The sequence below is a fragment of the Pseudoliparis swirei genome, chromosome 16, assembly GCF_029220125.1.
Source record: "Pseudoliparis swirei isolate HS2019 ecotype Mariana Trench chromosome 16, NWPU_hadal_v1, whole genome shotgun sequence".
Lineage (NCBI taxonomy): Eukaryota > Metazoa > Chordata > Actinopteri > Perciformes > Liparidae > Pseudoliparis > Pseudoliparis swirei.
The window spans coordinates 8,609,483-8,731,378 of NC_079403.1; the positions used below are offsets into that span (position 1 = coordinate 8,609,483).

General features: G+C 42.3%; 4 protein-coding genes and 1 long non-coding RNA gene across 11 annotated transcripts; 2 read left to right on the plus strand and 3 right to left on the minus strand.

Annotated features, from left to right (window-relative positions):
• The first annotated feature begins 28,353 nt into the window (after positions 1–28,353).
• shha (sonic hedgehog signaling molecule a) lies at positions 28,354–36,725 on the plus strand. The gene is made up of 3 exons (XM_056434628.1): positions 28,354–28,929; positions 32,688–32,949; positions 34,889–36,725. The coding sequence occupies exons 1-3, from the start codon at positions 28,630–28,632 to the stop codon at positions 35,569–35,571; spliced, it is 1,245 nt and encodes a 414-aa protein (XP_056290603.1). The 5' UTR covers positions 28,354–28,629; the 3' UTR covers positions 35,572–36,725.
• Positions 36,726–39,149: 2,424 nt separating this feature from the next.
• On the minus strand, positions 39,150–64,980 carry rbm33a (RNA binding motif protein 33a). Of its 5 annotated transcripts, XR_008834029.1 has the most exons (20): positions 64,812–64,979; positions 62,284–62,362; positions 61,574–61,622; positions 61,102–61,175; positions 60,648–60,963; positions 58,710–58,844; positions 57,882–58,050; positions 57,466–57,683; positions 55,822–56,134; positions 54,335–54,396; positions 51,731–51,860; positions 50,924–51,324; positions 50,128–50,397; positions 49,652–49,936; positions 48,423–49,250; positions 46,242–46,415; positions 45,233–45,412; positions 44,370–44,458; positions 43,238–44,164; positions 39,150–42,770 (listed from the first exon to the last, which is right to left on the minus strand). XR_008834029.1 is itself a non-coding variant. In XM_056433805.1 (19 exons), exons 1-19 carry the CDS (start codon positions 64,828–64,830, stop codon positions 44,116–44,118), a joined length of 3,828 nt encoding a protein of 1,275 aa, XP_056289780.1. In that variant the 5' UTR covers positions 64,831–64,980; the 3' UTR covers positions 39,150–44,115. The 5 variants fall into 5 exon arrangements, 4 of the variants coding, with proteins under 4 accessions (XP_056289780.1, XP_056289778.1, XP_056289779.1 ...); XM_056433805.1 differs by having other exon boundaries at positions 39,150–44,164; positions 50,936–51,324; positions 64,812–64,980; XM_056433803.1 differs by lacking the exon at positions 43,238–44,164 and having other exon boundaries at positions 64,812–64,980.
• Positions 64,981–68,442: 3,462 nt separating this feature from the next.
• On the plus strand, positions 68,443–89,534 carry LOC130206491 (uncharacterized). 3 transcript variants are annotated; one of them, XR_008834128.1, is made up of 7 exons: positions 68,443–68,698; positions 69,313–69,383; positions 71,441–71,482; positions 71,961–72,029; positions 85,205–85,525; positions 88,368–88,584; positions 88,999–89,534. It is a non-coding gene; the product is annotated as an uncharacterized LOC130206491 (long non-coding RNA). The 3 variants fall into 3 exon arrangements; XR_008834129.1 differs by having other exon boundaries at positions 85,205–85,278; positions 88,999–89,533; XR_008834127.1 differs by having other exon boundaries at positions 85,205–88,584.
• Positions 89,535–91,377: 1,843 nt separating this feature from the next.
• Positions 91,378–94,064, minus strand: en2a (engrailed homeobox 2a). Its single transcript, XM_056434489.1, has 2 exons — positions 93,575–94,064; positions 91,378–91,712 (listed from the first exon to the last, which is right to left on the minus strand). The coding sequence occupies exons 1-2, from the start codon at positions 94,062–94,064 to the stop codon at positions 91,393–91,395; spliced, it is 810 nt and encodes a 269-aa protein (XP_056290464.1). The 3' UTR covers positions 91,378–91,392.
• An 11,985-nt stretch (positions 94,065–106,049) lies between these two features.
• insig1 (insulin induced gene 1) lies at positions 106,050–114,473 on the minus strand. Its single transcript, XM_056434244.1, has 7 exons — positions 114,380–114,473; positions 113,829–113,890; positions 113,316–113,670; positions 111,925–112,049; positions 111,534–111,700; positions 110,739–110,838; positions 106,050–107,816 (listed from the first exon to the last, which is right to left on the minus strand). The coding sequence occupies exons 3-7, from the start codon at positions 113,647–113,649 to the stop codon at positions 107,787–107,789; spliced, it is 756 nt and encodes a 251-aa protein (XP_056290219.1). The 5' UTR covers positions 113,650–113,670; positions 113,829–113,890; positions 114,380–114,473; the 3' UTR covers positions 106,050–107,786.
• Positions 114,474–121,896: the final 7,423 nt, after the last annotated feature.

A 121,896-nucleotide genomic window follows, 5' to 3' on the forward strand; every position in this document is an offset into this window, starting at 1 on the left:
ACAGGGTGACATGCGTTGCAGAATTCATACTGTTCTTAATGTTCTCACCATAGAGCGTAAAGGATAATAAAAAAAGGAAAAAAGGAAAGACAAAGTATTTCAGGCCTCTTTTGTATAAAATCCTCCCGACAGCTACTCAGTCCATGATTTCATTATCAGTCCGACTTACACTAATCCTCTCAGAGTGGAGTTGGCCCTTGTTAGATGTCTATACTTGGCTATTAAAAAAACCTGGGTGTCAATGGGTAAGAGGGATGGGAGTGTCCAATATCCTTAAAGTTTACGTGTGTCTGTGCGACTGTGTAATTGTGCATGTTTGTAAATGAGCGTAGATATGTGTGTGTGTGTGTGTGTGTGTGTGTGCGTGGAGGGGAATGCTGGATGTTGGAGATCATCCCCAGACGCTCAAGACTGTTTTGATTTCCCACTTCATGGAGAACGTGAGAGTAATCCCCTCAGGATTCCCCCTCTAGAGGTCTTTAGCTGCCATAAGCCACCATTCAACAGGCAAAACCCAACATGGGCTTTATACAGCCTGCTGGTATTACTGGATGATTGGGGAGGGGAGAAGGCTTAATCTGCCCTGGTGGCTAACCTGTCGCTGAAAAGAAACCTGCGGGGAAGCCGGCCATGAGACTGGTGGGCTGACAAAGTATACTGTTCATCCTCCGGCCACATTGAAGGAAACCTGGGAAGGATTTGTAAAGTGGGGGACTGAATTATAAAAGACTCAATTTGTTTCTTATCAACCCCTTTAATAGTGTTTGAGCTTTTCATCAAAGCGTCTTATGAATGAAATGTGAAGGCCAGACAGAAGTTACAATTCTTCTTATATGACAAAAAGAAAACACTGCAGCTTTAAAGCGATATGTTCAGATCCCGTGGTGCTCTTTTCACTGTGGATGCTCAAAGATTACGCCATTATAATGAAGCATTTTTCTTTTTTTTGGTGCCTATTTCATCTGGGCAGGGTGTGCTATTTGCAGATCTTAGTCCATACTTTTCTCAAAGTAATACATGAATGTTTTTGTTATAAAATATGTTGGAAAACCGTTTTTATATAGATATTTCAAAGCAATGAGGCATAAGATATTTATCTATCTGAACGTTAAAGTTAATGGATACGTAAAAAAACAAAACGATATTAGTCACATGACTTGTGTGAGTTGCAGATCGCACTAAGAACGCCCAGTTAGAGCTCTTCCTAAATAATATTGTGGTGAGTGAGTTTAGGATTGAGCTTTTTCTTGTCGACTAAACATAGTCACCACTTCAGACTTCATGCTTAGTTGGATCAGAATCCATCTATATTAATTATGTGTATTCAGGTACAAGAAAGGGGGGGGGGGGGTACATCCCAATAAAGCCCCCTGATTCTTCTCCATAGATTTAGTGTCCACAGACCACTGGCTGATATTTCTGACTCAAGATTTAAACCTTAAGTTCGGTAGCAGCAAAATTAACGGAGATATGACATGGCGAAAAATATTATTATTACTTAGACGTATCTGGCATTGCATGTTGACGTGTTTGCCAAATTCTCCTGCCATTCAAGTAAATCCAGATGATACACTAACTCCCTTTTAAGTGCTTGATCTGAAAGCAAGTATTGTTCAGAATAATAACATGGATGTGGGATGGATAACACTGACATGGAATTAGGTGACCTGAATGTGATGCAGTAGCACGCCCTCCTGTGCAGCCAAAAGATTCATGTCACATTGCACATATTGGTGGATTACTGGCTAGTTTAAAGAGCTTAGGATGAGTTCCTCTGGTGTGTGATCAAGTCTGAGCAGTGTGCCTGATAATGCAGCGCCGAGAAGAAAAGGCCCTGTCACACTGGCTTCTCCTTCCGTCTTACTCTCAAGGTCTCTCGTCATTTGACTGTCTGAATGGCTTTGTGTGACGACCGTAGCTACTCTGCAGTGATTGCAGCCAAGCCACATGGTGTTACCATGGAAATGGCACTCAGGTTACTCCTTTTGTGCTTTGCTTTGTGGCAATCTATAGCAGGCTTACCTGCAATGCATGTATTCGGAGCAGCAGTTCATTTGCAGATAAATACTTAAAGTGTGAAAATCATGCTAACTGATATATTCAATGTGATGTTGTTTAAACATTTAAAGAGTCAGTTCACACAAATTACAAAAAAACAAACATGATTGATCACTTATCCCTGGCAGCATCTAGACATGTAGATATATAATATTATTATTATGAAGAAATTCATCATCAGCATCTCTTTCAATCAATAGTGTCCCTGCCACTCTGAATAGTATCCAAAATATTAAAACAGTGTTCAAGGGGATTAATCCTTCAATAGTTCCTTTTCACAGAATGTATTGAACTCAAGTTTGTCTCACAAAAGGTTTTTTATTCCATCAAATATTTGCTGTAAATGTCTCACAGAGGTACTTCTAATATTATCAATATTTATGTTGATCCTATGACCGAATTAAAAAAATACTTAAGTGCCGTAACATTTGTTTGGATATGAACTGTTCTAGCGATATATCATAGAAATTAAATTTTGCCAAATATGTTTTGATTATCTTAATATTTTTGAATAAAGCAAGCCGCCTTTTCTCCTCCTAATGCAAGTGGTACGGAGCTGGTTGGGGTGGATGTAAGTATATATACAGATATAATATGCGTTGCACCTATTCTGACCGTATAAAAAAATACTTAAGACACATTCACTGTTATTCAAGATATTATAATATATATATATTATTATATGTAATATTGGACATAATTTGGTTTGCTCCAATGACCTTATCAAAAAATACTGAAGGGACATACTCACGGTTATTCAAGATATTATTGGAAAAATGTATTTGCATTTCTGAATGTTGCCACTGATGCTACTTTTGAAGCTACATTTAGTCTGTTATCCATTCTTATTATTTAAAGAAAATTAATTTTATTGCTATTTTCACGCACCCCTTCTGTTAACAAGTAATGACAGTTGGAGAAGGCAACGCACGATTTGAAAAGATCTCCCCTCCACTTTGTTTTTGATATTGTCTACATGATTAAAATAAAGTCCAAATCAAAGAGTGGAACTTCCGTGAATATGTTGGTTTAGTACGATGGGGGAACCAATCCTTTAATGAGTTGCGATGTATATTTTCCAGAGAAAAAAGCGATCATCTACGACACGTGACCAAGTCCTAAAGCCAAATACGATGTAAATCATTTGCATTCCAGACGGTGTGAATATTTCCCGTCAGGCGTGAGCGATGCGTCAGCGGGACGGACACCACAGACCCGAACATGTCATCGTTGACGGGCCTCAGAAGTCATCGCTGCGATACTCGACGTAATCTCGAATTGGCGACGCTGCGTTTGAAGTTGTCTGCGGGGGTGAGGCGGCTGAGGGACAATTATCTTGTATGTCCTCAAGAGGTCTGGCATTGTGGAGGAAAGGCTGAGTAAAAGAGATCAGAGAGGGAGGGTACACACAGAAGTACATCTGAGGGCTCGGTAGATCCCAGGTATTACCAACTGTCTGAATTAACAGGATACACATACTTCACTAAACAGTCAACATGTCACGTCTTAACAGTGTTTGGCTTCACCTATGAGCCAAAATTCTTACATGAAGCCCGATGAGCCCCTTGCTGTTTCGCAAGCTTAGATGAGGTCTTAAGCCTCAGCAGAAGATGAATGCCGAGTGCTAAATTAATTTGAGGCATTTTCTTTTGTGCGCTGACAAAAGCGACCAGGTTGGTGCTGGTTTCCATAGCTGATGACAGATCATCGGGCTGCAGTGTTTGCCCAGGTGTCAGGCCTCCTGCTGAAGACTGCAAAGGGTTTGTCCAGGTCTCCCAACTTCACATTGCTGAAGAATCTGTGCCTTAATTGTACAGATCGCTTCATTCAATATTTCCATGAAAGAGCCTCTAAAAAATACTGGTGACGAAATAGCCCGTGCCCTTTGTTGAAATGTTGAAACATGCCCTGTTTTCAAGACATTTCAGGCTGAGAGAAATAAGGACGAGACTCTTTTCAAGCACGAAGTAGAGTTAAAAAAAACACATCCGACTTTTAAACTCTCACGAACTGACGTTTGTCGGGAAAAAACAGTTTTGTGTGTGTAGTATTTTTTTAAGCGCTGCGCTGACACTTTCTAAACAACATCACTCAAGAACACACTATCACTCCCCTGCATTGTATTCGGCTGTAATAAGGTGTTTTAATTGCCCTGCTGTGAATATAAAAAGCCGTGCCCCGGAGCTGTCTGGCAGATCCCTTTAGTGTGGTCAGGAATTTCACGATTTATAAATATATCAGCATTTATACGGCTTGATCTGTGTGTCATTGAAGTCTGCCGTGTTTGGTTAAGGTTAAGCTTTTTAGAGGCCAGTCCAAAAGTTTGTATCCCATCACTCAGGAAGCTTGTTATGTCTGCATTTGGAGGATTGGGCGGAGTGATTGCTGCACAGCTGGCAGGTACAATGCGTCTGGATCTATAAATTCCCTTTGGCTGCCACGCATGACATCTCTCACCTTTACCCAACCCCTCCGATAGAGCTCCCGCTAACCCAACGAGATGCTTTCTAATCGCAGGGAAACGCCGCTCGCTAATCTGTCGCTTGTCGAGATTTAAATACTGACAGAGGGCGCATATGTGTAGGAGTGTTTTTTAATCAGCCTATTGCAGCGAATGAGTGATCATTGACAGGCCTTGAAAGCACATTGTGCTCTCGAAGAGGCAAATCACAGGTGCTCTAAATCACTCTCTTTGCCTGGTTTGAGGGAGTGTCATTTGCACTTCTCCCAGTCGGTTTCTTCTATGATGTGTTCAGCCTTTTGAAAAACACTCACCCTGGACCTGATCATGTGCTCACACGCTGCTCCTGCAAGTTTATATTTGTCCATCTTTTCACTTTTTGGAGTTGATATAAGAGGGAGGAAGAAAAGAAAGCTGCAGAATTTCATGACAAACTTTTTTTTTTTTAAAAGAGAGCACAAAGTTTCTCGACATTGTTACAGATTATTGTACAAAAGAGAGCGAGGGGATTCGTTTTCTTTCCACCCGGGCGAACGGGGGAAGAATTAGAAGCCTCTACCACTTAATTTGGCGGCTGAGAATTACCCTTCCAAGTTTTGTTTTCCTAAGCCTCCAACATAACAGAGTGTGCCTCGCCGTCAGCACCTTAAGCAAGTAAAAGCGCTTCCTTTATGAACTAAACCCGCCAGATATTTGCTTTGCGAAGCCCGGCGAGAAGAAAAGAGGACGGTTTTGCAGTGAATAACTTTTTTTAAAACACTGTGTGTGTACGAGAGAGAAAAGCGGCAGGAGACATGAAAGAGCAGGAGAAATGAATTGAATGTTGTTTTTTTCACCCCCTCCACCCCCCTGCCCAACTCTATGAAAAAGAAGGACGATGGGATCTGAAGGCTTCTTTTCCAAAAGCCTCAGCCAGGTGATTCATCACAGCGCTCTGTCAAAAGAGCTTTCCACAACATGAGGCGAACAATGACACTGTGATTGCAAGGACGGGAGAGCTCTTGATTGAAAGATATCAGCTATATGTTCAGCTTTCCCCCCCCCTCCCCCTCCCCCCCGAGAGAGGAGGCCAGACGCAAGAGAGGGCGGGAGAGGCGAGAGGGAGGGAGGGAGCGCCACTCTTGCTGATGAACATCTAAATCTTAACCCTTCGACATGGGTGTCAAGAGAGGGAGTCCTGTGTAACGAGAGCTCTCAGATATAAATTGAACCAAAATAATTTAACAGCTGCTTAACCACGAACAGAGGAGCTGCCAGGCAGGTTGATTGGAGATGTAGCGAAGGAGAGCAACGTTCAGAGGGCGTTGTGCTTCCCTGTGACGGGGAGTCCTCAGCGTGGCGAGCGATGCTGAACAGATCGTGGACCGATGCCAGATCTTGAGATCGCATGAACGGCATTCAGAGGAGATGCGTAGAGAACACTGGAGCTGCACTCTGGAGGTGGTTTGTTGTGTCAAAAGAGTAGACTGGATTTTTCTCTATTTTATTTTCCTGCTTTCATGAACAGGAATCAACAGCCATTAAAATGCAGATTGACATTTAAAAAACGTGATGATTTCAATCATTTAAAATGGAAATGTATACATTTATTCTCATCTGCAAGCCCCGACCAGCATGTCACAATGTGAGTTATAGTTTGAGCCTGACAACTTTTCTCATGGGCCTTTTTTAATAAGATAGATCATTTCATCTGGTGTGTATTTATAAGTGTATGCAGGTTGGTTTATGTGTGACGTGTATTTTCTTTCTCTTTTTCTTATCTTAGAAAGCCCTTTTTAAGCTCTGGTTTTAATAAAAGCTTTATTATTATAAATTAATAATGAAATTATTATTATTCCAAATTGTAAAAGAAACAAAAACATAACAACCCATTTAACAAATATTGACACAGCACAGCAAGTGAAACTAACATAAAAACACAATTCAAAACTAATTGAATTTGTCTTAAGATATTAATCATCACTAAGAAGTCGATAAACTGAGACGGATGAAAAATAGAGAAAGATGTATTCAAACCATTTGAGTAACTAAAAGTGATCAAACTGAGTAAAAATCAAAGTCAATCAATGCAATCAATATGAAGTAAAAGTACTAAAGTATTATCGGCAATATGTATTTAAACTAGTAGAAGTACATATGCAGGAAAATGCCCCTGCGGATATTTTAAAGCATTGGATTAAATATACTAATGTATTAATGTGCAGGCAGCTTATTACTGTTGGTTTTGTGCTATATATACTGCTGGATACCTCAGTCTATAATAATCAGTTGTTTTTTATAAGCCCATTTAAGTAAAATCTGATTTAGCAAACTAACTATAGCTATTAGATTAATGTAGTGGGTTAAAAAGTATATATCTATCTAAAAATGACCATATTTTCATCTCAAATGTAATGGAGTAGAAGTGTAAAGAAGCAGAACATGGCACCTCACATTTTGTGTCTTCTTTTCCATCACGCTCCAAAGATGAAAACCAATAAACCATCAAAATGAAACAAAACCATCGGTCTCAGTCTGCGTCCCTCCGTCATATGTTATCTTTTAAGTGCTTCTCCACCTTTTTTACCCCACGTGATAAAAGAGTAATCACTTTAGATACTATTTACACTCAGGGCCGGGGACTACCATTACCCTTCCATCAATATCAGCACTTAAAGTTCATAAAACTAGAGGTAGACCTCCAGCCTGTAATTTCCATAGGCCCTAATTCACGGTGAGAAGAAATAATATTACAGGGTATTCCGCTAAACAGTGATGACACTCACCCGTAATTGTGCGAGGCCTCGAGAACTCTCACTGGCTACAAAAACTGCAATACATCGACGCCTAGGTTACACCAGGAAGTGCACCCGTCACAACAATGTAGTTATGATTTTAATTCTGTGGGAAAATACCAGGTGGGTCATAATGGGCCCGGTTTTTCCCTTCTGCGTGTATACACTGCGGTCACTTTATTAGGTACACCTTCCTGTTTATACGCACAGCTTAATCCTGCAGACAGTGAGTCAGCAGTCGCTTTCTATTTCGCTAACCGTGAGCAAGACGTGTGATTTAGGCAACTTTGAACATGATATCATTGCCGTCGCCATACGCAACCGTGGGATTCTGGAGTTCAGAGACTTGAATTTGCCAATTTCGGTTCAATAAACATCCAATTAGAGCCCGACCTTTGGGTTAAACTCGGTGATGACAATTCTGAAGACAATAGAAACTCAGCGGAGAACACAACCACGACTCAACTCACTGCGAGGACGAAGGCTCCGGGAGAAGACGGTCGCGATCTTCTCAACACACGGACATCGCCGTAGAGAAGTACATCGAATGGGGAGAAGACTCGGAAAGAGACAGCCGTGTGCTTCTTTCTTCTGGCGTCCGATGGACAGATTCTGGGAGGAAAGTTGCAGGCTCTAACAAATCTCACAGGAATGTCTTATTGATCTCAAATACTGATGCGCTAATGAATAGCATCTCACGTTAAGCACTGTAGGTATAATACACTGTGATTTATGGAAGCCGACGGTATTTCAAGGAGGCCACTTGGCCGAGAGTGTGTGACCCGAGGCGATTAAAAGAACGAGTGTGAAGAAATACTTTGTGCTCTCTCACTGATCCACCTGATGATACCAAAACTTTATTAACAGCTTGTGTCTACGGTTGAAGCGCGATCAAGGAGTTGAAATGGATTTGAGATCTAATTGCAACGACCGAAAATGACCTTTAATGAAACATTGAGTGGAATCGCTGTCTTTCAGTGTGAAGTATAGCTCATAAAAATACTACTTTAGCACCAGACTAGTTTGGTCAAGTATAATCACTCATAAAAAAGAGAGTTACTGACATAATAAAAAATATAATGCAAGCAAAAGAAAATTGGTAGCGATTTTAATCCCATTTTCTCGGGAGCATTTTAACGATACTCGGAGGTTTATTACTGTACATTGTTGTAAAAAAATTGTACAATTGTAAAATAAGTGTAATTGTACTTTGGCAGCCTCGTTAAGAGGGAGAGGTAATATATTTGCTGACCTGGACTCCAATATCTGGAAAGTCATCCGTATCTCTTGTGTAATTAAACTCCAGGCGGCCACGCTGAGGTGCTTCATTTCCGTCTCCAGCTCTGCACAAGAAGCGAGAAGCGGGAAGTAAACTGAGGCGCACACGTGGAGAAAAACATGAGCTGCACAAACAACACCAAAAACACTGGTGAAAGCTGAAAGCTTTTAAAATGATTTACATGTGTCAAAAGTAGCATTTATCTTTGTCAGCGCCTCATTTTAAACATGTAAGAACGTGTCACAAACATTATATACCCGTAAGCGTGTCATGAAAATAGACCCTGTTACCTTCCTCGGACCGGTGTGAAAACAATGGCGACAACATCTATATCCACCTTATTCAGTGATGTTCCAAAGCATAACATGAGATGTATTTTGGGGGAACTAATGGCACTCTTTTCCCCCCCAGACAGATGTCGATATGGAGGATAGAGAAAATAGATGTTGCACTATAAAACTGTCTAACAACTCTTCAGGGGATATAATTGCTTCTTCCTGCACCCTGGTCTTGTCATTCCCACCCTGAGTGTAGACACATTGAAAGCTTCCTCATTTCCCCCCCAAAATCCACCAACTTACCAAACTCCTCGAGACTATCCTGAGATGCTCATCCCCCCCCCCCTCCCCCTCACAGCGTTACACACGACTGGAAAGCATCTGCTAAATGATAAAAAGGCACCGGCGTTGCCAAATTAGCGCCACATTCAAAAGTTCTGAAAAGGCTGCTGAATGTCAACAATGGAGGCTGAGCAGCAAAAGCTTAATTATCCTAAATTTGTGTGTGTGTGTGTGTGTGTGTGTGTGTGTGTGGGTGGATCTGTACAGTATGCATGTGTGTGTGTGTGTTTTGTGTGGGTGTGTGTGTGTGTGCTGTCAACCCAGGTTTAGTCCCGATGATGTAATATCATATATCTGCATGTGTCTCTGGATGAGCATTACATCATCGGGCTGGAGGCCTCGCTGGAGCAGAGAATCTGTTCTCCCCGTCTGCAAATTAGTCAGCAACCTGGCAAAACATCAAGAATTACCATATTTGCCGAGTCGCAAAATGCTGTTATTGAACGTGTCGTTGAAAAGTTCACTGACAACATATTCCCATGTTATGCACAATATATTTATAGTCATGTTCGCAGCACCTGGTTAACGTCAGGGGAAGAGAGCAGTCTTGGGTTGATGCAGGGAAAGTCAGCCGGCACGAGAAGCACAAGAAAACAACGTGTTTACCGTGTTGACATTGAACCACAGGACAGGATTCTCCTTTCTGATGATTCATAACCAAAGTGCTTTTGTGTGCGCTGGTCTCTGGATGCAGAGAAGCAGCACACACACAACCCCGGCAGCGGTTACATTTCTCATCACAATGTCGAAAACAAATTATTTTGAGGAGGAGGGGCTGAGATTCAGGGTTCATGAGGAACCGTCGGTCTGGTCTCAACGTGACTCCCTCTGACTTTCTGCCCATGGCCCCTCTGAAGCTTTAAGGTTCCACCAATGTGTCTCCTAACTGTGTGAAGCTGCAGAACTGAACTCAATCATCACAACAAACAAAGTAGTTCTTATAGTGGCATAAAACCAAAACTAGCCAACTAGTGCTGTGTCAGCGCTTTGGCTCGTTTGTATTTCTTTTAACCAATCACAATGCTTGTGGACAACGTTGAGCTCCGGAAGCAGCAAAATAGATGTCAGATACGCAGCCGGCATGGCGGTCCACATCCGGTGAGTCAGACTACACAAACGTCTGCTTCGCCTCCTGACACATTTATGACTTTTAAGTGAAGCGCTTTGTGTTGAGCGCAGCCTTTGATCAACACTGGCTGAGAGACCGGCTTTGGAAACGGGAGGACGTCACACAATATATCTCCGTTTCTCAGCGTAAAGTCACAGAACAAGAAAAAACTGAATCATATCAGCGGCTGACGTCCTGCTGCTCGGCTCAATTGGCTAATAAAGTCACGTTGGGTGGTTTTGTGTTGTGTTTCTGTAATTTATCATCATTAGGGATTTAGATGATACTATTTTACAGTTCTACTTTTTGATGTCATGTGGCCATTTTTACTCTGCATCAGTTGCATTTTAGTCCTCACTTGTACACACAAATAAAGAAGAAGCAGTGGAGTTAAGAGTTAAACAGCTGCAGGGATTAAAATCTGAATAACAAGTGAGAGAAATTTGAACTTGATAAAACCCAGATGGTTTAATATTAATGTTATAGTGCACACTGCAGTCTCATCTCTTTCATAATCTAAGTGCATGTGAAATGACCACGCTTTGATATCAAACTGGAGTGATACAGGGTGTGTGTGTGTGTGTGTGTGTTTGTGTGTGTGGCTCAATAGAATTTTTTTTTTTTAAATGACTATAAGGCACAACTTGTCCATCCAAGGTACGCAGGAGGAAGACAGGAGGAGAAAAACTCCCACAATGCCCGGGCTCTACTTCCTGCCTATCACCTGCTTTGATCCGCCGTTCGCGTGGCACAGGAAATGAAAAGGGGACCCAGACAAGACAATAAAATGTCAACAATAAGTAGATTCTCTGGACAAAATCAGACACATAAACAAACGCACAGTCAGTCTCACACTCAGACTTAATCCAATGCAATAAGTGCTATGTCATTTATTTTTTCCTGCAATTTATAATCCTCAATATACTTTCCTCTTTGGCCGAGGCAGAGCAACCGGTTCAACAAGACATTTCTGAATTATGAGGCGAGCAAAAAAACAACTTTTAGAACTTGGCTTAAATTAAATTCGCTTCGATGACCTCATTACAAAATTGAAGTAATCACTGCAACTGAGCCCCACACATTTAAAATAATGCAACTGGGAATGTGCTATTGCAAAGTATTGATTTTTCATTTTCATTATTTGGTAACTTTCCATCTGTGGATGAAAATGTCCGTGCCCTGAGTTAATTACTCAACTTAGAAAGACATCCTGTGTTCAAAGGTTGGAGAACATTTAAAAAATCAGGCATGATCATCTATGAAAAACTTCAGAGTGGCCCTTCATCTTCGACAGCAGCCAGCTCTACTTAGTAAGCCACAAGAAAGTGTGGCTGACGGTGTGCAGGAGCCCTCCTGTAATTCCTACTGATACCTGTGCATTAAACTACCTCTTCCCCGTGGAAGAACACATCAAAAGGGGATTAAAATTAAAACTTAAAAACAAGGTGATCCAATATATGGTTACGTCTGCAGATGATAAGCTCTAACTGGAAATTCAACACACACAACAACAACAAAACTTGAACTTACCAGAATGGAAATGTGCAAAACTGTGGTGAGCTGCAGGGTTTTTCTCTCCAGCAGGTGCCATAAATGATGCAACGTGGACAACCACGAACTATCTAGTGACCCTTTTATCACCGCGTAGATGCAGAGGATACAGGAAGATACAGAGATGATGTGTGTCTGGCGCAGTGCATTGATCACCGTGTGGATGTCACAGAGCTCGCGTGGAGCCACAGAGAGGGTCATTGTTGTGTTGCGAATACATGAATACAGATATATGTACCAGGGTTTTCTCAAGACCCCTGAATGCATCAACGCAGACGGTAAACATGCCCGGTCCTGCTTTGGGAGCTCAAACATATACAGGCATTATGAAGGGCAAAGCTCAAAATGTGCTGCCACGCTGATACCCCGAGACACCCTTCAACCGCACAGCCATAATTAATACTTTATTCCCCGGCAGTTTGCCTTCGTGAGGAGCAGATGCAGGGAAGATGACCTGAGATCCTGTAACCACATGTGAAGAGGCAGCATGGCAGAGCGGTATCAAGTTTACTTTCATAAATATGGCAATCCCCTCCCCGAATCATACCCACCCCACCCCCCTCCTCCACCCTCCACCCTGCACCCACCTAGCAATTAAATCCAGGTAGAGATTACTCTCAGCTGCGTCCCGGGTCTTCACAGGATCTCTCAGCCTCCAGCCTGGACTGATAATAACTAAGGTCTGCGTGTGATTCAGCCATTCATTTGATAAAGTGCTTTTCACCTCGCAGCTTTCATTATATCCACACACCAGAAACGTGCGTGTGCGTGCGTGCGCGCGCGTCTATGACCCAGGGTCGCTACAATACGTTTACTTGCTCGGCTCGTGAGTTGATGAAACAAGTGTCGTGTAATTATTGTGTAATCAATTTTTCAATTAGCAATCGGGCTCTCCATAATGCCGTAATGGAAGGTGAACTCGGATCTATACGGGGCGCAGCGGGGTGATGAGACGTCGCTGCAGGCGGAGAGAGAGAGAGAGAGAGAGAGAGAGAGAGAGAGAGAGAGAGAGAGAGAGAGAGAGAGAGAGAGAGAGAGAGAGAGAGAGAGAGAGAGAGAGAGAGAGAGAGAGAGAGAGAGAGAGAGAGAGAGAGAGAGAGAGGTGAGTTTTTCCCCCTCTCCTTCTTCCCTGGGTTGGATCGATGCTGTTGACTGAAACGGCCTCGGTTCAGAACAGACCATGTCTGCTAGCAACAGCTTAGCTGGTCCACTGAGGCGTCTGTCGGCACATCTTTTGGGGGGTGTTCTTTAAAGACGGCGAGTAAAGAAGTCTCTCTGAGAAAGATGGAGAACGAGATGTTTATTGTGATGACCCCGCTTGACACCGCGAGGCTGCAGCTTCCTCGGTGCGTAAACATGCTACTCCAGGGCTTGACTTTCAGACTGCCCGAAGACTTCTGAAACTATATCGACGTGGCATGAAGCAGGCCCCCCTCCCCCGTCCCCATTCATTCATGACATCTTTATGTGAACTCATAAAGGGGGGGGTCTTAACGTGGATTTCCTTCATCGTCACCGTCCTTTTCAAGTTAGATTCGTCTTGAATCAAAATGTTTCCTGCTTAACGTTTTGTTCTGCCCCCGTTTGCTTTATTTCCTATAGCAAGGATTACTACTTTTATTATATAACTGATCCTTGTAGGAGTGAAATATTTCAATTCTGTCTTTAAAAAAAAAAACGTTCATAGTTTTAGTCAGCATTACTGTCACTTATAATAACGTTTACCATGTCAATAGATGAGATCTGGGAAGTGAAATCATTAAAAAAGAATGGGTTTTAAAGAAATTGCTCTGTTGGCTTAATTTATTTGCATGAGAAAAGAACAACAAAATTAAGAAACTATAATAAACCAAGTTATGTTTAAAGGCCCTATATGGCACCTAAGGCTTATACATGTCATTTTTTATACAGCATGGGATCCTGCATGACCAATGCTTTTTTAATATTTTTGTGTTTTTGTCTTTCTCGTTGGTTTGAAGTGGGGGGGATTCAGTTGAAAAAGGTGATGACATTTATTTATGTGCAACAATCAGAATTTAGCAGCATTTAAGTCCAAATATGATAAAAGTAAGTTGCAGAATTTAAATTGTTAATAGATAATAAACATTGATGTGTTTTCTCTGAAATGTTAGTCGTTAACATATAAAAAGAAAACATAGTTAGATGATATGCATGAATAGAAAAATATTTAAAACTTAATTTTGTGTGTGGTTAGAATGCTAAACTTCAAATCAAGACGAGATGTTTTTTAAATATTAGCATTCATATCCTGTTTCCTTGCATACATGAGCACTGAGCAGTGCCAAAGAACAGAAAGGAGGATTTGCTCTTGAAGAGGAAATGTTAATCTTTGGTTTTTGTTTAGACAAACCACAAAAGACAAAAAGACACATTTAAAAAAAAGGAAACAGCTAAATAATTTCTTTCACCTCTACTGACATCTTTAAGACCAGGAGAGATCAAAGGTAGAACCAAATAACTATCAGCACTATGATTTAAACCACAATTATCCCTCCTTCCCACATCACGTGTTCCTCCAGAGAAATATTGCTCACTATAGTGGCATGAGTTAGCAAATAATTGCTAGTCAGGGGAGGAGGTAGCTTATAATATGCATTGGGAATTTTAATCTTGACTTTTAATAAGCTTTTGACCTTCTTGCGTCTGCCGACTATAATTAGAAATTCTGGCTGGGCCAGATTGACAGAATGCTGTGTCTTAGGGGAGGTAAAACCTTGCGCGATGCGGTCAGCAGACCTTCTAAATCATGCGGCTGCATGAGAAACGTTTAATCTAACAAATTGGTTTCTGTTTCCTCTCCTTTTTTTCATTCTTTCATGCTGTATAGGTATTCTGAATATGGTGGTGATGTCATGGTCTCATCCTTTTAAGAGTTAGCGTGGACCATATATTCTGAGGGCGAGACAGGGAATCAGGACCTAATGGTCTTTCCTCCTACAGCCAAATCTAATTGTGCCCTTAACGTCTGAACTGCCCCATTGAAGCGGACCGAGCTGTCTTAACCTGAACTGTTAACTTTGTGTGTTTGTTTTTGTTCGGTCGTACATCAAATTGAGCTGCGGCACGTCTCGCTATTTCTGCTCTTGCCAGAAGGCAGGAAGTCATGCAGGTTTGGACCTCCTCACACAGCAGCAGCGGCAGTCTTCTTGTATCAGAGTTAAAAACCAACTCTCTCTCCTTCTTTTAGCTGTTTCCATGTGTCAGGCGGCACTAAATTTAGCGGCTGGCGTCTATTTACTTTATGTCCTTTCTGGTGTGTCCTTGCTAAATGAAGGCGAACAAGACTGTCACCATCCAGAGGACAGCACTGCCCAGCCCCTCGGGAGTTGATGGATAACACAGGGATGTATAAGCCTGCGCGCGTGCGTGTATGTGTGTGTGTGTGTGTGCATGAGCAGAACAAGCATAAACATGTGTGCAAATAACCTCTGCGTGCACACACATGTGTGCACACACCACCAAAAAAAAGACCTCCCTTTGCACAATTACTGTTTGCTGTAATCCACTCAGATCATACAGTACAGGAAGCCGGGTGCATGACCAGCCATCACAACAGGCCCTGTGTGCCTCCAGTTATACAGGTATTTGAGTTTGCAGCCTGTGAAGGTATTCAGGCTCCCATGTGGCATAGTGGTATTTGCACCTTTGCTGTTTCAGTGTGTCATTGTTGAGCGCTACACAGTCCTATGGATCAGTGCCTCTGTATGGATCCCCTGGAGCAGCCTCTTGTTCCTTTAACATTCCAGGTACATCCACGCCAGCTCCTTCCTGTCGCTCTCCTTGTGTGGCGCTGATTGACAAGCGTCCGCTTCTCTCAGGCGCGTAATCAATCTGCTAATTGGTGTCGGAGGGTCGGTTGCTGTTGAAGCGTCCCCCTCTCTTTCTTTGGCTAATTCATCTTTGTCACCGCCAGATTCACAAGGTACATTAGTTGGGAAAGTTCAGTCTCTGCAGAGCCTTGTATCTCTCTCTCTCTCTTTCAATCTCACACACACACACACACACAGTGTGCTACTGTGCTTTGTTCATCTTTTTTTTCTTCGTACTGCAATACATCACACAAAGGAGTGAGGGTAAATGTTAGCCTCGCACTGTTTCCATTGGTAACCACAGCCCATGAGGTAGAGGAGAGGAGCAGGTCAGCCTCTCTGTGCACGGTAATTGGTGACAACAACGTGCTTCATCATAATTCAGTACAGCTAATACATCACAGCAGGGGAGGGGGGGGCAGGGGGGGAATAATTAGCGGGAAGGCTTCTTAAAGTCGTTGAATACAGTCTGATAACGAGCAGCTTTTCTTTAAAAAAAGAAAAGAATGTTAAAACAGCGTATTTCGTGTGTATATACACTACCGTTCAAAAGTTTGGGGTCACTTAGAAATGTCTTTATTTTTCAAAGAAAAGCACTGTTTTTTCAATAAAGATAACATTAATCAAAAATATACACTATACATTGTTAATGTGGTAAATGACTATTCTAGGTGGAAACGTCTGGTTTCTAATGAAATATCTCCATAGGTGTATAGAGGCCCATTTCCATCAACTATCACTCCAGTGTTCTAATGGTACATTGTGTTTGCTAATCGCCTTAGAAGACTAATGTCTGATTAGAAAACCCTTGTGCAATTATGTTAGCACAGCTGAAAACAGTTATGCTGGTGATATAAGCTATACAACTGGCCTTCCTTTGAGCTTGAAGTTTGAAGAACAAAATTAATACTTCAAATATTAATCATTATTTCTAACCTTGTCAATGTCTTGACTATATTTTCTATTCAATTTTCAATTCATTTGATAAATAAAAGTGAGTTTTCATGGAAGACACGAAATTGTCTGGATGACCCCAAACTTTTGAACGGTAGTGTATGTAGACAATGAACAGGGTTGAATGCGTGTGATTCAGGAGGGAAAACAGCAGCATCTATATTTCCAGAGAGCTGACTGAACCCTTGAAGCAGCACTTCACATCTGACTGATTTACAGGCCGTTTCTACCCGGGGTGCCAATCAAGCCCTGATTAGACGTCGCTGACTCGTTGATGAAGGTTCAGACGTGTCCGCTGCTGCACAGGGCGCAGGAGATTGATTGCACGAGCCCGCCTTTTGTCCCTGATTAATCTCAGCAAATGACACAAGAGTCATGAAGTTTCCATCTTCCCCAGTTTTCAGGAAAGTAGGTTCAGTTTAACAGTGGGGACTTTCAAAGGGAAGGCTTGTGCGGTGCTACTTGATCTACACGCTTGCTCCCAAAAACTTGTGGATTAGGCCCCCAGTGCCCCCTATTGGCCCCCAAACCATCCGTTGATCCTCTCACACACACACACACACACACACACTGAGCCTCCACATTCATGAGGAACAAGACTTAGCTGAGTAAAAAACAAAGGAAATATAAATATAATGCTTTTTTATGTATTCTTATTGTCCTCTCTCTCTCGTTTCCACCTACTGCTTCTCTCTTTTTTTGTACTGTCTTTTCTGCTTGCTTCCACTGCCACTCAGGTGCAGTGATATGGAGGCGCAGAAGTGAGGTGTGGTGCTCTTCTGGGAAGAAAATGATGGCAAGTGGCAGGGGAGAAGTCTATATTCCAGCCCTGCCAGACTCCTGCTGCACACTGATCATACCCTCATTAAAGTTGTTCACTTTCTCCTTTTTCACTCTTATATATTTTTTTCCTTGATGCACTCGCTGCTCTTTAAGTGCTTTAAGCATTGGAGGCAGTCACCTCACGAACAGTCTGGCTGGAAGCTGTTAACAACCACCTTTCCAAGCATGACGGGACTATCAAAAGAGGAATTTATACAAAATTCGTCTGGAGATCGATGCTCCTCCATTACCTCCATTTTTATTCACTTGCTACTTATATTAAAGCCTTAAATGTATTTTCAATGAAAAATAAGGCTCTTAACATAGCTTAGGGATCAGAACGGCCCTGGACTTCACATTAATATAATTCACTGCTAAGTATGAAAGCCATACAGCTCCAGTTTTGTTGATTTTCAAGTTTTCATTGAAGCGGTTTGACTTTACATTTCTTTTCAACTTTTAAAGATAAAGACAAATTTAGGATTATTTTCATCAGATGTAACGCCGTCGCTATGTGAATTCTATCTGCAAAGCACGTCCGTGTGTTGTGGGACTAATTTTTCCTGTTAAATTATTGACATACAAAATAATCTGATGGACGACGATGACGTTTTTTGATTTATGGCTTGTTAAACCGAAGTACAAAGTACGGTCAGATAAGAGTGAAAACAAACGTGTTTATAAGAATGTGCCATCCGATTCCAGAGTGAAACATGTTACTCGAGTGAAATCACACTTCAGGAGGATGTCAAGGTGCTTCGTGATCCACATCAAAGGACATGGACTAGCAGACCTCCAACAGGTCACGACCAATGCTCCGAGGCCACAATCTGATGAGCCGACCTGCAGTGTTGCCTCCGTTATCGGCCTGCTATGCATCACGCTGCACGTTGTTTCAACCCTGACCCAGACATCCACCCAGACGGGGACAGGATCAGTGTACAAGCTGAATGCCAATCACTTGGTCCTTATTTTATTATCCACGTCTTGTAATTGTTCTCATGCTGTCTAGATATTCTTTGCCTTTAGATTTACATAAACTAGAATATTATACGTAAAATAAACCAGCAATCGCTGCGCTTATTTAAACCTAATAAATAACAATTCCCTCCAGTCTAATTCCTATTGCCTTCTTTGGACAATCACCCTTCTCTCCGTGTCTCCGACTTCCGGTATTTATAGAAAAAGCATTCGGGGCAGCAAATTCAACACATTTTTGAGCGCCAAGCTCCAGTCTTTTCGGCAGTTGACTTGACAATGTAGCGGGTGGGTGAGTTTTTACACACTGCCCTGTCAGTTTTCAGGGAGCTACGCAAGCAGAGGATGTGGCGAAGTCTCACACCGGCCCCGACCTCTCCAAAAAACTCTGCGGTGGAAGCCGGCCTCTGATACTTTGGTGAGATTATAGAGGAACAGAAGAGCTTCTAAACTGAACCAAAACACTTGATAGAAAAGGGGGGGGAAAAACAGCAACGAATCCACGTCGCTGGAAAATATTCCACAATAAGACCATAATGTAGACATTTTCTGATGAGAAATGATGTACGGTGAGGTTACTTGAGAAACAACACAGGATCTAAGGTGGGAAAACACCTTTTCTGCAAGAACAAAGCATAAACGTCAATTTGAGCAGCACTAAACAATAATCAATCTATGCTACTATTAAATAATAAGAGCCTTGAGCGAGATAATCCCTGTGAGATTGGCTGTACTGCAAGATGTAACCACCATCCACACTCAGAGTCCGTTTCCTGTGCCTTTGATGTGCAGACGGGCCCACGCCTTCACAAAGCTGAAAGCTAATGCACGATATGATTTTATGTTCATGTGTTTTTACGGTACTAAAACAGGCTTCAGTTCACTCCTCAAACACCTGCACAGTCTCCTCTGTGATCCCCTCACCTGTGATCTAAGCCTTTTATAAAGCTCTCCACCCTTCAGTAGCGCCGTCAAAAAAGTTCCAACCTGTAAGCTCCTCCCATCTGCTCCTGACAGGGCAGCCGTTCTCTGAGGCAATAAAGATAAAGGATGAGGAGTTTCCCACCTGCAGACAGGAAGTGGGGAGAAGTTCACCTACTATCAGGGCTGCCAGACACAGGCGTGATTGTACTTTCACCTCTTAGACCTTATCCTAATTTAGAATATAAACCAACATTCAGGAAAACTGTTGGGCTAACCCGGTTTGACCTTCTCTGATAACCCAAAGTAGATGTTTGGACTTGTTCTGACGCGCCCACGCAACCCCTTCTTCTCCATAGATCCCACCTAAAGCAATGTTCCAGTTTCTTGTTTGGAGGGTTGTAATGTACTCAGTTCTTGGAGTTGTGTTTGCAGTGGCAGGGCGGGATTATTCCCCGTTGTACTGAGCTGTACACAAACACATGGAGAAGGGGAAGCAGTCGGCTCTTTGGACTGCGTGAACCCTGGAGGGACGAGAAAGAGTGTGACACGCAAAAAGGGACAATAAGAGGGCAAGGCGGCGATTACGTAATATCTATCATGATGTTACGCGATGCAACTAAATTATACCCATATCATATTGTGAGGTAAAAGGGATCACTTGACAAACAAATAATGATCATCCCTTACTCTGTGGTTTCCCTCAGCTATTTGGAAGTTTTTAAGCATCGTTCAGTTTATTGTTTTGGTTTTATGTCCTGAAAATGTACCATTGTGGTTCGCTCTCTTTTCCAACCACAACATTCAGTTTTAAGTGAAACAGCTGATTGTTGTGGCTGTGCTGTTACCTGCCCCATCACCAAAGGGCAGACAGACAGTTTAGGACTAACTGGTGAACATAGTGGAGTTGGAGGAGACCAAAACCAAAAGAAAAATGTAATTCCAAATTGATGCTAATGGAGCTCAGCTGGACTCACTGCACATTTAGAAAACACACGCAAATATAGAAACGTGGGGCATCAAAACACAAGAATTAGCTACAGGTTTGATTGACTCAACTCTGTATCACCCAACAAGCTGCCCGCGTAGAGCGGCTGAGGAACAGGGAGGTGCAGCAGTGGGTGTACTGGGAGTTCAGACTGTTTCCACTGAGCCTCTGGTAGTGAACGAGGGATAAGCAGACACTCAATGGAGGTATAAAAGAGGCAAAAAAATCGCGAGACACAACTACCACAAGAGGTCCTCTCGCACGCATCCATAACTGGGCACCCCGAAAAGGTTGTGACTCACAAAGACAGAACACATAACCTCTCATCGGTCTTACGCCTGGCTGAGAAAACAGTTGTTTTGCCCAGCGTGGCGTAACCCAACAAACAACACAAGTCAGACCTTCTATGGAACGTCAGTTCTCAGCCTCCAGAGTCTCCACACATGATCACACTACTGCCCCGAAAGACGTATAAGCCGTGTGGTAAGAGTCACCCAGGAGGGATGCCACAAGTCTGTTATGATGTCTGCATCCAGCCGTCTATCCGTCTATCTATAGCTGTCTATCCATCCTCGTTTTATTGTCAGTTGTCAATACCCCACGAACACACAAACAGAAGCATCTGCCACGCCAGTCAATGAACCCACGCCATCACGCTGGCTAAACAAATCATAAAAATAGGTATGAGAGCCCAGCGGCCGATTGTTTGGCAGCTTCATAAAAAGCTGCCATAAAGGGATTTTGAAGTATTTGAAGTTTCCCAGGGAGTTTCTGCTTGTTAAAAAAAATAAAAAAATAAAAAATGAATGAAGATGTCTCGAGGTGGATTTTGTTATTCATGGGTGTCACTGGAGGAAGGGGTTTAAGAGGGGAGGGGAGGGGGGTCATCACCAAGGTGCAAGCGAGAGGTGCAGTGCAGTCTGGGTGCTAATCAGACTCGTCCTTCGAAGCAGCGTTTGACATTTCCCATCAACACCGGCTCCCGGCTCGCTCGCTCTCCTCACCTGGGCTCTCTCAGACGCTTAGCCCCCAACCAGACTGTCTTCCACACGATGTTGACACAGGCAGGCTGCTCCGTCAGTCACTCGCCTCATTAACTCCTGTTGGGCTGTTATTCCCACTGCTAGAGTCCTACACGCGCTCTCGTGCGCACACTCGCATACATCCACCGAGTCAAAGTTTCCCACTCGGAGGCAGTCGAGTGTTCGTCGTCAGTTTGCACATTTTGACACGTTTTGACGTTTTGCTGCTTACGTGAATTACTACAGCTGCGGGATTCACTTTCTGTCTGTTACCCTCTGATCAGGTGGATTGATTTTGGAGCGTGCTGACAGGATACGTGTGATCTATTGGTCTTGTTGTTTGTATTAAAGCTCAGTAGATACAACACTTGCACATAGATAAATAGCAGTATATCTTTTTTCAGCAGGGTGTGCGGTTCAGGAAAGGGGGACGGTCACATATTTGTTGTTTTTGTGGATGGTCATCTATAAATTTTGCCGGTGAGCGGGGCTTTACTGATTGAACTTCTATCTCTCCAGAAGGCAACCATTTGTTCTCCAGCAGCTCCCAACTTTACTTCATTCTTTATCTAATCAGACAACAAGACTCCATACAATACAATACATACAATTTGCCTTGCACATTTCTGCTGAGCATTTGCCACTTTCATTTCACTGCACACCCTGTGTGTGTATGTGACAAATAAAACATCTTGAATCTTGAATCTTGAATACAATAACTGCAGTGCTTTTAAACTCACCCCCATCCTAATCATGTGTCCTTCAGACCAATCTGATATTAATAAACCAAACGCGGAGCATTTAACAGTGGAACATTTCATTTTAGTGGCTGGATCTGAATAATCACATTTCAATGAATCTACAGATACAACACTGTATGTGCGCCTCCTCGCATTCTCTGACATTTATTACTCACAAAAGCATTGATCATTATGCAGAATGTAGTATCCAACACAAAATTGATAGTCGCTTTCACACCCCATAAACTATGCAGCTGACAAAGACCTGTGTCCATCCACAGCCACAACTCATGAAGAGATATGGGACAGCAGTGTCACTTTGTGTTAGCTTCCTTGTTCCTTCCAGGACATAACTTTGATGAGTGGCAGCAATTTACTGGATTTATAAAGTTTGAATCAGCTTTGAACACAAACTGTGACATCATGGAGCATGCCACCACTTCTCTTTTTCTTTAAAAAAATAAATAAAGTTGAAATTCAAATCAGAGGTGAAAATGTAACGCCAGAGCTCAGTAAATAGAGATTAGTGATGCAAAATAGAGCTTTCCTTACTGAAATCTGAAATATACAAGTTATCTGCACTTAGCAAGCCAACCCAACACATATCAACAATCATTTTGATGAGATACACAATGTGTTGAAGATCTCATAAAGGCAGATGAGGAGGAGCTGATTGAGAAGAGGAATGGCTGAGCAGGATGTTATCATAATTGACTGTCAGACGGTCAGGTGGTTCGTGTGCGTGGGTACGGTGTGGCAGCCTCCTAACCGGGGGTGATTACAATGTTTGTGTTCCTACATCTCCTCCACCATTTTAGTCTGGAGGGAATTATAGCCTCCATTTTTGAAGCCAGGGGTAAAATTGCACAAACTCAAAGCACTCAGGGCCCATTAGAGAGACCGGTGTCGTTACTTTAAGGGAAAGAAATGCTAAAGCGATCATTTTGAAGCAGATTGCGCGTCAAGAAGAAGTATATTTAGCTGGTACTGATGAATTCAGTACATCAGTCACTTGTAGACTGTTTTACAACTTGATGTCTTTGAGTCACTGGTGGTATCGTGGTCCAAACTGTTTTCTGTGACTTTGCTGATGTACACATTTTTCCGATGGGCACTTTAATTTCGCCACTGGGGTGAGATAATAGACTTCCTGTCACAGATTTTCTAAAAACGAGTAGCAATGTCTCCAAGCCAATACGATGGAGCGAGAGTTGCTGCTCTGTAGTAAATTAAAACATAATAAAAAAATCTCTTGCTATAGGCACACTTTATCTTAATTGTTTTAAAGGGGCACTAAGGGGTTCAGCTTAGGTGTCATGCATATGAAATCAATAATGCTTTATGTGGATCTAGAGGGGCCTTTCTAAAGTCTAAGAAAATAACCCTGATGATGTCATCAACCCGTGGTACAAACTTAGTTGATCAGAAGGAGTGGGCATTTACACAAGGAGGTAACAAAAGACGTGATGGAGATGCTATATGGGAAGTGTATGATCCAGTGTTTTTGGATAAGGACTAAAAGTCGGGATATCCCGTCCTTTACTAACTCCATTTTGATCATTCAACTTAATATCCTTTCAAGAAAAGAACATTTTAGGGCTCACCAAAGTAACAAATAACCAATTTTTCATCGGAAATTGGCGGAACCTCAATGAATAAATGCGAAATCAACTCTAACCCTCACAAAGTGTCAATAAAATGGAACTAATGAGAAACAAAAGTGAACTATCCGAACTGAAATAAAGAAAGTTATAGAAACCAACATTGGACAAATTAATTTAGGTGATGCTCCTATTCTCTTTTTTGCCAAGAGTTGAGATATACAGATCGATACCACCATTAAATATCGAACTAGAAGCAGGAGATGGCTAGCTTAGCTTAGCACAAAGACTTGAAACAGGGGGAAACAGCTAGCCTGGCTCTCTTCAAAGTTAACAAATTTCAGTACCTCTTAAGCACACTTTTTATGACACTTGACATCTTATTTGTCAAATCTGTACCAGATTTGAGGCGTAAAAGTGCCAGGTTGTGCTCTGGGGATATAATATGTGCTGGACTATTTCGTGGCCCGAAGCAGTCACATCCTGGAGTCTTCGCTGGTTGCCCGGCAACCTCACAGTGATGACAAGACTTCAGACAGAGCCAGACTCGCTGTTTCCCTCTATTTACAGTCTTTATGCTAAGCTAAGCTAACAGCCTTGAGACTGTGCACGTAAACGAAAGAAAAGTCTGCTGCTCGATAGCAATGCAACTTGTTTCCACGTAAGTTGTTGACAGTGTAACCTAAGAAACCTCCAGGACAGTTATGTCTGAAAGTAAACCGCCACATGTACATGTCAATAACTCGGAGCCCTTCCCTTCTCCTTCACGTTGCCTAAGAATGCGATGGTGGCCAGCGCTGACTCACCTGGTGGAGTATCGCACACACACACCAGCCCCCCGCTCTCCACTCACTCACCTCCTTCCCCTCCCACTGAGTTCACCCTGCGCCGCAGTTCAAAGGGGTTTTGCCTGTCTAGCCTTGGTGTTTAATGTTTATGTATTGGGAGCGGCTGGAGAGTGCAAATAAAATGCCACGGGCTCCGGGGCACGCTGAGGGCTGTGGTTCCAGATACTGTATTGGGAAATTTCCATTGTGCTTGACGGAGTAGCCTCAGGGTACCTAAAATCTGTTCTGCTGAATTCTGCCTCTTTACTTCTTCGGTGCGGCTTAGATAAACCATTTCGAGGAAGACTATTGAAACTTCGCTACGCTGACAAAAGACTACACGGGTTCACGGGGTCGAAGGCAACGTGTCCGAGCTCTAAACTGTTTCTTAAATATTTCACGACGGGATAAAAGTTTGAATTCGGACCCCACCTGCGAAAGAAAAAGCACAATGACTTGTGTTATGGCCGGCTTTCTGTCGGGCTGGAAGCAAGGAAACCCTACTTGCAGCAAAGGGAAACAACTCAGAGAGCCTGACACTACTTATATGTTTGTGCGTGATTATTCTGTCGTTCTAATCCGTCTAACAATGTTACAAAACATCCAGACAAGGAGGAGGCTTTAAAGCAGTAATTGGGGGGGGGGGGGGGGGGCTTAAACGGGTAGAACTCAGCTCAACCACTTCTAGTTGCATCTCGCTCATGCTTGATCGAGACTGTGGCACAAGAAATCAAACATGGGTGTGGACTTAGTGTCAGGCTGAGGGTGCTTTGTCGAGAAGGAGTGCAGCGCAGCAGATGTAGGGGGGGGAGGTTTTGATGTGACACAGAAGGAGCCACAAAACCGATGACTCATTGGCCACTTTCACGCCTCATGCTGGATTAGCCATCACATGCAATAGGCTGCTTAATATGAATTATGCAATGCCCACAATCCCCGCAGAATTATTTCATAAAATCAGCCTCTGTTTCGCTGTGTCCCCTTCATACGCACAAACAAAAGAGGTGAATGTAAATGTATGGCAGTACCCATTTGGGATTTTGGAGGCTGTTTATTTGGCGATGTTCAACTTTTACAACGGAGAAGTTTCCAAAAAAACTGACTATGTTGTCAGGTGAACTTTTTCAGTTTGCTTGTTCTAACCCTAATTTGCAGGATTATGTACTCCCGTGTGGTTTAGCTCTTGGGCTTTTAAAATCCTTTCAAACCCTATTTGGCAAACGTCTATTTTGAGGTTGAAGTGCAAACTCTAAATAGTCCACATGTGTGTTGATATATTATTCTTGCTTGTGTGTTTAACCCTTTGATAGTCCAAGGTGTTTACCGACCCAGTTTCAGTCCAGAACAGGAATAAGCAGGTATTACAAGTATGCTTAGTGTTTGTTTTGGGATGTTTGAGACTGTTTTATGATAAGTTCTCAATCAAAAGGTCATATGATAAATTGGCCTAAGATATTTTGATGAATAGTCTCAAACTGTTTGCAGTGATTTCCACTGCCAATAGTTGCGAACTCCACCCATCTTGCACTGGAGGAGGCCAAAGCCAAACAATGAAGTGTAATGTTTGCAAATACTATTTGCCCCAGGTCGGGCTGATCGATGCTTGGTTTCATCTGTGGGAGAAACTCAAGTTCAAATCCAGTCAGTCACATCAGCACACCTCGCTCTTTAGGCTGCATTATTCATCACAATCTCTGCATTATGCATTTCACTTAGCATCACATTTTGTCACTCGGGTCAAATTACAAAGAAGCCCTTAAAGTCGATGTAATCATAACAATACTTATGATCGTCTCATCCTTTTTGTCAGGACTGAGGCCTCTATGGACCCCCCCCCCCCTCACCCCACCCTTCACCCCCCACCCCCTCCCTCCTCCGGCCGCCTGTGGTTTTGAGGCGTTTGTGTGGCATGCCAGGTTTTTATCTCAGAGCGGTGACACCTGAACCGAGACTCTGACCCCGGGCCAAACACAGCCCCCGGCGTCCCTCAGGGCACCACAAATGCTGTCAGCTCTGTGTTTGAACAGTATCTGCAAAAACAACTGCAGAAATATGTCTAGAAAAGACATCTACATGTCAATTCAGCAATGTGTGCACTGGAAACCATCACTGATGGTGGTGGTGGGGTCGGGTGGGGGGGGGGGGGGGGGGGTTACATGGCAGTGTGCCAAGTGCAAAAGCCACCTTTTGGGCCAAGATTTTGATGTCCGTGATCTCAGTGAGCGGCCGGCACGCTCACCTGCCCCGGTCGCAGTTGGCACAGACTGATGGACAGCAGACTGGAGGTCAGCCAGAGGGAGGTTTAATGAGACCGGGGCCACACCAGAGGCTGGCGTGTCCGGCTTCACTTCACAGCACCTGTGTCCCACTGTCAGCGTGATGAGAGCTAAAGTTGCCCCCAAAACAGCCTCTCTTCCTGCAACTACTCTACATGGTTGGTTTGTTACATAACTCGTCTTCCTCAAACATTTGAGATATCCAAAGTGATATGCCTCAAATGTGCGATACCGTGGTACAGTGTGATGGTGCCATGCTGTTTTTAATCAACAACACTAAACTATTTCCTAATTGGCTATAATCATATATAACTATAATGTGTGTTTTGGGGTGAAAACAACTCTGCGAGGGTTGTTGATTGAAATCCAATCTAATAGGACTGGAGAATGAATGACGGGCGTGCTGTGTGTTACTTACCATGAGTGCACTAAGCCCCCTCTCCTCCCCTTCTCCTTTAAAGGAGTCAAGAGGAAGTTACAGTTGGGTGCAAACATAAATGTCTGCCACGGCTAGTAGATAGAGTAGATGGAGTGGGTACCCATGCTTAATCTGTTGATGAAGTGGACTTTGGAAGGAAGATAACCGACATGGTGGTCGTTGCAGGACAATATAGGCGCTAAATAGATTGGTTCCATGGAGAAATGGCCTTCGACAGGCCTGGAATACCTTCTCTAAAGCTCCTCGTTCATCATACCTGATGTTGCGAGGAGTCAGAGATGTGTGAATATATGAATATAAGTTTAGAGAGAGAAAATAAATAAATCGGATGAAATCATAATTTAAAGAATAAAATGCGTTGACGGGCACGAGGAGGAGGAGGAGGAGGAAGGGGGGGGGGGGCGCACTGTGCGCGAACAGCGCAGACATGAGTGCAGGTCGGTTTTCAAGTTTGAGTGAAATGTTAAATAATTGAGTAGGCTAGTGCCAAATCAAACAAATGTACAATTCCGTTGTTTGCTGAGATGTCTTTCGATTAAGACCCATGGCACGGAACGTCTCGAGAGCCATGTCCGTGCGTGGTGGGAAACTGTTCCACCAATGAAATGATGTGTACAGTAAGTACATTACTCCTCATTGTTTCTGTGTTCGTACATTCGGAGGATACGAGGTCACAGCTAAATCATCCGGCACCACAGGCGCGCGCATGCAGTGCGCGTCCGAGAGCGGTTTTATTCTCCTGGGAAATGCATTCTGCGCGTAAAGTTATCCCGCAGACGCAATTCAATCCCCGCACAAATACTGAAATCACTTCCCCGAACTGCGCCGCTTCGGCTCGGTCGCTCCTGCCTTTCCATGTGAAATCTGGAAGAAGAAAAAAATGGAAGGTTGAAAAAAGACGCTTTATAATTGATGTTTTCCCATGGAACAGCCCCTCCTCCCCGCAACACAGGCTCACCCTCAGGTGGAAGAAATCTTTTTTTGTGGGATAACATCAGGAGGGTTTGTCTAGGCGAGCCAATCAAATCCCTCCTCTGCAATAGATCGGTGCTATAATACAAAGCAGTAAAAGCGGTCGCCTCACACAAGCGGCTGCAGCTCGACTCGAGATCCCGTGGCTTTTAATTCCTTCACAACTTTTTTTTTTTTAAACCCTCCTTTCGATGTGCCCCGTTATTACCGTTTGTCCGAGGCGTTCATTTCCGCACCTGCCACAGTAGAGACCGGGCGAAGGCGAAGTAGAGGAGGAGACAAGGGCATTGCGAGAGCCGGGAGAGGCACACGGTAGAGAGAGGGAGAGGTAGAGAGAGGGAGAGGGAGAAGGAGAGAGAGAGATAGCAGCGGCGACTCGTTTGAGATCTTATAAAGGACCACAAAAAAATGCTGCTCTGGACCAGAATCGTATTGGTGGGTCTCGTCTGCTTGTCCTTGGTCGCCTCTGGGATGGGATGCGGACCGGGCAGGGGCTACGGCAGGAGAAGACACCCGAAGAAGCTGACACCTCTTGCGTACAAGCAGTTCATCCCCAACGTGGCGGAGAAGACCCTCGGGGCAAGCGGCAGATACGAAGGCAAGATCACGAGAAACTCCGAGCGATTTAAAGAGCTGACTCCCAATTATAACACAGACATCATATTCAAGGACGAGGAGAACACCGGTGCCGACCGGCTAATGACTCAGGTAAGGAGACAGAACCTCCTCTCCCCCTCCCCCGCCCCCCTCCTCTTCCCCTTTACCGGCCGTCTCCTAACGCACCATCACTGCGCACTGCCACAACCTCCTTGTCGGGCTGATTGCGCACCTTAAGGGAAGTCTGCTTTACCCCGCCGCTGAACTCTTCACACTGAGCCTTTTTTAACTTCACTGTAAAAGCAGATGCGCTGCATGCACCAGCAGCCGGGGAGTTGTTCGTCTTCTTCACAGTCTGCAGGCTGGAGGCGAATGTAGAAATGCAGCTGGAGAAGTGATGTGCAAGGCGGACAGTCAGGACACTCGGCCTTCATGATTGTGACAGTGTTTTTGAAATATTAATGTGCCCCTCTCCTCACATCTATATTGGTATCTTTGTGAGGCTCTGTTTGTTGTGCTGCGGACGCGCGTTCACGTTAGATTGCATGTTGGGAGCACATTCAGTACGCGTTGCCTAATTACGCTTATAAATTAGGCAACGCTTTAAAAAAATCTTCTTTATTCCAGCCCCGAATGCACAGAGCTTATTCAGGCATGGCGTGGCTCATTCAGACGTTTTCTCAGTACAGGCTGCTTTAATTCAGCCTTTCCCATGATGTGCACCAGTGCATGAAACCAGTGGCATGTCTTGGAGAGTGTTCTGAACACTGTCAGGACTTCCTGGTGGGATTCGGTCAATATAGGAGCGAGGCGCGCAGGGGGTGATGGTGCCTTACTGGCCTGGATGATGACATCTTCTTTAAAACATATCTATTTATGTATACTCCATCCTAATGTAGACGGTTAGTTGTTGAAGCTCACAACACGTCGGAGAGATTCTTCTCCTGGTTGCAGGATGCCGCGTCGCTTCAGCATGACTTTTAGCACTCAGATGCTGGTGAATTATTAAAAGCGCTAGGGTGATATTGGCTAAGTAATAACACAATGCCGGTTGTGATGCTGGCGGTGCTGGTGGTGCTGAAGCCGCAGGCGCGCGCGCCGGAGTCCCTGAACCCGTGCATGAGCACGAGCTCAGATGAAATATTCACTGTGCGTGCGGTCTCGGCGTCCTCTCAGCCCTCCACGCATCTCCTCTGTGATACAGGTTCACGCAGAGAGACCGTGAAATCACAGGCGCGTGCGGGGATGTGATGCCCAAACTGAAGGTTCAGGGTTCCCCTTCGGATCCTCCAGGGGCATGGCGCAGAAAGCTGGAGGAAGATGGATAATTTGATTTAGATGTTAGTGTTATTTCATTCATTTATGAGAATATTGTGTAACATGGATCTGCAAGGCTTTTATCTAAGTAAAACACCCCACCTGCTGTATACACAGCTGTGTTTACAGGTCTGTCTAAAATCATAACGAGAAGGGAGTACCTCAGATAAGATGTGATTATATGGCAGACATTTAGGGGCCTCAAATACGCGTTTTGGAGCTGCTGTTTTATAGATTAATTAGAAAGAAGGTAGTTGTTGCTTCTGGGTCGTTGTCAGCTTTGCACTCAGCATCCGAGCATTTACAGAAAACACAACAACATGCTCTAAGTGTGACATGTACATGAAAGGGCTTTTTATGCACCCCTCACTGGGCCCTAAAACGCAGTTTGAACTGATGACCTTTGCTCAGCTGGAGGCTGAAGTAAGTTAAAACAGGTGAGATTGTTCTTATTGTACATGACATATGGTCATCAAATTATGGTATACATCCAAAGGAGAGGAGCTGAGTTGTTTTGAAGGCTACTCTGCTCGTGGTGTAAGCATTATCACATGGGAATGTACGCTGTGCCAACGGTCTTTGCGCTGTTCCACGGCTTTACGCATGAACCTCGTGGGCTCTTACGCACAGAGTTTTACGCATGAATATAGTGGACTTGGGCACGTGCGTGCCGTGGCTGCCTAGGTGTGTGCAATAAATATCAATCAATCAATTGACTCAAGACTATAATAGTTACTTTTTTTTAAAGCGCCTCAACAAGCAGATAGCCCTCGAAAAGTTGCCAACGGCGGCGTTTAACAGACTTTTAGAGACGAATTTCTGGGGCACAAGGAGCACGACTCCCACCAATGTAATCCACAAATTATAGGTTCGTGTTCAGTCGTAAACTAGTTTGGTCCTAAAAACAAGAGGGGGCATTCTCTCGTGGAGATGTCCTTAATTCAATGTATTTGCTGTGAACTTTCGTTTGTTTTATCATATCAGAGACAGCATGTAAAGCAGAATACGGATCTCCCGTGCAATTAAAGTAAACACTTGATATGCCCGGTTAAATCATGTCATCCACACCGGCAATATACTTCCCACGCGGAGGTAAAGCTCCACTGCTTGAGACTCTGCAGTCTTGGGGAAAGAGATGAGCTGGCGGCTTGTTTATACTGACAGGTAGCTGAAGTGTTTCCTCTAACCAAATCATTTGTGAAAAGATTAAGAGGGAGGCTGTTGAACAACTTTAGCCCGAGCACAAAGCGCCGGGTCTCGGGCTCCCTGCTGGGCTTCACGGTGGCTGAGCAGAATTTGGCTTGATTTGCGGCACACGACCTAATGAATTAATAAATAGGTTCAGCTTTACGGCTCTTGACTCCGACAATCCCACTCACAATATGGGAGGGTTTTTTTCTTGGGAGGGGAGGGGGGGTCGTTTGTTTTTTAAGTTGTTGTGTTATTCATCACATTCTACACGTGTGATATCCTCATAAAACATCCAGTGATATTTGTCGGTGCCTTTATTGTTTTTTGTTGTTGTTGTTTTTGTTATACGAGTTTCGGGGTTCTGTGTAAACATGTTTGCTTTATAGGACACGCCGTCTGTCCATAAAGAAGACAGGACAGTGGCTCACACACACGCACGCACACACACACGCACACACACGCACTTCTCCGCGTGCGCCCAAACCATTCCTGGATATTTCACAAGTCTGTCAGTCAGCAGCCCAAACAGCCCGACTTAAGGAGGCATGTCACGTTTCTCAGACTTTGCAGGAGAGGGATAATGAAAGTTTCCCTCCGCGGTTGGGCTGAAAAGACTCTTTGTGATGTTTTATTTGACATATTGGTTGAGCGTCGAGAATAGTTGTCTTGGAGAAGGCCAAGCATCTTCATTGAGAGCGCAGAGAGGTTTGGGGGAGAGATGGGGGTTTATTTATAAGACCAACTCCAGATATTTTAAGGCATGGCAGCTGCTCCCTAAATCACCTTCATATCATATGCGTATCAATTATTGATTGAAAGAAAACAGACATGTTGCAACCAACAAAAGAGTCGCTAATTTCACAGCCTAAAATACTCATGAATTTCTGATGCTGTATATGCATGTTGTGTTCAATGCAACACTTTTGGAAAGAAAGGGAGGCTGCTCGCACCTTTCCAAGACCAAAAGACCCACGTGTCACCGGCCAGTGAAGCGATCGGTGCCTTATCAATATTTCATCAGCAGCTTTCCTATCCCTCTGACGCTGCTGCACACTGAGCAATGTAGAAGCTCAAAACTGCAGTTCAGCCCCAGTGTCGCCTCAGCCGGGAGGAATCAGGTGTGGGCGTGGCCTACTTTTTTTAAAATCATCATGGCCAGCAGAGAGATGTATTGGGATGCGCCATTTCTAAAAGATGATATATTGTAGTTATGATGAGCACCTGCGAAAGTCTTGGCAAACGGCGGTGGGCCAATTACAAGACATGCAGCTCTAGAATGAGCCTTTTTCCCTCAGTGTGCCGCTCTGGACATCTTTTTGGACTCAGCAGGTGACTAACGGGTCCATTTCTCCCTCCCGCAGAGATGTAAAGACAAGTTGAACTCCCTGGCCATCTCGGTGATGAATCAGTGGCCCGGGGTGAAGCTGCGGGTCACCGAGGGATGGGACGAAGACGGACACCACTTCGAGGAGTCGCTCCACTACGAGGGCCGGGCCGTGGACATCACCACCTCGGACAGAGACAAGAGCAAGTACGGCACTCTGTCCCGGCTGGCGGTGGAGGCCGGGTTCGACTGGGTCTACTACGAATCCAAAGCCCACATCCACTGCTCGGTGAAAGCAGGTAAGCATCCCCCCCCCCCACCTGTCATGCGCACTGTGCTGCCCGCTGTGTCACCGGGGCGCGCTTCCCGTCAGGTGCGATGGTAATCTGCAGGAGCAGGTGCAGCTCTGGGGAGCTGCAGTCCCGCCTTATCTTTGAGAGAACTTCCCTTGCGACATCAGAGTTCCTTCAGCTGCTCGCGAAGGGGGGAAGCAAACGAGATTAGACGTGCAGGAAGGCGTCAAAAACGACGTTGGTGTTTTTTAATGATTGATTTCAGTGACCAATCAGATGCAACATGGACAGGCTGCGAGGAACAGCGCGCGCGAGCGGAAATGCAGAACCACGTGGTTTGTGTTGATTCGTTTGAATCACGATTATTAAGAAAACTCATCATTCAGATAATGATTAGTCACAAGCACGCATTATTACCTCATTGTTGTGTCTAATGAGGTAATTGGAATGCAGCGTGCTGCCATTCATTTGGACTGAGCCATATTTCTATGAATGATGGATGTATGGCGTTGTGAGCGTTTCCCATGCAGCTCATTTCTTGATCTTACATCGCCCCACACCGTCTCCTGGTGGGAACCACGGCCACAAGCTAACCATAGAAAAGAAAATCATGTTGTTCAACTATTTATTTTTTGCACATCACTTGAAGCCAACATAAAGTACTGGAAGTTGGGATTTTTTCTTCTAGGATGTAATTTGGAATTCGATCAAGCTGATGAGAAAAGGAAAATCCTTTCTTGTTTGAGATATTTTTTTCGGATTTTATTCGTCTCAGTTTTGAGATCCAGGTGTTATATTAAAGACACTATTCGTTTAAGTTGCTTTTTGGGGGGATGAGACGTCCTTACAGGCCTTCACTGAGCTAAAGGACACCTATGGCGCGAAGAAACTATATTTCCTCACACCGAGGAACACTGGCACCTTTTTTTTTTTTTTTTTTCAGACTTTATTGATAAATCCCTTACTTATCATTCAACACACACGTTTTGAGATCACAGTATGGGCCGGGCCGACGTGTCATTCGGGGTCATGCGACTTTACCAAAAGGATTTGGCTGAACAATGTGGAATTGGTTGGGCTAAATCTGGTTTTCAGTTGTCACCTTATTTCATGCTCGGGAATCTTAAAAGAAGATTAAAAGACCCCAACTTCAGAGTATCACCCCTTTTTGCTGTGTGCAGGACAGAGTGGTCCTAGAGACCGGTATGTGAAGAGCTCCACCAAGGCCAACATTATTGTCATCAAGCCCGACAACAAAGCAGCGCGAGGTGGTAGAAAGAGGGCACATTGATGTGGCACAACAGAAAGCATTTAAGAGTCCGGGCCCTCATTTAAATTCAAATCTACAACTCGAGAGGCTTGGAAAAGTGGCTCCACTGGGTAAATAGGAGTTGTGAGTCGCCTATTTGTGTGAATTGTCACATAGAGGTTTCTGCACCTGAGTAAATATGGGGACGAGTAGCTGGGAAAGGCGTAAGTGTTCTTTACCAAGAGTAGCTTGATACACAAGCTGATTTAGAATAACAATGGCTGCTCTTTATTGGGTTTTTTAATTAAGAATAGATGAGCCAAGGCTTTCAGTTTTCTCGTCTCAGACAACGTGGGCCGAGCCAATACGCATTTGGCATGGAGGAGCAGACAGACAACATTATGCAAAAATGCATATGGCCCACCATGTGTGTAGGCAGGGAAAATACAAATATGAGGGGGGGAAAGAAGGTTGCTGAATAGGCTTTTGAATGACCACAGGGCACCTGTTATTTAAAAAAAAAAAAATTCTTAAAGTTTAAAAAACTTGCTTTATAACATAATAATAACATAATAAATTAGCAGTAGATCTACAATACTTCTGTCATGGTGGAAATCTTCATTTTCTAAATGTGTATTTAAAAAAAAAGTTTTTAAAAGTATATTGTATTTTAACAAAACACTTTTATTTGAACAGAAAACTCCGTGGCAGCGAAGTCCGGCGGCTGCTTCCCGGGCTCTTCCACCGTCACCCTGCAGGACGGCACCGAGAAGCCGGTCGGACTCCTCCAACCGGGAGACCGGGTCCTGGCAGCAGACGGCGAGGGGAACCCCGTGTACACCGACTTCATCATGTTCATTGACCAAGACTCCGCGACCACGAGGCTCTTCTACGTGATCGAAACCGAGTCGGGCCACACGGTCACACTCACCGCGGCGCACCTCCTCTTCGTGGGCCACAACGCCACCAAAAGGGCGCAGCAGATGTCCGCGGTGTTCGCCAGCCAAGTGCGATCTGGACAAAAAGTGTTCGTGTTCGAGTCCGAGCGAAGTCGACTGGAGCCCGTGACCGTAAAACGGATTTACACGCAAGAGCACGAGGGCTCCTTCGCGCCGGTAACCATGCAGGGGACCGTGGTGGTGGACCGGGTGCTCGCGTCCTGTTACGCGGTGATTGAAGACCACGACCTGGCGCACTGGGCCCTGGCACCCGTCAGGCTCGCCCACTGGGTGTCCTCGTTGCTGTTCCCTTCCCAGCCTCGTGCCCGCGCGCAGAGCGACGGGGTGCACTGGTACTCCAAGATCCTTTATCAATTAGGAACATGGCTCCTGGACAGCCACTCGATCCATCCACTTGGGATGTCCGTGTCCTCAAGTTGAAACCTCGAGGAGCAGAATGAGACTTACATGTAGGACACACGAACTATTCAGTAGATTAAACAAATTAAATAATAATAATAATTAAACGAACGAACAAACAAACAAGACAAAGGCCCCAGCGGAGTTGGGATATTTATTTCAGTGACTTTTCCATGTGTTTTCCCCTCTTTCAAAGAATGAATGGAGCCTTAAAAAAGTTTCTCTTTGAATAATTTATTCTCATGTGAACTCGTTGCCGTACCACACACACACACACACACACACACACACACACACACACACGCCCCCCCCCCCCCCACACACACACACACACACGTGGATTTTGAAACAGTGTGAGCGGCAAATTGTGCATAATCTATTTTTGTATATCTGAAATGCACCCAAAAAAAAGATGGAAGAAAAAAAAAAGGACAGAAAAAATGAAGAAAAAAATGAAAAAGAGAAAATATCACCAGGAGAAAGAAGAAGACCATGTAGAAAGGAACTAACGTTGACAGGTTGTAATGTTCATATGTGCATATATGTGCAACTGACTGTTATATTTGGGGAGAACAAACTTCGCGGGGTTCCATAAATTATATTTTTATACACAGAATTGTAAATTAGATTTTGACAGATCGCTACCGAATCACATTTCGTTATTTGAAATAGTGTAAGATATGAGAATATATTTTAATTTAAATACAGTAGTTGGGAAAGTATTGGAAAATCTTGTACTGCTTGGTTTATTAAGAATTTTATTATTTTGGAAACTGTTCGTTTAAGTTGTCGGAGAGGGACAGATATTCTGCCTCATGTCTGCATTCTCTGCTTTTCGTTTTTGTTGTGTTTCTATTTTTCTGTTTTCTTCTGAGAAAAATATTAAATGCAGATTCTGACAATTCAGTAACAGTTAAAGTAGTACTGAAACCGTTTCGTTAAATAAATTAATAAGTAACTCCTGTAAATGTACTAAAATGTATTTTTCTTTTCATATTTTGTAATAGGGAAATAGTTTTATAGAAATGACCTGCGGCAGATGCAAAGTTTGGATAGTCTCTATAGCCAGACCATACCAGTTAACTTTCATAACAGGGCGGTGCGTCAAAAATGTCTAGAGTTTATTATTTATATGTTTATTACAAAATGAGATAAAGAAAATCTTCAAACTTGCAGTTGTTACATGTCTTTGTCTGAGTGAACTTCGCAGTAAACACGAGGAGGAACATTTTAACCACATTCTGAGGCATTAATAAACGAGTGAATGGGAACTGCTCATCGATACACAAATTGCATCGCAATTTTAACTTCGATCTAAACTGTGTTCCACAACGAAAGTGCATTCATGTGCAGGGTTATAATTATCAATTATTATATTATTCACGTGGTAATTGAATGCGCTTCACTGGGAGGGCTCACATACAACCCCCCCCCCGCTCTCTCCCTCCCTATTTGCTCGCTTTTTACAAAATGGAGAAAATATTGCGCTTTGAAGTACCTTTTGCATGCTTGCGAAATGTTGAGAGCCCATGTCACATTTAACGAGGCTAGCCCTTCGCAAATAACTCCTCACTTGCAGACAAATTAAACAGAAGTGTGTTTGTTGGCCCTAAATGTGCTGCTCGGTGTCTGCTGGCTGAGGTCAGATTGCTCCATCAGTGACTGACAGTCGGCTCCGGAGGAAGAAACCCGGCCATTGTTGAAATCACAGCTCACTATAAAACATTTAACAGCCGCAACAAATCGCCATAATCCTTCAGTATTTCCACAAGGACTTATAACGCGTCACAGCGAGGCTTTTAGTTCCTTATGCATGTCCTCTGGACGTGTTCTGTGGTATTAAAAAATGATCTTTTCCCCACATTGATGACAGCATCAGTTTCTTCCACGAACTGCGTTATTAATTTGATCAAGTGCGACACCACGCGGCCACACACGTGTACTGCAGCGGGGCGCGCGCGCACAGCTGGAAGTGGCTTTTATAGGAAGGTTGAGTGAAATCACAAAGGAGCCGTGGCTGCTATTCACGAGCTATAAAAGTGTGTGTGAAGTGATTTTCAAGGATTTAAGTTTGAAGCATCGCAACCAATTTAACTGATTATATTCTTTGAAACTATTATATTTTGCCATTTTATTTATTTATATCACAAAAGTGATCATCTTTCCCACCCAGACTTATCAAAAGGCACACAAAAAGAAGAAAAGGTCCATTGAACTCGAGTTTGTGAACACTGTAGCAACACGAGCAGGAATTCCTTCTCCCACATTGTGTTTGGTTGTTGATACTGCGAGGTGGAAACTTTGAGGAGGGACAAAGCAGGCCCATCTCTGCCACGCGGTGACCTTGGGTCCCTGACGGATACAAAAGCGTCCGTGCAGGGCCGCATTCCTCAGAGCAGGTAAACAGAGCCTCCTCTAATCCCTCTGGGGGCCCTCAGTCTGCTCGGGCTCAACAACGGCTTTTACAAATGTTGACATTTGCAAACATGAACCGTCTGGCATTGTGGAAAACACAACTGGCTGTTTCTGAGTAGGGTTCTGCAAATGGGAAGCGCTCCGGGGTTCTTCCCAGGCAACGTTCACTCTCCTCTGAGGCCGAAACCAGCAGAGCGCTCAGGACGGAGGTGGTGAGTTAGAGAGGGAAATACATTTTTACAAGGATCTGGCCCTGAACGTGACACACACCTTTTACTATGGCCTCCTCCCTCACTGTCAATAAACGGGAAGTGAACTTTAACTAGACTGAGCAAATGATAGATGGATGAACAAATAGAGCAGATGGACGGTTCAAAGTATAGTTATACTTTTTTGTTTGACCAAAATAGAGAGAAACCATCAGGGCCGATATACAATTCAAATTCTTTGAGAATTATGAAGTAGAGTTCCCAGTTGTCCGTTAAGCCTTAACAGTAGCACTGGGGGGTTGTTTCACCTGCAAGTGAACATCATTATCAAAATATGTTCTTAAAATGTTGTATATATATATAAATATTGAAGAAAACTGAATTGAAGACCACACTAACCCAACAGAAACCCTAGAAGAGTTTGCCAAATGTATCCGAGAGGTTTTAGGATAAATAATGGGACAGAAACAGATGAACAATATTGATCGAAAACAAAATATAGATCATTTTGTCACAATATATACAGCCCTGAAGGGTTTAAACTAAGTCATCATCAGAGGTTTGATCGGTCTTTGGTTCAACTGCTTACAACTTAAAATATAGTGAATCCGTAGTGAGGGATCCACAGCAGACATGTTAGAGCAGGGGTCCCCAAACTTTTCCCTGTGAGGGCCACATAACTTTTCCCTTCTCTGATGTTGTAACAGAAAAAGTGTGACAATCGCAGGGGTGCCTAAATGTAAACATTTATTGTTTTCCAGAAAGCCACACATAACCAAATATTAATAATCCTTTCCGGGATCTTCACAGAAAAAAAAGTCAGGAAATAAATATCACTATTTATGAAATAATAACAATAAAAAAATCATAGTGCATCTCTGGTATTGTTCAGGGGGCCGGGCCAAACGCGGAGACGGGTTTCATCTGAAAGGGGTTTGAACACGACTTTTCACAAAAAAGACAAACTCAGTGGCGTTGCTGTGTATATCAAAACATTTATTTTTCTTCAGTTTCTCATATCAAACGTAACACATTTCACCTCTGAAAGAATGATTCACTTGTTTGTCTTTTTCTTCTTTCCATTACATTCTTGACAGTATGAGAACATGACTGAAAGGACTCAAGAGTCTTCCAACACAAAACATGACTTCTTGTTTTACAGCAAACTGAGAACACACATGACAGCATGGACCGTCAACCGCGTCGGTCACAATTCGATCGGGTGGATCGTCGGTTATCGGTATCGTCGTTATTCGGTGCGCCGTAACTGTTCGAGGTGAGGAAACCACCGCAGCGTCTTTTTGTTCTCAAAAAATCCAACCAAACATCGCATGTCAAGACGCCGGGACGAGCTTTTGGTGAAGTGAAAGCCGCAAAGCGGCTGGAGAGCGTCTGCTCTGTGAACCCGGCTGTCGTCACGCAGACGGACACGCACTGGTAATCCAGGCGGGGCCCCCTGCTCCACACAGAAGCCTCAAGTTCATTCAACAACGGCTGCATCGCGGGGAAAAGACCAGCGACTGTCAAATTACACGCAGGCTGGAAGGAGAGCGATGGCGGGAAAAGCAGTAATGGAAGGATGTGTGGCCCGGCATCTATTAAGGGAGGGAAGTAAGCGCGAGACAAATCCTCCGTCCCGGGCCCAACCCTGCGAGGGAACCTGAAGTGTGAAGTGAGCGGGTTAAGGCAGGAAACGGTGACACGGCGGCCGGAGCGGCCCGCCGGCTCCTCGGGGCCGAGCGCTGGAGAGAAACAACGTGTTAGTACGAGAGGACCAAACCAACGGGGGGGGGGGGGGCTCGCTCGACCCGCTCGGACCCCTCGTGTGATCAACACTTCTCTTCTCACACTTTCGTTGGCATCAATGGTCCCATTCGTGTCACACGTGGAAGTAACCGTTTTACCAAAAGATGAATTAAAACCACATTTTAAAAGAGGAAAAAGGGTAATTTGAAAACATTTAAAGCGGACGTCTGCTGGTTCAGACAAATATCCATCTGGCGTATCGTCGACTAAATAAACGCGGGTTGACTAATACGAAACCGAACAAAGACAAAAGGTGGACACGTACGGCTGCTTCTTGGTTGTTGAGGGCAACTTCATTAAAAAACACTAATTGAAAGCAGTTTGAATTTGTTCTATTCAACACGCAGCAAACACATATTTGTTTGTACCAGCAGCACAGAGAAGAAATCATTCTTCAAAATGGGATCAGGTGGTTTCAAATGACCTGCTGGGTTTAACCTAGAATTACACTAGAGTTAGAGGGACGGCGCGATGCAATCGCACCTCAACAAGGAACCAATTACATAAAATGCCGTATTATGCAAAAACAACATCACTTTGACCAATAGCTGAATGTCATGGATTTCCAGTTTTCGTACAGCGAACCAAAACCAACAGCGGCCTTTAAGATGGGAAAAGGTGTCGTTATAATTTATACCGCAGTCAGTCGTGAGTCCTAACCCATTCATAACCCAATTTGCGTGACCCTGCTAAACCTTCGGTGGGGTCCTTTAACTTTGCTTTTGCGGATGGATCTGAGGAGAGAAAAGGAGGACGTTACTTCAGCTGCTCCTCACCAAACGGACCTGTTGGAGGAGGTCGGCGTTATGGAAAACCCAACCAGGCACGTTGCGCAACACTCGGATACTAGCAGCCACATTAAAGGCTTATGCAACCATAAGAAAGACCCATGGATACGTCCAGGATGGGTCGATTCTGAATCAAATATTAAATACTTTACTGCAACCACATGAGCTGATGTGATTGGAAAAACAAGTTAAATAGCCTGCTGTAAACCAGGACGTAGTAGAGCACCACTTTCCTCAAGGAATTTACGAGAAGAAATAAAACGTCACGTCTAAAAGTTCAAGGTACATTATATGTCCTAAATTCTTAAAATTAAGGTACGAAAAGATTCAATATGAATCTGCTCTGTCGGTACAAGAACAGCCGTCTTGTAGCAAGATAACTAACACTGGCACGGCCGGTACTTTTTCAAATCCACAGGATTTACTACAACACTAACATCACGTAACCCACAACATGAAAGACATTAAATACAAATGGTTAGGGAACAAAAACCTCCACATCATTTCAACTCAAAACAAAAAGGAACAAAACAGAAAGAAGACAGTTTAGAACAAATGCACAACATACAACAAAAGAAACCCATGAAACCTCAGGTCTTACACGAGGAAAGAAGGGTTCTCAGGAGTGTCGGGCCTGAGGCGGCCCAATGGTCCCAACACCTCACGCTGGCTGAGGATCTAGTGACCTACGCACGTGCAGCTGCTTTGTAAACCTCGAGGATTTTCACTTTTTTCAAATTATACCTATTTTAAAAAAGGGAAATGCCACTAAATGTGTATATTTGATTCACACGTGCAGTCGAGATCAGAGACCACGAGGTACTCGTGAACAAGAACAACTCTTTCTGAAGACGAGAGCTTCATCTGTGATGTCATCCAGATGCAGAAGCCAGGCGTCGATTCACTAACCGAATCAAAGTAGGATCGTCTTAATGTTACACATTATCTTTGCATTAGTCAAATCCAGTGAAAGGTTAATATGTGGCTGAATGTATCTTCCTATTGCTTTACCTCCGAAAGGGCTGTCGGGAGCTGAACATGAGTATGACATCACAGTTAAATGGGCAGGACAAGAATTCTTGCATTTCTGGATATGAAGAAAAGAATCCGAATGCCAAATTTCAGTGGCATCCCCCTAAATCTATATACGGTAGTATTTCTTGCCATTCAAGGTGCTTAAAAAGGTGTTTAAAGTAGATGAGATATGTACCCAGGACCTTACAGAATCCGTAATATAAAAATGAGTACAAATGCAGCACAAATAAGAAAGATTATTCATTGTATAGGCACCAGAAAGACGGACATCACACACAACCACACATCTTTGGGCTAAAGTTGAACCGGCTTCACATACCTGCATCTTCACGGTATATTGGCCATGTTTTTATTTTCCCTTACACTTGTTGTCAAATGTCTTATAAACAGAAATGTGGTCCAGTCATTTTGGATCCAAATTAGAAACAAAACACTAGTAAAAGGATTTATGCCTGGACACATCAGTAGATCCTTACATATAAAATGTTTAACGCGATACAACGGAAGTCAAGAGTAACTTAAAAAAAAATATGAACAGGATGAACACTGAGAGAAAGTTCTGGTCTACTTATGTACACTATCACTACCAAGATAATGGTTGCCCCCTCGGCGTCCTTCTTCAAATTATACGACGTTCGGCTCTGAGCTTAACTTATTCGCAAACACGGGCAACAATTTCAAAATAATTAAAAGGTTTTTTTTTTGTTTAACAAACTTTAAACCCAGAATAGACAAAAACAATCGTGCAATGAAGAAAAAGGAAAAATATCATGGAACAAGTAAATGAGCCGTAGTTGCTATATCCAGTCTAATAATGACGTCTCATGAAATCGAACAGAGCCGGACAAGGAAATTAAATATTTAGATAATTCAAGGGTTTCAGGGACGTCGTAGCTCTGCCCGTACAAGGGCTCATGCTCAGAGAAAACGGTTCTTTACGTCGGGGTTCGCCTTCAGTCTGATGTCTCTGTATAAAGAGAGGGAGATTCAATTTACAGGGAAAGGTAAAATGGTGAACTACTCTGCCAAACCGCTCACACGCCATGCAGCTCAGTGAGAGGCACCAATTATCAACTGATAGTCGCGCAGATTTGGATCAATTATAACAGAACGGAGGAAGCAGTCACAGAAATGTATCGGGGGGGAATCGTCAGCTACTCTCCGGCGCACCGCATGAACGCCGAATGCCGAACAATGTACATGTAAATTTGTAATTCTAAAAAAAAAAATCGGCAAAAGAAATCGCACATGCACACTTCATCAACGCACGATCAGCACAGATCACAATCCTAAATCTAACTCATCCATGATCAATACAAACTAAAATACACATCTGAAATGCGTGAACGGTAATTCCAAATTGGACTCCAGGTAACGGTTAAAAGATCTAAACTTTTAGAACATGAGCAACGTCAAACGACCAAACTAACCAACCTGAGCGAGAGGATCTGAACAATCGGTCCCAGAAGCGGCACTGAAACGGAAAAGCACCACAAAATATATACACAAGAGTCACAACATTTACAATTCGTAAAATCGTTGGTAATTTAGAAAACAAATTATATAAATTGCTATTTATTTAACGTCCAAAGCCAATCTGGTCCCCGTCACTACTATGTGATAAAATATTCAATGCCAACCACCTGCGTGCCTGTACACCGGCTCTCCACTAGATGGCGCCATTCACCCAGAAACTGCTTGGAGACTCATCGCCACCTTAACGCGGGCTTGAGATGAACACAAATTGAGCACCATTAGTGATGAAATACTGCCATCTACAGCAGGGGCCAGACACTGCTCTGGGACTCGGCCGGCCACGCAGTCGGCCACCAACATCTGCACAAACAGCAGGCCGCGGATAAATAAAAAAAACTCAGACGAAGTGGTCATGTCACTATTATAAAGTTTAAGTGTTAGTCTATTTTTTAATGATGAATCTAACGGAGATGGGGAGCAACCATTATCCCATGTTGAGTTCTACTTAAGTGTCCTCGGAAGATGCGCAGGGCATTCTTCACAAACTTCGTTAAAATAGGATTAACTGTCCGGTGTCTCTCCAGTGCCGTTTGACAACAATGGACAGTCGGGTACACAAAGTCAAAACAAAGGCATGCTCGCAACTCAGGTCTTTAAGTTCACTGTTCCAGGTCGAGAGGAGATGAATGATGCTTCTGTGCAGACACGTCGACGGCGTGAGGCCCCGAAAGGGCCGAAGAAGTATTCCTATGCCGAGCTGGAGCGGTGCATGAGAGGCTCCGGCGTCGGGAGGAGGGGACTCCTTGTGACAGGACTCTCTGGCTCTATTGCGCTCCTCATCCATCAGTCAGCGACACATCAATGTGGGACAAATCAATCATGTGCCTGTGTAGTAAGTGTGATAACAATGTTTGAGCCATTGTCTCAGGGGCAAATATACTAATGAAAAATGGTGCCGTACAATCTGTACAGTAGCTAAACTCCATGACCAACCGCATTGGCAAGATGTAAAGGTTAGCAACAATAGTAGGTCATTATATAATTGGGCTTTTATATATATAGGTGATAAAGAGGGAAGTGCATTGATTACCTATTGAAGCTCATTTGAAAACTTTCTGCATGCTGGGGACTGGAAAATGTGGCCATTGCTTTCCTCTGCTGCGGCATCATTTTGAACATCTGCAATAAACAGAAATAGTCAAATACAAACGTGTCTCTATTGCGATAGACGTCATAGGAGGAAAAGCACAGGTGTTACAAGGATCCCTAACGATGCTCTGTTCACGTGGCAGAACAAACATGCACGATGCTGGAGTCAAAGCAGCTAAATGGGATTCAGCCACAATAAAAAACATTTTTATAGAACAGCTTTTAAGTGATCTAGTCTTTTTATGCAGAACTTTGGTTCCCCTAATTTAGTTGTCTGTTTTTAATTTATTTGGTTTTTAATTTATTTATTTTTTATTTTCCATTTTATTTTTAAAATATACTTTTAAATGTAATATTGGTTTCTTGCTATTCCACTTGTTTTGCCTCTCTGTGGAGCACTTTGTAAACATTGTTTTTAAAGGTGCTATATGAATAAAGTTATTATTATTATCATTTATTCATCTACACAAGCTCTTCAAGTCAAAATGTCTCCTGTGAAAAGGGTCGAAAGAGTTCAACTGGATGCTCCCCTTATCCACAAGAGGGAGAGAGGGTGGCGTCGGGAAATGTTCTCGACCAACTTAATCCCTACGACAGAGGGCGCTATGGGATCACACCACGAAGATTTCATTACCGCCCCTCTGGTGGGCGCATGATAAGTACATATCTGTGTTTCATCGCGCCGTACTTGCCAATTCTGCTCCTCTTCATACAAACTACATGCTTTGCAAGCACATTAAGAGGGACGAACGGTACTTGAATACATTAAAAGTGCACAGGCACGCATCACGCTGCTGTACCTACCTCTATGGGGCCGATGGACCTGAGAAGATTCTTCAGCTGAAGGTCGGTTGTGGACGAAGAGAGGCCCTCGATGGACACAGTGCAGCGGTCGCCCTCGGCTTCTTTTGGGCTTTGTCCGGGAGTCGTCGGGCGTCCTCGTCCCATCTGAGCGACACCTCTACCCCGGCCCGACACGACAACCTACAGCAGGTGTGAGAACAATTGGCCACGTCGTAAAAAAATTAGATAATAATCGGGTACGGGTTAAGAGAAAGACGGCAGGCGTAAACACAGACCGAGCCTCTCACTGCTTCCACAGGCGTGTTGATGTTTTAATCTCACGTTCAACACGTGAAGAGGAGCTACACTTCCCAGCACAAAGGCACATTTAGAAACGCTGTGTGTTTTCCTCATGTGCCTCTCAGACACGCCAGGCTTTCCAATGATTGACTAATCATATTTCTACATAGGACATCAATGTCAGAACATGATGCATGTGGCATGGCATATCTTCATTTTAGCTTGAGAGTGAGAGGTATGTTTCCTCAGCTGCAGAGGAAGAAGAGGAGGAGAGACTTCGAAAAGAGATAAGAGAAGATGGAGGGAGTGTGTGTGTGTTGGGGGAGCCAAGGAGAGAGGAGCCATGCAAGCGTTATGGTGACTGCCTTAGCCCGTCAGTGTGTATGTTGGCTGCGACAGCAGCCTGGTGGTGACAGGCATGCAGAGAGGCCAGGGGACCTTGTGTAGCCCCCCGTGTTACACTGCTCTCAGCTTGTCAATACTCCTGCACCTGGCACACTGTCCTGTCTTATTACCACTCCTGCTAGATTGGGACGTCTTCTGAATGCCAGGGTAGCGAGCACCCGCGGCAGAAGACAACTTTACAGGAGACATTCCAGCTCCTTTTATTTCCAAACTGCCATCATCTCACAGTCTGCTCTATTAATATATAGATGTGCGTGTGTACACATGTGTGTGTGTGTGTGTGTGTGTGTACACAGAGGGCGGGATGTGACCATTTATGACATACCCTGTTTTGCGGTGGGTTGCCCGTGACCCCTCGGCCTGCCTGTGGCGTCCCGCCCGGTGCCTGTTGCTGCCCCGTCATGGTGACCTTCCTCTGCACGGCCTGGTTGACCGGGGTTGCCGACCAGCTGCCTTGTTGCTGCACTGGCTCCGCGGCCACCGCTGACCCGTTTCCACTCTGCATGGGGATGATGGGAAACACCAATTAGTCACTCAGACAACCTTCAATCCTCTCCATCTATCTGATGCATCACAATCCTATTCACATTAAGGATCAATTGATTGGTATTTCAGGGCCGACACGGGTTATTGGTAATCAAGGAGGTCGAAAACTAATATTTGCAACCAATATAAATTTGCAGCATTGTGATGTTTACTGTAATCACAGCAATATCTGCCGCTTGCTCACCGGAGCAGTTTTAAATGTCAGTATCCTTAAGTGGTGTTGAGAGGCACAATTACTCGTGACGTGTAATCAATCAGATATGTGCTGTGGGCGGGGCCTCGAGTGCAACAATAGAGAGGTTACGACAGACAGGGAGAGCATCCGAGCCAAAGTAGCTTATTTTTTATCCATCCATTTCATTTGCAATTGGATAAAAGAAAAACTATTCCTATAAAAGGTATAAAGACTGTGGATTGGAGCCGATGTTTCCGAACAACAAGGAGAAATACAAGGCAACATCTAGAAAGCAGAGGTAAAAAAAAGTGCCAGCATCGGCATTGGATCCCTATCAGGCATGCTGTGGGGAATAAAGATCAACCCAACAAGGTGATGGTCTCATTATCAAATAAAGTCACAGCTCGACTGTTGACACGCGGGGAAGAATTGAAGGTCGTCTCTTCCCCGACTCTGCGGAGAGATGTGACAGATCAATACAGGGGAAGAAAAGAGGCGATATCTCTGACCTGTCCCCAGTTGAGAGTAAATGGATTAATCCCTCCTATAGAAATCGCAGCTCCTGATTGCACCCATCAAATGCTAAGCTGCATTACACTGGAACGACAGCGGCTCGATGTGTACCCCATCCCCCCTTCCCCACTCTCCTCCCCAGCTTTTGTGTATTGCGCTGCTTTGTATTATCCCTGATGAAAATATAATGTGCCTCTTATCTGTGTGCCTAAGCCACACAAATCCAAATCCTCAAAAGTGGCAACTTTCTTACACAGGTATTATGTCGCCTCTCCGTTCAACCAAAAAAGATTAATTACGAGGGTCTCGGATTGGCATTCTTTTGTTGCCTTGCACCTGAGAGATGGGTTGATGGTGGAAAAGCAACCCGGGGATGACAGAGAGGAAGAGAGAGAGCAAGAGAAAAAGAGAAGGCAGGCGATAACATTGTCAAGTGCCCGTTGATGACAGCGGAACAATGTGGCTGTAGGCCTGAGCCGTTTCCATCTCGCCTTCTCCACCACACATCCCACTCTCCTGCTTTCTCCAAGATGCGGTCCATCAGATAGCTCGGCGCAGGTTTCCATTACCGCACTGACACTCTGTTATCTTCATCTGCAGCCAGCCTGCGATTCGGGCTCTGCGGCTCGATCCTCTGGGACGGAGTCGGAAAGCGGCTTATTTTCGAATACTATCACACCAACGAGTCTCATCAGTGACAAGTACGAGTGTTTAACATGCATGCCTTTGTGGTTTTTCAATAAAGATTAACGTGTAATTAAGGTCACAGTAGTAACTTATCAAGTGAGTTTAAAATAGCCAGCCGTGGTAATTCTGGACTTGTTGGTGTTACTGTCATTCTTGTTTTACCGTCTTCGAGGCCTCTATCTTTAAAATAATACTTTTCTGCCCTTAAAAGAGGATGTCAACCTTTAAGAGCAGCGACGAGGTGTTCCCAACTCTTCAGATAAATGTCATACTTCTCTCTTTAATGCATTCAGCCTTTCTGAGCTTCTAAAAAGGTAAAACGTGCGTAAAGGCATTGTGTCTTAAATACCAGTTCCCAAAGCTTAAGAGAGGAAACTGTTAACAAATCAATTTTTAGCAAAATGACACGCATCACCTTGTCAAACCCATAGGTTAGATATCTTTTAGATTACAAAATAGACAGTGCGAGGGCAATCAGTGGCATTTCATTTCAAAACTGTCGTTTCCCCTGCGAAGAGGATCAAATAAATGTCGGCCCAAAACACAAAAGACGGTGTCGGATGAAAATGGAATTGGCATGCTCACCGCTCCTGAAAGTTTGACGACTCTGACTTTTTGCGGCACCTGCTGTCCTTCGAAAGATGAATTCTTGGCTCGCTGCATCACAGTTCTTTTAGCCCCAGGTTTAGGTCCTTGAGTTAGAGCCTGAGCCTGGCCAGGTACCACAGAGGCAGGTACAGGTATAGTCTTTGGGGGGACCTGACTAGCCTGGATCTGATCAGCAGGCCGGTTCACGTTCTGCACAGCGCTGTTCCTTCGCTGTTGCAGCAGCAGCAGCTGCTGATGATTGAATGCTGTTGGTTGAGGCGGTTTCCATTGCTGGTCTGGAACAGGTCCGGGGGACTGCTGCTGCTGGGTGCCACCTTTTACCATCTGCAGGCGTGCCTTGACATTGGGCCGTGGTGGAGGGATGTGAGGACTGCCGTTGGGAGGGATGGGGGTGGCTTGATTGAGACTCTTTAATGATGGATTCAATGATTGTTGTGTCCTCAGAGGCAACTGTCTCTGCTGCTGCTGCTGCTGCTGTAGTTGTAGTTGTTGTTGCTGTAGCTGTAGTTGTAGTTGTTGCTGCTGCTGCTGTAGTTGTTGTTGCTGCTGCTGCTGTGATTGTGGTGGTGGTTGTTGGAGTAGAGGACGTGACGCTAGCGGATTCTGTTGAGAGGGTTGCATATGTGAAGGAGGCGGGCCCTGGCTCGGGGTCTGAGCGTTGAGCCTGTCCAGCAGCTCCTTCTTTCTGACGCCAGCCTGCATCTGCCGTCTCATCTCCTTTCTCTTTAGGATCTCTTCTCTCTGGCGCTTCTGCTCCTCAATCTTCAGACGGTACTGCCGCGTCTCCTCGTCCTCATTGGGGTCCTGTGGCACAAAGCACAAACTGACTACCTGTCTCCACTTACTTGAAGGGGAGGCGTGAGCCACTCGGTCTAATTTGAACCATTTTACTTGGGCCGACAGTCAGATGTAATCAACGGCAAAACCCAAGAGAAAAATGCAGTAGTATTGATCTGGTCTTTCCAATGAGACTGCTACCATTAACAACCGTATGATTGGATAATTAGTCCTTCGCAGCACACTAAAATATACGTTCTGGGACACTGGGAATTTAGCAGGAAACAAATTCCCAGTTACGGTACAATTTCAGAAGGATATTAATAAAACACAGAACACACGATTATCTGAAATAATAGGTCCATTGTGCCATTACGACATGGTTCCAAAGCCTTTGTTTTTTTTATTGTTGTTGTTCAAAAGCTGACCAGTGGTGCCGTGCTGGACGGCATGCATGGGATCTCCTTGCGAACCACCGTCCTGCCGCTTCCTCCAGGCTGTGCTTCAAACCTGGCAGCAACTTGGCCTCTTCCTCTTCCCCCGTCAGGCACCAGCTGAGTGTTCTGCCCAGGATGCATCCCCTGTGTTGCCTTGGCAACAGGCCTAATGTTGGCGGCAGGGCGGGCACTGTTCATGTTTGTGTTGCCAGGTGCTACGGGGAGCTCCCGGAGGTTGCTGTTGCGCTGCTGCATTTGCTTGGAGATAGGCGTGTTCTGAAGAAAGGGAATAATATTAGCATTTCATGTTATTACGAACAATCTGATCTGAAGATATGCATTTAGTTTGACCCATGTTTTATATGCCATTTCTTGTTTATTGATGGAAGGCGACAACAGTATATAGTTATTAGAATGACCCCATTTTACAGCCAGAACATAGATGATCTGATATGTTAATCTCTCACCATCCTCTGCCTGTTGGACATGTTGCGCTGTTGGGGGTTCTGAGGGCGGGGAGTCATCTGCCTCGGGCTACCATGTGCCTGCTGTTGATGGAAAAGATTCTGGCCGTGGTGCATCATGGAGCGAGGCTCATTGACATTTAGATGTTGCTGCTGATGATGTGATAACTCCTGCCTATGCTGCTGCTGCTGCTGCTGCTGCTGCATGGACTGATGGGATGGCAAGGAGTCGTGATGCCCAAGCTGGGAGACCGAAGGGCCGTGCAGCAAGCCCTGAAATATCAGCGAGAGAAGATTTGAGTAAACCAGAATATTGTTTTTTATTACAATAGTATGGTAATACTTCTTATGAATGCTAATCTCAACATTAACATACAAAAATTCCTGCATAAACAGTAGTTAACCTCCAACTGGTATCCTCGAGTATCTCTCCAGTAGATCAACAATATTGATTCAATCACTAGAGGGAGCTCTTGTCTATGGTGCCAAACAGACACGTCTTTTCCCTTCATGCTTCAGTAACAGTGAATGTGATAACTAGTCCAGTTTATTCATGTGTACAGTACTCGTCTAATCATTGCTCTTGCCATATTAATTTTGATAATCTAGAGCAAAGCTGACAACAATTCATACATTCATGGCAGACAAAGCATGTGAATTGTTTGCCAGCTTCCTGTACAAGAATTGTAACAGGTAAGAGAATATTAAAGCAAATTAAAAATTAGGAAGAACTAGAGAAACCAAACACAATCGTTGTGCAACATACAGCCGGCGAGCTATTGGCTCAAAAATCACTTACTCTTAGTCGTACCTGCATCCCAAACTGGACTTGAGGAGGGGGGAAAAGGTTCCCCTGCTGGCCAAATGGCTGACGAAGGCCCATGAAGGGTCTGGGCTGGTTGGGGGGGCCACCTTGTTGATTCAACCCGACCATCCCTGGATGACCTTGGTGAGGAGGGATGTTGGGTCTTGGGGGTTCTCTTGGAAAAATTCCTAGCGGACCCTGGCCTGGCTGGTTGAAGGCTGGTCCTGGTGGGCCGAAGCCCATGTGGCCCTGGCCAGGCAGCTGCAGCTGCTGCGGCTGCGGCTGCTGCTGCTGCTGCTGCTGCTGGTGGAGGTTGTGGCTGCTGTTCATCAGAGGGCTGGAGCCCTGGTGATCAAACATGTGCTGCCCTGGAAACCGTGTTGACTCTGTGCGCTCTGTGCCCACAGAAGGAAGACCAAGCCGCAACACAACAGAGATGTCAGTCTTTTACATTTTGAGCCAATGTCAGTACATCAGTAACTCCCTCTCCAGATGTATAGTCTTACGGCAAGGGGAACGAAAACAGACAACTCTATCAAGGTGAAAGTGTAAACAGCAAAGTAGTTTGTTTATAAATCTGCATTGTGAGTGAAGAAATCTGAAATATAGGTGTTTAATGCAGTATCCAAGGCTCATTCAGATGTATATATACACATGCATTTAACATGAGTGCTGCCGATAGGAAAGTAGCAGAAAGCAAGCAGCGTACCCTGTAGGTATACCGCCAGAGGTGTTGTCGAATAGGATTAAATATGCCAAGTGTGCTTTGTAACCCTCGTCAAAGGTGGGTGGAGGACTCACCTCCCATAAAGAGTGTCTCTCTGTCTTGGGGGCCTTGAGGTGGCTGGTTCCTATAGGGCTCCATGTGATGAGGGGGCCGCTGGGGTTGACCAAAATTACCAGTCATGTGCTGCTGGAAGTCGCCCGGTTCCTGGGAAAACACAAAAGCCATGAATTATAGGCCATACTGGGAACTCAATGATCACAGACAAATTAGACTAATGAAAAATGGGAATTTGTTGGAGAGTAGCGCATCGAACAGGGAGCGCTTGTAATTGAAAGGCTAGGGTCATTAAAGAGATGCAAAATCTTGTAAACATAAATATGCATGCCAATATTTAAGAAACCCTTCAGCCTGAATTTGAGAGCAAACCCGCATTAATGCTACTTGTGGCTTTGTTCATAAACCTTTAAAGGCCCGTCTCTAACAAGGAAGAGGATAAGTGCCCTCACCTTTGTCTCAACCACTTCGTATGTCCAACAGCAGTCTACATGCACATTACTCCCCATCTATCTCCCAAGGAAAACTAGATAACAACCCTTTAATCCCTCCTTGGAATTCGAATCCCCCTCATAACGGTCTCTTCTTTTCTGTTAAACATCCATCTCTGTTGAAAAATTAACCTGCTATTCAACACGTGGCACTTCCACAAATGGGTTGCTTGCCTCCTCCAAGCCTATTGTGCATTACTTAAGATGCTATCAAGGCTTAATCCATCTTTATTCCACTGCTGTGTGGCGGTATTTAGAGAGGAACGGTGTTAGAAAGCTAGAAGGCCAGAGTTCCAAAAACTTGCTTAACAGAAAGTTAATCAAAGGGGCTTACAAAGACAGGGGATCACAATGAGGGGCCAATCATACTGTTCTAAGAGATCAGGCAGGCAGGTTTGCACAACGAGGACTCTGGTGTCCACATAATACCTCTCAAATAACACTGCTCACCCTCTCGCTTTTAATCCCTGATAAACAGGCTTCTGGCTGCTCAATATGCAACTGATTTTAGGATAGTTCTCCCAGTGAGGGGATAACCAGGACAAATATAATGGAGGGGTCAAATGTCCAAGTGTCTAATAAAGAATGGACATTTGAGTTTAAGAAGATGTTTTGTTTCTGGTTTTCATGGGAAATTCTTAGACATTTAAATATAAACTATAAAGCATATTCTTTGTTTTCAGGATAATTTCCTGATAGTGTTACGGGAATGAGACGGAAAACACTTATCATGGAAGAATATAATTAGCAAAAATAAATAAAGGATCTCAATATATATTTATATATGTCTGTGTGTGAATGCAATATAATGACTAGAAATTAGGTTGGTGGCATCTTAATTTTGTGGTTAATATGAATGTCATTATCTAAAACAGATTAAATATTCTAATACCTATAATTGCCGCCGAGATAAATATTTCAAAACCAGTCTCCAGCAGCAAAAATGTAACGTAGTTAAACTAGAAGCTATGACCCCCCCATTCGCCCTGTCTTTTAGCAATTAAATTTGATAGGATGATAATGTATGATAATCATGAGTAATCAGGTACCCACTGGTAAATGGGATGTTGCCGGCTGGTATGTCACCTGCATTTCAAATTGTGTCCTTGGCAGCAGCCGCCTGAACGCGATTGACAGCTGGGGAATCTAACACTACGCTATTCATCAGCCCAGTTGTCCAACCTCACCTTCTACTCCGTGATCAGAAGCAGAACAACTGTGCCATCTATATCTAGGACAATCAGACCTCAAGGCACATGAATTGCAAGATACGGACAGTGAAGGTTGGTAAATAAAAAAAAAAATTGGGACAAATATTGGCTATGTGAAAGCCTGGCTTAATTGGCAACAGGGTTGTAAATCCAAATGAATGCAATTGGATGCAGCCATTTTCCATTGACTCATTTGCATAAATCCATATAAAATGCAATTTCCAGGAAGATGTCAGTCAGCATCAGCACCACCTGATGCCTGGGCATCATTAACTAGAAGGACGGAGTAACTTAGGGCACTTTGGCTGACTTGCTATCGAGCCATTTTCCTCAATACAGTAATTACTTTAAAGGGGTTTCAGTCATCCTTGGAATGGGTTCTTTGTGAGTGAAATAAAAGGACCGTTTCTTACAGGAAATCACCGACTTAAAATTTATTTTCTCTGACATGAAATTCAGCCTTCGGAATATATGTTGCAAAAAGGCATGAGGCTCACCCCAGTCCCATCAAACCACCAACATGTTTCATTAATTCAAATACTGTTGAAAAAAGGTCTCCGTGCCTTTGGGACACAAACTTGCGGAAAGTGAATTTGAACTGGCGGTATATCCTAGTTTCACAATTTCATTATGTGCCAAGCTTGGTAGTCTGAGCCCCAGCCCATCCATGAAGAGTAGCTAACCTAAGTCCCGCCACTGCAGCCTCGACCTCCCAGAATCTACCGCCTAAAGCCGCTATCACGCATTTCCAGTTGTGCAGTCAGACTCGTATCTGTGTTTACAGATTTGCTCAAACAGTATTTGGCCCAGGCAGGCGGTCTAATTGCCGTAATGATATTGCCCTCACAAAAAGGGACGCTAGGAGTGTGGGGAGGTAGAGAAAGCGAGGCAAAGGGGAGGGAGAGGAGCAGCTGCTACTCACAGGGAACCTCTGAGGACCCACAGCAGGTCTGGGCTGGCTCTGAGCAGGAGGCATCAAGGGCACTGCAATGAGAGAGAGAGCAAGAGAAAGGGGGTGGATGGAGGAGGGGGAGAAAAGGGAAAATGAAGGGCAGTAGGCAAAGAGAGGGTGGTGATAGAAAGGGAGGAGCCCATTAGACATCTTCATGCTTAAGGCTGTTACACTGACATACATGTTAAAATATAAATATCAGAATTGCTCCTCACATCTTTACACAGCTAAGCACAGACCAGGGAGCTCAAGGAAATATCAAATACATGAGAATAATTAGACAAAAAAAAGAAAAGATAGATAGAATTGAGTAAGACGTTTGCCGTTTGACAAACATTGTCACATCAGTGATTAATTGAGAACATAATCAACAGATTAATCAATAATGAAAATAATCGTTAGTAGCACCTCCAATTCAATAAACTGGATGTTCATATTGCTGGCATACTGCTCCAAAATAAGGGTGAGTGTAATTGCATGTCAACATCTACCGCTGGAAAACATGCAATATGAAACAATCACTTAAAGTAATGTATAAATCAATACACACACACACACCTCAATTTTTCCTTTCAGGAGCAAAACCAAAACCCCATGAGCACTTGCACACAGCAACACACATGCGCGCACACAGCAACACAAACACAGACAAACACGCACGCCTTACTAACAAAATTTCAATCATGGCCTGGACAGACAGGCCAGATAAACCCATCTCAGGGAATGAAATGGTGGAAGAAAAATGGAGGATAAACCCATGACTGGCTGAGAGAGCTATTCACTTGTCATTCAACCAAACAACTAAATGACATTCTAATCCAGACACCTTTCAGGACAGTCGAAGGATAGCTGCCAGCCATAGCATGCATCTCAACTGATCATCATGCAGATGAACCAGGGCTGCAGACGTTTGGATGAAATGGAAATTATGATTTTCTTTCTCAGAATTTAGATTCCGAATCTTAGTTTGTGAGGACAACCGTAATAAACTAAAAACCCGAAGTTTTAGATGAATACAAGTTGTTTTTTTCCTTTAACAAAAGGGTACATCACTGTAGGGTAATCTACATATTGTTGTCAGACACCTATAAAAACAAGCTGAGCTCGTCAGTGGCCAAAACAAGACATGTGAAATGGTGATCAGTACTCTTCAATCTATATCTTTTTTACAGCTTTTCAATCAGTTTGACGTTGACTTCCTGGTGATGTCTTTAAAATGCATATTGTGGACCTTTATGTGTGTATAATTAGGAACTTGGCTTAATGCTACATATGTTCTTGCCAATGCAAAGGTGGCAGAACTGTCATTCAGTGAAGATAATGTGAGTGAGATTGATACTACTAATTAGTTAGCACTGTGGCGAAACCACAACATGACTGGAAATGAGGAATATTCTTTTGAAGCCACAGCAGCAAAACCAAAACATAGAAAGCCCTTGAATGAGTGGCTTGCCTACCTTGTACAGAAGATGACGTGGGCCCTCTGAAATGAGGGTTGATGTGGATGTTTTTGGACTGTGGAGGCTGCTGCAGGTGGTGCTGGGGGAAGTTGGGTGGCGGGGAGCTCATCATTCGTGGTGGCGGCTCCATCTGGGGCCGTACCGGTGGGGAGCGGTGTGCCATGTGCGGGGGGATGAGGGGCTGAAGGGGCTGCTGGGCCAGCGGGCGCCCGTGGTCTTGGAAGGGAGGAGGTCCTCTTGGACGTGATGGGTGGTGCTGCTGGGAGTGCAGTTGCTGCTGATGAGGAAGAGGCATTCGGGAGGATGGCTGCTAATTGGAAAAAGATGGGGAAACGAAGAGGAGGCAAAACCAAACAACCTGTCAAAACACATCCATTCCTGGGAAGACGCCGACGTCACTGCTCGCAGCCATGCAATGACACACCAACAAGTCAATTCACCAGCAAGATCGAACACTGTGTGCTAAAATAATGAAATCCTGGGCTGAAACTGAAAGTATATGTTTTTTAAGCAAGAAACCTTGGTGGGATCACAAGATAATTATATATTTTTAAGAAAGCTAGAGCCATTTAGAGGAAGAAAGGAAAAAGTTAGCTGTCTGCGAGCATCAACATAATCAACCAGGGATTCACCAACTGATTAATGAGCAATAATGATATCGTCAAGTGAAGTTTCAAAAGGGTGCTTGATAATGAGCCATTGTCTGTCCATTTAAGCTACCAAACAAACACATAAACATGCCAGTGACCAGATAAGTCAAGTGAGTAAACATTCAATATGTTGTAAAAGTACAACCTCATTAACAGCAGTGAGCAGAATGATTATGGTGTCGCCATGTAGTCCACATACATTATTAAATATTAATTTCCAGTGTTTTGTTTGGAATTTGACAACCTATTGTCACAGAGTAAAAGAATAAATAAACAATGGAGAACTGGAGTGAAATATCACGCAGCCTTGATAACAAATCCTTTGTCACAACAGTATATTGGTAATGTATCATTTATTAACCTTAAATTCCTTTTTGTGCACTTTTGTAAAATTGGTAAAATGCATGATTTTATTCAGTGATCAAGTATAAAATACATTAAATGGAAACGTGGCATCTTAAACATCACGACTGCAATCATCACAGTTGTTTATATTTACCTTTCATGTTCGTATCATTACTTTTCCCCTAGACCTTCAGTTGGTATTGTATGAACCGATGAGGCATGTAAATCTAAGGATTAAATGCTTCGAGTGACATTAAATACTAAAACCCCACAAGAAACTAAATCCTGGGTAAGAACAAATTTAATTTAGTATAATACTGTCTAAATGGACTACAGATCATTCTCTGTAATCCATATATCAACATAGATACGGGGGAGCAGAGCGTTTTGACTTTGGTCATGCGCAAGCGACCACAGCTTTGGAGGTCTTAGATAGCGAAGAGAGCCTCGAACAAAACACACGTCGCATACAAAAACAACCAGCCTCGTCGTAACTCTGACGAGTTCAGTCATCTCATCCGGTAAGCTCTTACGCCGTCTTCAGCTGCTCCCCTAGAGGAGTGTGATGCTTTACTCAGTGTAGCCAAAACAATTATCCCGTGAAAAGAAGTGTCGAGGTTGCTGTTGTTGTTGTTGAATTGTTTACCTGCATGCCCATGTTTCCCAGCAGGGAGATCCTGTGGTCAATCATTCTTCCTCGGTTTTCCCCTCTAAAATCCATTCCAAAAGGTGGGAAGCCTCCTCTTCCTCGGCCTCCTCGCATTCCTCCTCGCATTCCGCCTCGCCCTCCGTATCGGTTTTGTTTCTTTTGCCGTTCCTGTTCCTCAAACTGCATCAGATCCTGCTTAGCCCTGTCCGACAGTTCTAGAGAGCGGCGGAATAGGAAAAAAGAGGATTTGTACGACACTGTGTGGAAATAATCTGGCAATAAATCCAGGTTGAAGTCCATAGTGATGTAAAGCTATGACAGTGTGGAGCAAAGATTTTAAGATCTGAAAATGTGAGTATTTGAGTAAGAATATTATTTCCCTAAATAATGCTTAGTAGAAAAAAAATGTATACCTAGTGTTTCAGGTATACACCTCCTGTTGCTGCCTACATCAGCCAGCCGCACAACATGACCATCCTTTCTCTCAGATTTAAACCGAATACGACCAGACTCTTCATCTTCCTCGTCCTCCTCGTCCGATTCCTCCTTCATTTCTTCTTCAGGGCCGGCATCATTTTCAACCTGAGGATATTTTTAGAGGAGTAAACAAGTGTCACAATTTTTACACTCAGTTATGTTAAATGTCATGATGATTTGCAGTGCATCACACAATCTGCTCTGAAGCGAAAACAACTAGCTATTTAATCCATTTTGATAATCATTATATAGTTTAAGTAACTTTTTCAACAAAAATGGCAAAACATTATCTGGTTCAAGCTTCTAAAATAAGAATATTTGCCGGCTTTTTTTCTCTTCTATGACATTAAATATCCTTGGGTTGAAGACTGAGTCAGACAAAACAAGACGTTTTAAGGAAATTGTCGCTAACTTTAGGAATTTTTATAGACCAAGTGATGAACAGATAACATCAAGACAGTAGTTTAATTCATAATTAAATTAATCTTTATAGTTGTCAACTTTCAACACGGATTATCACTCTTTAAACTTTCTTCATGAATTTACTACCTACCACTACTCAGTACACAATTAGTCTTAATTAACTTTACGCACAAAACAACACTGCTTTGAATGAACCAAATAACTACAGACCTCTATGTTCATAAACTGAGCTATGATGAAAATGAATTACTAACTGCCGGGTTTCAATAGCAGATACAAACGAAAATAAAAAGATCAATAGCAACAAAAAGGTCTGAGGTTCTATATGGAGGTTGTCATACCTCATCCGTGTCAAAGACCCGAGAGTCTTTGGCTGCGTCTTCCTCTTCCTGCTGCTGCTCTTCTCCCCCTCCCTGCTGCTTTTGGACTCCATGTGCACCCAGACGCCGATCATCATAGGTTGGATAGTCATCATCCTTCAAAGATCACAAAGATAATACGTATTGATTAGATAAAGTGGTAACAACGCTTCGATATGGATCTGCCATAGCCGACCATGTTGGAAAACAATCTTAGTGTCCTTGCTGAAATTGAAACCGTCAATGTGTGCCATGTGATGAAAGACAAATATAAATACATATATATAATATACTTTTAAACATAAGCACAAAGGACACAATGATTGAGTATGAAATAAGGATGTACACGTTTAATCCAATTTGTATTGCTGAATGTGTGCTTAATGATGATGTTCTCATGACTACAGATAGATATTTTACCTTTTCATAAAGAAAAATGACTAAATCATATATAGCATGAAGGCAAACAAAATGTTACAGAAGATATTTGGGGGGGCACCATGTAACCCCCCTCCCAACCCAAATTACCATAACAGTGGGAGCAAGGCTTCATTACTATTCCTGGCAGCATTAGGAATTCAATGAGATGTAAATGTTTGACATGATATACAGAAATGCAGGCACGGATAAAAGCAATATCATTGACTGACTCCTTGCAAATTGCAGTTATTGACCGCTGACTTCATGAATCCATGCCAAAAACATTCCAAACAACAAGTTTTTTTTACTCTACCATAAGAATATTTCCGTTCAAGTCACGATGCAATAATTTCATATATTCCTAAATGCACATTCATTCCAGGAATCTAACGTCATCCTTCTGGTTGAGGAGTTGCTCGTCATTCAAACATTCTATATGTACCCTCTAACAAAATAGCTAAATAAGGTCAGACTCTAGGTCACACCATGGTGTTTGGTGCTGCGCTCCATTAACCTGGCAAACAGCAGCACATATTAATGCAGAAAGAAGAAAAAAAGGCTTTCAGCACACCAGACGAATGGACAGGCTGCCCCAAGGGAACGCAGGAGCGTAATCCTTTAAACTGTTCCACATAGTACCAACTGAATACCATGGCGAGCAAAATGTCAAGGCCAGGCAGTTTAGTGACCTTGTAAACAGTTATTTCGCATTATACAAATTTACACCGGCAGACATTTCACCAAATCCAAAATAGGCATCCACTTGTGCCGCACATGGTCAGTAAGAAGGTCAACATCTTATCTTTGTTTGGAAAAAAGGAGGTAGACCAATATATCTCTGTCAGGTGCCAAACAGCATCACACCTTGGTAAATAGACCATAACGGACATTTGCACATGGATCCGGTCTTATCTTTGATCCTCTTAGTTCTGGCTAAGAGGGAAGGGAAGCGAATAAAAGGGAAAATCGCATCAATCATTAGAAAACTGTATGGGGTGTCCTCAGGAAGGTCAATAATCTTTTCACCTGCATGAGACTTTATCAGATCCAGCCTAAAGCCCGAGATAAAAGCCCCCCACATTAACCTCCGCCGATTGGCAGCACATCTCGCCAACACAAAGCAGCTTCTTACTCCCTCAAAGATACAGGGCCCAAGGTCACAATGGCACACGGATTTGGAGGCGACAGCAGAGTATTACCTCATGCCAAACAAGCTGTCAACACAAACTTTGTCAGCAAGACGGAGAAATTAACTGGCAGGAAGTGATAATGAATCTAATCCCCTCCTGCCCAAAAACGCCAACCGACATCTCCTTCTCCTGAATACATTTTCAATCCTGACTGTCCCCTTCTTGAGACAAGAAAAACTGATATCATCTTTTGGGAACAATAGAGTTGGAGAGAAAGGGGAGGGCAGGGTGTGTGTGTGTGTGTGTGTGTGTGTATGTGTGTGTGCATCCACAGGCTTTTACATGCAAGTAAGCAAATGTGAGAACTCACTTGAAATTCACCATCTATGGGCTCATTGATTTGAATGTCTAGCACTTCATCTTGGTAGCAATCGTCAGCCCCAGCTTGCTCTCCAGTGTAATCTATTTGGTCTTCAGGCATCTCTGCGTTGTTGTCTTGGCTGTAGTCTTGTGTGAACGCTTCTTCCCCCTCATGCTGGTACCCTTCCTCCTGTACATCCTCTTCTCCACAGCCCTCTGCACCCAGGTTCACAACGTCATCTGTGTCAACTGCTCCATGCAAGTTGTCCTGCTGGCCATAGGATGGGCCCACGCTGTATGTGGCATTGACGCTTATACTCTGACCACTGAAAACAAACAAATATTGGGGTTTGCCAAAAACAGAAATGAAAAACAAATAGTAAAATGCACAAGATTTGGATCTTGACTTTGCCAGCTTTATAACAGACAATATAAAACACATGACACTTATTCCATCAGCTTACCTCATATTTACATCTTCATCATCACTTTGTAGAAGGTCATCGTTAAGCTCTTCATCCGACACTTCTGAAGGATTCTGAAGCAAAAAGATATAAACATTATGGTGTGCTTAAAATAAATAGTAGGTTGTTCATGTGTGAAGCATGGGGGCAGGGGACCACCTCCATCCCCAAAGGATGCTCTATTCCCATGTGGTGAAGGCAATCTGGGCAGGTCAACACAGTTCTATTTGTCCACTGTACTTCCTCCTGGTTCACATCAACAGCTCCCCCTGAGGAGGAGCCACCTGCTTCAAGTCCACTGTTCACTACTATTTCCTAAATGTTCTACCAACATCCACACCCAATGCTTTGGATATTATTTTATTATTTTCCATTTCCTGCTTGTAAACAGGGAAACCATACTGGCAAGCCAAGTGTTTTATTGGCACTAAGTATAAAATCAAATGATAACAGTGAGTTTATATTATCTTACCTTTTTAACTGACAGCCAATCCTCCCCCAACAGTTCCTCTTCCAAATCACTTTGAAAAGAGACAAAACATCCAATAACAGGTTAGCTAAGCCATATAATGGTGCAGAGTGATATCCATTTAGAAATAATCTTATTCTGCAATAGGGCTGTCAACAAACATCATACATTTGAAAATATATTTGAATAATTAACAGATATTTGAATATAAAAATGTATAATCCTTTGTAAAATAAATCTCACACCAACTGACTGCACTGTATGACAAGAATCACAAGTCACTTTCATTAATTATAATTGAAATCTAACATTAGGTCAAGCTGAACGAGGAATAATGTCACAGCCATAATGAGGGCAGAGAACTCGGCCATAGAGACACATGTCCCATCAGCAAGTGTTATGCTTCGTCATGTAAACAAACCATGTACCAATCAGCTGTGCGCTAAAGATCAGAATGGAGACATAACAATTTAAAAGATGGGTAAGTAGAACACGCTATCTTCTGATGTTTGTACTTTTTAAACCAAAATGACGTGTTTGATTGTGAGCCATCATCGAGGTGAAAACCTTCAGCTCCCTGGTAATCTCCAGCCAGCTATCACCTTATTTAAGTTTTGTAGAGAATTTAGTTGTTGTTATATAGATAAATGATAACCAACTAATTTACATTATAGCACTCTTTTTGTAGAGAAATCACAACAAGAGATATTTACCTCTCTAGATCGTCATCTTCACCTCTCCTCCTGCGTGACCGCTCAGCACCAGGTTTGTTATATTCATCAAAGTTATAATCTGCAAAAGAAAAGTTAGTTGGTTACAGAGCAGTTGAATATGTTAATATAATTACCATCATCGCAGGTGATAATATGAGTCTGTCCTACTGGCCTGCACGACTTGAAATGTACGGAGACTATTAGCACACTAAGTTGTTGAATCAGATTTGCGTGCCTCTTATGCCACGCTGAAACAACAACTTGAGCATGAGGTGCACAAATGCCATGGATACCAACATCATAACATACAGTCGAGACTGGTAAACACATCCATCTCTTTGCTTGTCATGAATCAAAAAAGAAAGGTATGATTTTATTATACGTACATGAAACTAAAATGTGGCCGGTGTTTCAGCGTAGTTGTATATGTTTGAACGTTAACTTTTTGAAAAACCAGTAAGAAATGTATCCATTTCCAGTTATCAAACTAATCATCAATAAGAATGCAATCACAGCTCCTCCCACACCTGCTGCTGCAGTTTGATTATCATGTGACCCAGTTTCAGAAGAGGAAGTAGCCTCAATAAAGCATGCATTGTCGTGGGTTAGCCCATGTATAAAATACGGACCTACTCTCCCCAACATCCCCCACTGGTTTTATGAAGAGCAAGCCGTCAACATTTTGGCAGTGACAACAGAGTCTAAATATAAAAATGGGCAAAAAGGTGGATCATGGGGGAGTCGACCACGATTAAGTAGCATCCAGTTACGGCACCCACCTCTCACTCAAAGCGGATACGCCCTCAATTATGCCTGACTTTAGGTGTTAATATAATGAATTAAATATAGTTGTCATGAATGGGGGAAGTTGATATAGAGATCAAAGCGTGTGTTTTACCAAGCTGTAAACATATTTATTTCTGCTGTGAAGTTGGGCATCTAAACATGGGGGTCTATGGTAATTAACTCACTTTTGGAGCAAGCCTCAACTAGCCATTTGAAGAACTGCAGTTTTTAGCACTTCAAGCATTGGCTTCATTTCTCACCAATGGAGGTTGTAACTTCCTGTATTCTTGTTGTTCTTAGTTTGTACTCTAGGTTGAAATGCACTTATTGTAAGTCGCTTTGGATAAAAGCGTCTGCTAAATGACATGTAATGTAATGTAATGTAACTGGGGTTAACCCGTATGCACAGATATGCATTTCAGGTGAATCAGCTATTGTCTTTTTAAATGTTTAATATTTCTTCCGATCGTTTATCTGGTAGCCAGGTTTAATTATTAAAATCCCTCCTACAAACTACGCTTGGTTCGTTTCAGGAAAGCACAATGCTAAATGTTAAAATGTCAACAAAAGCATCATGTTGTAAATGACAACATGTCAGAATGTGAGGAGCATCATTATATTATTAAGTACTCATATCGGTACTTAGTATTGGAAAATACACAACTGTAAGTCCTGCAAACTAAATATTAGTGCATGCATAAACAATGACATAGTATAGTAAGTAGCCGCAGTAGCCGTAACCCCCCTTTGAGAAATGGGATGGGAAACAGTGTCGGTTCTGTGTTTTTTAACATGCACAATACCAGGATCCTGAAAACAACGCAACTAAATAAAAATGACTTCCTTAAAAAAGACAACAGTTCAGTCTCTGAAGCGTGTTGAAGCGCTCTTAGGTGACGTCAGTCTTACGCAGACATAACAGGCAGAAACAGCCTGTGCCAATGTTGAGAAGCGGATGTATTCAACCAGCCCGTGTCACGTGTGTAGGCTCGGGCTCAAACTGAAATATTAGGGATCTTCTGATAGTCAGTACAGCCCAAAGATAATGGAAAACAAAAGGCAAAAATGGAATAAAATCACAGGATAAACTGCGTCATATACAGGGGTGACGTGACGTGACCCCCCCCTCCCCCTCAATGCTGCAGCGACTGACTATTATGTCTACATATTTTTAAGCAAAGTTAACAGTTCAAGAGTAACTGTAACATGGAAAACAGAACGCCACGAGTAACATCGATCAGTCAATCAAGTTTGAAACGTGATTTATACCAGCGAGCGTTTCATCAGCGTTAGGTCTAAGGGTGCTAGCGCTAGCTTGATTGCTAAAGTAGCAAAAGCAGCTGATAAACCTCACGAAATAAATTTGGAGAATGGAAGATTCAAAGCTAATGTTAGCGCGTGATTTGGCCATCAATTATTTAGATTACATCGTGGGTAATGTCATTTAGCGAAAATAAAGTACACAGTGTTACGCTAAGCTAAATATTAGTAATAACTTGAAGCTAGCGTCAGCGAGCACCGAACCTATCGCTACATTTCGCTTAAACTTAACACGCTATTCACGGAACAAGAGTATCACATGTATGTTTAAACGCTCGCCGCAGTTAGTCATTGTTGTGGTCGAGTATGCGCCCTGCCGTCAACACAAGAATATTTCCACAAATGTTTTGACATTAGCTATCGTTCAGCACGTTAACTAGCTTAGCTACATTGCTAAATTCGCGTTGTTGACAAATACTTACTCTGAGCGTTGGCTGACATGGTGAAACGCGTCCCTCTGAGAGTGCTATTACACAACTTGAGAGTGCATTTAATCTTTATTATTCCACCGTTTTGACGGTACAAAACGTGAGACTAGTAAGGGAAACGATTCTATGCGGCAGTGATATCCATTCACGACCAGAATAGTACAAACATGGCGGCGCCGTGTTTTCCGCGGTGATGCATTGTGGGTAGAAAACACAGCTCTGCTGGTCGGTTCGCTGCCAGCGCGAGAGCTGCGAGACAAGGCACGTAAACATACTCGCTGTTACTGATCTGCGCACCACCACAGCATGCAGTCCATTGTAAGTGTTTGTTGTGGAAAATGCGTTTGTTATACAGTTGGATAGGATACAATTTATTATATGTTAATATAATTAGTTAAGTCAGAAACTGACATCTAAACGACTATGCATAAGTTAAAACAAATCTAGTAGCCCCGAAGGTTTTTCTACACATAGGCCTACAGAAAATGCCTTGCACTTAAACTTGTTATGCTCCTTGTAATTATGAGTGAATGAAGACATACTATGCAAGATATCACATTTAAAAAGTCGTGAAAACATATTTTGTTCTGTGGCTAGTTCTAATTTATTCAACTCTGTAAGTGTTGGGATCATCATCATGCAGGGATGAGACTGGGTCAGGGCTCATGGATGAGAAATACTGTACTGTAAGTTGTTATGTAGATTTGTGTTTGACACATCTGTATGGACAGAATGTAATACTCTAGTTACTCAAGTGTTAAAACGTATACACATTTAATTATTTTCAGCCATGTCCAGGGTAAGAGCTCTCTTACCTTGAGGAGACCTATCAAACACCTTCAGAGATGAGCAGGACTGGACCAAATAAGAATGAACCAATTACAGTCGAGTTTTATTATTTTTAATAATATGAAGATTACAAATGACGAAAAAACGAATAATACAAAAGGAAGTAAAACACTCTCGGGTGAGACAATCCCCCAAATCCAACAAAAAGCACCCAACCTCTGTTGTCTCCCTCTAGTTACTTGTTTACTTGCATCTGTCACCTCTCCATATATGGTTCACAACTTTAACATCACCCAACTGTTGGATGAAACATTGGACGCAACACCTATTATTGCATGACAGTCTTGTTCTTTAAAATACCATTCAGTTGAGGACCCTCCTTCGAAGGTTTCTGTCTGACCTTCATTGGTTGAGCATCTCAGACAGCTGTTTTTCTAACCGTTGTCATTGTTGCAATATATACACCTACTACCTGTTTCCTATACCGACTCTTTCTTTCATGCTTTTGTCATTCAGTGAATGTGAGTCATTAAAAAATCCAAAAAACATATGTGATTATGTATGAGGAATACACTCACATCAGACTCTAACAACTAAAGATTTCATAGAAGTGTCAGGCAGGTACCACACACCTCTTTATGGCCTTTTGCTTCCTGCTGTTTCCACTGAAGGCAGAGTTGTCATTTAGTGGCTGAGAACATGTGGTTCCCCACAGAATATTGCAACAGTGTTTCCAAGTAATTGTTTTACCTTCAAATGTATTAGTCAGTTAATTATTCAATTAGTTAAGTTCTACAGATAAATAAAAGAATAGTTTTTTTTGTTGGAGTGTGCATTACTGTATAGATACCACAACACATCTTGATCAATTTGGAAGTTTCATTCAAGATTCAAGTCATTCCTTTGGTTTTTATCCCTGTAAGGTCAAAGCTTTGTTTTGTATCTCTGACCAAGTTTTTTATCGCTTTCGTGCTTAAGTCTGGGAGTCAAAGATGTTGCGACTCTACAACCAGACTACGGCAGAATTCTAACCCCCAAATTCCTCCTGGGCTGACAAACGTCAACAAAGACCCGAGAGACACCAAAGAGAGGTGAGCAGTGAACTGTAGCCTCATTGTATTGGCTCATTATAGGGTCCCGCAGTGAATAAGAAGCTATTTTGTAGCACCACAAGGTCAATATCTGAAAGCCAGGGCGATGGAGGGGATCAGCCATGAGATTTTTAATTTTAGAAACCGTAAAGGGCTTTTCCTGAAAGACAGTGTGTGAATTTTAATGGACTGTGTGGGTTGTACAAAAAAAGATGAGGCGGCAAATGTTTTCTTTTATCTTTGAAAGTCATTTAAATGTGATTTAACCACAATTTTGGAATCTTCCATACACTTCCTTGTTATATGCAACATTCAATATTTATCGTACATGTTAAAACAACAATAACTAATGGTAAGGGCCCAATGCTATTGCTCCTTTATTACATGTTTTTTAAACGTTCTAAAAGCTTGATCTTTCTGCCTCCCAAACTCACTTTTTTGTCATGCTGTATACACATACACAAGATTGTGTATCCAGTTTTTCTCCTTGAGTTGAAGTGCAATCCATATCAATATGTATTCCACACTGTATTAAATATCCACTCTAAACAGCTGTTTCCAAAGCTGTATGAGATATTTATACTGCCTGGATTCACTTTCCCAGGAATTTTGATTTTACTTCCAAATAGATGTGAAAAGGGGAGCTGTCACACTCTATTATGGTGACCTCAATGATTCTGTGCCCTATCCAAATCCAGTGGTTTTCCATAACAATGCAAATTAAAGGGTGCAAAGCCGAAGGAGACAAGACTTGTTATTTTCCATCCAAAGGACAGTTCTTTACAACAAACTTGTCTGTACGCCTTTACATTTAATTTAAATGCCAACTTGGAAGTTGTTTTGTCTGAGACAATAAGCGTTTTGCTGTCAATTCATGAGGGTCAGCAACTGTCTTGAGAAAGTGATGCTGGAGTTATGGAGCATATAGGCCTGCAATAGATAATTTAGTAAATGAAAAATGTAATTAGTTAATTTTTTTAAGCATTATGTATTGTGTTTTGATGCAGACTATCATCATCATTATCATCAAGTTGGAGCAGTTTCAATTACACACGGAGACTAGGAATACAATCTATCTATCTATCTATCTATCTGTCTATCTATCTGTCTATCTGTCTGTCTGTCTGTCTATCTATCTATCTATCTATCTATCCATTCATTAATCCATCCATCAATCCATCTAGCCTACTGAAATGCTTGGACCATTGTTTTAATTTCAATCAACTGCATGTATTGACACAATGGCTGCTATATCATACACAATTTTAATTGGTGGTTTTGGTGATTTAAACCAAAGAAAAATACGTTGGTAATTTATGACCTGATGTCATATGTATATGCTTTTGTATGGAATGTAAAATGGTATATATTTAATGAGAATATGAAAAGGGCAGATTATAATTCTTTTAGTTAAATGTATTTAGGCCATGTGATGTACAATTCATTGTATGATGATGTACATATCCGGGTTAATAATGTGTCTTTGAAATCAATAATACCATGCATCTGCATTGAGTGAATAGGCTGCAGTCAGTGACCCACATCTCAGTGCAATGAACTGCTTAACTCAGACTGTTGTTTTATTCAGTGCACTGTCAACAGAATGGCGAGGAGGAGGAGAGGCGGGGCTTATACATATAGGTCACTGTGATTGGATACTGGATTCAGCTCCACTTCGCCATTGGCCGCTCGCGCTGTCACTCTGGATCTGTTATCGCCGCTTCCCGCGCCATTCGGCGTGCACGCGCAAGACAAGCAGGCACGTACCCGCTTGCAGACTGTCTGGAGTCTGTCTGAAATTGATCAAATTGGAGATGGAGTTTTGCATCTGTATGTACATTTACAAAAAGCCGCCAGTTGGAAATGGGATTTTTTGGTTCGCTCTCCTCCTCAAACGTCTTCGCCCACGAGTCGCCAAGCGAAGCCAAAGATATTTTACAGATAAACGCTGTGAAAGTTTTTTCTTCTGCAGTCGAGCAGCAGACAGCTCTTTATGCACAGGTAGGTAAGGCAGGCGCCTGAGTGCAAGTTGGCTGAGATACAGTCGACACTGCAGCATTAAACATTCGCCAACAACTGTGTTTATTTGTGAACGGTTAGCTGACGGGGTTTGGTTGAAAAGCGGTTTGCTAGCTTGCAATTTAAATGACCCTGTTTTACCTTTTTATATAACCTACAGTATTTGGTTATACCGCAAACTGGAATTGGCCCGATTATTTTGTGCCGTTAAAACAAGGTGTATGATTGGGTTGTTTTTCTTATTCTTTCCTAGAGATTTCACACTAGCGAGCTTTTTTGTTTTGGAGACTTGACCTCATTCCTACTACTTCAGCAGGATGCGCAGGTGAAGCACCTTGGCTGACGTGAGGTTGTTGATTAACCCCACGTGCGCTTAAGCTACCTGTTACTCTGCAGGCACCTGAGGGGGAACACCTTTTTTTGTTGTGGACCCTTTTTTGTGTTTGTACGCTTTCAGCCAAAACACCCTAATTAGTGATTAGGGCACACGTGGATTTAACTAATTTGAAAGTAATATAATGTGGCCCTGAGGTGAGGTAATATGAATCCTTTATGTAATGTTTCCTTCTTTTCTTTCTCTTGTTTATGCTCTGCAGGAGATCAGCCGTCAGCCCTGGAGTTCAAGAGGAGGGCATCATCCAGATGGCAGTCTGCACAGCTCAGAAAGGTTGGTTGCTGGACACATCCTAGGTTCAAACAGGGTTTAACGTTGCGTTAGTGGATATTGGATAGATGAAATGGGTTGTCAGACCATTGCATTTATTCTTTTGTCATGATTACATCTCGTACAGAAATTCTGAAAACATATATTGAATTACAAGTTTTCATTATTACTTTAAACTTCCCACAATTAGCTTAAAAGTTCAATAAATAAAGTCCACAGTCGGACAGCATCACATAACGTTAACACATCTGCTATCTATCTATAGGGATGACATACATGTTTAAATGCCATTTTGAATCTGCTTGTGTCATCACTTGAAATGGAAACATTAATTTAGTGCATTTTTTGCATATTCTCTGTGGTTGAGCCCGGCATATTTGATATATTTGTAACTGTTTCGGTGCTCACCAGAATGCTGTGAGAGCAATGCTTGGCCCCACTCGTAAGGAGGGTCATCGTCATACAAATTCCTCCCCAAATTCCTGAGCGTTTGTGTTTCTTTGTGCAGAAATGAAAAGAGGGTATATATGCTTTGACCTCCCAACAATGTTTAAGTATGACGTGTGCAACAGTGCATGTGTACTTGATCCGCTGCTGTCTCAGACTCGTCTAGACGCTTTTGCTCCGTCACCGCAGTTGTCAGCAGACAGTGCAGTCATATGACTCGGGGAGCCTTCCTCCCTCCTCCTCAGTGTCTCCTCTTTTGGGGCAAGATGGCTACTATAGCATTGTTGTTCTCCATGATGTATATGATTTGATGTGAGCTGGGGAAAAAAATATGGGGGAAACACGATGATACATTATACTTCGATGAAACGGCGGCTCAAGCATGTATTGCACATAGACGGGACAGTTAATGTTAATTCTTTAACAGGTTTTATTACCTAAATGATGGATGATTTTTTTTTTAAACGGTGTCCATCCTTTGCCAACGTGTCCCAGTAACTTAAAATGTTATTATCTAACTCTTAAATTTGATAGAAGTTCTTTTATTTTGTGTTTCTCCACCAATGGCGTCTCTGTCTATTATTGGGCAGTTTGGTAGCCATTTTGTCGGATTCATCACTGCCAATCGGTGCCAAAGGCTTCCAAGGTATCCCAAAATGTCTTATGAGCAACCATAGTGTCTGCATATTATATATTAATGTCAGTGGGGGCTTGTGATTTTAAAATACTTGTATTCTGCATATTAGCCGAATACCATTTCTTACAACTAGACGTACTTACTAGGTATTTCTAAAGTATACTTATAATAACTTGGTTAGAAAGAAATAGCATATATTCCCTGTAAGATCATCTTTTTTTTTTTACACATGTAGCGAGGCAGATTTTGAAGACAACACTGTAAATAAACAAGTATAATTTAATGTAACTACAAAAACTCTTTCTGTTTAGCATAGGTATCATATTCTGTGGCAGTCACTGCATCTAGAAGTTGGAAGAGAAAGGGTATCGTAACAAGTTATATTTTCACTCACTTTCATTATTATCACTTTTTTTTCTGCTTTACACTCCCTTAAGTGCTATCATAGCCTGTGGAACTAATGACATACTTTCTATTGGTAAAAATAATTTGGAACGTGATGGAAGATAAACATTCTATCCATGGAAGGTTCAGTTTTATGAACAGCAACCTGCCACTCAGTGCATTTATTAAAGCACCACTTTACTTTATTATACACATATTTACAGTGGTTAACAAGTCGAATATGGCAAACCGTCATGAGAATTGTTTTTCGAGAATTCCTTTTGCACAGTCCACTCCTTCAATGAGGGGCTGTACATACCACATTAACAATGGCTTCTAAAAGAGCTCCTAGCCTCACTGTGACATTACAAGTTTGTTCCACTCAGGGAGTCTTTGATGTTTATCTGTTTGCCTTATCAGTGACCAGCCTGGACACAGCTCTTGATTACCACCTACTTAGTGCATTCTCGTCAGCTTTCAAACACCTTCTTCAGTCTCGTCTTGTCATATTCCTGAATGTTTTTTGAGGGCGTGTTGATTTAGTTTTCAAGGAAGAGTACAGAAGCACTTACAGCATGCATTGTCTTTGCAGGCCTTTTCCCAAATGAAAAGGATTGGAATCGCAACTAGAAAGGTAAGAAACGTGCATCACACAATCTGTTTTTGGTTATGCACACAGTTAATTTGATGTTGGCCATCATCTGTTATTTGTAGCAGTGACTACAATACTGATGGATGAGGATTTGTGTTTTCCTCACATAAAGTGAAGCGTCACTTAATACTACCTTTAAGGCAATTCCTATTTCTAATTTGTACGGCGTTAGTTGGATATCGAATTAAAAATAAATGTTTCGATGACTGCTCATATATTTTTATTTTACCTAGAAACTACTTTTAATGTTTTTTATTTGCTTTCAAATTGTTTAATTAATTCCTTGCAACATTGTATTTGTAACTTTATCACTGCAATCTGTATTTTGTGTTCCAAGCCAGATCTACAAAACGATAATGAAGAGGCTTTTTAATGTATTGCTCGTCCTTTTAGTTTTTAGTTTATTAATCCCGTCTGACATCAAGCTGTTTGACAAGGTTTTTTTCTCTCATTTTCACAGGACATCCATGGTCTCCTGCAGCCTGTCATGCCTTCATGTCTTCAACGCTGGAGTGTTTCCGCCTAAATGGTAAGATATGTGTTGACCTGTTAATTATAGCACCTTCGGACATGTTAAAAGTTGAGAAAGCTATCCCAGGAATGCTTTAAGGTGCTGCAGTGAGTGTGATTGCCTGAGGGAAATATCAGTCAGCTGCACAGACCAGTATTTACAGAGGTTGAGCTCTGGCTTGCGAAGCCAATTCTACATGATATGATGATTAGAAGGCGCTCATCAAGTTCAGTGCTGTCATTCACTCGTCGGCAGCAATCATTTTTTATTAACACTGATTTGTGATCTCTTCATAACATAATTATGGTTATGGATCTCGCAACTTTCACTTGAGGCTTAGCTGGAAAATGCTGATGCAAGACGGTCTCCGAGTCCTGATCTAGTTTTTCTATTGGCTCGTTGTCTCCACCCACAGTGCAGTCACGAGGTCGAACATCACGATGATGTCTAGAGAAAACAGGCTTTCATCCAGGCTCTAATACTGCCTGAGCTATAAAGAAAAGATTTCTTTGGTTATTTCTGTGCACATACAGAGTAAAACCTGAGCTTGTTTCCAAGCATTGCTCTGCATACAGCAGCGCCTGCCATTGTCTGCGGTAAAACGGTGGGTTGTTTATCTCTCCAGCCTCTGCTGTGTGATGACGCAGTTTCCTTTGACATTGGTGTGGCATATTTTAAATCAAGGCCTTCACTGTATGTTTAAGGAGACTCCTGGCAACCTGCCAAGACATGGATCCATTTGCCCGTTTCCTCCTAAGAGCACCGCTGCACAGCTGTGACCCTTAGCCGGTCCTAGCCGTTGCTAACTCAAAGCCAGCGGCGTCCATTTTAGGTTTAGGCAGTGGGAAAAGAGATGAACTATGATGTAGCTCGTAGAAAAAAAGAAATCTGAACTCGCAGCATTATGCCAGTTGGAAACGGCACGACTTTTTGCGGCGAAAAAAAAACTTTTCAGTAGAACATATTTGAAAATAATACTGAACAAACGGGCACTTGTAAAAAAATGTTTGGATTGAATTGCGTTTTATGATTAAAATTCTAAGTTATTAACTGCAGCGCGATTCCTTTTTTTTGCCGTCTTTGGATTTCAACTTAAAATGTTCCCATTTTATTTTCATTCCATTAACATTATCTTTCAGATGCTTTCGATGAAATATTTAATATTACTGAATATACTCGTGGATAAATAAATAAACAAAATATTGATTCACTAATTAAATTCAATGCGTATTATTTGCCACCCCTGCAAGATAATATATAAAGGGCATAATATTGTATTATTTGGTTTGAAAATGTTGTGTGCGATGCAGTTTGTACTTTTTATTTATATTTTCATTGCAAAATTGATCCAAGCTTAATTTAAAACATAAGGTTATGAGTAAGACATGCAATGAACTTGAATACAAAAATATTTTAAAATGCAACGAAAAGATTATTTTTTGTTACGTTTGATGATTTTTTTTCTAGCGAGTTGGAATTTTCACCAGCTGAATATCACTGGCATTATTAGTTTGCAATGCAGTTAAATTGTGTTTTACAGTATTTAGAAAATACTGAATTTTAACACACTAAATAAAATGCAGTTTTATTTAATCGGGTCGGGCGTTGTAAACTTGTTTTTTTGCTTTTTTTGCCTCATTTTTAAGATAACATTATGCATATATTTTGAAATGTTTTCAGTTTACAAATATTGCGGTTGAATTTTTGTTGTATTAACTTAACCATAGAAAAATAGATGTGTGTGTACAAAATATTTTACTCAGTACATGACGATTACGAAAAAATAAATTGAAGCAACATATCATGCTGTCTTATTTGTTTGTTAATTTGCATTAGTCGAACATCAGGATTCTTAAAATACATTTTTATGATTAAAGTGGATAACAAAAAATTTAAAATCGGCCTATTGCAACATTTATTATAAAGTACAGTATAGGTTGATGTAGAGCTGCTAACTTGACTCACTGGAAGGTCCAGGTGACCTTTACCCTCCTGAATACTTGTTGTCCTCCACTGTTAGGACCTGGTGTGAAAGCCAGACTGTGTTCTGATGCCACGTAATACAACGGCAGCTGTCAGTAACATATTAAGCTGGGCCTCTGCTCTGTTGCCATGAAAATAGAGTGAAAAGGCACTTGGGGTTTATGCATGTGTGGGAGATGAGTCGCAATTACAAAACCTATAGATTAATGTCAAATTGAGTATATTACTTTTTTTGGAACTTATTGTTTTGCAGACCTGTTGACCACTTGTCGATGGCACGAAGCAAGTTTACTTCACCATATTACAAGAAGGCATATGCACACGCCTACTAAACGGTTTCAGCTGTTGTCAGACAGATTAACATCCTGATTGTATTAAATAGTTCTATATTTCACTTCACCACAAATTATTTTACTAATATGCTATATGTTTTTGTTGTTTTTGCTTAGAGCTAATATTTGTGCAGATCAGTTGATTGTTTTGTTTATACTGAATTCATGATGCCCTAATATTTGAATAACAGGAGAGACTTGTTTACGGAGTGGAATTTTAAACCTAGCTTTCTAAGGTATGCCATTGATCTTGGGCAAACAGTAAGATCTTTGCCTGGTGCAATAGCCGACCTTTGTTTATCATTAAAACAACAACACACACCATTCACTGGCTGAGCAGAGGTTTTGAATTTCAGTTGCAGCCACAACATCAATATCAACGTAACATGAATATTAGATCCTCATTAGAAGAAGGAAATTGCACAGTGACTACTCTGTGAATGTCGATTGTTAAAACTGGTATTTCTGATCTTTGTGAAAGGTAAGTAAAGAACTTCTGCAGTGTTGTGACTGCCGTGTGTTTGCCTGAATGAGTTGCCCACTGTTGGTGAGCCAGCCATTCTTAAGATGTGCAGGTGCTGCATGTCCGATCCCACTCAGCTGCATGGCATAGACGGCAATACTTCCTTTTTTAAATTTGACTGCAAACCCACCACTGACTTTGAAATGGAGTGTGCTCATCTCTAGCACCCTCCTGAGCGGCACAAAGAAGGCTGTCGGCCTGGGTGACCACTGTTGGATGGAGGTGCGAGGCTGCATGCCTGCTTAAACGGAGCAGCCGCCTGGACAAGCACTCGCTCTCTGGGAAGAAACGTTTGTCCTGAGATGAACTTCTGCTCTTTTACTTCACTTTTAACTTTCACTGAGTTGTCAACTCAGGCCTTGGAGGCATGAGATGACAACTATATATATAACAGAGTTGACAACTATATATAATATGAGTCGTCCAAGTTGCCATTTGCTCCCATAATTTGCATTGACAGTAAGCATTTAAAATACTACTCACTATGTTAAGGTTCCATTGTCTGTGTTTGGACTTAATTCTCATTCTCTGTTTAAAAACGATGTTTTAACCTAAAAACACAGTTGTTGTCACTGGTGTGAAGTCAGAGGTCAATTCACTGTCAGTTATGAAACCCTCGTCTACCTTTCTCTCAGCCAGATGGTGTCCTTGTAACTCCATAGTCACTATAGAGTTGACCAATAATGGATTTTAGAGCCTGATATTGATAAATGTACAGAAGTGCTTCTGATATTCAATCCAAAAATTATAGAAGCAATGGTGCAGTTGTAAAATAACACAATTGTTCTTATGAGAAATGGTACACGCATCTAGTCACACTGTAATCTGCTCTGAGAACCATTTAGCTTAAGACTTCTCGACCTTTTATTGCAACATTTTGCTTTTTGAAAATTTAAGATGCTGGAATTCATGTATTAAAACATGTTATACTTACTCAAGAGAAACTATAAAGTTATGTGTTTTGTCAAAGCTCTCGGTTGCGTCTCACGTGTAGAAATAATATCTTAGTACTTAAGACAACAGTTTAAACCCTCACTCTTTATGTGACCAATCCTTTTGTTTGAATGTCATATTTTATAAGGGCTTTGTGGGTTAAAATATATTGTCTATGGCTCTAATTTTTCTTTTTTTAAACTGCTCTTAATATGCACATTAAAATCACCCCAGTTTAGGAGCTTTACTCAAAGTTTCTTTCCGAGTTGGATATGTGAGACTTGAGGGCGTGCTTGCATTTTTCCCTAATTGGAGCTTATTTTAACACACCTGGACACACCTTCCATTTTGCCATTTGACCTTTTGTGAATTAAGACGGCAAAGCAGAGTTTGAGTTCATCAACCCTGCGGTACATCCTAGCGAGGGGAGGCTGCACCATGACTAAATAGTAAATCTCACTTCTCTAAGGTGGAAAAAAATGATTTCCTTTGCAGGGCGGTTGGGGGTTGATTAGTAAATACCCACCTGCTCCAAGTTTCAGTAACCTAATAAGTCTCTCTGGACTTTGAAAGTGAATATTTCATATTTCACTGATCTCTAACAGCTTTTCTGCTCGTCTCATATTTGACTCTCAGATGGATAAAGGGGAAACACCGACTGCAGGGTCTCTTTCGTGCCACACAATGGCGTGGAAAGGTCAGGCCTAATGAAGTCGGGGGTGTGACCCCTAGTATTCAGTGACTTTGCATGGGTCTCCATCCGACCGCTGCAACCATGCCGGTTAATCCCTTTTTGATCCTAATTGATAGGCATTAACATGATCCTTATCCAGGAGCTGTGTTTTGTCTTCCACAGCCCTTCTCTCTGGGTGTCAGTGACACAAAGTGTGAAAGCGTTAAACCAAATGTGAAATTGATATTTTTCATGTTTGTGTGCTTAAATTGTGGCTGTGTTTCTAAACACTCACACAAAAGTGGCCAATGGTCAGGGTTGGCCCTTTGAGGCTCTTAACAGGACTTAGCACATGACCTCTGGAATCCGACTGTGATGTGAATGGTACCAGCCCATTCCCAGTTTGTTTTCCTTCGAGTCCTTTTCATCTTCATCACAAGGTGATTACCGCCTTTAACCGTTTACTAATTACCCTCTTTAAAATGTTTGCACTGACCTTAAGTCGGGACCCATATCACTTTTATGACGGTGCAGATGCTGCGGCTCCAAAGTGCAGGAGTTGCTCCTTCCAGCTTTATCTTGGTGACTTCCTCCGTTTACATGTTATGATCTTCATACTGCAAACCCGAGAACACTTAATTGAATTAGCAATCATTTATATTAATTCACTGTGTTGACTGTTAGTCGCGAGACCCTAAAGAAACCACTTAATTGCTTGTTATAGCTGATGCTTTTGTAATTCCTCCAGCCAGCATTTAGAGGTGTTTTTTTTCTGCTTTAGTAAATATATTACATCTCTTTCACGTTGCAATTTCCGTCTACAATCTATTTGTAGACGGATATTGACACTACAACGTTATTCTCACATCTTTGTTTGAAATTCACGCTAGCCAGCAAATTCCACTTGGATCTTTTTCAAAATAGTGTTTTTAAAATAAACTTTTACACATTATTTCAACATGAAATGCCCGGTGTGAGTGATTGACAATAATAATGGAAGAGAAAAATACATGAGGATGGTCAGAAATACTTAATGAGATTAACTTTTCATGATCTCTGTACATTTTGACAAGAGTTGCATATAAAATGTTTGAATTGTTACGATATGACCACTATTAGGGTTTTATCAGAAAATAAGGACTCCGGTTATTGGGGTGATTTGAAGTAAAGTATAAAAGTGTTTGTTGTATAAGGATGACTTGAACATTTAAAAAAACCTAAATGATCCCTTGTTGAATCTTTAAGTTACAATAACTTGCTCTTAAGTCTCAGTTATAAAATGGTTACTACTTTATACACTCACAAGCATAACATCATAGTACTTAACATTTATTCTCCTTCATTCACAATAAAAATAACAACGAATGCCTGGCGCCCTGCAGAGGATTGTTGTGATGTTCCCCTCATACTTGAATATGGAAACCTCAAAAGAGAAAATAATATAAGTTCTTAAAAGGCATATTTTAAAACAAAAAAATGATTCCTAACCTATTAAATCTTCATGTTTTCAATGTAGACTGAGCGCATTAATTGACCGACTCTGTGGATAGTTCCAATTTACAATTATCAACACATTCGACTCTCCTCTTATATTATGCATTTGATATTTAAGTTTGTTTCTCCCCTTTTTCCTGATTAGATTTTCTAACATGTTTTGAAATATTTGTATACTACTGAATGCTGTGTAGCCTCCCGTCAAAATGAGTGAATACTGTACGACAACCGATGGGTCGGCTGTAGCTCATGGGGAGAGCGGGTATCCCGCAACCACAAGGTTCAACGCCCGCTCTCCCCATAGATGCATGTCGAAGTGTCCTTGAGCAAGACACTGAACCCCCCCCCCCCCCCCCCCGTTGCTCCCCGGGTGCTTCACTGCAGCCCACTGCTCCTTAATAACTGAGGATGGGCTAACTACAGAGATACATTTCTCTACTTTGGGGATTCATAAAAGTGTCCTTTAGCATTATTATTCTGTGAATGTGTATGACTCACATATGTGACTCCCTTGATCTGCTAAAAAGCCAAAGTGACTTTTCAAAAATGTTTTGCTCTCTTTAAGATGTCCAAACATCGATGTCGGTTTCCTCCATAAATTCACATTTTCAAAAAGGTTTTTTAAAGCCTTTCTATGGCCAACCATACGAGATATATTTTCTTCTCAGCACTTTCAAAACCCGCACAATTAAGCACGTCTTTCCATTGTGCTCGGCAGTGTGCAACGGCCCACTTCAGCTGGAAAATGCCAGGTGTCGTGTTGGTTCTTGTTGGTTTCACACAGCGACTTGAGCCCCTCCCTGGAACGCAGTTCCCAGGTCTCCATAGGATTGAGTGTTATTTCCAGCTTGTTTGTTGCAGTGAATAATGAGTACTCTGTAAGGCCTGATGACATAATTTGGTGATAGCTATGGAAAAATAACTAATTATGGAGCGAAGAAACTACAGATTGGGACTCCGCTTGTGTACTTCACTTGACTGGCACCACCTGCCCTCTGTGTGTCACGCTGACTTCACTTATCCCACAGTTGTGAAACCGAGCTGGTGTCTGCCAGTTATATGCAACCCCCAGCAGACACATAATAAATGAGTGGGGTGTTGCACTTGATAATGCTTTTTGTTATTTAGATTCTGACGTACAGGATCGAGAGCTCTTTGAACGGCGGATTCAGTTTGCAATAGGAAGAGAACTTTCTCCAGTGTTGCTCTCTTTTCTGAGACCGTAGGAAAGTTTAGAAAGTCACCCCATTGGAGAGAAAGTTCTGTGTGCACTGTGTTAATTTTTATGCCCGTGGTAGTGCACATGATTCACTGGACTGTATTTGACAGATGTGGCTTGACCTGCTGCTGGAAGAGTTTTTAGTTTTCATCGAGAATATTTCAAAAAAATCTTTTGGAAATAGACATTTAGCAGGGCAGGAACATGGCGATATGCAGTCCGATTTGAGGCGTTTTTTCAGTTCTGGCTGTGCTCTCTTCCCTCTGCATTATTGTTCTCTGCACCCTACCTGCTGTAAAAAGTCGTAGTTCATGGATATAAAACAGTTTTCTCTTTTATAAGATCGCCTGAACAAGTTTTAACATTTATGCAGCCTTGCACTGATGTAACAAGTTCTAAGACATCAAGATACTTTCTAAATATAATTCTGCTGTGTCTATCTACAGTGTCCATCTGACGGCTACACATTTAAAGTAATATGGTACTTTTTCATAATTTACCAGTAAATGTTGCAGTATTCTGACCCTCGCACTGCCCTGGAATTGTGTGTGTCGTCTTCTGGTTTACAAACCTTTTACATCAATAAATGCAAAAGTCAAAAAGAACTTGAGAAAGAACCAACATCGGCCGTATAACCTTTCTTTGCGTGTGTGGTTGTGAGTGAGAGTTGACTTTCAGTTCTTGACGGTGCAAGTGTGCAGCCTCTTATGAAGAACTGGCAATATGGCTGACAACTGACTGACCAAACCAAATTAATTGATGTAAAATCCTTGTTTGATTTCATTTGTACAAAGCAAGACTTAACGATATCTTATTGTCCCTCATCTCTGACATTTGGAACTTTTCCTGTTATTTGGAAAGCTTTATCCCAACTACAGCAGGGGGATCACAGCCCCTCACCTGCTTCAGTTTATTCTCTCAATATAGTTTTTCTGTGAACTTTTCTCCCTGAAATGACACGGATGAAGAAATCTGATGTAAAATACTTGCAGGATGTTGCTGCATATCAGCAGGGATGAGAAGAGGTTCATGCCATGTGTATTTTAAGACATTGAAGTTGTAATTTCAACTTTTCTCCAGATATAGCTGTCATGAATCATACCAGTAAACACCAGATCATTTATCCGTGCCATTTGACCATTTCGGAGACTTGGATGTTGGTCCTGTTTTAGTCAATTTTTTATGGTGCCATGTTTTACTTATTTATTGCATTTTTTTTAAAGCTTCATTTAATGCATTTAACTTTGACTATAAATGGTTTATATTTGGATTAAAACCCCACAACAGAAAGGCCTTGATGTGATTTTATAATAAAGAACGAAGAGAGAAAAGTGAGTTGACAGTTGGGACGTGTAATGAAAAGTTTGAATGTAAACAATTCAGATTGCTAAAAATAGAAATGTGCTATGTCAAATGTGGGATACTGTACATTTCACACTGAACCAACATTTTTGAAGATATAAAAATTACATGAAATTTCAAATCCGCTTTACATCATTTCTCTGTAATTTGACGCTACTAAGAGAAAAATGGTCTTTAGGAGTTTTATCCTGGATGATATGCGTGTCCTAGTTCTACCGGTCATATTCATATATCTCATGACCCATTAAAACATCCATTAATAGTAATACTATTAATTTGGATTTCATAAATGCGTCATATCTACATTCAATGTTGGGATGACGGGTCTATCTGAAACCATGAATATGTACATTAATTTAACACTTGTGCTCTAGCTGGTTGTATTTACTGTGAGAGGATGGCAGTGAATTGGTTTCCAATCTTGATTAGTGGACAGACAAACAAACAGTTCTCAAAATCTTGAAGTTTAATATTACATTTAGACCTGGGGCATGTTGTTAAGAATTGTATGGGCTGTACAAAATGCATGTTTTGGAGGTAGTTTTGTACTTTTCACGTTATTGTTGCTCGACTTGTTATGAAATCCCTTTTCAAAGCGCATCCCTTATGGGTCGGCTACTCTATCTACATTTCTCCTGACAAAACCATTCAAGATCAAGGACAGCATCACCTTTGGCACTAATGAGGTAGTTTATTTACTACATTTCCTTGTGGACTGTGAGAGAAGGACGAGCCATGCATAGCAGAGCACATAATCAGCGTTAGCAAAACAGAGCTCCAAAAGCTCCAAGTTCTACATTCTATGACAGTAACGCCGTGTAGCTTACCTCGAGTACCTGCATGTTCAACATGTAAACCCTTTAAAGAGGCTGCTGAAGGGAACGGGCTATCTTATTAAAACCTGGAGTCATAATGCATTTTAATCCTCAAAGGAAAAAAATAAAGACTTCCGGACTGGAGATTAGAACCTTTTAAGGATTTTATTTTAAATTTGCTAGATGCCTATTTTGATTTCCAACTTTTATTATTATCTCGTCAGGTTTTAAAAAACAAAAACAAATTATTATGTCAATGGCAGGACTTTGACAGGAAAGATGTGCAGGTGGCTTAAAATCCAGTCGTAACCGCACACATACCGAGTAGAGGCAAAACAGCATTAAACGCATGAATATATTCTCAATTCTGAAATAACTTTCTCACAGTTGCAAACAATGTTGGCCTACGCATGCTAGAAATATTATCTGTAATGCCAGCCAGCAGCTTTTTTCATCTATAATAGAGGTCTAGTAATTGGCATTTTGATTTCTGAGGGTCTTCAAGGCAACATGAGCTGCAATTAGACCAAATCATCTGTGCCCAAACAGCAGCTGCATTAGGGGGGGGGGGGGGTTGTGTGGAAGGAACAGTCAAAAGTCATGACTCCTTGTGCAAAACAGCTTTGACAAAGAGGACTGGGCTCGAGGTGAAACTAACTAATAAATGACAGACGTACAGCATGCAGGCGATGTGAGGTTGCAAATACTGCTAATTGTCAATCAACCTAATGTGACACACCTGTGTAGCAACAATGTGGATTTGACTAAAGTCAAAGTTTTAAAAAATCCCTTTTACGCATGTTGGCTTTTTTAGTTCTGACTTGTGTATTATCTCTTTAATTATTTCTCATCTTTTTATCGACCGTATTGTATCAAAACCCCCAAACGTATCTTTTCTTTTCATTTCAATCACATCTGTCCACGGTGGTACAACACATATTAGATTAAACTGACGAAGGGCCTCTGGGCATCGGTAGTTTGCAATGATAATGATGTATGTGTGGCACAGTTCCTTATTAGCTGCAGAGCAGAATTCCATTTCGGCACAAACCCGTCAAATGATTTGCAGATGTGCTCTTCAGAGCCTGTGTACACTGCTTTATTTGCTTATTTAGATTGGCTTCCAATCTCTGGGTAAATGTGTTTACTGTATGTTGGCTTATCTGTTCAGCCATCCCATCTATTCAAACAGCGCTCCTTTCATTTAGGGCTGTGTGCTGGCTGTTTTTTCTTTTTTTCCTGGGACCTTTTCTGTTATTTTGGGACCAGATGGTGAGGGGCACGGAAGCGCCTCTTTTGTCCAGGCGTCCCAGTGAAAAGAGGCTGTCCTCGCTAATGTAATCAGCGGCACCGGAAGGGTCCATTTTGGGCTGTGAAAGAAGACAATCGGATTTGGACACATCTAGATTACAGAAACGCAGAGTTCATCTCCCGACCCTGCCCCCTTTGACCAAGGCCCTGGCATGGAGGATCTTCATCTTTGATCAGTGGAGGGTGGAGGTGCTGATCCGACCTCACGGGGGCCAAAGGCCACCTCCCCCCCTACGCCCTGTTTACCCTGCACTTGGCTGCTGTTGACACCTCCTTCCGGAAAGAGCCAGGGGGTGGTGGGTTGGTTTGGGCATGGGGGGGGGGGGGATACCATGACCTGTCTAGACACCGTTACTTGTTGCCCTGGTGTTGCCAAGGGACATAATGAACTTTGACTGCAAATATAGTTGTTTAGGAACCACTCTGGTCATCCAAGGAATACTTTTTTTTATTTTTTTTAAATTTTAAGGTTTGGGGGTGGGGAAATGAGGCGGGGGTATGGATGTGACCCACATAATACACAGTCTGCTTTGAGGGACCACATGCATTAATTTGTTGGCAAAACTTCCTTTTTTATATAGTAATGATTGTGCGACATGTTTAGATGGTCACAGGACGTCAAGACATTTGTGCAAAATGGAGAAGAATATTGCTGCCGTATTCCTTCGCCTTTCAACTCTGAACCAACAATGTGACTTTTACGAGAATGTTATGTTTGTTTGCTGTAGTTTCTGACCCATAACAATTTCAGAAGGACAAATTATTGATTTTCTTTTTTGTTGGATAGTTTCTTACACCACGGCAGTCATGATATTTGTAGTTCATGTTGGTTTATTGATTTAGATACATTTGTGAAAATTGTATTTCTCATACGCAGTAAGTAATTTTTGATTTTGTTTTCCGTTTGATCTTGTTATACAATTTACTCAGCAGGCAGTTTGGAGGTAAAACAAAGAAAATTATTCTTACATGTTTTTTGAATTTTGCATCTATTTTATTCTTCTACCTTTTTTTAAATTGTGTTTTTTAAATATATATATATATTTCAGTAGAGGAAGGTTTTGTGTAGCTCTTTATTGAACATAAATTATACATGCGTAATTTAATACAAATAATTTGAGAATATTACATATTCATGCAAAAAAAAGAAGACATAACGCAGACATATAGTATAGATATATGCTATTATACTATAAACTGCACTGGGCTGTTATGTAGCATTTTAAATGTAATCATACAAATGTCACATAACAGACAAGACGCGTTTTATAATTAATAATTAGGAGGAGATTTTCTTCCAATTGTTTCCCAATCTTCAGGAAAACTAAACTAGTGTATTCTCTTTTACAAATGTGTTGCCGTGCATGCAGTAAGATGTTGGTATATTCGTGTTTATCACCTCGTACTTCGGCCTACACCTAGAATCCCTGGTTTTGGCCTGAACCACAACGCAACTCAAGTTGTCGATTGGCTTTGATGTGGAGGCTGTTCCTCAGGAGTGGGTTTAGTGATTCCACCATCATGGCCGCCACTTCCAACCCCGCCCTCTCGCCTGCCACTCAGGAACAGTTAAAATGGCAGCATGCAGCAAAATGAGTGAGAGGGAGAAAGAGGGAGACGCCCACCACTGTGAGCTAAGGCACGGTCGGCTGAGCCGCAGCTCGCCTTGTATGCCAACTCCAACTGGGATGATTATTTTTGGTGTATTCGGCCGTCTGAGAACAATGTAGCATCTAAAGAAGTCTAGACAGGTAGATTGGGTGGAAATCAGTGAAGGGTTAACCTCTTTTATCCAAAATCTGTAACACACGATAGTGCTCCATTTCCAGCCATTTTTTTGTCAGGATCCAGAACTAAACGCCGCCGTATATTCGTCTTTTAGATGACTGAATGCTAAATAATGAAATCCATCCTAACATCATTGCCGAAACCATGGCTACTATTCAATTCCCATTTCAAATGCAGCCAAATGGAAAAACGTCCGTGCTAAATATGCTTATCGAGATTCAGTGCTACCATTACTTCAATATAAAGGAAGTGTTAAAAAATGTGAACTCTTCACACAGGTCTTTGGCACGCTGCCATTTTATTCTACAAATTATCGGTTGTGGCCTGGCACGATGAACCTCGCTGATTATTACAGGATGTTCTGCTCTGTAGCATCCTAAGACTTAAAAACAAGCTATTTATTCATATACTGTATCTGTATTTATGTTGTTTATTGTCGGCACAATGGCCATCGCATCATTTGTATTCTGAAGTGGTGCAGGACAGTATTTCAGAAACTGTATTCATTTTTAATGTAGAAAGAACAAACTGCGGTGATCAGTGATCACTGAAACCCTTTTCTCTTAGTCATACAGCTCAATGCATGTGCTTATTATGTCATCTACTTAACACCAATTAAAGGCTGTACGCTACACCAACCCAACGCCGTTCCAATGAGCCAGAAACCCATTTGGAAAGGATCACAGAGCGCAGATGTGTGTATCCAGTCTCTATAAACCGTCGGAAGTTAAGTAACACACCCAATCATTTCTCTTTGCAGGTCTGACTGCCATCTCATAGCAACTCTATTGCAGAGCAGCCCACATCCCAAACTGCAGTGAGGAGAATTTTAAGGTAAATGTCCAAATCCTCTATTTTTAAGTCTTCCTACTCTGTGTCTGTGTGTGTGTCTCCGTCTCCTCCACTCCACAGTGTAGAGAGCTGGTGGTGGACTAGGAGGAAGATGTCATGCTAAGGATGGTTTTGGTGATGTTGCTGCTGCTGTTGCAGCATCGAGCTCTCACTTTGTGCCTCTGTCAGTTATGATGCGTAGCCACACAGTGAGTGACAGGCCAATCCCCGGGAGAGCAGGGGGCCTGAGGTGAGTCAGATGTATCCTTGACCCTGTCTAGCTGTGTCGGCAAGCAACACAAACTCTGTAACAGAGGCCCAAAATGGCATGACTGTACATTGTACATCTTAATTTAGTATATAGAAAGAGAACGTACCAAACACAACCAACTTGACTATTTATGTTGAAGAGATCTGCTTTTCATTACTAACTCCCTCATCTTCTGAATTATGAAATTATAATGCAGCATCTCGCATTACTGCACCTTTGTATGTCGTTGCGTACATTTGGTTTTCACTGTTTTTAGAACCTGTCTCAGACATGAACCTGGAACTGATTCTGGTAGATTTTCAACATAGTTTACTTTCGTGCACTTCAGATGCGCTACTATGGCTTTAAAGAAGTCGGAGAAAGGTATTATTATTCCTGTGACATTCTGTGGAGTCAGTTTTTCTTTGTAAAGCTTGTTTAAGTGAAGGTTTTGTTGTAAACCCCTTATAACTGAAATAGCTAGTATTTTAAACGGACCTCTTTCAGAGTTTCAGGGAGCATGCGAGTAGACGATGGTACTAAGTTAACTTGAGAAAACCTTCATTCAGGTCTTTACATTACACATTAAAATGGCCAAAGAATCAGTAGTTTCCAAATGCAACATCACAATGCTTGAAGGGGATCTGACAGTTAGTGAAATGTGTGATTTAGAGTGAGAAATGTTCTCCATGCCTCGGCACTGCTTGTTAGAATGAATCGCTAATCAGTGATTAATAAATGTTTCTTCCAATCCAAATGCTGTGATACAATTGTGTATTGCAACATAATATCTGTTTTATTTTTGCAATTCTCATCTTGTTTTTGGTTTGCATTATTATTCATATAAGTCTACGTGTGTCTTATTATTGGTATGATTATATTTAGTGATGAATCAGTTGATTCATCTATTAGTTGAATGGAAAATTACCAACAACAATTCTGACGATTAAAGTCATTTATCAACCAATGCTTTTCTGTTTTATGTCATTATACAGTTAATATATTTGGATTGTTTTACTGTTGGTAAAAAAAGCAATTTGCTGATGTTCCTCATGTTCTGGTAATTTATGATGGCCATTTATTTTTTTGTTATTTCATCCACTGGATGATAAATGTAAACAAAAAATGAATCGTAATGAGAATATTCGTCAAATGCAGCTTTTTGTGTTTAAGTGTGTTAAAAATAAACAAACAGTTGAAATGTTAAGGGTTCAAATTATAACACTTTGGTTCGTGGAGGAATATCTGCTTTAATTTGCTCAAAGGAAAACGGCTTGTTGCACCAAAACGAGTAACGTTCCCAACGCAGTCGTGAATGTTGCATTAAAAGCAGTCTGCATAAAAGTCAGTGTAACGGAAACAATCGCTGCGACCCATGTGATCTTTTTAAATGTAACCAAAGTAGATTTTAGAAATAAATACCAACTTTTTTTATGTTATCTATTTTCTGTAGAAATGTTACCTTTACTCTTTTAACGTTGTGTCCCGTAACTTGAGACAAATCTTGTTGCGACAAACATGATTGGGTCAGTGTTGACCAGAAGCAACGCTGCTTATACGCCACTTTATAAACAACTAAGTGAAATGCTAAATGTTTAAATGCAGCCCCTGAAGCACGAAACATCCACTCAAGAAACCAGATACGGTATGAGGAGGAAAAAAGCACATGGGGGGGATTTGTTATTCCTGAATTTGGTGAAGTGAACAAAAAATAATCTTTATTGAAAAAGTCTTTCATTTCTTCAGAAGGGTCGCTCAAACACGGTGTGTGAAATCAGAGTTGCCTGGGTGTGACTTTTCCAGAGAGCATCCGCTTGCCATTGTCTGCCTAGTCAACTTCTGCAGGCCCCAGTGCCCTGACTTCCATACATGAGAGATCAAGGGTTACCAAGGTGCTTTTGAGAAAGGAGGGCTCAATGTGAGGGGGGGACAAACCAGTCCACAAAATACTCATTTCCTTTGCATGTTAGGAGCCCTAGTGGGGATTCAGACGGGGTCACTGACACGGCCGCTGGGGTTGACTTTTTTCTTCTTCTTCCGTTCTCCCCTTGGTTGTTCTTAATGAAAACTGTTGCTTGCCTTTCCGTCCGCTTGCAACAGCTTTCTGCCGCCCGTACAGTATGAGGCTGGATAATGTGCCGATTTTGCCCAAAAGAAAGTTTGTTCAGACTCTGTTCATCCACACAGAGGTACCTCGTGTAGAAAAGGTAAAAGTAATTCTGTCCACTTCTCTTTCTTGCCAGAAAGTTCAGTCACTGAGCCACGGCATTAACTTGTATTCTAACAAGATTAAAATATATTCGTCCTGGGGATTAGCATAGTTAGGTGTCCTTTTGCCTCTTTTTTCCCCCTGCACTGGTGCGGTGACAGTGGGCTTTGATCTGTGTTGCGAGGCAAGCGTCCTGGCTTGGACCTAGCCATTCGAGTGCCAAGTGTGAAATTGGCCTGATGTCATCCCCATTCTTCACCTTTTACATCTTTCACCACTTTAATTATGTTTCCGCCACAAAGCCTAGGCACCTCCGAGCAGATTCCACTCTGGCCGTAGGAAGCATTTAGAAACTGGGTAAATGACACAGTAGGGGAGGGGGAGGATGGTAGGAGAGGTCAGAGCGGGATGGGGCCCTTTTGTGCTTGGAGGTAGACGTTGACACTTCCCTGATGTATCCTCTGCTCACTTCCATTTGTACAGCATGGGAACTTGGGGAGACTGTCGACAATGCGCCAGAAAATCACTTTTATGCCAGGCTTATTTATTTATTTTTATTCCAGAAGAGATGTTTATTTCCCTGTGTTATCGACCCAGATTACTGCTGATGTATACTGTATGGTGTCTTCACAGCCATGCGGGACTTCTTTGTCGTGTGAGGCCGTCGGACGGTCCGAACAAAGACTTCTCCTGGTGACTCGACCACCTGAATCTCACTTCCGGCGATGAGACGTATTATTGTCCGATGAAGGCCGTTGGTTCCATGAGCGTGTGCCCACGCAGACGCACGGCTTCAGCCATTGTTCATGCGTCGGTGTCCCCATCTGAACTTCGGGGAGCGTCTCTGCCGGTGAATATTTGGATGAAGGTTCCTATTGATGTGCTGAATGAAGGACCAACACAACGGGGGGGTGTGTGCAATGTGAGGAGGAACCGGAATGAATGAAGTGCGCGGGGACGTGTGCGTGCACGCCGAGCCCGAATAATAAATAATAATACAAAAAAATCAAATGATAGTGAGTTGTGGGTGGATGAGAGAGGGAGGAGGAGGAGGAGGGGGAGAGAGAGTATGAGTCGGAGTGAGAAAGCTGTGTGTGGAGAATGAGTAGCTGAGGGGAGGGAGGGGGGAACCAGCCACCTGCAGCCATGATGGGCTTTGACCTTCATTGCTCTCTCTTCCTCCTCCCTCCGCTCTCTCTCACACACACACACACACTCTCACTCTCCATTTCTGCCTTGTGATGGAAGCACATGCTCTTTTCAGAGGCGGCGGGCAAGGCTGACCGTCGCGCCGACAGTGCTGGGAGTCGCGCCGCTCGCCCCACCGCTAGTCACTGGCCGTTCGACATGCCCTGCAAAGACTAGCGGTGCAAGTATGGAAATGCAGATCAGGCATTGTGGAGGAAACATGCCTGGGAATTGTTCGAGGCTTTCCCCTTGCATAATGCGGGGATGCTTTCCCAAATGTTTTAATCTCAAAACTCATGAATTTGATCCTCCGTGAATGTGTTCCCGAACCGCCCATAAATGGAGTGGGCGTTTACATTCAAAGGATTGTCATGCTAAGCAAATTAATAGTGTTTGTGATTGTGTTTTTGTATACTTGGCAACATGTTCGACACTATTTGAGCCGTCAGAAGCTCAGCATTGATTGAAGGCCTCTGTTGTATTGTTTCTGCTTTTTTTTTAATGGAAATATATAAACTATTTTCTTCACATAAAGATGCTCGAGACTTGTTTGTGTATAATAGTCAAGGTTTATTTACTCTTCTTTTGCAGTGTTCAGGAGGCAGTTAATTACACAATTAATACATGATACAAATTATGTACATTTATACCAAAGAATACTTCCAACATAAAATAAAAAATAGCATTGTATTCTACAACTCTGTTGTAATTTTATTTAAACATGTTCATATAGATAGATATACGCTGATGAGTAAATTCATAATGTCGTACCAGCAGTTTCATAAAGGCATTCAACTTGAATAGTCTGCATTTGAAGTAATACTGCTTCTCTGATTGGGCACAGTTCTGTTCATACAAAGTTCACACTGGAACTTTAAGGCAAAGTGTGTTTCTGTTTGGTGGATTTTAATTCACACACACTTTTTGCAGATACACAACAAAAACACTTTGAAAGGCAAAAAGTCCACAATTTGGTATATGGAGACAGTCTAAAACTTAGCTCGATCATACTTCTGTCGATTAAGACCAAAGTTTAAAACACAGTTATTTGCCCAAGTACAACAAATTGCAGCTTTCATGCAAAGGCCCCATAAACGTATTTTCATTCACCAAAAAAAAGGAAACAAAAAAGTTATTGCAAGATAAACAAGCAGTGTAAACACCTCAGATATCTACTCTAAAGCAACACTGGTCATTGGATAGATTTTTTTCTCAATATAATCTATATAAATACACATATGAAGTCCTTTCAACAACGATAAGAGATTTCCAACATTTGTAATACAGTCACTGACGGATTTGCCTTTTATGATAAATGGATATGTAATAAAACTATATAGAGAAAGATTTAACAAGAACATCCAATAACCTGCTTGTAGTCTATATACTCGGAGTGGTTGTCATCATTGTCTTTATGCTACAGAGTTGTTCTGACTTTATAGGCAGCATTAGAGCCTCAAATTCAGTTGGCTACAAAAAGAAAACAGATTTATATTGCTAGTTAAAAACTAAAATCGCTGCACAGATGCATTGGTAAAACGAAGGGAATAAGCACATCCTATTAGTTTAAAGGCTAGAAGACGACCACACATAGAAGCAAGGCGTAACTTAGCGTTTGAGTTAAGTGGCGTGTTAGAAAAAAATCGCTACCTCTCATGTCACGTGATAATAAACTGTTCCTGTGATATTTGTTCTTCTCATTCTTTTAAAAAACGTATCGAAATTCATTATCTTCCCAATTAGGTCTGCAACATGCCTCTCAAAAAACAAAACAAAAAGCCACCGTCCTGCCCACTTTGACATGTACACACAGCCAAGGAAACCAACAAGCGTAGAAATAAAACTCGTGTTAGCATTTATTTAAATTCACAGTAGCCTGGATGCAGCAGAAAAATATTCTTTGGACTTCAGTTTGTTCACTTCACTGACGGATGGAAACGTCAAGTAGTTGATGACAATCATGGATAGCAGTAGAGGCCGATAGAAAAAATGATGTGTGTAAGCATTTGTACCTGGAGGGCGAGGGGGGGGAGGGGGCGGCGACAAACAATGAAAACATACCTTTTGTACAACATCTTTTTATAGACGTGATATTGCAGAAATATCTTATTTTTTCAAACAATTTATGCTGGTATACTCTACACTGGCCCTTTTATTCGATGAAATTATTGCATTGTAGGCTTGAGACCACCTCCCATATAACGAAAATCCTCTATAGTATTCCTATAGCGACCTATAGAGACCTATGTCCCATTAAATATTCATGTGGGGACTTTAGTAGTCCAATGACTGTTTTACATCTATTTATTTCTTGTATAGTGGGTCAGTGAATATAGTGTTATTGATAATAATAAAAACACTTTGTGGTATTTTGTATCTGCTGTGGTATCTTTAAATATTCCTGTCGGTGTATCAGGATTACTATAGGTTCTCTGTCGTCAGGAGGCCGCGGAGGTGACGTCTCCGGAAATCAATCGCTGTCTGATTTGTCGTCCTTCGACGAGACGGTGGCGTGATTGTACAGTCCCTGCGCCATCAGGTGCAAGGCCAGAGAGTTTTTAGCGCCGGTGGACTTCTTGATTTTCGCCCTCTTGTTCTGGAACCAGATCTTGATCTGGGACTCGTTGAGGCCCAGCTCCCCCGCCAGGTTCTGCCGCCTCTGCTCCGTCAGATAGCGGTTGGTCTGGAACTCCGTTTTTAGTCTCTGCAGCTGCTCTGTGGTGAAGGCCGTCCGTGGTCGCTTGTCCTCTTTGCTGGTCGTTTTCTTCTTTGGTTTGCGAGATCTTGGCCCTGTGGAGATGTGGGAGAGAGATAATATCGTTGTTGTTATTATGGGCAATAAATAAAAAAACATGCATGCGATGATCAGGCAAACAGCTTCACGAGAACAATTAAATTAGTTTTTTTTTAAATAATCATTAAATGAATCAAAAGTGTAATATTGTACTGCGTTGCATTTAGAATAGAGCCTTCACGTGTATAGAAAACAGGTGCGTCCATGAAGTCTGTGTTATGTCGATTACATTTTTTTTAAAACTCATTTTAATCCCCAAAAAACAAGAATCAAGTCAACACATGTCTCCTTTAACATCTGTTGTCATTAGATGACCGTCTGTAGACGTTTTTTTTTGTATATAAACAAAGTCACAAAATAAGTTTAAATTCCCTGAGGCCGATTTTTGACAAACTTGTTAAAAATGAGCACTGATTTGTAAAATGTTGACACGTCCAATAAAGAAAACAAGCGAGAAGCCAAAGAACCCCTCCCACCCTGTTTCTATTCCTCGTCCTTTCTTATACACACGTATAGCCTACACACACATACTCACACACAAACAACACGCTGACGCGCACACACACTATGACACCCCCTGTAGTAATAAGGAATTATTAACCAATAGGAAAACACTGGGCAAAAACATCCCTGACACATCGCAGCTACTGTTCTGAAACACGGGACTCAGTTCAATGGAGCTACTTTGCATTTGTTGTTGTCGTGGCCCTCTTGAAAGGCTCCTGGACGGCCGAACGTGAACCGAATGAGAGCAGCGCATTAGAAACACGTTAATGTTCCATCTGGGTGGAGGGAGGCCTGTTCGGTGGAGCTTTGCACTTATTGTTTGGTTCCCTCCTCCAAACTGTGAGGAAAACATTAATGCAACGACATGATACAGGCCGAACCTTTTATACTGATGAATCAGCCTGCGCGCGCGCGCGTGTGTGTTTCTCTCCAAGCAGCCCATATACAAACTGTGCAGCTCTACAACTCGTAGTAGTCGCTTTACGCAACACACACATACACACACACAGCGTTACATAATGCATGAGAACAAGTTGTACTCCACTTTTCATATAGACTCTATAAGACTAATACACTGATGTTAACTTTGCTGCAGGCTGACACGTTGTAGCGTGAGTTCTCTTATAAATATGAGAAATAAACTCTCTATCCAGCATATGCATTAGCTGCAGAGCGTCCATTGTAAAAGAAAATAGAACAGATGCATATTTAATTCGTCCCTAACACAATAACGCTTCTAAGGAGCACCGATATTTATTTTGCACACTTGCAGTTTCTCTGGAAAACAGCCAGCCTGTCAGCGTTCATGTTTAGTAAGGACCCCAGTATTATCATATTCATAACGCGAGGACAAATACGAGACGACTGTCTGACTGGGAATACTTTGTCAATGAAAAAATGTATAGAAAAAAGTGACTGTTTTTGTGTGTTTCGATGAATATGTTGGTGAGGAAATGGAAAACAAATAAATGTAAATTAATCTATTTAAAATTAATCTTTTTTTCTTCCTCTTTTGCGTTGACAATAGGCCTCCTCTCCCAGACGAGCCCTTTTTTTTAAATCTCGTGTTTCTGTTCTACATTTTCCACATTGTACCAGGACATGTTTTTCGTGTATTGTCTACAACGAGATTTGTTTAGTTTTTTTGGCATTCCAATATTATTTCTACAATTTCTAAATAGATTTTCGTTCCGCATTTAGTATTGACTGTGCGTGCGCCGCTCGGCACGGTTCGCTGTACTCTGCTCGGGAGAAGTCGGTCAAGGCATCCGGGGTCAGTGTTAAGGGGTATTTCAGGTTACCGGGAACGCGGTCGAGTAAAAAAAAAAACCGCATGCACGGTGCCACCAACCTGAAGAAGGCCTGTCCGAGTACCGGGTGCAGTAGACCCAGGCTGGCCACAGCATGGACTTGGACGGGGGTGGGTTCGAGCTGGCTTGGGAACTGTCTGAGTCTGAGCTTAGGCACTGGTCTCCTCCCTCCTCGCGGGGATTCAGGGGCTCCTCGGCGGCTATAGCGGGCTTCTTGCTCACGGTGACTGTGTGCGGAGTGGAGGTCCCCTCCGCCGGCACCGTGTTCCCCACCGGCTCGGTCTGAGGGGTGTCCGGGTGGCCGTTGTGGCTCTCCCGCGACGCCAGGCTGCTCTCCTCGCGGGTCGAGTCTCCGTCCTTTTTCCGTCCGAAATCCGGCCGCAAGATGTTGTCGATGAAGAAATTGGTGACCCGGTGAGGGACCTGCGGGTTCCCCGGCGCCTGTAAACGGGGGAGGATGGCTCTGTTGGACTCATCCGCCGACTCCTGCCGCTCCACCACGTCTCTGTTGCCGTGATCATTTTCTTCCATACTGATTCGCTCTCTTTAACCCCTTTGTCGCTCTCTCCGCTGCAATAACAATTCGCAAGAGAACTTCAAGGGGGAAATTCGATTGTATAAAAAAAAGAAAGAAAGAAACACTTCACGAGTGGAATATATATATATAGATATAAAAAATAACACTCAAATTCTAGTGGGTGCCTTGGACACCATGCAAAGCCTTGCGATAGTGTCCTCTGAGAAAAACATACTTTTTTGACATATATTCCCTCAATCTCGGGTTACAACTGATATCGCAGAGCTAAAACATTTGCGCAGCATCCAATTAAGTGTTATCCGATTTCAGTGTGCTCAGCAATGCCTACACCTAAACTAAACTAAGGGTAAATAAAGAGGCTCCTAAACTGATGCTCGAATACTCTCACTCTGGAGTTTTGTTCTTATTTTCAATACGAGCCCCTCGAGTGACGTTTTCCCACCGTCCTCCCAGACACGTGCCTTGGACCAATGGGATGGCAGAAACCAAGCCACGTGACGCAGACTACAGAGCAGTCCACAAACGCCCATCCTCGCCTTGGTAAAAGGGAAAGAGTCCTGGACGGAAGAAGCCTCATTTAAATCCTGTGCATGCTTCCAGATACTCCGTATAACTCATCTGTCTTTATGAACCTGTAACTTATTTATTTTTTGGGGTGGGGGATATAAAAAAAGAAAGGAAAACACGCGGTGTATCACGGGGTTTGTGTTTATTAAAACAATGGGCTGTCAAAGTGGGTGTGGGGACCCCTGGGGTTCCTCGCTTGCGGGGCTGGGAGGGATTCCCAATATAAACGAGGAATATAAACAGTTTTTATTATATTCACTGTACTACACAGTCGTGTACAAGTTTCATTCTCCACACTTAATGATTTCCACAGCTCATTGCAGTTCAATTCTATACAACAATAGCAACTATACAACCTGCTCATTTGAAGGCAAATGAGGCAACCCCCCTATTGTACAGGCTAACATGGCCTAATGTGGATGCATTTGGGGATCCGTGACCTGACCATCTTTGAGGCAACATGTGTTGGAATAACTGCTCCTATACAACATTGAACACACTATCTGTTGAAAACATGTTCACAATATATGTGCATTAAAGGTTATTATGACATATGTAAGGTCAAATGGAATCGGGGCAATGCAAAGTCAGGTTGTCCTGTCCAAGGTTAAATGGAATAGCTCCCCGTAGATACTCTCACTTGAGGGTGGACTCTATATATTTCTTGATTACAATTATTTTTTTATGATTTCAAAACGTGCATCTGTTTTTAAACCTCCAGCAAGCACACGCGTTATGTTACAACGTGCCATGTGGCCACTTTATTTGCCGAAAGTCTAATGTGACAGTGTGATAATTGTCCACGAGGTGCAACATACTGAAAACGTGACAGCCAAAGAGTCTTTCTATCCTGTCCGAGATGTGTGTTAAGTATTTTGGATGTTCTCAAGCTCGCCTGCCGTGACGCTGCGCTCGGCTAAGAGCTGGGTCCATATCCCTTTAAAAGAAATCAGTGATGCAAACAAACTGTTGTGTTGCTCGGGATGCTGAGCCGCGCCAAAGACAAAACTTTGGCTAACTTTGCTTGACCAGCGCTAAGTTGGCGTTCCACCTCCCGGGACGCCACCGGGCTGCGGGGATGGCTCAGCCGGTTGTGCGCTGGCGTTTGAACCGAGGCTGCGCGTAAAAGAAAGGAGGCACCGAGGTGGACCAGAGAGAGGAGCAGCGAGACCGAGACCTGAGTGAGGAGCCTTTGAACAATTGAGCTGGAAAGTCAGACAGATGCTCTCTTTTATTATTAAAAGCATGCATTGGCTGCACCTGTAGCTTTCTGATAGTTCACGTATAACTTGGATCCACATTTATAAAATGAACCTTGGACGCATATACTATTATTTGGGGTCAGACGTTATATTTAGATTTATTCGAGCTATGGGGACATTTGCCATGTGTGGACGCCGTACAGGTTGCAACAATAACCTGCTGCTCATAACTGTTGTTTTAATTTGTATTTGTGACACCCTGTTATTTAAACTCGAGTTTAAGCTCGGCATTGTCCTTCTGGAAACCTTCTATCCTTCACTTTTCACTTGGCTTTGCGCAAATCGCAAGGAAGTTTACTTTAGACATATTTGTTTGGGGCTTATCTGCGTTTGCATTCAGAGCTCATATGCACACATATTCTCAAAATGCCACATCAAAGGGTTGAAGGTGGCCTTTCGGGTCGTCCTTTTCTTCAACAAATGAATTCTTGCTCTCATCGTCCCCGCCCCCCCCCCCCCCCAAATCCTCAAATCTTACCCGAACTTCCTCTTGCTCTTCTCCGCGAGGGCAATGCGAGCTCTCACTCGGGCTGCTGGAGGGAAAGTTGTGAAAGATGTAATTAGACAGGCCACTCTCATGCTGCGATTGTTTGAGGGGAAGCGCAGATTAATGTTGAGCGCTAAATAAGCGGCAGACAATGGAGGCACAGACAGGCCGCTGCCGCCTGGGCTTGGCCTCTAACCTCGCAGCAAAACAGGGCAAGTCTGGAGGAAATGACACCACATCAGGCTCCGCATTATAATAAAGAGCCTGCGCACACTCCAAAGAAGGTATACACATCTCAACACGACCAACAGGCTTATAATAAGCACCTGATTATTATTGATTAAAAAGTGACCGATATGGCATTCCTTTTACTTGTTTACATATTGAGGCGTTTTCTTTATTGGGAATAGTGATTTTTTTTTTACGCGGATGATCTTGTTTTTTAAAAGCTCGAAAAAGGGGAAACACCACCGTGCATAAGTCCCCCCTCTCTCTCTGTCAGCTGTCTCTCTCTCTTTCTCTCTGCTGTTTTTTTAGCAGCAAAACAAGCTTTTAATACTCCAAACTAGACTATAAGGGTATTTTTTGCAGTGTATGTACAAGCCCAAACTCCCTCTTTTGGATTCACTTTTGTTTGTCCAGTTTTGATTGGCTTGTTTTTGACTTTGGTGGTTTAAAAATAAAAGAGACACCATGTGTCCTTTTTTAAGCAGACAAATCAGTCACCTTGTTTGTTTGCTTCACTAACTATTTCTGTAGTTTGACACATGAGTCAGACTTTGTGGTTCACAATGAAAACACATTGTCTGGTTGACTAAGGGTTAAAACAGGGCCGTATAGCATCCAATTATGTCGCATGTGACAATACTTATTTTATTTTTTATTTCCAAGTGAAGTCAGGCATTCATCATATCAAGTTAACTGAGTCTATATAAGCCTGGCTTTATGTTACTTTTTTTGGGAGCCTTCCATGATTGCTTTGTTGCGAAGTGAAGCTCTTCATATTTAGTCTTCATGTTTGTTGTTTCTTAAATATTGAAAGATACGTTTGTGTGATAGCTGACCCTTGAACATTGTTTTACTTTTTTTAAATTTATTATCACTATCTAGTCCTGTGCAGACGCGGGAAATGGATGTATGAATACATAATAATACAATAATTATCTTGTAATGATCAACGAGTTGTTGATCATTGTGCTAAAACGAGGCTGCACGAGCTCCTCATCAGGCCTCAGTTGCTCGTGTTACAGGCGTGTGTGGATTTATTGAAGGTGCTGTGCATGCGCTTTTACACGTTTTGATACAGATATTCCTACAAAAAAAGGGAAATGAACACATTTCTCCTCTCACATGTCGAACACAGATGCAAATGTTTCGTATCCTGCAAGCGTTAATTGAAATAATTTGCTCCGTAGCATTCAAGTCGACTAATGTTAAAAAAGCCGAAATCTAAATCACTACTTGATGATTTGAAGTTCTGGAACATTCTAGTTACCGTTATTTGTAATTTGCCAACATGCAATCATCGTTATAGCAGCCTGTGATTTGACTATTTAAGATGTTGCTTTGCGGTCGAGGCATATAGGTTGAAGACAGTTTTAGTATGCATGCATTCTGTTCTTGTTCATGGGAAGCAGCAGATATTGATTGTCGTACATCTCATATCTGTCAGCTTCTACTAAATAAGTGAATGCTTTAGTTTTTTTGCATGGAAGGGTTAATATCCCCGATTTTGGAGATTTAAAAAAAATCAACGCTTCAAACGCAGTTATGTGATGTTGTTTCTATATATGTGTCCTATAAATCCAGCAACTGTCTATTTCATATTCACTTATACACCCCCACTCCCTCTGCACCCTCCTCCTCCTCCTTACGCGCACACACACACACACACCCTTCGGACTATAATACATCGCATGCATTGTGCGCATGTGCCCTGTCCTTGAGTTCCAATAACCTATTTTTTTCCTCCTCTGTATTTTCCTTGGTAGGATTGTCTTACACGTCAGCAGCGCTCAGTACTATGGAGTACTACAAAAGGTGACGCGCAGAAGGAGGATTTGTGAATGGACGCCGTGATATGTGCCAGCTCACAGATCAGAGGGTGGTGGTGGGACCTCTGCAGATGCACCCTGAGCCCCCTCCACCCCGTCTCTACCCCGACCCCCCCTTGCTCCCTCCCCCGGCCCCATCACCCCTCCCTCCAGATGAATGGGGGTCTCGATATCAGCTCTGTCACCATGCAGGGGTCGAACCAAATCCTCCAGCTTCCTGTGCCTTTCAAACCCTGAAAGCAAGTCTCTCCTATTTGATGATCCCATATGATTTTGTTTGTTGTGCTTTTGTGGGCCTGGAAGCTCGCTGCCCCCTGTATTTCATCCCGGGTCAGCCAAGAGCATGGCAGGCGAATTAGAGAAGATTAGAAGCGGGCCTAATTGTGTCTACACTGCAAAAAGTCAATCAGTTTAGAGAAACAATTAATCTAGTTTAAAGAAGAAGAAAAAAACACACACAATTTGTATTTTGGAGACTGAGAGTTCCACCTGTTTCCAATGGCCCATTGTTTCCCAGGAATTTTCCAGAACGTGTTGTGCGTTGAATTTGGCACATCACAAGAAATGTACGTGGGGGAAAAAAACCTAAATTTGTATAAAAAATAAATGCAATTATATGATCTCATTGGTAATGTTTGCCCCTTGTAAAGATATTGATATTTTCGCAGTGTAAATACATGCTTCATTTGGGGGCGGGGGGGGGGGTCAAATGTTGCTGAAATACAGTATATTTATATATAAAGCTAATTGGGGTTAATTAAACTCGTTTGTATTCTTCTAAAAGCCATAACATGAAATATTTTTTAAATGTTTGCTTTGTATTTTAAAACACTTGGCACGTGCTCCTCAAAGTCTAATTAATGTATTTTTGTTTCTGTATTGTGAATCGCCTTTAATCCGCTATTTATTCATCATGCACCACCTAATGTAGATGATGTCTATACTGTATTTCGTGGTGTAAAAGTGTTTACAGAGAACTTTGAGTCGTTGAGGCTTCTGGTCTCAGCCCTTTATAGGTTTTAATAACTCCTAATCCGTCTGATCGGTCTGGCGTAGATAAGTCTCATTTGAATTGTGATTGTTCTTAAGGAGCGGCTCGCATTTCTCCACAGAAGTCTCAAACAGAGCTTAGCACAAACAACTGCACCACCCTGAGCGCAATTAAGGCCTCAGCTAAATTGGATGAAGGCTAATTGAATGCAGCTCAGCTCCTGCAAACTCCTGAACGCATCACTAATATGAGGAGAACGCTTGCGTCACGTTTCTAAAGGAGTAAATGTTCCTTAGAACAAAGCAGCTGCACTCAAATGCTCTTTTTACATTTAATTTTATTAAACTCCGTTGGTCATTGTTCAGATAGGACAAACAAAAATGTAAAATGTGAAACATAAAAGTGTAATTGACTTAAGCCCCCCACAAAACGGCTGAAAGTTGAGTACATTAAAAACTGATTTATGGAGGGGGAAATATAGGTTTTTAAAGTTGGGGATTCGTGTGAAAATTCAAAAGGCTTATTACGAAGCCAACTGGGTCAAATAAAAGGGAAAGATCAAGTCAGTTTGTTCAATTTCTTAATCTTTTGTTCTTTTTTTAAAATGCGGAACTTTTAAACCAACTTCAGGGATATGCAGGCTGAGATAGCACACCCTCTGACTGCAACATAACCACTAGGAAATTAAAGTTGCAACAATAATCAGACGACACTTGAAATTAAATTATTGTAGGGAATTTGCAGCTTTACGTTTATTTTCACCTGCAACCGTATATATTTTATTTTGACAATTATTCCGTGATAGAGGGAAAACTACTGCAGATTGACTCCATGTTATTCTAAAAAAAAAGGTTAAAAAAATAAATAAATAGCTGAGGCAGAAGACGCTCACACAATGACTTGTAAACGGCAAAATAAACGTGTGCAAGTTCTCAGTCTGTGAGTTTGTCTTTCTAACTTTCCTCTCAAAGATTGTTTATTAAGGGTGCATCATAGCTGTGTATGAGAGATCCTCCACTGGGGTCAGGCCCACGGTGGGGCCCGCATACTGGACTCCTCCAGCTGGTCCGCAGGACTTCTCACGTCTTACTTGTGACAGCAAAGAATGAAGTCCACGCGGTGGCTATTTCCGGTTAAGGTCAACGGGTTTACATTCTCCGTCATACAGAACAAATAGGATGCGGTGCAACATGGGGGAGCCGAGGGGGACAATAGGGGAGGGGGGGGGGGGCATTTATGAATGAGCAAAACAGAACTCAAAGAACAAGCCACGTAACGGAGCCTCGTGCTTCCCTGATTGCTCTCCAACTCGCTTCACTCGGCCCGATGGGGCCCCGGAAGTTCCCCTGGTTTCCTCCGATGCTCCATGTGCGGGGGCGCCCGTGGAATACTTCACGGGCCTCGGATCGTCCGAATGCCTCGTGCACCTGTCTCGCGCTCCTGCGGGCGTTTTTACGAGTACGGGGAGAGAATAAAATAGAGACAGGTGGAAAGCACTTGCTGCTCAGGAAGCAGATGGTAGAGGTTTTAAAGCAGGCCGGCCTTCGTCAGGTCACCACACGTATCCTCTTTTATGTTTGAGTTCTTTTCAAGGTCGTCCCACGTAAAATATCATGCAAACCCAAAAGCAGGAGAACACGTGCAGTGACGCCATGAGCATTTCCCCAATATGCACATTTTCAAAATCGTATTGTCTCCAATTTAGGCGACACTTCTGAAAGTAGATTTAACCTACAGTCATCGGACTTTCTGTACAGTTATACACAGTTACACATTTAATTAATAAATACATCCAGTTCATGCTCCCAGTCCCAACTTTTTTTTTTCACTCCCTCCTCGTTTATTTCCGTTTTTCAGACATGGCTTTCATTCTAAATGGGAGAAACAATTCATGTTATGCCTCTGCGTCCAGCTTGCAACTTTAATAATAGTGGAAGGAGGTCAGTCCGAAGCGGTTCCTCGACCCCTCTCCCTGTGTGGCATCGCTCTCATCTGCCAAAATAGTGCCGGACTCCCCTGAAAGCACCATGTGCGACAGAGTCCCTTTCACCCCGCGTGCACCTGAGTTGTTTTTACCCCCCAGCCGCGGATATGTTGTGAATTTGTCACTTATCCGCGAGCCGGGCTGTCAAAGGCCATTTTAGGAGCAATAACTTTCCCAGTTGGATTTAGCCTGCCAACTTTGTGCATCTCTCAGCAGCGAGATGAATGGGCTGCATGCCTGTTGCTCCCCAGAAATGTCTCTTACGCCTACTAATGAAGACTAATTAAAACATGACAAACATCGACCTTTAGTGCATCCTAAACAGGGCTGCGAGCATGATGTGGATTATGCAAATGAACGCTCTATTCTTTGGCAATATTCATGTGGGTGACATATTTCTTAGATGTAAACAGACCCGTGTGTTTCAATGTGGTGTAGATTTCTGCTCCTGTATGACCACACAGCAGGTTGGCTATCTATAGTTCTGAACTATTGAGTAACCCTTTCTTCATATTTTATATATATATATATATATATATATATATATATATACTACCGTTCAAAAGTTTGGGGTCACTTAGAAATGTCTTTATTTTTCAAAGAAAAGCACTGTTTTTTCAATAAAGATAACATCAATCAAAAATACACACTATACATTGTTAATGTGGTAAATGACTATTCTATGTGGAAACGTCTGGTTTCTAATGAAATATCTCCATAGGTGTATAGAGGCCCATTTCCATCAACTATCACTCCAGTGTTCTAATGGTACATTGTGTTTGCTAATCGCCTTAGAAGACTAATATCTGACTAGAAAACCCTTGTGCAATTATGTTAGCACAGCTGAAAACAGTTATGCTGGTGATATAAGCTATACAACTGGCCTTCCTTTGAGCTTGAAGTTTGAAGAACAAAATTAATACTTCAAATATTAATCATTATTTCTAACCTTGTCAATGTCTTGACTATATTTTCTATTCAATTTTCAATTAATTTGATAAATAAAAGTGAGTTTTCATGGAAGACACGAAATTGTCTGGATGACCCCAAACTTTTGAACGGTAGTGTATATATATATATATATATATATATATATGGGTTTCTTTTACACAATTCAAAGCATATACCCAGGCCTAGACCAAGGTCATCTTAAAATCAGATTTACAGATCATCTCATATTTAATCCTTTTATTATTTATAGAAATATATCAGGAATATGCATGGGCATTGACCTATACGGTGTACATTTTTTAACTTATACTGTCTGGGAGTTTTCCATAAAAATGCAAAGTTGTTGTCTGCTTGTCGAGATCTGATCATGCAATGGAAATGCTGAGTTTGATTTATTCCATTACTTTTTATTCAGTTATTATTACCACCCTGGTCGATTTGCAGCGTCTGATCTGGGCTGTGAGATGCACCGGGTGTGTTTAATTTACACTGGGAAGGATTTGTTTAGATAGCATGCATAATGTGCCATCACCTGAGGTTTAGGCTGTTATGTTGTTATTGTCCTGCGGCGGAATCAACAGGAATTGCACACACATCTAAGCATGCTGACTGAAATGCATCCCAGTGAGATGTGAACCGTTGTTCCACTGTTGAAGACGGTGCTGCAGCTGTAGTCCATTCCATGTGTTTTTAAGTATACACACGTTTGGCTTCTACGCCTTTGATTCTGCCCTGAAGCGCTAAATGGATGGACACAAAAGAAAAGCTGGAAACAGAAATGAGAAAATGAAGGAAAAGGTGTTCCCGGATAAATACACCCTCAGACAGGAATACGTGCGCAGGCAGGGAGCATCCTGAGACTGCCATTTGAATAGGATCTGAGGGGTAATTTGAGCTAAAATGGAGTCCACTCACTCAGCCCCCCATGGCATCTACTGTAATTCATTATTCCTGGCCGGCAATGAGCGAGGGCAGAGGACAGAGGATAGGAGTGGACCCAGCGCTGGTGTAATGAAGACTCAGTAGACCTAAACCTCACACACACACACACACAACCTTTTGGCAGAGAAATAAGAGCGTGCAATGATTTTCTCCACACTCAATCCATTTCATTGACCTTTCCCATCATGCATGCGACTCGGCCCCGCTCACTGCAGTGTGCAATAAATATTCCTAGAATAATCTTACTGCCACTCTTTAATAAATCATCTTTTTGAATCTGAATTTTGATGTTCTTTGTCCGAGAGGCTTTTTAAAGAAGCTGTTTATTATACAAAACAAAACTGCATATGATTTCTAAACATCTGTGTGGAGTATTTACATACTTGAACACACATTTGTAACCGTATATAGAGGTTTTCGTATCCGATCAACTATCGTATCTATCTGCATTTCGCTTGAAGTTCTCGGGAGGTTTATGTTCTCTGAATCTACTCTTGATATAAGGATTTGGAGGAATGGGTTTCTGCATTGCGAGATCAGGCCTTGCAAGATATGTGCAGTTCCTTGTGCCTCCACTAGGGGTCCACAAAGGTCATGGTAATAATGTCCAGACAAGCTAAGAGGATAAATACTGTCATCTGGTGGTAACAAAAGCCATCACTGCCGAGCAGATACAACTGCAATGTACTGCGCTCTACTTCTCCCACACAACACCCTCCAGTGTGTGTGTGTGTGTGTGTGTGTGTGTGTGACACCTGTATGCATGCAACACTTGGCAAGACTTCTAAATGTGTGTGACAGGGAGAGTGAGGCGACAGGAGACCCCTCAGCCAAGAAGGGAACTGCACAGACGTCTGATAACGGAGTCGAGCTACCTGAAAGGGCCGAGGGGCCCGTAGGTGAGAGGGAATTACCTCCCAAAAGAGGGAAGGAGGGGAGTGTGTGTGACCTTGATAACTCATTGGCTCATATGGATGCGTGTAAACTGGGGTTAAGGCTTACGTTTTGAGGTTGGCTTAGTTTAAAATATATATATTATTGATATTAGGCATTGGGCAAGTGATGTTTATTTGTATGTTTATTTTTGGGCCATCTTTTATGACTTATTCTTTCCCAAACCTGTGATGAAGTCTTTATTGTGTTTATGGTTGTACAGGATTACTGCCGTTTGCCAGTATGATCAAGATCAGGTTGTGAATAATCAAAAGAAAAGTACAGTTTGAGTATTATAAAGCTAAGAATTTTTTTTAATGAGTCCCCTTTTTTAAAGATATTGACACATTAAAGACTAAAAACAAAATCCAACGGGGAAACAGAAAGACTCCAGCGAAATACATAATGTTCTATATATTTCACGACAGACATGTCGATTTCCCTCAAGTAGCAAAAGCACAATAATCTATACCAGCTGTTCAATAGCTGCACCATTCCTTCAAATGGAGATATTCTAGATGTCGTGTCTATAATTTCTTTTACATTTTCCAAAGTTGTATACCGACATGTTTGCTGTCTTTGGGAATGTTGGGATCTCTAGATTTTACCTCTAGAACAGTGTTGAGTTGCCTGAGCCTCTGGTGGGCCTCTGCTTGTAGTCTGGTTATAATTGAAAAGTTGTAAAATGTTAACATCACTGTCTTCATGTTTACTGCCGGTTGACTCGCCGCAACAGGGTAAAAGCTCAATAACCACAATTTCAAAGACATAATCATAACACAACGGTGCCTCGAGGAGATGAAATTGAACGGTCTACCAGAAGAATCTATAGATGGCTCAAATCAATAGATCAGATGGGCCCGGGCCTGTCTCCTCGCAGTGAACGGAAAGAGGAAGAGAGAGGGGAGGGTGGAGCAGGGGGGGTATTTTGGCAATAAGGAGGCGCTCTAATGGAGTCTTTCAGTTTACTGTGGCTGGAAATGAAAGGAGGTTGAAGCCCGGGCCAATTATTCTGCCTGAGAAGAGGGGGAGACTGAAAGAGGAAGGAGAGGGGAGAAGTGGCGTGTGGCGCTGGATCGTTGGCCTGTCAGACTGAGAGATAGATAGATAAATAGATAGAGGACAGATACATAGATGTATAGAGAGCCTCCCGGAACGAGGGGTTCATTCAGAATAGCCCACAGATATTGGCCCCACTCCCAGAAATTTCCCCCAGAGCAAAAGGTTAACTGTCAGTCCCCCGCTAGGTATAAATAGAAGGCTGCCCTCCAGAAAGGCGTGTTCAGAGAGGGGTAGACCGGGGGTAGAAGGGGGGGGGGGGCAGTTCCTTGTGATCCCAGCGACACACAGGGGCGGGGGGTACTTTCAGTTTTTTTGTTGTTGAGGGGGGTGGTCGGGGAAGATGCAGCAGAAGACATTATAATGGCTCTGGAGGCTGACAGAGGCCCCCGGACAAAAGAGTGTCCACATCCATTCAACTTGGCCGTGACAGCAGACACAACAAACCCCAGTAAGCTCTGGTGCAATTGAGCTGTGGCTGCATTTGACAACTAGTAAAGATAAAAGAAAAGAAAAAAATCAGAGCCATTGTTTTACTGAAGCTGCTGAGATGTGCAATTAGGCTAGTGTCGTACTCAAAAGGCAGAATGAAGGACGCTCGGCTGTATGTTCGCATCAGCTTCATATCACCAGAGCAGGGTTAACTGGTTTTACAGATGGTGTCAATATGTCGGTACTGTGCACATCATTCTTATATCGGTCTTCTATAATAATCCAGCCCTATGTGTGAGTAATGAGTATACGCAGATATCCTTATCAGGCCTTTATTTTTCACTTAAATCCATGTTAGCAAAAATGATACATGGCTGAAATATCAGACGCACAGACACTCGAAAACATTGAAACAAAAAGGTGCTTCACCACCTCACAAAATAAGTTTCCTCTTTAGTGAAATACACCTGAATGTAAGCAGATTCAACCTGAAGTGATCCGCCGACAAAAAAAGTCTTCACAAAAATAAAATCAGGTTTGCTTCGACTAAATGAGACACGATATCTTCTTTTAAATGTCGTCTCTCTGAAGGCATGTCATCTCTGACACATATCTTGTTCACAAAAACAAAATATGTTATTGCTTTTTTTTTTTTTTTTTTGCCAGTCAGAAATAATAAATAAAAAAAGATCGAATAATCGGCAGATGTATACTCTGATTGCACTTAATCTTGTAGACCCCCAAATTCTAACTAACACACTGGAGGTCTGGTATGGTAATAATACCGTTCTGATCACATAGGAAAGCCATTAAACACAAGCAACAATTCAATGTTTGTACAAATGATGAAACTAAACTGTTAGTGACAAAAGCACTACGTTCTATAATACACAGGCAATCACAGATTGCAAATCTTAAGAAATAATATCCTGCCCTCTCCTTCAACTGGTGGATGTTCCCAATAGTTTGAATCTGGAGTGGGGGAATATTGTAACTGATCACGAAGACATTGAACACATGGTAACCACAGTGTCTTAAACTGGTCCAACAATGACCACGGATGCTGGCAACAGTAGCTGTAGTATACTCCCGGTACCCTCTTTCAAAACTGTCCAGCGCGGTGGCTTTCTTTCGCTCTGCTGATAAAAAAATAACACAAAATGTGATTTTTTTCATTGCTCCATACCCAACAATCCTGTCTGCATGAGTCTTAAAATAGTAAGAAGCAGACAAAAACAATGTACAGAAGATCTTCCCAGACAATGAGAATATGGTGCTGTTCGAAGGTAAACGCGACTAGTCGGTCTTGTGTCGCCGGCACAAACTAATTGGCACGCTTGAACACATTTCCTGTCTCTTCATTCCAACCACCGTGAGCTTCCGCGTCACTTTAAAGTTCAACCTGGATGAGAAGATCCAACACCGGGCAGGGGGGGGGGGGGGGGGGTCATTCAAAAACTAAGATAAATAGTTAATTTTGGTTTCAACTGGGAACGTACATCCTCCTCCCTCTCCTCCTCCCCCCCCCCCCACGTGCCCCAGCGATGCAACCGAGGCCACTGAATACATTGCAATGTGAGAGTGAAGACATTTCCCTTTTATGGATCATAACATATTCAGGCGGAAAAAACAAAAAACAGTCTTCTCTGTAAGACCGGGATGCATCCACACTAAAGCACACGCTCCATGAACGGCAAAAAGATACGTTATATACTTCCAGCATTAAAAATAAAACCAGTTCACGTAAAAAAAAAAAAATCATTTAGAAAAAAAAGAAAGGCAAACACTGTCCTCCTGCATCGTGTGAAGGGAGCCTCCATACTAATGGGGTAGAACAGAGGCGGGAGGGAGAGGCTGTTTGGCCACAAGGAGGTGCAGAGGACATGGCATGTTAGATGAGGGGCTTTTTTTCTGACCCGCACTTTGTTACGAGAACAAAGGACGAAGTGAAATCAATGAGTCTCTTTGCTCCCGTTATCCTCATCATTCTTCGCGTAACTTGTCCATCTTTACATTGTCTGTCCCGTCGCCCGCGCTCCTGCGTTTCCACTGTTCAGTCCATGTGGGGTTTCTCGACGCCGCCCTGAGGGGAAGCAGAGAAGACGCTCGGTGTAAATAACATGTCAATCAAAGTTCTACAGCAATTAGGAGCAAACATTAGAATATGTGGAGTTGCAAAGTTGCTTACAAATTGAGTGTCTTTATGGAGAAGGGGTAGTGGCTGAAACCTTTTTTATGCAAGAACTGATGTAGATTTATGATCCCTACAGTGACAGGCGTATCAAAGTATTGTCATAAAACTACTTTATTGTTCTGTTGACAGGGGAGCTCAACAGCCTCAGGTGACTCATCTCAAGATATGAATTATACATGAGGATTTTTTCTTCTTCCTCTAAACTCAACACTGCAGGTTAAACCAAACTGTGGAAAATATCCAGATTTTATTCAAGCAATGAGTAGCTTTTAAGTAAATATGGACTTGCTGCTGATTTATGAACAAATCAAAAATGACTTTTTACGTGTCAAATTTAAAGGAGAGGCAAACATTTTTCTCAGTTCCCCTTTTTAGAATTTCCCCTCTACAATAAGGGAAGAGAGTACTGCTTGCTCGACACATTAAAAAAGGCATTCTGCTTTTCTCATTGCTTATTTTACCCATAAGGAAGAAAAAAAAATTCTAAATATATTCAGAAAAAGTTTGTAAACTGAACTTTTTTACTCACGTATTCCTAAACGACACATCCGACTGCAACTTCAAATGAACCGTAATCTGAATGTTAATGCTGCGAAACAGACCGCTTCACTACAACTGGCTCTGACACAGAAGACAAAGAAAAGAAGAAAAAAAAATACTTTGGAGATACAAAGTCTCATGTTCCTCCCGATCCTGCTCATAAACGACCCACTGGAGCGAAAAGGGGGAATAACAAAACCACGAGCGCAGACATGTGCCAACATTCCTCCGCAAACAAAAACAACAAGTAGCAAATGACCCTCTGGTCAGCCGAGTCCTGACTGGCTCCGCGTCTCACCACCACTGTGAAAAACAACAGCCCTTAATCTGCTTTCACGCTCTCACTCGAGTCAAACTGAGGGAGTGACGGGACTCTTACTTTACAGACAGAATGAGGTGAGGCTTCTGGGCACAGGCGTAATGAAGACATCAAAGCTGGCTTGATGGGATAATTAAGAAGGAAATGGGGCGGGGGGGGGCACTTTGCAAAACTTTAACCATTTTGACAATTTTAAAATCGGTTGTTGTGGTTGAGTTTAAAGTGTCAAGTGCGGTGCAGAGGAATCTTTTGAAGTCTCTTGCACCAGACAGATCCGATCGCTCAAGGCCGTTACTGATAAATGTCAAGAGGTATTTTGTTCAAATATGATCAAAACGGTTTCCCCCATCGTCACAGTTGTTATCCCCCTGAACTATAATCTTGGCAAAATTGGAGAAAGCGCCTGGATCAAGAGTATCGTGTGACCGCACCACATTCCACGGAAAACAGGTCATTGTTTAAAGGTTCACCAAGAAGCTAAAAGATCAAGAGGCCAACATGTGACACATTGTTAAACGTGGAGATGTTACACTTAAATAACTGCAAGCTTCTTTGAAATGTCAAATACATATTGAATGCCAGTGTTCTACACATGGGAATCAGATTTAACTGCATAAAAACTAGCTGAAATGCTTACTTGGTATGCCTTATATTCACAAGTTGACAGGCACGTGCACAGATAGAGCCCTAGTGGTGCTCAAGCACCAGCCCTTTTGCCCTGGATGAGAAAAGTGCCCTTTTTGCTGGAGCCCACTTTTCTTCTTCATTCATAAGTATTTAAGAATAAAAAATAGTCTCCGTCATCAAGTCCTCCCAAATGTGTTTGGATATCTGTCAGGGCATTTATTGGAGTTCTTGTGAGAATTTCGCCCCGACATGCTCCGCGGCGCTCACGAGCCCCACCCCCCCCCCACCCCCGCCGCGCCCCTCCCTCCTCCTCCTCCACTTCCTCCTCCGTGCAGTGCTCCTCGTGCCACCAAACGGGTGCACCTCCTTCTCCTCTGACCTGCAGCACCAGACAAACAGGTCATGAGTCATGACGTTGTTTGGTGATAAATCAACCACAACTGAAAATATTACGTCACAACTGGTCCGACGTTTGCTAAAAAAAAAAAAAACGAACACAAATTCCCGAAATCCATGATTTCAAAGCCTAGTCCAGCTGTTTACTGATGTCATGTTTGAGAGAGAGAGAGAGAGAGAGAGAGAGAGAGAGAGAGAGAGAGAGAGAGAGTTTTATAAATGCCATTTAGACAATTTCGATAGTATGTTGAATTTATTAATTCATTTTATAAATGTCACAATAATTCACAGCTAGAACAGAGCAGCTAAACTATGCTAACAATAGCTCTCAGTGTCATGCTATCCATGTGCCACATTGTTTTATGTGGTATGTTTCTCTTTGTTTTGTTTGTTCCAGTTTTACAAAGATCAATCTTGTATGAGTAATTGCAGAGGGTGAAAAGAGTAAACGCAAGAAAAAACAACACTTGTAATAGCTTCTTACTAACCAAGAGTGATGTCATGCTGGGAAATATCAGATTGAGGCCTTATAATGTTTTTACAGAAGTTTGATATTTCCCGGCATGACCGAACGGTCGAGGTTAGTACGTTGTTTATTATATGGCATTTTTGGCTCCTATTATTTTGTAAATGAAAATAAATTGTAATTGTTAATAGAAAACATGTCATTTTGTTCAACTCTCATGTCTTCTCACGACACAATGCGTTTCAAGTGTTGCTAGCAACCAACTCCTTAACTTGGAAAAATCATTTTGGCGATGGGTGCCCTTTTTTTTTGGTTTGAGCACCTGCCCCCCAAAATGTCTGTGCACGTGCCTGCAAGTTGAACAATTGTTAAAGTGTCTTGAGGGTGAATATAGATTAGACCCAGACTGACATTGGATAGAGATGTATATATATATATAAATAAAAATAGTTGCAGACATTACCATGGCAAGTTGCCGTCCAATGTTTCCCACGGTGACGCCGCCTGAGAAGAATATGCATGGGAGCCATGAGCGCACATACAAGAAGTCCGGAGATGTGTACCTGAAAGAGAGGAAAAACAAATAATCATTAAATCACTGAACTGTGTAAAGTGGGCTAGGCGAGCGGATCCTGACCTCTACAGAGGGGGTCTAAACAAACCCAGTTCTCTGAGGCTAAATAAGATATCGAAAGACAAAGTACGTATGTCATGTCACAGAATGAAAACAAATCTCAGACTCTTACTAACAGGAAAGACATCGATAAAAAATTAAACCCGTCATGCAAGAAAAGATACTCCAAAGTCAGCATGAGCTGTAGCTACCTTTTGAACCTCCAACATGAACAGTACTTTTGAAGGTATGCCACTGAAGCCAGTAACGGGGGAGGAGGGGGGGGGGGTCCCATTAATTAGGCTCCCAGAGACTAGGGGACTTCCCAAAATACAACCTGGCACTTCCGACCTCATATTTCTTTGTGTGATAGAATCATACAGCTGGGACTGTACTTCCAGGTACATCCTCTAATTCATTCACAGCTGGTCGGGGCTTTACTCTACAGCGATGTGATCATCCCTGCACAAACTATTTTTGTTGCGTGCGCAATATGAAAACAGAAAATTAGATATGACAAAGCACTTGTGATTAATCATCTTTAACAGCATCAGTTTCGTTTCCTCAAAACAAGAAGGGAAAAACCTGGGCTGCCTTTGTTCCCTTTGATTGTGTTGTTGCAATGACAGCTGGCGGCTAACTTACTGGTAAACGCCATTGTAGACGAGCAGCTGTGTGAAGACGGTGGCGAGGACGGCGGTGGTGACGCCCAAACCAAAGCCGCTCCTGGACCGGTCGAATGTCCACCACAGGCCCAGGGACAAGGCCGCCAGCGTGAGGGAGAGCTGCACGTTGTTGTCGAAGTCGAGTTTCTGTGTCACCGCGCAATTAAGGACAAAAAACAAACAGTGACACTCACACACCATTAGTCCTTACTCAAATATTTGCACGGCGTGCAGAAGTTCCATCCCTTCTTGAAGGCAAAGCAGGACATCCTGTTGCTTTACATACTTTGTCCAAACTAGACGTTGAACTGTGCCTTTTCCATGTATTTTAACAAAATAAAATCTATATAATAAAGTGGTTGAAAGGATACAACACTGGCGTGGTTGATGCCGACGAACACTGCGATGCATCTCATGACGCTGGCCCACTCCCTCTTGAACTTGTGCGGCTCTCCCAAATGACTGTCGAGGCAGGGATACAGCAGGCCCACAACAGCTGCGAGAGGGAACACACAGACCCCAAATTAGACAAGATAAGCAGAAATTATGTGAAACGCCAGCAGGCAAATCTTGTTATGGAGCTGCTGCGTGGAATTATTTTTGAATTGATGAACATGCACTTCTACAAGTCTTATTCAGACACCTGCACAGTGCATACACTTAAAAAAACAGAATAGATGTTTTGAAATTAATCTTTTGATTGAACCATTTCTTTATCGCGGTTTGTTTGACGGTCATTTTGAAAGAAAACCAGCTTTTAAGTGAAGTTGACCTCCAGCTTGACCAGAAAGCGAAGACATTAAATAAAATTGCTTGTTTTCTGAGACCACTCCAAATTGGTATTTAGTTCATCACTGCATAACACGACGACGAGGAGCAAAGTTCTTACAATTTACAAACTAGAACCAGGTGTTGCACGTTCTACAATGGATTAGATTAATGGAAAGAAAAATCAGTTAATGTAAGTCACTGTAAACTAAATATTGAGTAGGATATTGTCAGCATACATTGCACACGATTCAGACCATAAGCAAGTTCTTAAATGACGTGGAGAGACATTAATTTGTCAACAGCATGAACAAACATGAAGCTGCAGTTTAACTTTCGTTTGTTCTGCCTCGCATCACGTGGCGAGAGGAACAGGCGATCAAATGTGTTGTTTCCCCCCCCTTCAGATCTTCCACACCCACTTCCCGGCTCCTGGCCTTAAAGTACCGCCCCCTCAGCTCACCCGTTATGACACGAGCCAATGAGCGCGCAGCTGATGTCGCATCCGGCTGTTGCGGCCAATCAGAGTACGACAATTGCTACCATCTGTTCCCAGTCATTTTCTTTTTTTTAAAATAACTGACTGCCAAGACCACGAAGACTAGTATAGCATTAGAAAATAAAGACCTGTCGAAAAGCCAGTAATAACAAAGCCGAATGGTGATTCATTGCCACATGATCATACAGTAACAATAATATAACGGTACCGTTTACACGTTTATAAGTGTACAGCTCAGTATGGTGTTGCATGTGAATTAACCCCACATATGATGATTTCCATACTTTTTAGCACCCATTGCCGATTCGGAAAATGCATTTTACTGACTTTATTTTTCTCTGCACTTCTCTCCCGATATGGAAGAAAACTACTGCCCTGTAACCCCTCCCCTCTCAGCATTCCTTTGTCTCAAATTTGGCTGCAAACTCCCGATGACCTGGAACAAACTGCCCCCCCCCCGACACTATATACAAAACACGCGTCTCGTCTACTCACCGGCCCCGGTGCCGCAGCACGGTGGGATCCACCAGGCGGACGAAAACAAAGTTGCCATCACCTCCTCGGGAAACAGAGTGACGTGCCTCTGGATCTGCAGCAAGTTGAGCACCAGGGCGAGGAACGCTCCGACCGTGAAGAGCACCAGACCCCGGCGGATCAGGTTGGCCGCCCGCACGTCCTGCAGAGAGCCGTAGGCGTTGCGGAGCACCGACGTGATGATGGACATCATTTCTTCAGCTTTGGATGCTAACCAGTTAGCTTCGGACGAGTGTTTGCTTTCGACCCTCGGTGCACAGGAGCAGCTCCAGCAGTGCTCCTCCAGTCTGGGCATTTGGCGCTTTAAAAAAAAAGGCTGGAGGAGAGTTGGATACATGTGTGACGTCATACTCGAGTTTAGCTTACAAGTAGAGAGAATACATGTTGCATGCGATACATTAATGGGGTTGCTTCGTGTCCTGCTGGAAGGCAAATAAGTTGTGCTACACAGAGTAAATTAAGGCGGGTGCTTACCGTGATCTCAAGATGTCTTCACTAGTTGTGGTGTCGGAGCCCGGGTCGTCTCCTGGTTGTTCCTGCTCGTTGCAACAAGGAAAATGTTGGTTAGAGAAAGAGAGACCAGTGCTGCTCCATTCCACCGCACAGAAACTCATACCAGGCACCAGAGCTTTCTCTGCAGAAAACAATCACAGCTGTGTCGGGTGAGAATCGGCAGCCAATCAGAGCGCGGCGGCTGATATGACGTGTCGCCGCCCCACCGCCCCCTCGTGCGGGACAGACACAGACGCACAAACCAAGAGGCGTCTGGTTGAGCAGAATCGAAAGTGGAAACTATTTTAAATGGCGCATAAACACAGCCAGTGGACCATGAAGAGCATTTGAAGACGTGTAACACAAAACCAGGGTTGGTGTATATTGCAAGATCAACATTGGTTGTTTTTAGAGCAAATATATAACACAAGTAGCCCCATAAATAAGGCTAAACTCAGGACTGAAAACAGATGCAAGGGATTCAATAGTGGATTCTCGTAAGATTAGTTTATGAAATGAAAATATGTGTTTACCAGGCTAAAAGCAGAATTTCCTCTTGAATAAATGCTCAAACTTGAACGGATCTACTCCTCCCCAAAAAGCTGACTATCCCAATGTCCTACACTGGTGCCTCTTATATATGCGGCATTGGGAACGGGTATATTAGTGGCACAACCTTTTTCTGTTGTTGATAAAAATGGTTGTTGAACTTTGGGTGAGATTAGAGGGGGCGTGGCTTGCTGCTTGCAAAGAGGAGGATGCAGGGGAGACGCCTGTAGGCCTACACGAACTGCACGTCCGCCCGAGATAATGTGAAAGGTTCAGTCCCCCCAATAACCGAGTCGTCAAAGGACCAACAACAACATGGAGAAATGTTTTGCAGGAACATGTGTGAGTCAGGTATATAGTGCAATGCGATAACAAACCTCCACCCTTTTTCGTACATGCAACAAAAAGCAAACGTCTGTTGGTGCATATTGTGTTTCACTGTGCCTGAGGACATGTTTTGCAAAAGAAAAACGAGACACTGCATCAACAATCCAGTTATGTCACTTTTACTTTTTTTTAAAGTCTCCAAGTCATATTTACTTGAGATCAGCTGCTGACACGTTGTACACAGTCATACCATGTTTGAATCATCTTTCTTTGATGCAAGTTGCCTTGCAAAATGAAGTGATGCATCATGTCCTTTAGCAAATTTGGTAAACCAAAAACGGAAAGCATATCAATCAGATAGCATTTATTTTCGATACGTAATTAAGTTGAATTAAACTCCTTCTTTGGTGTAATTATGCGGCTGATGTCTCAGGCTATTGTATTTCTGGTATTTTTGGCAATGTTTGCTCTAAAATGAGTTCTGCTTCAAACGAGGGAACTGGTTTCTGGTTGTCACCCAGTGTTCAGCTTCAATCTTCTAACCCAATTGCTGGATGTATCTCTCTTTATGGCTGATTTGATGTGCCATGTGGAGGAAAACGATGCCCCAATTACTGGTAATACTGAAAAAAACATATTATGACTATAATAAAAGCAAACATGGGCTCAATACAAATAGAACCCTGGCAATAATTTTGGTTAAAACTGATCTTATGCAGATGTAAATTGAAAGGAGAATAGGATAATAAAAAAATAATTTTAGTCTGTCAACTATGACAGCATATTAGGGCTGCTGATCAAAAACTTTTAAAATAATTTAGAGGTATAGAGAATAAAGTCATAATATTGGAACGGAGGCTAAACATGAGGCTAGTGGGCCTATTGCACAATGCCACATGGGGTTAAAGCACCATGGAAAAGTAGAACAAGTAGTGATATTAAAATGATACAGAAACACCAAAATAATTAGGTTTAGAGCAATTTCGCCTCCTTTTCTCTCCACATGGAGTGTTTACCTGCAATTAATCGAAGCCTACTTGAACGTGATTGGTCAAAACTACTCGGACTATCAAAAGAAACCAGAAAGCTTTCGCTGCCAAAATCTTGGCCCCCGTTGCCTGCAGGCTCTTCATGTAAATGCAGAATCTGTTTATGGAGATTACCACATCACACACCACCACATGCGTTGAAGGGGGGAGGGGCGCCACCAGCACGCTACCCTGTTCGCCTGGTAGCAACACGAGTGAAAAACAAACGTACGAGGGTTGAGCATGCGGCTGAAAGCAGATAAGTATAACAGAAAAAAACACAAAGAAATTCGCCAACATTTTTATAGTTGGTTCACCTATTATATTAGCGGCGTCTAGTAAGAATCCATGGACAAAATCAAGGCATAGATGCAGTCGGCAAAACAGCAGTGGTTGACAACCGTAAAAAGACAAATTAGGAAACCAGTCAGTACATTTAGTACGATGATTACTAAATAACACAGTTGAGTTTGTTTACCTCTACAAATAGACAGCTTGCATGACTCCACAGTCAATGCTTCCTCAAACAGCAGCAGAACGTACAGAAACCACACACACAGACACAGACACACACACACACACACACACTGAATGACTAAACTACAGGGTAACTTTGACCTCAGTGGGATATCAACTCCCAATGCATTGCCCGCGGTGAGCTCCAGCACAACAGCTATCTATGTATATTTACAAAATGTGGTGTTGGTTGCGATTGTGTCTATTTGGAGCTGTTTTCAGACCCACTGAGAATGAGGAAGAGGCTGTGAGCTGCACTTTATAGGAGCTGGTAAAGTTAACATTTGTATGTCCAATAAAACAAACAGCGGTGAGATTTATTCCTGATTAGAAGCGTTCTAAGCTAGTTTCAGCTTTCCATCTTTGATGAAGAGCAATGACAGACCCTTGCCCGAAACATTGTCCCATTTAGAGAACAGAGTTCCAAACGGCCTTATGGTCAGATGGTCTAATGAGATACAGCCGAGCCATAACATAATGCACAGGAGAGGTTGATCTTTAAAAAAAGATATTCATTATTTTGATTTATTTCTCAAATATTACGACTCCTCAGGGAAAATCCTATATATGAATATATCGACATGCACAAATATATAATTGATGGGAATAGGTGCCACATGAAAATTTAACATGGTTAGACACATAAGATTACGGAAGAGTAAATCATGCCTACATGTGTGCTGATTCAGCAGAAGTTGATCTGAATACACATTTTAAGCAGTACAGAGTCTTAATGCAATATATGACATTACATTTTGAATTGTCACCTACTGCCCGATGTCTTCCCTTTACAGAAATAAAACTATTATTCCCACCAGTTTTCCAGGCCCCTGTGCTTCACCGCTGTGACTACGTATAGTTTTCAGACCCGCTTGCATGACTGTCGACTTCTATTCTCAAACAGTGATGGCAAATGTAGTGGTGGGGAAGCTACTTTCATATTAAACCATGTCATCACACAATTTAAAAGATAAAAAAACATTTTTAGTCTTTAAATGTTTGTATTTCATATGGATGTATAAGTCATGTTATAGGTATTACAGTTTCCAGACAGCACATTCAAATTGGCCGAGTTTAAATTGGTTCTACTTGAATAGAATGGGAACATGACATTTCTCAAATGGTAGTGATAACTGAATGGTTAAATATAAATGTCACAGCTGCACTCCACTGGAGCAGTTTCACTATTTTGTCCCAAACAAGTCAAGCATGAAAGTATATTGAGGCTTGAAAAGTTTGCGTTTGTCCCCCCGTCTGATTTTCTGAATGCTTGTGTTGGTGTATGCATGAGCCCTGAACAAACACAGCATATTTTATTGGATGAGAAGACTGTCAAAGAGAGAATTCTGCTTTTTAACCATCTGAACAGGTTTCTTTTTCCTTCCTCACTCTGATATAGTGGCATACATCCTCAATCATGACCTCTTTACAAACACCCCGTTGTGGTTCTAATCCAACATTTAGAGACATTTACTTTGCTGCCACCCCGAGATAATGACATCAGTCATATTCACTCCATCCTAATTCCAGTGGTCCATGTGGTTAACACAGATAAATCGCCAGAGCTTCACAGTTTTCCAAAAGGGGGGAAAGGAGGTCAAAATGAAGCTCTCCAAGGCCCCAAAACTACTGCAACATTTTTGTAATCCAATAGAGTGTCCCTCTCTGCTCCAGTGAGTGTGTTGAAGATCTAAGGTGTGTGTGTGTTCTATTCCCTAAATAAATACATATATCTCTTCTCGACAACCAAGATGCCTGAGGATAAAAAACACAGCAATGAGTGTGTTTAATGTGTCAGTATTGTTAAATGTGTGTGACCTAAGACGGCCTCCACACAAGAAGACACATTAGCATTTATTATGAATTACTGAAAGAAGGGAAACAAGGTTAATAGAGAAAAATAGTGAGATCTTGTGGATATGTAGACCCTTAATATCGCTTGTTGTGCTTCTACTGACAGTAACATGTGCAGTAAAGTGGAAGCTGAAATTACAAATCGTACGTTAGCTAATGCGAGGCCATCACTATGAACTATTCATACACTCTGTCATATTCATTGAATGTAGTCCTTCTGTACACATTACATCTATTGCATCTGTCCATCCATAATAACCGTGAAAATGACTCGGCATATCGCAAATAGCTCCTAGCAACCGGCAGAGCTGGCATTGAGGAGGTCTCATCCACATCAGAAGATAAAGCAGGATATTATGACACTTCAAATGAATAGCAGATCAAGCGTGCCATAGATTATGCTGTTAGACTGGGAGGGATTGAATTATAGCTACAGGAAAATCCTGCTGGTAAATTGAGCTGTCAAACTCAAGCTTGACAATTTCTTTCCCCAATTTTGTGTGAAATTATGAGGGGAAACATGCTAAGCCGTCCTCCTGGAAGAGTTGATTAAGACGGAAACGGTTTCAACTTCATCCTCTTTATTCCTTCTAGCTCAGGTGTCAGGAATCATTGCTTTTATTCCTTTCTAAGTGCTAAAATACTGCACATTTTGAGAGCCTTTGAAATAGTTGAACACAATAATAAAGAGGGTATTTTCATGTAAATACACTTTGGGGAAAGACAATAGCCATCCCTTTTTATCACTTATAATCCACACACCCTATTTTCCTCCTTTCTGCTTTAATGCATTCCGGCTGCTCTGGATTCACACATCTTTTCGGTATCTCGCTCTCCGTGCGATGAAAGATGAAAGAGGATTCTGCGATGGAGTGTATCAAGCAGCTTAACAAAGGCTGCAATGAAGGCCCTGACTCCACAGCCCGAGGGCGTGGCACCAGGATGCAGCTCTCCCAGCCTCTTTGTTCTTCAGCGTTCAGATCCAGACTTGTTTCACAGCAGCTCACCTGATTTCATAGCCAGGTGCGACACCTAACCCTGCACAGCATGCCTATATTCTGGGTGTATCAGGCTAAAACAGAAGGAACATGTCGGGTTTTAAGGGATGATGAACACATCCTAAATCAGTGAATTAAAAATGTTTCTATCTCACAGGCCTTGTCTTTCATTCAATGTGGTTGTTTGAAGGATTAGTTCAACATTTTGGGAAATTTGCAAGTGGCTGTTGAGTGTTGAGTCTTATATTTAACGAACGGACGAGTGGTCTCGATATGATCATCTAACTCTCGGCAAAAATTCACATAGGCGTATTTCCCAATCCTTTGTGACTTTTATGACAAACTGCCCGCTGCTCTTATCATCTGTACGTTTCCCAAGTTCATTGCTGCCGTTGACCTTTTAATAGCCTTTTCACTTGAAAGGAAAAACCTGCAAGTTTCTTATCTTACCTCCAGGAAACTCCACCGAGGTGATAAGTACTGTACCTAGAGCTGTGTTTTAAAGTACTTTATGTGTCCTGTGCAACCTGGTAAACTAATTAATCAACATCACAAACTCAAAACTTGCCACAATGTTAAATCAACACAAAGGTAATATTTTGTTGCAGGGCCATTGTATTGGGCGTCTTACCCCCCCCCCCCCCCCCACCACACACACACACACTGGCTGTATATGTGGCATATTTACACAAAAGATCTATTCAAGTCCGCCACACTAGAAGTGCCCATGAGCAGTACGGCTCAAACAGCCAATCAGCATCCCAAAGGACCCCCGCCTGGCTGCTCAGGTGTCATTCTCGACCAATAGAAGCCGCTCCCTCAGTGGGCACATGTCTGTGTGTGTGTTTGTCAGTGTGTGTGTATGAGTGTGTGTGTGTGAGAGAGAGAGAGCAGCTGGACAATGCTCCTAGCATACACCACACATCACTTGTCTGCAGTACAGAGGTGTTTCATGTTGGTACATTTGAACAGAGAGTCAGAATAGTGATGTCATCCTTTGGCACATCCCGGAGTTGCTTCACAGACTAATAGAACAAATAACGACGACCGCATCTTTCCATGGTATCTTTCCACATGACTTATAGCTGATAAAACTCATGCAGTTGATTAAGTCACGGGACATTGACTCAACAATATCAATGCAATGTCATTATTCAAATCCATTTTTCACTCAACATCCAGAATGAAAAAAATGACCTCCTCTCGGGACTGTATCTAACTTTTGTATTTTGTGTACTTTTTAAATAATTTTTTTTTAAATCAGTAATTTTCCTTTAACTTAAACACTGTTTAATTACAAGTAGAGTATTAAAGTATGCAGTATAATACAAAAAAAAAGACATAAATTGAGGATCAAGTCCGAATGAATTCTGGCTCTCCTAAATTAAACATTTGACTATTAAAAAGTTGGTGATATACAGACCACAATTCGACTAACGATACATGGTGATTAAATCAAATTTGTATAGATAAGCAATATACGGCGACTGTGTTGGTCATGGATCCACTGGGACGGAGAAAGACTGAAGGGGAATGATGACATCCTTTAATTTATCGAGGTCAAAGGCCTTGAAGGCGAGAGCAGAGGAGTTGAACCCGGAGCGGACTGACGTGACTCAAACGTTGCTCATGTTTGTAGAAGTTACATAATCTCCCCGTCGTTGCGTTGGTGTGTTCGTCAGCGGCGTGGGGCTCAGCGTGTTTACGGGCCCACAGCTCAGAGCTGTTCACATTGGCTGTTTAATCTCCTGTTGCTTGTAAACCTAACCCACTAACGTTTATAAAGCGTACATCTGAACTGAGCTAATGTGCCTTTTTGACTATTAAGCACAGGATTTACACCCGATACATTTGTTTTACAGTAACAGCACGTTTACTTGAATATAATACGCTATGTTGCTCTTTTAATATCTGGTTACTAGCTTTTGCCACATTAAAAGTGCAACCAACCGGCTGCCAGCTCTAGCTGACGTTGAATATTTACTAAATTAAAACTGTAAAATGTTGGGCCATAGTTCAGTTTTAATAAACGGTTAACATAAAGGCAATGAGAGGATTTTTGCTTTGTTTCCAGTCTTTGAGCAAGGCTAAGCTAAGCTAAGCAAACTGACTGCTGTATATATATATATATATATATAATAATTATTATTATTATTATTGGCATTTTTGGACTGCTGGCTCAAGCTTCACATGTAACTGACAGATATCAGAGTGGCATTTATCGCCTCATCTGATTCCTGCCAGAAAACGATAAAAAACATTTCCCAACTGTCCAAAATTAATGCAATGTTGATAAAGGCGTTATTTGTTCCCAAAAGAACATTTGTAATGTTTGTCACTTCTTGTGTTGAAACTGTTTACCAAGTTGTATTGCATGAGCATGACATGTTTACAGCCACTCTCTTTGCCAAGCACCTTTTTAAAGTGTATTTCCATCACACCACCTGAGGCAGCCTCGACCTGGCTTCAGCTTAATGTTTAACATCGTGGCCTCGCATCAGGCAAAGTGTAGGAAAAAAAGATGTACAAGTTAAAAAGTAAACCAGCCTTGTTTACTGTTCTCTGTGGATTTCCACTTGACCCAAAAACCAACATCATTCCTACGTTGCTTGGATAGACTTCGGGGGGTTTCAATGTAAATATCACAGAAAACCTGCATGTATATAGTCTTTCAAATGAAAGTGTAACAAAATAAAATGAATACAACGGCATGAATACTAAAAATTCTTCTCAAAACCGAGAAGTTTTCACCAGAAAATAAGTCTTCTGCTGTTTCAC

Excerpts from the sequence above, each read along its gene's own strand:
- shha (XM_056434628.1), top strand. The coding sequence starts at position 28,630 with ATGCTGCTCTGGACCAGAATCGTATTGGTGGGTCTCGTCTGCTTGTCC. Across the intron at positions 28,930-32,687 it reads CCGACCGGCTAATGACTCAG|AGATGTAAAGACAAGTTGAA; the intron begins GTAAGGAGACAG and ends TCCCTCCCGCAG. Across the intron at positions 32,950-34,888 it reads CCACTGCTCGGTGAAAGCAG|AAAACTCCGTGGCAGCGAAG; the intron begins GTAAGCATCCCC and ends TTATTTGAACAG.
- rbm33a (XM_056433803.1), bottom strand. Across the intron at positions 46,416-48,422 it reads TCGTCAAACTTTCAGGAGCG|AGTGGAAACGGGTCAGCGGT; the intron begins GTGAGCATGCCA and ends ATCCCCATGCAG. Across the intron at positions 45,413-46,241 it reads GCAACCCACCGCAAAACAGG|GTTGTCGTGTCGGGCCGGGG; the intron begins GTATGTCATAAA and ends CACCTGCTGTAG.
- en2a (XM_056434489.1), bottom strand. The coding sequence starts at position 94,064 with ATGGAAGAAAATGATCACGGCAACAGAGACGTGGTGGAGCGGCAGGAG. Across the intron at positions 91,713-93,574 it reads CTCGGACAGGCCTTCTTCAG|GGCCAAGATCTCGCAAACCA; the intron begins GTTGGTGGCACC and ends ACATCTCCACAG.
- insig1 (XM_056434244.1), bottom strand. The coding sequence starts at position 113,649 with ATGCCCAGACTGGAGGAGCACTGCTGGAGCTGCTCCTGTGCACCGAGG. Across the intron at positions 111,701-111,924 it reads GCATCAACCACGCCAGTGTT|AAACTCGACTTCGACAACAA; the intron begins GTATCCTTTCAA and ends GCGGTGACACAG. Across the intron at positions 107,817-110,738 it reads TTGGACGGCAACTTGCCATG|GGCGGCGTCGAGAAACCCCA; the intron begins GTAATGTCTGCA and ends GCTTCCCCTCAG.